Source organism: Aulonocara stuartgranti, assembly GCF_965226115.1.
Source record: "Aulonocara stuartgranti genome assembly, chromosome: 14".
In the NCBI taxonomy this organism is placed as follows: domain Eukaryota; kingdom Metazoa; phylum Chordata; class Actinopteri; order Cichliformes; family Cichlidae; genus Aulonocara; species Aulonocara stuartgranti.
Window position 1 is genome coordinate 30,072,575 of NC_138950.1, and position 144,179 is coordinate 30,216,753.

The window sequence follows — 144,179 nt, forward strand, 5'->3', positions numbered from 1 at the left end:
GAAACTCTGAAGTAAATAGACTAGAGGATATAAGTAAGACCAGGGAAATGTAAATGCTTGGATTTGCATTTTATGGGATGAATGTGCTGCAGTGCTTCCAGCAGTCTTTGCATTCAGCTCAGCTACATTTAAGCCAAAGTAACTGACACAGAGGTACAAATAAGAAGTGTAGAGGCATTGTAGGAAACAAAAACAGATATATATGTGTATGTGTATATATATATATATATATATATATATATATATGTATATGTGTGTGTGTGTATATATATATATATACATATATATATATATATATATATATATATATATATATATATATATATATAAAAAACACCCAGCACGCCCCCGCGGGTGGTTTATCCTTCAAGCTCGGGTCCTCTACCAGAGGCCTGGGAGCTTGAGGGTCCTGCGCAGTATCTTAGCTGTTCCCAGGACTGCGCTCTTCTGGACAGAGATCTCCGATGTTATTCCCGGGATCTGCTGGAGCCACTCGCCTAGCTTGGGAGTCACCGCAGCTAGTGCTCCGATTACCACGGGGACCACCGTTACCTTCACCCTCCACATCCTCTCGAGCTCTTCTCTGAGCCCTTGGTATTTCTCCAGCTTCTCGTGTTCCTTCTTCCTGATGTTGCTGTCATTCGGAACCGCTACATCGATCACTACGGCCGTCTTCTTCTGTTTGTCTACCACCACTATGTCCGGTTGGTTAGCCACCACCATTTTGTCCGTCTGTATCTGGAAGTCCCACAGGATCTTAGCTCGGTCATTCTCCACCACCCTTGGGGGCATCTCCCATTTTGACCTCGGGACTTCTAGGTTATACTCGGCACAGATGTTCCTGTACACTATGCCGGCCACTTGGTTATGGCGTTCCATGTATGCCTTGCCTGCTAGCATCTTGCACCCTGCTGTTATGTGCTGGATTGTCTCTGGGACATCTTTACACAGCCTGCACCTGGGGTCTTGCCTGGTGTGATAGACCCCAGCCTCTATGGATCTTGTGCTCAGAGCTTGTTCTTGTGCTGCCATGATTAGTGCCTCTGTGCTGTCTTTCAGTCCAGCTTTGTCCAGCCACTGGTAGGATTTCTGGATATCAGCCACCTCCTCTATCTGCCGGTGGTACATACCGTGCAGGGGCCTGTCCTTCCATGATGGTTCCTCGTCTCCCTCCTCTTTCTTGGGTTTCTGCTGCCTGAGGTATTCACTGAGCACTCGGTCAGTTGGGGCCATCTTCCCAATGTATTCTTGGATGTTCGTTGTCTCATCCTGGACTGTGGTGCTGACACTCACCAGTCCCCGGCCCCCTTCCTTCCGCTTAGCGTACAGCCTCAGGGTGCTGGACTTGGGGTGAAACCCTCCATGCATGGTAAGGAGCTTTCTTGTCTTTATGTCAGTGGCTTCTATTTCCTCCTTTGGCCAGCCTATTACCCCAGCAGGGTACCTGATCACGGGCAGGGCGTACGTGTTGATGGCCCGGATCTTGTTCTTACCATTCAGCTGACTCCTCAGGACTTGCCTGACCCTCTGCAGGTACTTGGTGGTTGCAGCTTTTCTAGCGGCCTCTTCATGGTTCCCATTCGCCTGCGGGATCCCCAAGTACTTGTAACTGTCCTCTATGTCTGCAATGTTGCCTTCTGGTAGTTCAATCCCCTCAGTTCTGACTACCTTCCCTCTCTTTGTTACCATCCGACTACACTTCTCCAGTCCGAACGACATTCCAATGTCATTGCTGTATAGCCTGGTAGTGTGGATTAGTGAATCGATGTCTCGTTCACTCTTGGCATACAGCTTGATGTCATCCATGTACAGGAGGTGGCTGACAACTGCTCCGTTCCGTAGTCGGTATCCGTAGCCAGCCTTGTTAATGATCTCACTGAGGGGGTTCAGGCCTATGCAGAACAGCAGTGGGGACAGAGCATCTCCTTGGTAGATCCCGCACTTGATGGCCTCTAGTGTTGTACGCCACATCCCCATTGAGTTCCTGATGAAGGCTCTTAGGGTCCCATTGATCTTGTACAATTCTAGGCATTCCAGTATCCAGCTGTGGGGCATTGAGTCATAGGCCTTCTTGTAATCAATCCAGGCCGTGCACAGGTTGGTCAGTCTGGTCTTGCAGTCTCGGCTGACTGTTCTGTCTACCAGTAGCTGGTGTTTTGCGCCTCTGGTATTCTTGCCAATTCCTTTCTGTGTAGCACATGTATTGACCCATGTGCCTGTTCATCTTAGCCGATATGATGCCTGACAGGAGCTTCCATGTAGTACTGAGGCAGGTTATTGGTCGGTAGTTGGAGGGGACCGGTCCCTTCTTGGGGTCCTTGGGGATCAGGACCGTCCGACCTTCGGTTAGCCATTCCGGGTGTCTCTCGTTAACTAGCAGCTGGTTCATTTGTGCTGCCAGGCGCTCGTGGAGTGCAGTCAGCTTCTTTAGCCAGTAGGCGTGAACCATGTCGGGCCCTGGTGCTGTCCAACTCTTCATACTGGAGACCCTTTCTTGGATATCTGCCACTGTGATGGTTACTGGACCCTGTTCAGGGAGTTCGCTGTGGTCTGCCCTCAGATCCACTAGCCACTGAGCATTGCCGTTATGGGTTGCGTCCTTCTCCCATATGCCCTTCCAGTATTGCTCCGTCTCCAGCCTTGGTGGTGCTGTTCTCTTATTGTTCTCTTGCCACTGAGAGTACACCTTTGCTGGTTCTGTGGAGAACAGCTGGTTTATTCTCCTGCCTTCTATCTCTCTGGTGTACCTCCTCAAGCGGCTGGCCAAGGCTGTGAGTCTTTGCTTGGCAGTTTCCAAGGCCTCAGGTATGGACAGCTTGCTGTATTTCTTAGGCACCTTCTTTGTCGCACCTTTCTGCAACTCCGTTAGTTGGCTAACCTCCCTCCGTGCTACTTTGATCTTGTCCTCTAGCCTCCTTCTCCATGGAGGGTACTGCCCCTTGTGGCTGTTCAACTTGTAGCCAAGCATCTCACTGATCACTGCTGCTGTATTGTAGATCAGCTTGTTAGTGTCGGTAATCGTGGGTGTAGGTATTGTCCGTAGTGCTGCATTAACATCATCTAGCAGACCTTCTGAGGGTACTTCACGTAATCTTGGTAACCGGCTACGGGGGATCCAGGTTTCAAGCTTGGCCATGATCCTATTTTTCAGGTCAGTTCCTCTCGCACTCAACGGTCCTTCTCCTATCGCACTTGGGGCTATGTACCCAATCTCGGGTGGGGGTGATGATATCTCACCCCTGACCTGGCGTCCTGACTCCTCCTTGCCGTAGCATTTGTGTTGTACCTCGTCAATCTCTAGCTGTGAGAGCAGTCCCTTCTTTCGAATGTTGGAACACTGCGCTACTAGTTGTTTCGCCGTCATTGTGGATGTTGGGTATCGAAGAATCCATAGGTCCGTCATCCTATTCATGTAGCCCCTGCCGCCGGGGTTACTTATATATATATATATATATATATATATATATATATATATATATGTAACCATCTTCAGGATTTTGTACTATTGAGTTTTTTGGCGATCCCTGCTTGTCCCTCAAGTCATGTCACCGTGTCTTCTGGCCTAGTCTCGCCTCTGTGTGTTCCCTGTGGAAATCAGTCTTGTCTCCATGTTTTTTGACTTTTCTGTCTGTGTCTCTGTCTCCACATATCAGTCTCGTTCTTCTGTGCCCCATCTCAGCTGGTCTCCCTCTTTAGTTGTGTCAAGTCCCTCCTCAGTGTTTGTTTATTCTATACCTGTGTCAAGTGGTATGTCTTGAGTCAGGTCTTTGTGTTTATGCTTCCTGTTATATTTTGATAGTCCCTTGTCCTGTGTGTTATGCTCTGCTTTGTCTTTCTGTGTCTTATTAGTCAGATTTAGCTACCCGTGTTCCCGAGTGTGTTCCATCTCCCCTGATTATCTCCTGTGTGCATTTACTTCCTTGTCACGTGGTGGTCATCCCTCTTTGTGTTATTCCTAAGTATCTGCTTACCTTTAGTTAACTGTATTTCCTAACCTCCTAAATCCAGCAATAAGGCTGATTTTCAGTTTAGTTCTGCATCTGAGTTCTGCACATTGAGTCCACAATTCTTCCTGCCACACAGCATCACATAACAGCATTTGCTTGTTAAAATGGAAGCTCTTTGAAGATGAGCTCAGTTAATAAAATCTGCACATGTATATATGTATCTTCATGCAGCAATCAGCAACAGTGGTTTACTCTGAAATTTATAGCGTGTGCTTGCTTTATAAACCAGCTTTGGTTATCCAAATTGTCCCTACCACTTAGGTGTAACACATCAACATACAGTTATCTGCTACAGAAGCAGAAAATGCATTGTTTGTGGGAGGTATATATCACAGATCACAAGAACAAAGATAATCATAAAGAGCTTTTTTTTTTCTTTTTTTTTCTTCAGTGTTCTCTGTATATACAACAGAATGTGGAGGTGGATAATGACTGTTATCCTAACCCTGTAATGCTCACACTCAGTCTGTTTATGTTTTTAGCTCAAACAAAAAGAAGGCAAAGTGCATTTTGATGTTCACAGTGGCAGCAGAGTGATTTCTGTTGCTTTCCTGTTGTGCAATTTATTCTATTGTTGTTCTTCACTCTTTTCCTCCCTATACACTTGCTATAGGCAGCTGAGCTTCGTCACCTTTTGATGGTTGACGTAGAGGTTGATAATCAATCATTTATATTTTAAACAGAGTTTTGAAGAAAACAACAATGTGTTTTCTTTTGCAGATATTTTAAAGCTCACTGTGCGTGTTTGAGGGGGACAAAAAAGCCATTGTAACTGCACATGACTTGACACTGATTTGCGCACTAAATGCAACATTGTTTACATGGGATGTGTATTAGAACATGTTAGTGTACTTCTTTCCAAGTGAACAGTATAATTGGTCCCAGAGAAATCAAATTTCTTTGCACTATTAATAAATCATAAGCTGTCCAGTGTTACTGGACACAGTCATGCGAGATTTTGCAACACTGATTAACAATGAGAAAACCTGACGCCAGTTAAATACATGATAGGACACCGAAAATTGCTGTTAAGTCGAGTTTTGGGAAAACAAAACCAAGGACTAAAAAAATACTTATTTCGTTGTGTGAATATCAGACAACAGATAAAATGACTTCATTGTTTTGCAACACTGGGCTTTGTTGAGATTTCTTTGGGCAAGGCTTCCATTTACATATGATATGTTGCTATTAACTGCAGTGCACATCATGCAATACTGAAATTTGTAAAATAAAATTTGCAGTCTAGTGGAGCCAACATACTATTAAAACATGTAACTGACATTTCGTTAAAATTTTTTTATCTTTCGATAGACTTTTTTTGCCCTTGTTATACTTTTCATATCTGTTTAGAAAACTGATGTTAAGGTTAGTTTGCCTGGTAATGTTTATCAAAGTGAAACTTACTTAAAATGATTTCTCTCTTGCAGTGGGTGAAGAAAGAAAGATCTTGCAAATTGATGCTTTCATGTTTTCACATGTCAGACGTGTCTTTTGAGTAACCTTTTTTCCATTCCGCTTGTTTAGTAGTTGTCAGTCTTTTAATAACAATATTTACTGAATTTAATAAGGCTGCTCCACAACCCAAAGGAGCATGCATCTGCATCTGCAGTTGCAGGATATAAAACAGGAGCACTGTCTCACTAAAAAGCTATACAACTGATAAAAGAGTGGCTTTAAAAGCATAGAAATGAAGCCATTGGGGAAATCTGGGAGTTTAGCTTCTCCGCCAGACCAATTGAATTACATTATCCTGAAATTCTATGATTGAAAACAGCTCTGAATGATGAAAAGTTTCATTGTAGTTAGTCCCTCTTTCCCTATAATGAACAACGACCAGTGAAATAAATATTTTTCTCAAAACCTAGTCTGAAGCTTGCACACAAGAATTTCACTCACATGTGCTGTATCAGTGTACCAATAAAGTGATTTGATAAAAGTGATTGTCCCACAAGTTTCTATATAAGCAAAGACAGCCCTTCCAAAAAAAAAAATATAATTCAAAAAACACTTACATCAGTAATTGTAAGTCATTCACTTTTAAATCATTAAATCAGTAAGTAAATCTTTACTGTTTGATTGAATTATAACATTTGACTTATTGTAAAGATGAATACATGGACACATGTTTCATGTGAATACCTAAAATGACTAAGCAGTCACATAATATCTCCAATTTCTGCAGTGTTTCTTGAATAAATGGACTTTTAGGTTTACTTGCTGAATTATCATTTTCTTCTGCTTTTCGTGCTGCCGTTTGTGTGGTCACTTCAGCTGTTTCATTTGTGAGTGTGTGAATGTGTTTTTGCTGTGATGTTTATTTATTTTCTTAAATTAATTCCCTCACTTCAGGCACTTGAACATTTTAATAAAGTTATTATTATCCCCAGCTGGATGCACATTGAAGCGACTAGGATGAGTGCCTAGCTTGAAGGCACAACAGAGGGAAAAAAATCATTATTAAAACCTGTTAATCGACTTTCATCTCCTCTAGCCAGCTTTTGCCCTTGTTCTCTCTTTCTTCTTTAAATGTAGTCTCCACCTTGAAGGAAGTCTCCGGGATAATGTGACATGGTGGTTGTGCTAGTGAATGTGTATCTCTACCAAATTCTGTTTGTGTTTTTGCATGCAGTGTTATTTTTAGGTCATTCGAGGTAGCTGATTCTTATTCCTTTTTTGAGTCAAAAATTTACTTAATGGAAAGCTAGATTTCATTCTTCATTGGAGGCTCTTTCTCCTCCTTCACTCCTTTTTCGTCAGGGGATCAGATTTTATCCCTTCACATTTTGGCACAATCAGTGTTCATAGATAGCATTAGCTGCTTCTGCACCTGTTTCTTTTCCCCCCCATCTCTTCTGGTTCCACTGGGAAAACACAGGCCTTAAACTACACACTGTTAATCACTTTCTTCTCTTCAGGTCCATTAGCAGACCACTCGAGCTCCTGCTGAGAGGAAATACATGTAGGGTACAAGCAGAAAGCAGAGAGTGGCCTGTAAAATGAGTAAGGGCTGGTAAATGAGTGATTGGACATTTTAATTAGGTTAAAAGGTTCCACTGTACACTTAGCAGCACTAAACTAGTCTGCCAGAATGCCTCAGTTTATCATCAAGCTCTGTCTTTGGTTTGGCTTTCTACAGACTCTAATTCATATCTGCAGGGATCATTCTGTGAATAACTGAAGAGCTGAAATATGAAGCTAAAAACTCAACTACTGTTTTAACTTGCGCATTACTTTTCTCAGTTTATATATACTAACGTATCGGAAGTTACATGACTACTTTTTAATGCACAGGTACAATACACAATCTGTACTTTTCTAATTATTCTAAATATTCTTAACTATTTAAACATCTTTCAGTATCCTGCTCTGTTTGCACACTACAACCTGGGATTGACACTTATCTGTACTTTCATTTTAATAACTGTACAGTACTGTTTTGGTAACTATTGTCCATGATGTAAATATGTAAAAAATTTGTGTTTCTATTCTATTCCTGTGTCTTGTTCTGTTTGTATATGTGTTTTTTGTTTTTTGCTGCTGCTGCTACAACCAATTGTGGGACAATTAAAGGATTATTCTATTCTTCTATTCAATGACCATTCCTTCTAAATATCAGAACACGTTTTATTTTTTGTTGTTCTTTTTGTTTAGTAATGATTCCTCCTGCATGACTTTTCCGTGCTTCTGTCTGTGCACTCATTCTAGCATCCTCTTCCTCATCTCTCCAGGTCATTTATGTTATAATCATTTATGTTATTATGTTAAAAAAAAGCAAAACAAAGGCATTACAAGAGGGACCTAATCAAGAAATACACAGTACCAGGCAGGATGTGACAAAGATTAGAGGGACACTCAGACAATAGATACACAGCAGGTAAAGAGGGTGTGAGCACAGTGTAGACTAATCACACAAGACAAGGGAAGTAGAACTGAATACAAAATGCAGGGAACAAGAGACCGTCAAAATAAAACAGGAAATAAATAATAATGAGACACAAACTCAAACACCCGGATTTGAGAGAGAGAAAAAAAGAGCATGGAAACAAGACTGACTACATAGAGGAGACACAAATAATGTAACTGGGACCAACAGAGGGAAATCCATAAGCTCAAGAAAACAAACAGATTATTAACAGAAACAGAGTAAAATGCACATGGTTTGTTTGAATGAGAGAGAATGAATAAGTTCTTTAAATAAATAGTTCAGGTCCAGGTGTGCCTTAAGAATTTGTGGCAGCTATACATTATTATTAAAATGTACAACTGCACAAAAGATTGTTAATACTGAATTGTTATTTTTATAGTCATCTGGTGATGTTGTAGCTAAATGGAGGGAATTTTTGAAAGTATCAGACTTCAAAGGTCCTGACTGAGTCTAAAGAGATTAATATTTTTTTGCCGCAACCTTTCCAAAAATCTCTTCTGCTGGGGGAGTTTAGCTAAACCAAACAACTCTTCTGAGATAAATATGCTTTTTTTGTTAAGAGCTGTTTGGGTCTGAATGACGTGAATCTGAATCTGAACAAGTTTAACTATCGAAATCAGAAATCTCTCATAAAAAAAGAAAAAAATCAAAGAAATGTTGTTTAACTTTTGAGATATAGGCCCCATTGCTGAGATTTGCATATTAAAAAAACAGCTGCACACCATTTGCTACCAACTCAGTGTGATACTCAATGACACTTTTGTGTTAATATTTTTCCTAGTGCAAAATCATTATCCACTGCAAATATAAATATGGCTGCAGTATCACTTATGTCAAAACCTCCGATTTTTGGCCACATGAAAATGCTTTATTGCTCAATATTTTAAGGCTGCAGAGGCATGAGGTCTTTGTTTTTAACACTTGGTAAAAGCGCCTGTGATTCACTGTGGTAGAAGTTGCTGATGTTTCTGAATTATACTATGTGTTGGATTGTGCTGGTGGGATCAGAAAGATTTTCTTGTCTGAAATTCTTTTCCACTGATTTATTTCTCGATGATGTTGTAGTTTATGCTAATAACATTTGTGTCAGCAGCTCTGACAGTGTGGCCTTGGTTTGCTGAGTCACAACGTCACCTATGCAGAAGAATTATTCTGATGGAGGCTGAATGCTATATCTTTGTCACTTTTACATTGCGAAGGCTGCCTTGAGAGCTATTAAAGCTGTAAAAGATCATGTACAGCTACCTTCCGCGCTGTCAGCACATTGAGCTGCTGGAGGCATGACACACTATTATTAAAAAATATATCCTCATTTGATGTTTCAGTGATGATGGTGGAGAGTCTGGTTTATTAACATGTCTGTTCAACATCTCCCTACAAAACGAATCCACTGATATAGAAGTTTGTAGGAAAGGTGAAATTCTGATGGTTTTATGAGTGAGAACTATGTGTTTGTGTATAAGATGTGCATCTCCAGTGTGGCTAGAGCTGATCAAAGTTTTGTTGTCCAAAAACCCATCATTTTTAATCACATCAACACGTGCAGTGTTTGCTTTAAGAGTGTTTTTGAAGAACTATGCAGATGGTCAGGAGGAGTTTCACTGTGCCTTGTAGATTAATAGAAAGCATACAATAGGATGTCAAGAGTGGAACTGGGGTATTGCATTATGAAGTTGGGGCATGTATGAAGAAATCGAGATAGTGGTGAGTGTGCAAGTAGGAGTAACAGAGTTCAAAGTAGGGATTACATCAGCAACCTGCGGTGAGCTCCTTCTTATTTGTAGTGGTGATGGGTAGGCTGACAGATGAGGTCAGGCAGGAGTCTCTGTGGACTCTGATGTATGCACATGACATTGTGATCTGTGAGAGTAGGGAGCAGGTGGAGGTATATACTGGAAAGAAGATGAATGAAAGTCAGTAAAAGCGAAACATAATACGTGTGTGTGTGAGAATGAGAAGGAGACAGTTAGAAAGGTGAAGGTGCAAGGAGTAGAAGTAGTGGAGGTAGATTTTAAATCGAGTTTAAATACCTGATCTAAAACCTCCAAAGCAATGGACGGTTTAGAAGTTCAGGAGAGAGTCCAGACAGGGTGGCAGAGTTGGATGGACATGAGTGACAGTGTAATTTATAACAGAAAAATAGAAGCAAGAGTGAAAAGAAAGGTTTACAGGGGAAGTGAGACCTGCTGTTATGTATGGATTGAAGATGGTGGCACTACCAAAAAGACCAGTAATGTACGATATGCTAAGATTGCCATTGGGAGTGAGCAGAATCCTAAATGAGAGCATCAGAGGGACAGCTCAGGTTTAGCATTTTAGCAATGAAATTAGAGAGGCGAGACTGAGATGGTTCAGACATGTCCAGAGCAGATATAGTAGTCATATTTTATAAAGGGTGTTGAATATGGAGCTCGAAGGTAGGAGGAAAAGAGACCTATGAAAAGATTAAAGATTATGTTTAGTGAAGCAGGGTTGGTATAACAGAGGAGGATGCTAGGGACAGGGCGATGATCCGTTGTGGTGACCCTGAAAAGGAACAGCAAAATGAAGGTGAAGGAGGAGAAAATGATGGGAGACACTAGACTATTATAACTATACCTCAAGCCAAGCATAGCTGCCCATTTACCGTAATCTGATACATGTTTAATTCATGAAGCTCAAACATTCTGCATACTCTTCTTAAAGCCCACAAAACCAGCCACAAACACAAACACACAAAACGGTCTGTTTTTGGATTCAAATTTAACACAATCATGATGTATGAAATGGTAATTACATACTTTGATTAGTTAACAAAGTCCTGGACAGTAACCCATTCTTGTTAAGCTATAAAAACACACAACAATGTAATAAACCTTAACTCTCTGAATAATGTTGTTTTTTCCCTCCTGAAAATATAATGGACAGTGACAAATAAAGTGAGGCCTACACTGAAAGGCAAACCAATATTTTGCATATTAGACACTCTGTCAAAGACAGAAAAGAAGCCATGGGGAGATATGAGAGATGAATCCTAACTGAAAATTCATAAACTTGAATTTTATTTTTGATAGGTTTGTAACATAAACCTATTCGCTGGAACGTTAAGGACAATCTGCTACACAGCAAAAAGCAAGACTCAAGGCACCAAAGTTCTCTGGTTACTCATGCATGAGGGAGACCTGGCTGGAGCCAAGCGTCGTTCCACCACTTGACCACTGTCAGACTCTCAGCCAGGTTTCCCCACAGCACTCCTTTTATTGTGGTTACATGAATATGCATAGGGTCATTAACATATAACATCTTACATAGGTATACATGTGAACAAAGAATACTGTGTGTGTGTGTGTGTGTGTGTGTGTGTGTGTGTGTGGACTGCTGATCAAAGGGTCAAACATCCTTGGTCAGGAAGAGGGTAGCCTCCCCCTCACCCTAGATGGTTCATCCTAGATAACACGGTGAGGAAGTCCTGCAGTTCATCTAAACAAAGAGCACTTAGACTAGAACAGACGCAACTACGTTAATCCTACCATAAAATAATAAGACACGGTATGACCTCTCATGCTCCCAAAGTGCTGTCTAATACACACAAAGTTTGCAGACTATCAAGGATCAAAACCTCTACCAATCTACAACTAATTACAAAACTCTAAGCATATATAAGTAAATATTTCTAAGCATAAATGACAATCAACAATACAAACTCTAACATTCCCCCGTTTTTGACCTTTATGCTAGAAAAATTCCCAGGTATGAATACCTCATGTCTAACAGTTTCAATGCAAACATTTTTATACTCAGCATATGTCAAATCACCCTAAATTACTGAAAAGGTACACAGTTTAACAAATGTATTAGCAGTTATCCCATTCATTGAGCTCATCTCATGGCAAACTGCATCTTACGAGCAAACAAAGAAATTGTTAATTTAATAGTGAAAATAAAAAAGTAACATTTTCAAAAACATCTCAGCTTGGTAATGCTTCCTCCAGGTGTGCACATCACATGTCTCTCTGCAGAGTGGTTTGAGTTCTGCAGGGCGTCATGAATGTCTCTTCCAGTTGTTTCCATCGTTGTCCATAGGACCAGAGTCCAAATGTATGTAGAATAAACATTCAAACATACCAGTTGGTTTTGTTGTTTGTCAACATGGTTCTCAGCTATTTCCAAAGCTGCAGACCTCTCAGCACTCTAGTTTTATGGCCTCCCATTACCTCACTTCAGGCCTTCGTCCTGTGAGGGGGATATTTATGACTCCTTCATTGTCCTTCATTGTCCATACTCTGCAGAAAACACCTCTGTGGAAAGGGTGCAGGGTTGTCTTACTGCTATTATGATCCCAGCAGCCTTCAGAGTGTCATCGTATGCACAGTACAGTGGCACAGCGTTAGGTGATGTTCATAGGAAACTGCTGTTATCACCACCATAGCTTCTGGTTCCTGTGCTTTTCACAGAATCATGATGTCATCCTCGAACTCCTTCTACGCTGTCGATGGAGCTTGGCACGCTCCTCATCCCCTGAGTGTTTATGTTCCAACGCTGCTGAAGGTTTAAGGCAGAGCACGTCGTACACCTTAGTCGTCTTCCTCAGCGTCAATATTGAATCTTTCATTTTATTTAAAATCTCCTGGAAGCTCAGTAGCACAGCTCTCTGTGTGATGTCTGCTGTGCTGAAGATGATCTCTGATCCTCCTGAAGCCTCTCTCCTGGCCTCAGCTCCCATCTTGTGGACGATCCTCTCCTCTATTTTGCAGGCAGTTTCATGGTCCTTGCTGTGGCTCCAAGGTCTGATCTCATGATGGGCCCCAACCAGCTTGATCTTTGACCTCAACCACTGCCTGGCTGTCAGCTATGCCTGGAATGGTTCACGCTTCTCACTGGGTCTCTGAAGATTTCTCAGGAGATTACTGCTGCACCTGTATTTCCTTGCTAGGAAGACAAACTATTTGGAGAGTATGTCAACAATCATCAAACCACATTCTTTAGTTCAGTGAACTTCACTTATAGGCCATCAAAGCCTCATCTGAACATGGGTGCACCACTTGCATAGGTTTAATACTTGTAAATAAACGGCTAATCACACAAATCACTGCAACAATAATAAAAAACATTGTTTAATGTTAATCCTTGGACCCCTCCTCTTGACGCATGGACACACCCATGCGTCAACTCACCAAACCTGGATTCCAGTCTTAAAGAAAAAGATTAGCTAGATCATATCCCAGGCAACATCAGGGCATCTCCTCCCCTGGAGCAGCACCACCCTGGACCTATAATCCTGCAATGAAAATGTCAGTGTGCTTTGCATGTTAAGTTTGCTTAACACCTGGCTCTCCCAGGAGCCTGCATACACACCATCATGGCCTGGAAAACAAAATCTGGAAGTAAAATCAAACTCCATACCTGTAAACAATTGTATCATAAGGACAAGAAGCATTCAACATCAGCAAGACAAGTGTCATGTGCAGGTTTTCTCAAATCAGTAAACTACAATTATTTTCATAAGTCGCCTCAGACATGGATCACCCCATGTACTCAGGCAACATTAATGTAATCGGTGACTGCTCTTAAGCAAAGTCACTCCACTCATATATTATTTATTATTATTATGGGCTCAAAGTGGCCAGCAAAGAGCCCACAACAAACTATTCCATAAACACGTAAACTCTTATTTGTTTCACTCATGTCACTTGTCCGTTTCAGCTGAATCTTCCACAGCATTCTCAAAGAAACTAACATTAGCAATACACATTGACTGTAGTCAGACAGAGGTCAGACACAGGTCAACAGGTTCCAGAGGTGCCATAAAAACACCATAAAGTTAGCCATCTATAGCCGTGGAAAGAAGTAAAACCAGTTCTCAACACAGGAAATTTCACACATGTTATTCACATTACCAAAGTACCCTTCACATTTTCCCATCAACACAATGCAACAGCATCACCACTCATAACCTGTAAACACAGTTTTCCTCACACATAAACCCAGAAATCCTGTAGTAGGAAAAATATCAACCAGTTGTCCTGGTATAAATCGCATCATCAATTCACATGAAGAACTGGCATGCTGTAAGAAAAGAAAATGCAAATATTAGCGCTTGCGCAGGCGTATGCATACTTTGTCACAGTTATCTCTGTGAGCAACTCAAGCCTATGAATAACACACCTGATAAATGCACAGACACAGAAAATGGCATTTAAAAGGTTAAATCATCATGCAACCTCGAGTGTTGCTGTCATCTTTCTGCTCCTGTAAAAGGAAACACATGGGTTCATCTGCACCTTTGTCAGGTGGGGGTTAGCTTCACACAATCATGTTCAGTCAGTCAGTCAGATATTTTAAAATTCTTACTCATTCACTCAGTGGTTCCTTCTTTTGCTAATTGTGGAAATTATCATCGCATTCGTTTCCACGCTCAGCAAAACGACGTTATTTCAAAAAGAAAAATAATTTAGACTGGATTTCCTCGTTGAATCCTTTTTGGGGGGGGACTCTCATTTCCTAATTGTCCCAAATAAGTGGCTTTCTCCTGAGCCCATTTTAAATGTGGAGAAACTCACTTGCAACAATTTTCTTGACGACGTGTAACGCTTTTAATTCCCGACTTGCAGATCTGCTCAAAGAAAAGAAATTCACAAGCAAAAATCAGTGCTTGTTCAAAAATGAAAAATAAAAAATAACAGAGATTATCAAACCAAACTCTCAGTGCACTGTGAAAGTATCAAAATAAAAAGGCCTTGTTAAGTCATGACACAAACTCCTCATCATCTTCACAACAGGAGAAGAATCATCAGCTAGATTCACTCCAAACCAACCATCAACTGCACAACACACAACATAACCCTAATGTCATATTAGCTATGAGTTTAATCACCCGGTCTGTGCTCTTCACTCATTTAAGCCACAGATCTATTTTATTCAATTTTTCCTTTTTCCCTTCATCATAAAACATGTGACATGCTGTCATGCACTTCACAAAAGACGTTTGTTCTGATGTATTCAGAGTTGTGTATCTAAATACAGGATTCACTCGCACATCAAAGCAGGAAACTCAGTGTTTTAGAGTCTCCACTCAACACACAACAACTCCAACACATCTCATTCACTCATACTAGAATTCAGTCACCTTTCATTAATCTAAAACCGATCAACTAATTTGCATATCAGCTATTAACCCACTAAGTTGACAGGACAACAGAAAAGCATGTTCAAAATAGTATCACAAAAGACAATTTCCCTCATACAGTAAATTACATGTGCTGCATTAATCAAGCAGGAAGCTTCTCCCAATTTACCATTTTAACAACTAAATTTATTGTCTGATCACTGGTTGGTCAAACCAGGATCTTTTTTCCCACAAAAGTTAAACTGTTGTCCTGCAACCTGGAGAGTCAATTTTTTGCATTGGATACATTCAGTATTTAATAACAAGTGTCTGCTAAATTGACACTAATTTAACACTGATGAAAGATAACAAGCTAATTTTCATTGCATGGGTGTTTGTGTTATTAGGCAGGTCAAATGCATGTCTGTGGAGCTGCATCTCCAGCAGAGCATGTTCTTAAAGCTGCCTTTCCTACACATTTCTCTGCTATTATTTAATCATTTCTTAACTAATGTGCTATGAGTCTTCATGAGTCATTTTGTGTTTGGAATTGTTAGTAGGGTTAATGCATGTTCTGCTTGTGTGTGTGTGATTTTGTATATGTTTCTATTTTCGCAATGTTTCAGACTCCGTCTCAATTTTCCAACTTAAGCAGTCAGTTTTCTTTTCCCCAGGTTTGCTAACCCAAATTTTGATTTCCCACATTAAATAATTCCTATGTGTTCTCACCTAGTCTTCTCACTCTGTTGTCCTCTCACTCTTTTGTCCTCTCCCACTTCAACAGTCCCGGCAGTTCTCCTTCAGCTTTGTCCTGTCTAGTAGCTGAAGTGCTGCTGCTGCCTTCTTGGGCGACTTCTTAGCAGCTGCTGCCGGTTTCTTGGCTTTGGCCGCGGCGGGCTTCTTGGCTTTGCTCTCAGTAGCCTTGTTCATCTTGAAGGATCCGGAGGTCCTGGTGCCCTTGGTCTGCACCAGAGTGCCCTTCGCCACCAGGCTCTTGATGGCGGTCTTGACACGGGCCTTGTTCTTGTCCACATCATAGCCTCCGGCAGCCAGAGCCTTCTTGAGAGCGGCCACGGACAGGCCGTTGCGCTCCTTGGAAGCGGCCACGGCTTTCACAATCAGCTCGCCCACGCTGAGGCCGACCTTCTTGGGCTTGGAAGTCATCGTCTTCTTCTTCTTGGCCTGAACCTCGGCGCAGGGCGCAGGGCGTGTTTATGATGGAGCCTTTCCCACCACAGCGCTGGCACGTTGAACGCATCATGAAGGGTCCATTTCTTTCATGTCGCTAGCCGCATGTGGCTTGCCCGAGTCACTCAGTCCTTTTTGAGCATTTCAACATGCTGCCGCCGCAGACCCTGGCCTCAGATCCAGCAAGTTTAGCGCGCTGATCTCCAAAAAAGTCCCGAAGGCCAGAAAGACGTCAAATAAGTGTCTCGTGCTGAGAACTCAAACAAAAACTCCTCTTCACGCTGCCATCTTGCTCGCCCCTCCGTGAAATTCAACCAATCAGACAGGAAGATGGGTTTGCTTTCTTCTTCTGCTGCTGTTTATCCACATTGCTGCTGCTTTGCTGGGACTTTTTGTGCTCAGGACTTGCTGCTGTCTCTTTATCATGTTATTGCTTTGGAGCTGCATTCCTTATCTTCAGGGAGGAGTGAGCTCGCTTGTGAGGTTGAGAAACACATGGCACTGTAAATAAGTCAGCCAGAAACTTGGCCTGCATGTTTCCAATGATGTTAAACTATAACTTTCTTCCGACTGCTGCATGTGGAAAATTGATTCAGGTCTGCTTTTCACCTGAAAGTGACAAACTAAGACATGTTCATTATTATCATCACTGCTTAATCAACACACATCTCTCTCTCTCTCTCTCTCTCTCTGTCTGTGTTTGTGTGAACAATCCTTTCTTAAAAGCAGAAAATGACATTGTAGTTGTTTTTCGGCTGATCAACACAAAACCTTTTTCCTATGATTATTTCTCTTCGTCTACAATGTAGTAATTTGTCTCTTTTTCACTCTTTTTTTTTTCTTCACAATAGCTGGTGGTCTGCAAAATCACCGCTCTCACTCACAATCAGAGGCAATCACTTTTGCACAGTGCACAAAAACACTGTGATGTCAGACACATTCACACTCACTTTTTCATCTGCATAAATAAACCATATGGCTGGAGATATGTGCCATGGTGATCCATAAGCATGATCACCAGTTTATTTAATTATTTTTAATCCAACAAAACAAATAAACAAAAACATGATGCTGATGCTACACACACACACGAGTCAAGGTGCAGAAAAACTGCTCATGGAAACGCTGCACACTCTCTGTTTCCCTCTCTTTGAGTAGTTCTCAGACAGCTCTTGATCTGATAATGTGTAGCTTGCTCATCAGCTCAAAAAACAAAAACAAAACTGCAACGCGACATCACACAGTAGTTGCATGCTCTGCCCACAGTGGCAAAGTCTTACACTTACATATTCAACACAGCTCCTCCATCATGTATTTTTAGATGTTTCATACAGGGTTGAGCATATTAGTTGTTTTCACAGGTGTGCTCTATATCTCAACAATGGCTCATAATAAGACGACAGTCTTTCACACAGGTCAAGTGCCTCTATGCACTTCATTAGTTTAAATATTTACCTATATCACTTCACCTCACATGTCATTGTACTGAATTTAAGCAACCACAAGCTTAATGTAGATTACTTTTAACAACTATCCACCTCAATTAAATCTATGGTCTGGCACACAGGCTGTTGTCGATCAGGGCAAGCTAAAGAATAAACATTGTGTCAGCAAGGGGTGGGGGGAAAGCCATTCACCAGAGCACATCTCAAGTGCTGCTGATGTGGGCTGGCCTTCTCCACAGCTCTCCAAGGCTGGTGTGTTTTCTGAAAACTTCTAACATTTGAATCTCCTCCATTTTTAAGCCTGCGATTAACCGCACGGCTCAGGTCCGCGTGAAACCCGCGTGACCGCGCTCGCGTGAACCCGCGCAGCTGTGGAGCCGTCGCTCCCTCTCTTTTTTACATAAATACTTTGTGCTGCCAGGAGCAAAGTCCAGCACAAACGTCTGTCTCCCTCCGACTCACTCTTGGTTGCTTAGAAACCCGTGATAACAACAACAGTCGGTGTCACAGACCACATGTTCTGCTCCGCACACACAACAACAACAACAACAACAACAACAACGACGACGACAATGACAACAACACAAAATAGGCCTACTGTCCAGCACAATCTGGACCCCGCGGAACTTCTCAACACCCCACTGAGCGGTGGAGAACTCACTACAGTACCCCACACAGCGGTCTGTATTTCGCCCCACTAAGACGGCGAACCAAAAAAAGTTCGAACTGCGCAACTCTGCGACTTAATGCTTCTGTACAAAAAAACCCCACTGAGCGGCCTTGTACATCGCCCCACTTAGACGGCGAATTTTAGCCCCACTGAGCGGCCACGGGCAACACCCCACTGAGCGGTGAAGACGTAATTATAGCTATAAACTCTTTTTTTTTTTTTTCTTACTTGGAGTTGCTTATTGCGTGTAGCGTCAGTCCCGAATCCCATCAATCGCCATCCATCGAGGAGAAAAAAAACAGACGGCTAATCCACCGGCCCGATGACGAATTCTCACGCCTCAGGACTTTGTTGCAGGACCTCTATAAGTCATGGCTGACGTCAGTCTTTCGGTGTGTCTCTTTTCCCCTCGGTGAACGTCGACCCCAGGGATCCGGCTCTCGAAGGACCAATTAATGATAGGTTTGTAACATAAACCTATTCGCTGGAACGTTAAGGACAATCTGCTACACAGCAAAAAGCAAGACTCAAGGCACCAAAGTTCTCTGGTTACTCATGCATGAGGGAGACCTGGCTGGAGCCAAGCGTCGTTCCACCACTTGACCACTGTCAGACTCTCAGCCAGGTTTCCCCACAGCACTCCTTTTATTGTGGTTACATGAATATGCATAGGGTCATTAACATATAACATCTTACATAGGTATACATGTGAACAAAGAATACTGTGTGTGTGTGTGTGTGTGTGTGTGTGTGTGTGTGTGGACTGCTGATCAAAGGGTCAAACATCCTTGGTCAGGAAGAGGGTAGCCTCCCCCTCACCCTAGATGGTTCATCCTAGATAACACGGTGAGGAAGTCCTGCAGTTCATCTAAACAAAGAGCACTTAGACTAGAACAGACGCAACTACGTTAATCCTACCATAAAATAATAAGACACGGTATGACCTCTCATGCTCCCAAAGTGCTGTCTAATACACACAAAGTTTGCAGACTATCAAGGATCAAAACCTCTACCAATCTACAACTAATTACAAAACTCTAAGCATATATAAGTAAATATTTCTAAGCATAAATGACAATCAACAATACAAACTCTAACAATTTTCTCTTTTTGAAATAACTCCCTGCTCCTGAAAATTTCATGTGGTTATCTCCTATACTTAGGATTTATGGAGTTTCAAAAATTATGAAAAAATGGACAGCTTAAAAAGCATCACAATTCAAACCAACCCTATACAGTTCAAGAGCCTTTAACTCAAACACGTTTCCTACTGTATGAAGGCAGATTTTTGCCTTCATTACATATAAAATCTGCTCATTCTCAGGGGTTCAGTTGAGAAACTATTTCAGATTTGACTGAATTTGTATGGCATACCCCATCTTATATCTCTCTTACTGTAAGTAACATTTTGGAGCAAATTCAAATCATCTCTCTTTCCACTCAGCATGTATTTATATTCAGCCTCTGATGTGAATAAAGAAGATTGTTTCTTCTTGCTAATATGTTTTTGTGCGGAAGATTTTCTATTTTCGCCTTTGTGTTCTATGTTGCAGTAAGTACAAATGCAATTTTCATTCTTCGTAGGTTGCGAGCCACTATGGTTTGTTTGTTTGGATGTTATGTGTCATGCTGGGAGTGTCGGGATAGGCTCCATGAGTGGATCCCACCCACAAAGAGGTTAACAGACCAACTACAGGTGGGAGTTCATGTGAGAGAAACAAAACACAACCCACTGCCAGCACATCTACACAGCCACAAACACACTGTGGTTCAGTTTCTGAAGTTAGTAAACTGGTAGACAAGATTATTACTATTGAACCTGTTTCCTGGCCTCTAGCCATTATAAAGAACAAGGGGAAGCATGCCATAGCACGAGAGGCCAGAGTGAGACCAGGAGGCAAGTAATGAGCCAAAATAGGCCCTACAGCTAATATAAGAGAAGCACAAAGACAGTAACATAGATTTAAGATTTATGGGCGATCGTGGCTCAGGGGGTTGGGAATTACACATGTAACCGGAAGGTCGCCGGTTCGATCCCAGGGCTCTCTGTCCTGGTCGTTGTGTCCCTGGGCAAGACACTTTACCCTACTTGCCTACTGGTCTTGGCCAGAGGGGCCGATGGCGCGATATGGCAGCCTCGCTTCTGTCAGTCTGCCCCAGGGCAGCTGTGGCTACAACTGTAGCTGCCTCCACCAGTGTATGAATGTGAGAGTGAATGAATAGTGGCATTGTAAAGCGCTTTGGGTGCCTTGAAAAGCGCTATATAAATCCAATCCATTATTATTATTATTAAGAACCTTATACTGTGAATAGATGGAAAAGATAAGTGGGAATCACTCAGAATAACAGATATAAAGATCTAAATAGATGGTAGGGCACAAGTGGTAGTACAGGTAGTATTAATGATAATCCTTGTGCTCCCTGCTATTTATTCTGACATTCACTATGCTTCCTCCCTGATGGCTGAGCATACATGAATCTAATCATTTCTGTTCAAATATCTAGAGATTTTTCAGCTTAGTGTTTCTAAACCCCGACAGCACTGTAATTTATCGTATGTGCGCACATGCTTTTTTTTTGTATTTCTTTTGTTTGTTTGTGTGTTTTCTCTAATAACTTACTACAAGCTGAACTGGCAGGCAGACAGACTGAGAATTAACCTAGGTCATCAGGGTACAGAAATGTCATAACAGCCAGCCTGAGCTGTTGCTTTTCAAGCCTGTCATGAAGTATTTTGTGAAAAAGGTCAAATTCTGACATAAGTTATTTATATATGTTAGATTCAGCTCTTATGGCAAACAGCTGCCTTTTCTTTCTTGCCAATGCTATTTACTGTGAAACATTTCCTTTTGAGATTTCGAAGACAAGGATGACAATGGTTGATCTGTTTTGGTCGAGAACAAGTAGATGTTGAATTATGCCAACAATATAATAAATTTAGTGAAGATAAATATGGTCTTTGCCTTCTTCTTGCTTTGAGAAATTAAAAGAGGCACTGTATTTATAGTACAAGTGACAGCTATCTGTGTAAATTTCTTGCAATTCAACCTGTAATGTGACATTATATATATATATATATGAGAGAGATAGAGTGAGATTTTAGTCTCATAAAGTGTCCTTAGTGAACTATTCATGGAAAAGCGTGTCTTTCAGAGTCACAGATGTATTTTGGAGATTTGAAAAGCTCAGTATAGAAGGAAAGAAAACAAAATGAGGCAGTGCAGGTGACAGATGCTGAAAGACAGATGAGAGAGGTGTGCAGTCTGTGGTCCCTGCCAAACATTATGTGTCTGTCCTTTATTTTTGTAGGTGTAAGGTCTCGGGTCTTCGGGTTAGAGGAAAAAGAAATGCAATCTTTGCTATGTTGACACTTTCATGATATACTTCTTCTGTGACTTGCCATTTATCTTCCTCAAGTACATCTATCACCATATTGTCATGTACGACTACGTGGCAGGTAGGATAAGGACCCAGATGCAGGACTTGAGACGAAAGATTGAACAAAAAAAGGGCAGCTTTAATTGTGCTGTTAAAACTCGAATACTAGATACAGGAAACAAAACATAATAACTAGAAGCTAGGAAACCAGAAAACTAGAAACAACGAAGCTAGAAACTAGGAGCTGATGTGAAACAAAAATGGAAACCAGGAGCACAGAAGATATACACAGCACTGAGAGGGTACAACATGACATTGGACAGAGGAAAACATAAGGCTTGAATACAGAAGGGAGTAACAAGGTAATGAGACACAGGAGGAGAGCACAGCTGGGAGTAATTGCACATAACGAGACGTGGAGGAAGCAAAACTGAAAACACTGAGCACGGGACACGAGACTGTCAAAGTAAATAACAAATAATAATAATAAAGGAGAGATCATTAGAATCATTAGAAAGAACTGAAATTTTTCTTATTGATGTAAAGAATTCAATTTGAGGTATTTGGTGATTAGAGATGAAGATGGAGGCTTGAATGGAGTGATGATAGGTTATGATAGGATATGTTGGGGAAGTGGTGGGTTGCATGAGAGCACGGAGTGAAGGTTGATTGGCCAGAAGAAGGCCAGCAGAAAGCTGATTGAACTAGACCTGTGATGTCACAATCAGCTTGACAGCGTGGGAGAGTGAAAATTAAATGAATCAAACTAAATGTGGCTATTTCCTCTACTTAAGAAGTTATGAGGGATCTAAAATGCTGGACAAAATGTTCAAACCACCCTACCTACTTTAAAAACCTACAATGTAAACAATTTCTAATAAATTAAGATCCAACTTGTCATGGCTATATTGGATATGGTAAAGTTATTGTACGGAAATATTTAAAAAAAAAACAAACCAGATTTTCATATTTTTTCATAGACTTTGGAGACTGAACGTGAAGGTACACACTTTTTGCTCCTCCCCTTTTGTGAGTGTGGACGCTTCATCTCTTTGCTCTTTAAATGCTTTGCTTCTTTTATTGATTTTTATTGATTTTTATGCTGATTTTTTCCCTTTTTTCCGTATGAGCTTACCTGCGATAGCTTCTGGATACTTATAGATCATTAGGACTAAAGTGTTCTTAACAGAAACAGCAACATTTTTATAGTTACCTTATCCTCAGCATTCCGTGTGTCTGTGGCCTAGACACAGCTGAAGCCTGATTACAGCGTCTGGGCACCGAACAGCCTCAATAGCCTGGAAAGGTGCTAACCGCTAGGCTAACTAGCAACAAGATGCCTTCCCTCTCCACAGATGACTACCACAGCCTCCTGCAGAAGATTGCAGTACTGGAGACAAAAATTCATCGCTTAGAAGTAAACGTGGAGGTAAATGGACTGTGTGGAAATGAAACAACCTTGCCTTTGATTCAAAACAATGGCGATGAGCAAGCTAGTACACAGCTAAGGAGCACAGATAACATGACCAAGAAAGTAGACTCTGTACATTGTTATAAATCCTCAAGTGATAATCCCCCATTGGACTGTCTTGGTGCAAAACCAAGACATAAATCATGTCTCCTGGAAGGGGGAGGACGTATCACGGGCAGAGCACAGCGAGCTGAAATCTCTGAAACCAACTGGCCTTCACTTCCTACGAGACAGAGAAGCTCTTCTACCCCTGTATACGAGAGGAAACAGGACTGGACAACCGTGAATAGGAAGGTTAACAACAAACCTCCAAAACAACTGAATGTGAAACTGCAGAACAGATTTGCTCCACTATCAAAGGACCCTGGATCTATATCGGACAACCATCCATCTAAAAGCAGCGAAGTAAGGTCTGAAAATCTGTTGAAAAGTAAACGACCACAGGGAAAGCTAAAGGCTAGGCCTGAAACTCTGATTGTGGGTGACTCTGCCGTAAAGGATGTACAAAGGATGTGCGGTAAGAACACTAAAGTCCTCTGCTTTCCTAAGCATATGGTCAACAACCTGAAGGAGAGAATTCTTCAAATTGCAGATGAATATCCAACTGTGACAAACATTGTTCTGCATACAGGGTCAAACGATGTGTCCAAACAACAGTCGGAGGTTCTGAAACGGGACTTTACTGGATTACTAAATACTGTAAACTCTCTGAATGCAGCAGTATTCCTCAGTGGACCTGTACCACCGGTCAGAGGAGGAGACGAGAGATTCAGCAGGTTGTTTACACTGAATAAATGGCTTATATCAGCATGTACTGACCACTCAGTGCATTTTATCAACAACTTTAATATTTTTTGGGAACGCAGGCATCTGTTTAAAGCAAATGGATTTAATTTTAACAAGTCAGGGGTGAAACTGTTCACCTCCAACTTGTTTTATTCCATACGTCATTCATCTGTGCTTGGTGCCAAGGCTGAGATAAACGAGGAGTTATCTCATAAAGAGGAACAAACAGTACTCCAAGAACAGACAAAGCCCAGCAGAAACCTTGAGGAGGAGCTCCATTTGCCCCCACCCGGGAAGAGCCTCAGAAAGGAGAGACATCTGAGGCAAGAAGAGGTGTCCCTATTTGCCTCCAACTCTCTCAACAACACCAACGACCAGGACCAGGGACAAGTAATACCTCTAAAACACTTAAGTTGGCTTTATTAAATGTTAGATCTTTAGCTGGGAAAACATTTTTAATTAATGATTTAATCACTGACACGGCCTTGATTTTATGTTTTTAACTGAAACTTGGTTGGACCAAAGTAACAGTGGAGCTGTTCTCATCGAGACGACCCCTCCTAACTACAGTTTTATCAGTGAGGCCAGGGTGAGCAGGAGAGGAGGGGGGGTCGCTGTCTTATTTAATGAATCATTTCAATGTAAGCAGCTATCTCCTGGAAGTTTTCAGTCTTTTGAATATGTGGCTTTACAGCTGAAGGCCCCATCCAAAGTTGTGTTTCTTAATGTTTACAGGCCTCCCAAATACTGCACAGACTTTTTTAATGACCTCAGTGAACTGCTGTCTGTGATCTGTGTTGATTTCGACTGTGTAATTATTGTTGGGGATTTTAACATCCATGTTGACAACCCTCAGGACAAAGGGACTAAAGACCTGAGTAACACTCTGGGCAACTTTGGGCTGACTCAGCATGTAACAGAGGCCACACATAATAGAGGACACACTCTTGACCTACTGATCTCCAAAGGCCTGAGCATTTCAAAGGTTACTGTGTCTGATGTGGGCCTGTCTGATCATTACTGTGTTTTCTTTGAAAGTAAAATCTCAGCCCACACAAATATATCAACAACAGTGATCACAAAACGGTGTATAACTGAACACAGTAGTGCAATTTTTAACCAGGTCTTCCCATTAACACCTGATCTGTCCAGAGGGTCAGTCAATGAGCTCATCAATAGCTTCAATGCTAACATGTTAAATGTAATGGACACTATTGCTCCCATTAAGGTGAAGGTTATCTCTGGAAGGAAAAAGTCTCCATGGAGAAACTCCACACTGGTGAAAAATGAAAAAAGAGAGTGTAGGAAAGCTGAGCGCAGATGGAGAAAAACAAACCTCCAGGTTCATTATGACATCTATAAAGAGAAACTTCACAATTATAATTTACAACTGAGGAGTGCAGGGAGGTCCTACTTCTCTGACATCATCACTAAAAACAGCCATAATGCTCGGGTCTTATTTTCTACAGTTGACAGGCTAACAAACCCTCCTGTGTCAGTGGCAGCTGAACTTCATTCGACCATGGCCTGCAATGACTTTGCCAAATTCTTCACTGAAAAAATCCATAAAATTAGACAAGCAATTGGTACATCAACAGCAGATCCAGGATATGTACTGTGTCCACCGAAAAACTGTTTAAACACCATGAAACAGTTTCAACCTATTAACAGCAAAGACCTGGAGGACATCTTAGGTCAACTGAACTCCTCCTCCTGCTGTTTAGATGTCCTGCCAACAAGTTTTTTCAAAAAGGTCTCAAAGACTTTAGAGTCAGAGCTGTTACAGATCGTCAACTTTTCTTTATTATCAGGTGTGTTTCCAGAATCACTAAAAACTGCTGTAATAAAACCTATACTGAAAAAGGACAATCTTGACAAGACACAAATGAACAACTATAGGCCAATCTCAAATCTCCCACTTTTAAGTAAGATCATTGAAAAAGCAGTTTCTCAACAGCTCAGTTACTTCTTAAAACAGAATAACTGCTACGATGCCTTCCAGTCAGGTTTTAGACAGAACCACAGCACTGAAACCACTCTGACCAAAGTGTTTAATGACATATGTCTGAATACAGACAGTGGAAAAATGTCAGTCTTAGTTTTACTGGATCTCAGTGCAGCATTTGATACAGTTGACCACAACATATTACTCAAACGACTGGAGAACTGGACAGGTCTTTCAGGAACTGTACTAAACTGGTTCAAAACATACTTAGAAAACAGGAAATACTTTGTATCAATAGGTAACTTCACATCTGAGCAGACAAGTATCACATGTGGAGTTCCCCAAGGTTCCATCTTGGGACCCCTTCTGTTTAACATTTACATGCTCCCACTGGCACAGATTATAAAGAACAACAAAATAAACTACCACAGCTATGCAGATGACACACAAATATATATCACAATGTCACCAGGAGACCGAGGCCCTGTACAGGCTCTTGGTAAATGCATTGAGGAAATTAATGACTGGTTGTGCCACAATTTTCTCCAGCTAAACAAAAACAAAACTGAGGTAATAGTCTTTGGCGCCAAAGAAAAACGATTAGGCTACAGGTCACCAGAGAACTTCAATCTATACATCTAAAAACCACAAACCAGGCGAGAAATTTGGGTGTAGTGATGGATGCAGACCTAAACTTAGAAAAACACATTAAGACAATAACAAAGTCAGCTTACTATCACCTCAAGAATATTTCAAGGATAAAAGATCTGATGTCTCAACAGGACCTGGAAAAACTAGTCCATGCATTCATCTTTAGTAGGCTTGATTACTGTAACAGCATCTTTACAGGTCTACCTAAAAAATCAGTCAGACAACCATAGCTGGACTGGCCACCGGGCATACCGGGCATTTGCCCGGTGGGCCGCTGGTGATTTTTTGTTTTTATGGGCCGATGGATTTTTTTTTTTTTTAGGAAGGGTATATATAATGAAAGGTGTTGGATTGGCCAGTTGGTCATGATCGACTCTGGGCTGGACCAATTACAGCCGAGGAGGCCGGATGCACCCGCCCCCTTGTTTAGCAATCACGTGATTTTCACGTGCATGCCGGGAACTAGTGGCAAAACAATCAAAGTACCGCATCAAATGCAAGCATTTGCAGCACCGCAAAACGTTCATTCTCCGGTTCCAATACCTTCTTGTTTTTTCTTTGCCGCACAAAAAAGGAATGTACAAAACAAAAGGAGAACAATGCCGGTCCGTACAAAGACAGACTCGATGAAAAGACAAAGAAAAGATACGAGGAAAAAATCAAAGGAGTGAAAGGGTCAGACCCTTACGAGCACACAGAGTGGACAAAAGACGTTAGCGTGCTGCCCAACTTTCACCACGCTCAGATTTATAATCATACGGTTCTTGGAGTGAGTGCATACACTCATGAAGTTTAGTAACTTCAGGTCACTGCAACAAGCCCAGGTACAGTTTACCGACGGATGGGTACAGGACCTTGAAACGCACCGTGTAGAACGAAAGACCATCGTACGAACAGAGGTAAGTTTACCAGTCTCACAAATCGTCGTGATAAATACACATTCGTTAACCGTTTATTAATATAACCTTTGAGCTCAACGGTAATTAATTAGTAGTGGAAATAATTTCTGGTAGCATTACAGAAATGTAGCAGTGACAATAATATTGTATGCTGTAATCGCAATGGACAATTAGTGATACAAAACAACTGTTTTACCCTGCGAATAAAAGTATATGTTTTTGTCAATGTACCATGGTAATAACAGAAGCGAAACGCAATACTGTGTCAGGACAATTCACTATTTATGCACAATAAATAAAGGAGCATAGCGCGACAATTTCTGTTCAGCGCCAGACTTGCTTGTAACCTATATCACCAATTATGTTAAGAAAAATGACGTATTAACTACTACAAAACTCTGACCTTTGTGGGAATGCTTGGAGCAGACTAACATGTGAGCTGGAGTGTTCTGAGACGTTATATTTGGTATATCCAGACCATCCGTCGGCTCTTACTTCGGAAACATGGCTTAAAAAATTTCTCTTCAACGACGTAATCCGATAAAAAAAAAAAAAACGATCTCTTTACCCGTCGGCTTCCCGTGGCTGTCATGCGACCGGCTATTGCAGTTAATAATACAACAGCTTCTTGACATTTTTTGGGTTTCTTTTTATCGCTGTGTAACTGAGTTCAATTGAAAGCCTGCATGCGCTAGTACCTCTTGCCACAAGTTCCCAGAATCCTTTGCGGTTTTACCCCTGAATGACGTCACATTTTCAATCTTTATCCTGGTGGGCCGGTCTCTAGTCAAAATGCCCGGGCCGATTTTTTGTCCCAGTCCAGCCTTGCAGACAACTACAGCTCATTCAGAAATCTGCTGCTCGAGTCCTCACTAAGACCAAAAAAGTGGACCACATCAGTCCAGCTCTGAGGTCTTTACACTGGCTGCCTGTCCGTCAGAGGATAGACTTTAAAGTTCTGATGCTGGTCTATAAAGCTCTGAATGGTTTAGGACCAAAATACATCAATGACCTCCTGACCCAGTATGAACCTTCCAGATCCCTCAGGTCATCTGGATCCGGTTTTTTATCAGTTCCCAGAGTCAGAACCAGACACGGAGAAGCTGCATTCAGCTTTTATGCTCCTTATATATTTTATTTGTTTTTGTTTCTAATGTCTCTGTAAAGCACTTTGAATCACCTTGTTGTTGAATTGTGCTATACAAATAAACTTGCCTTGCCTTGCCTTGCCTTACTGTGGCGTATGACCTTGTGGTTCATTCTTTTTGCAGTAGGTATAGCTTTCTCCATTTCTACTCTGTACTTCTGATAGAACTACTAGCCTTGCTGCCATAACAACAGGGCATTTTTGCTATCATGCGAAACATTGTGCCACTAGGCTACATTAAACTCTGGATGGTTATACTTTGCAGAAGAATGATCAGGTTTAAATAGCAAAGCAGGTTAGACTCAGCAGAGAGAATGTTGATGTTTTGTTAGCTCAGTCATTGCCAATTTTTATGCAGTATAAAGGACTATGCTTGTGTGGGTGTTGTGCCAGCATAATAGTAGAATAACACAATAAGCTGCGGGCTTTCTCTACCACAAAGGATCATCTCCATCTTTTGCTTTGATTTGTCACATTCAGATCTTTTCAGCAATACACTAAACCAAACCCCTGAACAGTTCTCTTAAAAGACTTCTGTCTGTCTACATCAAAAGATATTGACAGACTGTACTGCAACAGTTTTTCTTTTTTTGTTTTTTATTGTAGAATAAACCATTTCAAACTATGTTGCAATGTGGGCTTTATTAAGCTCACTAAATGCAAATGCAAACAACAGGAGCAGGTCATGTTTTTACAGAGGTCAGTAATAAAAGTAATAATACAGGATCAGAACAAAATCCATGAAAATTTACTTGCATTGTGGCCAAAACCTGGTGTTATAAACAGCCTCCAGGAGCTGTCATGCCTTAACAAACCACAGTGGTAGAGGATCATTCAAAAGAAACAGCAGGATTGAGAGAGAAACCTTTCTAAAGGAGCACCTTTTCTCTCGCCACAGTCGACAACACAGCTTCCTTGTTCCGGCTCACATCTGACTAAAGTTACCAGTTAGTCAGCAAGTCTGAGGTAAATGTGAGAACACCACAGATTTTGGATTTAAGAAATTATTTGAACAATTTTGAAAAGGTGAACATATAATCATTTAAAGAACTCCACATGTAAATACTAAATGTAAATGCGAATGTGTATATAGTTAGGTTTTAATAGAAAACACATTTTTGTAATATTTCTCAATTGTATATCAGCTTCTAAAGCTTATAGTTTTTTAATTGTACAATAATAGGAACCATTTAATCATCATTAATCTTTATCACAATGAAAAAAATCAAGGTGATTTGAACTTTGAACTACCATGCATCTCGGTTCCTGCTGACTCAACTCTGGTGCTTTTTTTTAATACTCTAAACTAAATATGTAACATTATTGGATTTTGCCTAGCCAGTAGTTCTGTTGCACCCAAATGTAATTCTAAAAACAGTTCATGTCATTTTGGAGACAGGCTTACAATTGATGAAACGAATTACAAAAGTGAACTGCTCAAATATAATTTGATGTATATTGATACCTATCTTTTAAAAATGTGTATATCTTCTATATAAGCCTTCTTTGTTGACTTGAACTTGCCTCTGTTTTGCTGTTTTCCTTTTCTATATTTAATTTCAGTGATGTTTGATTTAATACTTCCACAATAAATGCACTTGAAAATAATTATTTATGACAGCTTAACACATTTTTTTCAGCTGTATCAATAGTAGAGATGAAAGTAAGGTTGTTTTAAAGTTGCGTTGTTGTTTCTCTATTATGGAACTGTTGGAAGACCTATCCTGGATTAACCAAATGGTGAGATTTAGAAATGGTCCTAAAGCTCTTCTTTTGTCTCTTGTGAACATATTGTTTTGTTGCACTCTGCACTGAAATTGACTCAGTTAATTCTATGATGGCTTCGGTAGTTTGAAGTTTCATGATTTGAGTAATATTCTGTGAGAATACCTTTAAATTTCTGATTTGTTTGCCCACCCACACGCGTCTCCTCACAGTATCTCAAACTATGATGTTTTGGCTTTTAACCATTTCTTCTAAAACATTGTGACTCAATAAGTCGCTTTCAATACACATGAACCTGGACATCCTCTTAAAAAAATACATACATACGTACACATACTTCTGCACACTATATTATGAAAGTTATTATGAAATTAATGTCAGGTTCAGTTCCGAGTTCAGGAAGCAATTTATAACAGAACTGTTATCAGAACTTCACACATCACTAATTTAATCATTAGATTTAATCACAGTTCAGATTGAAATGACAAATATGCATTATACTTTTAATATATTAAATATAATAATTTATATTATTATAAAATACTGACCTTTGATGACATTTGGTATGTTTGATATAATTGGATCATTTTACATTCATGACAGTGAGTGAGAAAGACCATCTAAAGCAACACTCTGGTTCCATTTTAGATTCAAGACGTGTCTGACAAATGATGATGGGCAGTACCACCAACACAGAATGTTAAAACCCAGTTGGACTCACACATTTGTGTCTGAAATCCATGTAAAAAAGGATATCACAAACCTTTAGAGTCCACAGCTTTATTAGCTGTAAAGCTCCATTGTGTTGGAATTTGCTGCTTATCATAACTGAATTTGTTGTTACAAAAACATTTTATCCTGTTTATAGTTCATTAATGTTTTTATGAACAAGACACATTTAACAATGTTGGTTATTTGGTTTTTACAATAAGAATCACAAAAATCAAAGAAAGTGTTACATTTTTACTGTTATAAAGAAACCAAATCATACCCAGGTAAAAAAAATGTCCTTTAATGGTTTAAAGGTAATTACTATATTTTAAAGGATCTGTGCGCTCATATCAGGATTGACATTGTCACCACTCTTAATGCAGTTTTTAAAACAGTTAAGGCATTTTTTATAACAAAGACCTACCTGTGCAAACGAGTTTTGACAAAACATGTCAGTCACTTCAACTTTGTGATCATTGAACAAAACCTGTTATATTATGTTTTAAGACACTTATCAGAACTTCACAGACTTTGGAAAGAAAAAAGTGTTCAGAGACAAAAAAAAGAAAAAAGAAAAAAAGAAACACAACAAATTAATTTGTAACCTTATAAAATTGTTGAAATTGGGGAAAATGAAACGACACTTGTGAGTCTGTATGTGTCAGAAAGAGACAAAGAAAATATGCACAATCTTAGAGCATTGCGCCAGCTACTGTAAAGTACATAGATTGAGCAAGCACTTTTTTATATGGTGTATTAGGTATGCCTATTATTTAAAGCAAACATCTGACTGGCCAATTACATGTCAGCAACTCAAAGGATTAAGGCATGTAGAGATAGTCAGATAGCCTGCTGAAGTTCATAAGTAGCATCAGAAAGAATAATGATGAAAGAGTGGCATGGTTGTTGGTGTCAGACAGGCTTAACTGATTTCAGAAACTGCTGATCTACTTGGATTTCCCCACGAAACCATCTTTAAAGTTTTTAGAGAATTGTCTAAAGTGAGGAAATATCCACTTTTCTCCGGGTGACAAAAACTTGTAGATGTCAAAGGTCAGAGACAAATGCCCAGACTACTTCAAGCTGATAGAAAGTTAACAGTAACTCAATCAACCACTCATTATAAAAAGGCATGAATCTTTGATCTCAAAACCCCTCAGACCTTGATGCAGATGGACTGCAGCAGCAGAACCCACACCTGTTGCCACTCCTCTCAGCTAACAACAGGAAGCTACACTCACATAGACTCACCAAAATTGGTCAATAGAAGATTGAAAAATTGCTATTCTCCAGTGACCCTCACAGTCACCAGATCTCAGTCCAGCAGAGGAATTTGGTATGTAGACAATGAGCAGCTGACAAATTTGTAGCAACTGTTCTATGCTCACGTCATAATGGCGCAATGCTGGACAGTAATCAGGCAAGTGAGCAATCTAGATTTGTGACTGACGACGCTAAAAACTGATTTGAAAAGCTGTAAGAGTCAAGTGAGAAGTGAATCAACATAAAATAACAAATAGAAGTGTGTGTGTGTGTGTGTGTGTGTGTGTGTGTGTGTGTGTGTAAAAAAATGACAGAGAAAAGCTAATTCTTGCTTTGAGAACTGCATCAAGAGTAGTGATAATGACGTTTCTGATGTGACAATTGCACTCAAGTGATTGAGAAAAAACACTCTGTCTCATATAAGCAGCTACCTGCTGTGACTGGTCTTTTGGAGAAAAAACCCCAATTAAGACAGTTCAAAATATCAACTAGACTAAGGCTGGCTCCAGCTACTTATCATGTGTCAGATGATCAGTGAGGTCACTGATCATCTGACACGTCATAGTTGGTTATGAGTGTAATGGTTCTTGAGAAAGCTTGTATTTTATTAATGAAGAAGGGACATAGAGAAGGGACATTGACTTCTCACAGTAATAGCTTTTGCACTTCCTGGAAATATTCATTGTGAACACACAGTATATTCTTATCCCAGTTGGACTGAATAGCATTATGTGTAATTCACAACCATGAAATCAACTGAGATGAAGCAGGATGGATGGATGGATGGATGGATAGATGGATAGACTGGCTGTTGATTTTGCATTCTACTTTCCTTTTGCTGTCATGTATGAATAAACCACAATACTACCACAGGCGCTGGTTCTCCAGCATAGAAACAGGATTCTACATGAATAGAAAATATATACACACTATCATTTCAGTCTAGTTTTGATAGTCACCCAAAAGACCTGGTGTGTATCACAGTTTGAAGCCTGATGGACACTCACTTTATTATTCCCAAAAGGCAGAGTGAAAATTGTTACATGTTTTCAGTTATGTGTCTTGAATTGCTTAGATTTTTCACTGCTGCAGATTTCACATCATCATGTATAATTTAGAGGAAATACGTGAGACAGGTATTTAATAACAATGCTTTGGATATGAAATAAACAAAATAGTTAGAACTTGTATTTAAATATTTTTGTTTTTTGTAAGTTTGCCTCTATATACCACCAGAGTGGTATTAAGCAATCAATATGCGGTTGAATTACAGGCTTTCAGCTTTATTTCAAGGGGTTTTACAAAGATTTACATTTAACTATTTATGAATTGCAGCCATTTTTATTCATAGTTCCCCATTTCAAAGTCTCAACACTAATAGCAAAAGCATAATTTTAAAATAAGGAGGGGCATCAGCAAATGTATTTCCTCCCGTTCTGTATCCTGCACTGTGCTACTTGTGGTCTTTCTGCCTCCAGTTTTGTCTACATTAACCAGGCATGCTCTGTTAGTCACTGAAAAATATGCCATTTCTGTATCTTGTGTTACTTTTGCAGTATGGTTTGGTTCATTGTCCATTTGCACTGTGAAGCATTAGTTACCCAGTTCTTTTGGCAGCCACGTTCTAGGTTTTGACAATGAGTTGACTGCCTTTGCAAGTATTATCGTTTACTTTTAACCAAGTTGGTTGTTCTTGGTTTTGATTTGAATAAATGCTGCAAAAGGCTTTTTTAAAAATCTAATCTATTACTACTAACGTTTTTGTTAGTTTATTTGTTATGTTCTTTGATTTTTACCTTGTACTTTTTCATGGAATAATGAAGGAAAGAGTTTCAACTCGCCAAATCAGACTGAAAATGGAGGATTATATATAAAATTAGCCATAATTAATAAATAGTTAATGCAAAATGTCTCTCTCACATTCCTTAAATTTGTGCTGAAAGTCACTCCCCTTCAATCACTCTTAAAGAATTAATTTAAAATCCTAACTAAGAAAAAATAACAACAAAAAAATGTTTCATTGTCCAAAAATGAACTAGAAGGGCCTAGCTGCTACTACATTTATATCACAGAAATTTTGAGTAAGATCACTGAGCTGTTATCTTTTTTCCTCCTTTTTTTGTTCTGATATTTGTATCTGCTCGTGTCTTTTGTTGGAGATAATGGTCCAAATTGTAAACCCCCCCCCCCCCCCCAAAAAAAAAAAAAAAACGAGCAGAACAGCAGAACTGAATGTCAACCCTGCAAAGTTATCAGACAAAAAATTTCTGATAGAATAATTTCTGCTTGTTGTACATGTCATTATATAAGCTGTCAGTCTACAAACTGGCACAAGTTTGCCTGCCAAAAGTTTTTACAGTCATGCATACACATAAACTGCATTATTATGAAATGCAGGATATAAGCACAACACTAACCAAATGGTACTTTTGCTTCAATATTATGTATACTTTTAAGGGGAAAGAAAGATGAATTGCTTCCAAAATCAAAAGTTTAAACAGCACCTACTGTGAGTTTTTTGTTGTTTAAAAGACCAACATCCAGAAGTGGGCTAAAATCACACAGTGTCTATTCGCAGCTTTATTAGCATAGCTGAATAATCTTGAAACTAATTTAAACTCACACTGCTGGTGCGGGTTATACTAAGGACGACCACGGCCATCTTACCAGACTTTGCATTAATGATCCAAAACAGACTGGTGCAAACTAGTTTTCCTGTGCTCATTAACATGTAATAAGCTCACTGTGAGCTTATTACTTTGCTTTTAAGTTATCTAATATTCAGAGAGATAGAGATATGAGTGATGACCCACTTTCAACAGCCACATCAACTTTGTTATAATGCCAATGCTTTGAAATGGGAAAAGTGTGAATTTCAAATAGGACTTTCATCATCCTATAATCTTTTGTTATGCATTCCTTATCATAATTTTAAGAGTCGAAGATAAAACATTACTCGTGATGCCCTATTTCAAGTTATTATTCAAGCACAGCTGTGAACCAGGCTAGATAAATTCCATTAATCTTTCCACCTGGACTTGAACTCAAATCTATTAAATGTACACACAGACACACAATTGTCATTTATCTTTTCTACTGTCCTGTATGGAAGACTTAGTGTTTTGATAGTTTTACGACTGCACCTTGCCTTGTGAAAAGTGGATTTTGAGTGTTATTCCTGCCAAATGTACATGAAAGGTTTTTATTTTAAGATAGCATTCTTAACTCAAGTAAATAGATTTGTAGATAGAGTCGAGAAGTATAACCTAAAAGTTTGTGAAGTTGAAAAGCTGATTGAGCTTCTTACCTTGAACTGATGCAACAATTCATCGCTTGTTTCGCAAAATATACAAAAAAAGTTATTTTATTGTAATAAAAAATAAGAATTAAAAAAAAAAGTACTTAATGGCAAAAGGGAAGTGAGAGTAACTCAAATGCATATGAAAAATAATACTACATGTGATATTCAGTAAGTGACAAAGATGGTGGTTTCGTCTGTTTCCTGCAGGTAGCAGCCATTATCTAAAGCTGCATGAATGAGAACTTCCAGATGGGTGCTTCTTCATTTAGCTCCTTTTGTGGAGTCAGAGTGATGAGCATGTGCCAAAAACTGACTGGGATGAGCGGGGGTAGCAGCCAGTGTCATTAAAGCCATCTGGCATCCACCATTGTTCAACCACCCTTTCCTTTCTAAAAGACTTTATGTCTGTAAATACAGAATGTTATTCCTGCCCCTCGCCCACTAATATGCCACCTTTAGACTTGATGGCGACCCCACTAAAGAAAATATATATATAGATCACTCTTTGGAGATGCAGGAAATGCAATTAATTTTATAAATTGCACATTGCATTCAGTCATATCGAAATTTATTGTAACAGCAAGACAATAAATTTGAAAGGATCCTGTTATACATCAAGTTAATGAGACAACCTGAATCTAAATCAGTCCTGTGTGTCTTCTCAGCTGGTTTACAACACAAAAAGGTTGCATTATTAGAAAGACTGTTGCTCTGATTGCCAGTGAAATCTGAATTCACTAGTTTCATATTTCAGTCTATTTCTCAGCCGTTGTTGTCGTGTTTGCTGTTGAAATATTTCTTCTGATAAAAATAATGTCAGGGAACAATCCACTTCGATGATAACATTCTTTTTCAAAACAGTTAAGGTGATAATCCCATTGACGGTAGAAGAGTAAAGCCTATTCCTTTCAGCAGGACATCTCCCCAGTTCACTGCAGGCTCATCTCTGTTTTAGAAGATGACTGCTGAGCTGCAGCCTCATGGGTCTTGACTTTACATCTTAAGCATATTTTGATAAATTTATAGAAAAGAGTTAATTTTGTTAGCGATTCCACTTACTTACTGTCACTAAGACAGCACATACAATCACCTGTGAGTGATTTAAATGCCCCACTTTTATGACAAAAGCCATAGACATACATCAATCCTGGAACAAGTCAAGGGTTTCTCATCATTTCTGAAGCCTTGGGTCTTTAGACACAGCATGGCCAGCTATGAAGCAGAGATGGCTGTCTGGCCAAACTGAGCAACTCAAAAGCGATGTTATTTGTCCGTGAGATGGGCTGAAACTTACTCTATAATAGAGCTTCAGAAGTGCTCTGCAGAGACAGATTTCTCAGCAGCACCTACTATCACAGCACATCAGTGGTTGTGTTAGAGCAGCTGAAAAGCCACTCTGAGTAAAAAGCATAGCACCACCTGAGTGGAGGTTGTCTGATGGCATGTTACAGAATCTAATACACGAGGAAAACCATTTCCTGATCTGCTGGAACTTGATCACTTTAGACACAACTGCAGACATTGCTCATCATGCCAGAACCTTCTTGCTGTGATGCAACAGTAAATGGTAAAGGGACTGGTATATATTAGAGATGGCACGATACCACTTTTTTATGTCCGATACCGATATCATAAATTTGGATATCGTCCGATATCGATATGAATCCGATATAGTGTTTTTTAATCAATAAAACTGTTTTTTTGTATATCTTGCTGCATTTTGTATAAGTTCAAACTCAAGTTTTAAAAAAATAAAACACTAAAGCTAAAAAAAAAATTAAAAAAAATACACTGCACCCAAAATATTTCATAGTTCAGCAATACTGGTCAATCTAATAAACTTAAACCTACTCCATCCTCAAGCAACCTAACTAATAGGGCTGCAAACTCCCAGCAAAAAAAAAGGGAACCACCCACCACCTCATGATGCTTAATCAACATAATCAACTTTAATTTAATGCAGTGTGAAAAAAAAATGCGCAGAAATCAATTATTTTTCAAGAATAATTAAATAGATTCAACATCTTTCTTCAGCAGAATTGCAGACTGCACAGATGGTACCTTCCCAAAGGAAAAAGTACTAGCTTATGTCGCGGTTCGAATTTTGAGGAAGAGACATACGACTGGAAGTCCATAGTGGGTCAACACATTATTTTATTAAAACACACAATACAGTGTGGGAAGAAACTTGCAACAACAATCTTCCTCGAGCAGACCGCTCCCCATCCTTATATTACCCTGATGACGTCACACAGTTAGATCTTACTGGAAATGATAACAGTTCCCCACACTCAAAAAGTTCTCCTTATATAGACATCAGATGCTACTTTAGAGACAAACAAGTGTGTGATATGTTGTGCAGTTTTGTGAGACTGTGTGTCCAACAGAGAGGCTGTCCTAAAACGACCTCCCTGTTCTTAATAAATGTGTGTGTGAACGTGCGTGTTTTCCATGACTCTCTATGTGCATGTTGGCGTAGACCTGAATATGTGTGCAAGTGAATGTAGAAGGCCCTACTGGACCCACAGCTTCGAGAGGTGTGAATACAATGATGTGTATACCATTTGCAACAGCTTAAGCAGATAGAAAGAATGATACAGAACAACAATAGACTGATTAAAGCGATGATAAACTGATACAGACTAATGAAGTAATGATGAAATAATGACAGTGCATGTAAATGATAACAAAGTGACCGTAAAATAACATGTTTTTCTTGACACTTACTAGAGTATATTAGACTTAATAGTTACTATATACAGTAATGGACTATACATTTTACATCAAATTAGAACTTTGGGTGTAAGATTCAGATAATTATTTATTAAAAGCAAGACATTTTAAATGAGAATAAGAAAGAAAAGTATGTCTTTGTGCCCCCTTTTCCCTGTTCATGCCCTATCAGCCCCCCTGGCTAAACTTTGCTAGATCCGCCCCTGCACAGTTACCAGCCGTCAGCTACGTAGAAAAAGATCCTGGTGTAGAAAGTAATATTAAATAAATTCTAACAACAGCTTATCAAGCTTAAACGTGCTGCTGTTGTTCAGCCGCTGGTTTCCTCTTTCTGGCGCGAAGTGGGCCAAAAACAAACAAGAGAGACGGACTCGTGACAGAAAAGCCGATCAGCTGATCATTGATCAGTTTCACGTTTGAAGTAGCAGCAGGAGAGGGAGGGAGAGAGAGAGGCAGTCACTCCATATATTGGTTGTTAAGCTTAACGCGGGAATGCTTTACAAACATTCAGAGATGAACTTACACGCTTGCTTTACTTCTCTGGGATAACTTTCTCGGAGTTGAAATGCCGGTTTGGTAGAGAGGCTCCAAATACTCAACCAGACCGCACAGGTCTCGCACGCCACACCCGCTCTGTCACATGATGCATACTGCTCCAACGTGCTATGGTTATGAGCAGAGTTACGCCATGTCGCAAGTTTTGTGAGGTACTTTTTTGATATTTAATGGATCGGATTACATTTCTTATTTCTCTCCGATATCCGATCCAGTAATTTATGTCAGTATTGGACCGATACGTAATATCGGATCGGTCCATCTCTAGTATATATGGAACCTCTCTATTCAGTTGAGCACTCAAAGTGCAGTACTAATAACTGCTCTACTACACTGTACCACCCCTGGTACCAAAGTGGTTTCTACAAAGTGGTTTCTACAAAGTGGTGAATTAAGCTTTTTTTGTGGATTTCATTCTTATTTCCGCTTTAAAAACACGCCAGAAAATAGCGTATTTTTAGTGGTGGTGATCAGACAAAGGAGTTATTGATTCCAGACTTTTGGTAAAAAGGGCAATCTCTTTTTTAAGGATATATTAAATGAGCAGAATACTATCCTATTCCACTGTTCAGTTGTATTTTTTATATAAAGGTGCTGTTTTTATTCATAAACTCCCAAATGACTCAAACCTTACTTTTTCATATTCAACAAGCTGTAAGCAACTGGCTGAGGATCTAAAAATGAATTTACCTTACAGGCTTTGAAAAGCTATCAAAGCATTTTCAATGTGTGAAGTGTTAGAAAAAAGGAGAGAATGAAAAGAAAATTCTGTTGGGCATAAAGTCGAAGCTACGTGGAAAGGATCTACTGGGAGGCAAAGCTGGAGTTGTAATACAGCACTTTACTGTGTATCATTGACACATAAACAGGATCTACATGTAAGAGCACCTGGATAAGTGGTGCAGCTGTAACTGATGGAAAAAAAGGAAAAAAAACCCTCTTCCCTACTGTGAAGCATCTATGTAGAAATATTCTGCTTTGTGTAGCTGCTAGTGGTGCAAAAAAAAAAAAAAAATACAGGTACGCTTTTCATAAAAATCACAATTTTATGGATGAAAATGTTGTGCAGTCATTTCAGGAACCTAAATTCAGTAGAATGTGACTCAAAAACCCAAACCTGAAAGAGTACTATGTGGCTGTAGTATGTAAAGCTGAAACTTTGGAGGCTGAAGCACTTGAACTGGTTTCACAATTGACCACAGGTGAAACTGTGAGACAGCTGGAAAGTATCTCATTGTTTTATGTCACCTGAAAGGAAGATTAAACATTAAAAATGTCATCACAAATATAAGAAAGTTAGCGGCAAGAAAAAAAAAAGTTCTCATATTCAAACTTTTGGTACATTATTACATTTTAAATATAATTATAATATGTCATTATTGCAATGACTCGGTTTAAAAACAGCTCAAAAGAAGAGGGTTGTACGTTATAGCCTAAAAATTCCGGATGCTCCTGTCCACCACACACTGTAAATTTGTTGAAAGGTTTCCTGTGTATTACTTCTAATGTCTTTTTCTTTTTGTTGCTAATATATATTTTTTATTTTATAACACTTTGGTATTATTAATATTAGTTAATATTAATTATTTCTAGCTAGCAAGGTAGCTTCGCTAACTAGCATACTTCTTTTCTAAAGTTTAAGTGAAGCCAGTACAAGCTTGTATTCTGAATATTTTCAAGTTCATTTGATATGACTATCTATGTGTATCTATGTATCTATGATATGTTTCGACTTTTTCGCCATTAATAAACTAGTGAAAAATGTCCATGCCTTCTTTCTGAAAATGCTATAAAACAATCAACTTGACCTGTCACTTTGATTATCACTTTGTTCCTAATAGAAGTTCTCCATACGTCAGGAAATTCCACATTATGAGTCTTGACCCTTTTGGCATTCATTGAAATAATATTAAATCAATATCAAAATTATTTTCATTGACTTAACGTTGAAATCTGACATTGATTTTAAATCACTTTTGCACCGTCGGTTAATATCGTAATAATGTTAGTGCTTGATATTGATTCTATGTTGTGTGCATTTTCAGATGAGCTTCTTATCGCCAGTCATGGAACTGCTACCATCACTTTGCAGAGTGAAAAATAGTTTATATTAAGTGAAATGATTACAACTGGACACTGTGATATCTGATATGATATCCCGATAAGGCTTTTAGAGAGCCAGCTGTCTGTTTGGAAGATATGATGGATAATGCAGGCTTTAGTGAAGTAATTGTCATCGGAAATGGCAGAGGGATAAATCAAACACATTCTCTGTAGTGACAGCCTATGACGCTGTCAGCAGAGCCACAGAATTCTGACAGTTACCTTCAACTGTGGAATGCGATTAAAGTTATTTTAACCAAAAAGTTTATGTAACTTAAAAAAATACTGTCAAAGAGTAATTAGGCATTTTTCTGTTGATTTTCATAAAAAAAGGTTTAATCTTTTTTCACCTTTCAGTGCTACAAATCTCTTATAAAAAATTAAAGGCTGATTTGATGAAAGATGAAAACATTTTTCCAGATAAATGACTTCAGATTGAGGACTCACTTTTCATTAGGATTTAAAGGCCTAAATGTCAGTTTTCAGGGAGAATAAATAAACAAATAATGAATAAAAATAGTTTCACATATTAACAACATATGGAAAAAACTGTGGAAAACCACTTTAACATCACTGTGTCAGGTAAACAGAGATTTTAGACAAAAGACCAGGTGAGACAGAGACAATATACACACAGGGGGTGATTAGGAGAGTGGAGGCAACAGAAACAAATTTGACATAAGGAGACAGTGGAAACAAAACTGAATATACTGAAAAGTACATAAGGACTATCAAAATAAGACAGGAACCACAGAGACAGAGACCCAACTTAAGACACATAAACTTGACCAAACATATGATAGACAGACATGATAGAGCCGAGAGAAATAGGGGGTGAGGGATAAAGGAAGTAAGAGAGACACACAGAGAAAAGACATGACAGGCTGGGGAGACCAAAGATAACAAACATAGAGACATGACAAACTTAACAGGGAAAGGACAAAAATATAGAGGTGAGTGTAAGACGGCAGAAAGGAAACTTTAAGGGGAACTAATAAACCTTAGACTTTTAATCTCTGTCTTTGTCCTGTCTTCCTCCCCTCACCCTAACCGCTCGTAGCAGATGGTGGCCCTCCCTCGGCAAATATTTCCTTGACCTTGTTTGTGTTGGGTCCCCACCCCGAAAAAAAGTTTGAATTAATAATGGGGTGAGGAGGCAGGAGATCAATGAATGTATGTATGGATGGATGAAAAATTATTAATAATGGGCTCCTACTGTTTATTGTATAAGTCAGCATCATCAGCTAATACTTTCATTTTGATGTATCTTTGGGTTTGACCTCAAACTTAGATATATTTCTGAAGCCAGAAAGGGGGAAAAAGATACAAAGCCTAAGGTGGCTGCATGGTGTGTGATGATATCTCCGCTTATTTATGAAGCAGTGTTACTATCAGCTCTTTAAGTCGAGTTACACTGCTTGGTGTTTGATTTTGGTTCCTTGTCTTTCTTCTTACGGCTTGTCTACATATCAAAGCTCTCACAAGAGCTTCCCCCATAGCTCTTATCTACATATTAGATGTGAACTTGTTTACTTAAAACTCATTTTTTGGTTTATTTCTTAAATGAAAACGTCTGATGAAAGGCAACCTAGATCAATTGTAATGAAACTTATAAAGAAAAGAAAGTCTGTTAGTCTTAGAAATTAGATTACCATCCAGCTGACCCCTTCTTTCTGTCCCACCCTACTGTACTATTTGTATTTTGCTATTTTTTCTCTACTGTTGATTAATGAAAAAGCGGTGAAACCAAGCTGATTAAAACTGTTTTTAAAAAGTATCAGTTAAACTTTACAAGCAACAAAATGTTGGAGATACCATATTAACATAACTGTGTTGTCCTTTATATTACTCTGAGAGTTAGTCCTCTCATGTCACTCTTCCATTGAAAGAGTCTGAGAGATGTTTTTTTTTCTGATACAGTGACAGGAGAGCAGATTAAACGATTCACTTTCTTTGCAAAAAAAGAAAAAAGTTTTATCACGTAAAGACAGCTGTGACCATTTTGGACAGGGCACTATCAAGCTGGTTGAAGTGTGAGCATTTTTTTTCTTCCTGATGATGATGGAGATTTAGTTTGCTTAAAGTCAGATTTAGATTTCAGTAATCTGCCTGATCATTAGATCTTCTTCATGTACTGACAGACCCTTGGGCACAGCAAAGGCAAAAGGTTGACTGCATGTTTGAGGTTTGTATGAAAGGGTTCTGCAGCTCTTGAAGTCTATATATATATATATATATATATATATATATATATATATGAAATACTCCTCTACTACAAGTTTGCAGTTTAGTTTTGAATTCAATTTTCTGATAGTTACATTACTTACTTTCAATTATTTTTTTGACTTTATAATTTTTAATATGAGAAAGATTTTCTACTAACTGACTCTGTGTGTGTGTGTGTGTGTGTGTGTGTGTGTGTGTGTGTGTGTGTGTGTGTGTGTGTGTGTGTGTGTGTGTGTGTGTGTGTGTGTGTGTGTGTATTAACTATTAAGACTATTCGGTTATAATATACACAAAGTTATGAGAGGTCTCTAGTGATCTGGTAAGTTTTACTGGAACGATCAGGTAGCAACATTGCAGCCATGTGTGATGTGTGGTATTGACTACTCCCATTATCTTGCTAATATTCTGCAGTTTATGATAAATTGTCTCGTGCTGTCCTCTCTGCACGGTTTGATTCTAGGTTAGAATAAATTGTCTGACTGATAGTCAAAGACTCTAGTGTAGTCGTCATCATGTAGTTAATGTTGCTACCCTCAGTAAATGCCATTTTGCCTTTGTGTGATACCAACTTTGAATACATTTTTTTGAGGGTAAAGGTTATAGCACTTCTGGTAACAATTACCGCACTAGTATTTTTTAACCTTTAAGCTATGCTCCACTTACATCACCATACCTGAACTATTAAACTGTGAAATGGTAGTTTGGTTTTACCTGGCCTTTGCTTGTAATCTGACAAATGACACAAATGAAACATACTGTATATGACACATATGTCTTTCTGATCCTCTGTGTACATTTGACCATAAAACGAAGTGATTAAGGACAGGAGAGAGAACAAATAGTCCTCTCAGTCACAAGTTCCAGATAGGCTATTATTATTCATGTCGAACACTAGTGGGTTTTTACAGCTATGCTTTTGTCTCCCTCTCTTTATCTGTTAAGTCTTTGTGGATCTAATGTCATTCTGACAAGTTTGACATTTCTTTCAATGAGCACTGTTACAGTTGGATTTTCACTCTTTCATACCAATTTTTAAAATAAAAAGTGTCTCTTGAGCGGTTAAAAAACATGCTCAGCTTCACAATTTGCTAAAAGATCTTATGTGCGGAAGAAAATAATAGAAGCTGTTTCAGTGTTCTACTTTATTAACTCTGCCTCACAGTGCCAACAAAATCTTGTCCTAATCTTCTGAGGAATTGTGGCAGCTAATGTCCTGTCAGTGCTCTAGGGTTTGTCATTGCTTCTGAAATTGTTCTCAGAACGTGGAAAATTATCTGGGGTTTTTGGTCCTCACTGAATGATTAACCTGCTTCACAGATTCACTAACTCTAACAAAGATTTAACTTTAACACTTGAAGAATATCCTGCTACTGTTGCAGCATTATTAACCTTTACATACCGTTGATACACTGTATTGCCAAAAATATTTGCTAATCTGTCTTCATGCACATATGAACTCGAGGACATCCCATTCTTAATCTATCCAATTTTTAATATGATGTCGGCTCAACCTTTGCAACTATAACAGCTGCAACTGTCCAAGGTTTCATAAGTGTGTTGTGTCTGGTTGAGGTCAGGGTTTTGCGCAGACTAGTCAAGTTCGTATTGTCTTTTGTACTGGTGTGCAGTCATATTGGAAGAGCGAGGAGCCATCTCAAAACTGTTCCCAGAAAGTTAGGAGAATGAAATTGTCCAAAGTGAGTTGGTATGGTGAAGCATTAAGATTTCCTTGGGCCGAGCCCAACTCCTGAAGAGCAACCCCACATCACGATCCCCCCTCTACCAAAGTTTACACTTGGCAGAATTCATACAGACAAGTACTGTTCTTTTGGCCATCGCCAAACCCAGACTAGTCCATTGACACGCTAGGCGCTGGTCTTGAGCTAATCTGAAGGCCATGTGACACTGGATAGAAAGAAAACCGAGTAGGATTAGGGAACTGTTAATTTATTAAACAACCATGGATTGTGCTTATTATTTTTAATCAAACTAGCAAAATAAAATATTCTCTAACCTTAACCCCAATTTAACATTAGTTAGCATGTAGAACTCAAAACACAAAAATTGTGTATTGCAGTGGTAGGAAACCTTACATGTGGAGGATTTACACTAAAATGGCAGTTTCCAGTGCTGGAAATACAGACAGTTCCTTTGACAGTGTCTATGTCTCACTTTAACTCTTTCACCATGATCCTATAGAAAATGCACACACATGGCTTGTACAAAATTTTCAAAAACCTCAATTTTCCTTGATTTGAGGTACACTGTAGGAACCAAACTCTATCTAAATAGATATGGAAAAAATCTGACCCAGAACAGCCTCATAACATGAAAATCTGCAGCACCAGTGCAATGATATATATATATATAATATGGGTCTCTTACTGGTGTCCACTGAGAAATAAACATTGATCTATTCAGACTCCATTTGTTAATATGACTAACCCTTCCTCTTCTCATCTCAAACCTGACCTTTGGGCAGCCACACTAATGCTGGGCTGGCAGGCAGTCATAGATCGGATCAGATCCATCATCCTCTGCACCTACAAGAGAAAGAAGATAATTAGTAAATAACCAAGGACACGGTGCAAAATGAGATTGAGCAGTTTTGCTTGATATGAGTTTAAATAACAGAACCTAGTTGTCAATGGTTGTTTTTCATTTTATACATTTCTTTTGATTAATTTTTCTTGCTTCCACTTGTTTGACAGAAGCACCTATGCCACTTAATTCTACTGAGTCATTTGGATTAGATGGTTGAATTCTTTGCAGTATTCTGCAGATACAGCCACTCTAAATTGGTCAGCCGGCTGGGAGTCCCCCCCTTCCTTCCTTTGGAGGGTATCTACTTTCCAGTATAAACACGCCCCTTTAACTCAATTGCAGTATCACCAAAAGTTGGCGCTTTCTTCAAAATAACGTTGACTTGGACAGTTAACTATAGATGATTTTCACAGAATTACTGTGGGGTCTTTATCTTATAATATTATATTATATTATATGATGCATAATATGTCGTCTTTGGAAATGTGGGGCAGGACTAAGCAAACAAACACAACCTCATGGTGCCTTCTGAAAATGGGACATTAGAAGATTACCAAAAACACAGTCTATACTAGTATGTGAATTACATATATTTAAGGTTTTCCTACTTGATATTCAGTTTTTGTTGCTTCTGTTCAATCATTCAATTTGTATCAAGGAGGAGAGAACCTGCTGTGACTGTTATCCGAAGATAAAAAAAAAAAAAAGTGAGTTTAGTGAACGCAGCTCTGAGCTGAAAACTGTTTCTGTGACTGTGTGGACCTAAATAAACTAAACAAGCATGTTCCGACTTATCAGGTCATTCAATTAAGTAGAAATGTCTTCTGCATATTTTTGAGTTAGACGCTGTTATAAATTCAGCATGATGTCAGTTTTTGATGTCAAGTTTGCAGATATATTAAAAACAGTTTTAGTAACATACTCTGGACTGCATACTTGTCAGAGTCTGGCAGAGGCAGACTGTACAGGGAGTGCAGAATTATTAGGCAAGTTGTATTTTTGAGGAATAATTTTATTATTGAACAACAACCATGTTCTCAATGAACCCAAAAAACTCATTAATATCAAAGCTGAATGTTTTTGGAAGTAGTTTTTAGTTTGTTTTTAGTTTTAGCTATTTTAGGGGGATATTTGTGTGTGCAGGTGACTATTACTGTGCATAATTATTAGGCAACTTAACAAAAAACAAATATATACCCATTTCAATTATTTATTTTTACCAGTGAAACCAATCTAACATCTCCACATTCACAAATATACATTTCTGACATTCAAAAACAAAACAAAAACAAATCAGCGACCAATATAGCCACCTTTCTTTGCAAGGACACTCAAAAGCCTGCCATCCATGGATTCTGTCAGTGTTTTGATCTGTTCACCATCAACATTGCGTGCAGCAGCAACCACAGCCTCCCAGACACTGTTCAGAGAGGTGTACTGTTTTCCCTCCTTGTAAATCTCACATTTGATGATGGACCACAGGTTCTCAATGGGGTTCAGATCAGGTGAACAAGGAGGCCATGTCATTAGTTTTTCTTCTTTTATACTCTTTCTTGCCAGCCACGCTGTGGAGTACTTGGACGCGTGTGATGGAGCATTGTCCTGCATGGAAATCATGTTTTTCTTGAAGGATGCAGACTTCTTCCTGTACCACTGCTTGAAGAAGGTGTCTTCCAGAAACTGGCAGTAGGACTGGGAGTTGAGCTTGACTCCATCCTCAACCCGAAAAGGCCCCACAAGCTCATCTTTGATGATACCAGCCCAAACCAGTACCTCCACCTTGCTGGCGTCTGAGTCGGACTGGAGCTCTCTGCCCTTTACCAATCCAGCCACGGGCCCATCCATCTGGCCCATCAAGACTCACTCTCATTTCATCAGTCCATAAAACCTTAGAAAAATAAGTCTTGAGATATTTCTTGGCCCAGTCTTGACGTTTCAGCTTGTGTGTCTTGTTCAGTGGTGGTCGTCTTTCAGCCTTTCTTACCTTGGCCATGTGTCTGAGTATTGCACACCTTGTGCTTTTGGGCACTCCAGTGATGTTGCAGCTCTGAAATATGGCCAAACTGGTGGCAAGTGGCATCTTGGCAGCTGCACGCTTGACTTTTCTCAGTTCATGGGCAGTTATTTTGCGCCTTGGTTTTTCCACACGCTTCTTGCGACCCTGTTGACTATTTTGAATGAAACGCTTGATTGTTCGATGATCACGCTTCAGAAGCTTTGCAATTTTGAGACTGCTGCATCCCTCTGCAAGATATCTCACTATTTTTGACTTTTCTGAGCCTGTCAAGTCCTTCTTTTGACCCATTTTGCCAAAGGAAAGGACGTTGCCTAATAATTATGCACACCTGATATAGGGTGTTGATGTCATTAGACCACACCCCTTCTCATTACAGAGATGCACATCACCTAATATGCTTAATTGGTAGTAGGCTTTCGAGCCTATACAGCTTGGAGTAAGACAACATGCATGAAGAGGATGATGTGGACAAAATACTCATTTGCCTAATAATTCTGCACTCCCTGTATGTATTGTGAAGAGTGGACCCAAAATGCAGACTCCAAGGAACAGGGAACAAAACTTGAATGTTAACAAAAAACGAGCCGTTTAATATGACTGGTAAAAAAAAGGTACAAACAAAGGGCAAGGCAAACGGAAGTAAAACTAACATTAACCTAAACTGGGAGAACTAAACAAACAACAAGAAAAACCTAGACATGAAACGTGGAAGCATGGCATGGGGAAACATGGCGTGGACAACAGACGACCTGACAATGACACACTGAAAACAGAGGACTTAAATACACAGAAGGTGATTAGGGGAAGTGGGAACACATGGAGGAACAGCTGAATGAGCCTAATGACAGGACAAGGGAAATGTCAAACTACATACAGAAAAATCCAAAGAAAATTATTGTTTTTATAACAGTGTTCTGTAAATACTTTCTGTCTGTGATTCGCAAAATATCATTTACACTTGTTAAAATCACAGCGATAGGATAGAGAGCATATTTGGACCAGGGTTTGGAAGTCATCGGCCTCCTATGGCAGGCTGATGAGCTGTTCTCACCTTATGTGTAACAAAAGAATCCGCTGTGATTACCTGTCTTGGCCTTTAAATTACTGCCGCGATTTATCAGAGATGTCCAGAGAGCAGAAGGGGAGTTAAAATAATGCATAATAAGTAATTTATGAAAGTCTATATATCTTTAAGGAAATTTTTGTTAAGACATCTACGCAATATATTTAATAAAATTGTCTTATTAAAGTGTTTGTTTATGTATTCATCATCAGGATTCAGATGATTTTTGCAGTTTCCCATAAATTTTGCAAAAAACAATATAGTAAATATATAAGATTTGATTTGTAAAGTCAATCACTGGGACCAGGTTGAACGCTAATTACTGTTAATTCTCAACTAAATGTAAGCAAATGGAGTTTTTGCACTTAAAACTATCGACTAACTAACTAAAGACTGCGGGTCGGACACTTATTTGTGGGACATACCTGTTGTTGAATTTGTAGCGTCTCTTTCACAGCGCAAAATATTTGAACAAGAGTATTAAAATGAATCACAAAAGTGATATACTAAGCAGCAGACTGAGTCCATTTGGGTCTTACCTCTGCCAGCCACACAGCCACTGTGACAGCTTTGAAAAATATGGAGTCAAATTTTGTACTGGTGGAGATTAAGATAACAGTTTTGATAGAATATTTTTTTGTTCCATCTAGATTTCACGTAAGTGTCAGATTCACTGTCACATCATTCTAGATGGGCGCTGCTCAATAAGTTTAATGATGCATGTCTTCATTTCACTGGTTATGGCCCTAACTCATGCTGGGAAACACAGAAGAGTGCTCTCAACCACATGCATGCCCATTTGTGGGGATATATTGAAAGGAGATATTTGATTTCCTAATAATTTAAGTTGGCATCAAAAATAACTCTGTATGTGCTTCTTTCGCCAGAGTCACAAATCTAGTTAACTGTTTAAGAACCAAGTCCGCCAGAACTTATATTATATTTTTACATGTTGTGGAGCCATTTTTGGGAGCATTTCAAGTTGATATACATCAATACAACCATTATAGCCCAAATTTTAATAATATGTATGCATTAAGTGCATAGTAATTACATAAATGGCAAAAAAGTGCAATAAACTACAAAATTTTTTTAAATTGTTTTTGTTTTTTTAACATATATTTCTAGTTAGAGAAATTTAAGAGGCTTATCCCTCAAAACTGTAAATACAAAAAAGTTGCACAAAATAGTTTCCCACCACAGGAAATTTATTTTAAGTGTCTTCATAGTTTTATATTTGAAATATACCAATTTTTATATACTGCAGGAAAAACGAAAATAAATATTATAATGCAAATTTGCAAAAAAACAGCATATGCATCAAAATAAACTATTTCCAGCAGTGCAATATGAGTCCTAAGCATCCCAGAAACGACACAGAAAGTCATAAAGTCAAACATAACTTAAAAAAAAAAAAACACTATAGGCTCATAAGGCCCTGATAGTAAAAAATGACATTTCCTCAAAATGACGTCACTTCCGGTTTCCGGCAGGTCATGGCGGACATGTGATAGTTGCTGATGAACATAGGAAGTGTTACAAACAGCTGATCGGATCGGCAAAGCGTGTTTCTGGAATATTATGTTTTTGTTGCTGCAAGTGCTTTTTATGCAGTTTTTGCAAAGCTATATGTGGAAGGAAACTGTGATCTAGGACAAGTTGATGGCATAAGATGTAAGTACAACTCCTCCTGTTTCATATGCGAAAATTATTGCGCTAGCTTACATGGTTGCAGTGCTACCGGGATTTAAAAATAGTTACGCAAAACGGAGCGTGCCCGCTCTGACCGGCTTTAAAGGGTTAAACTATCTTTGTGTCTGTATTAATACAGAGCCCATACATGTAAGAGCAATGTATATGAAAGTTTCTTAAAGACTGTATCCACCTGTCACAGAAACACTAAAGGAAAGTAAGATATATTTACCACTTGCCCCAACAAATGGAATTACAGCAATACTATAGATTGCTGCTAGCATTAGTCACTGGATACTTTCTTTGTATTGAGAATTATATTAAATAGACTCTGGGGGGAAGAGATCTCAGAGTCTCTAACTTCCTGTACAGACAGATATAACATATAGATTTTTAAAAATCACATAAAATGAGGTTTTAATAGGTTTACTGACAATAATATGTTCATAAGTTAAACAAAAGTGTTAGTAGTATCTAAGAATGTACATTAAATGTTATTTTTCAAATCCCGAGAATTAAAGTCTTCTCAGTCTTCTTATTGATTTCTGCAGCTGTGCCTCCATTTAATTCTTTTTTCCATTGCCAGCCTAGCTGGATGTCTGAAAAGAAAAAAGGAAATTAATATTTAAACGTATTTAAAAAAAGGGAAGAAACCAGTGTGGAAGCTGAATAAGCACTGCTTGATAGAAAATGACCATTAAATTAACATCATAGCATATGGGAAATTACTTAAAAAGAAATTACTGAAGATTGAAGTTTTTTTTCCCTCTGCAAAATGTGAGTCAAATGAGATGAGTGTCAATACTGACTCGACTGACAACCATTGGCCAGTAAAGTCCAGAACATCAGAATGATATTGGATAAAAATGTCCCAAAAGATTGTTTTTACGTACACGATTTGTTTGTCGCGCATCATTATGAAGCTACCAGTTGGTCATTTGCAGGCATTACACCTGTATATTACACACGTATATTACACCTGTGGTGTTCAGGTCAGGTGATAAGTCTGGTTTTGCATGTGTTCATGAGTGTTCTGATTTTCCCCTCCTGCTATTCCCACTCAAGTGTCCAACCATGATACCTTTCAAGCACGTACACCTGTCTGCTTCCACATTCCCACACATTTCACTGTCAGCCTTGAAGGAGCCATTCTATGTTTTGTCTCACACCATTTCAGCTCTAAATTGACGGTTGGACACAACAGATAAGTAGCTTAACCTGTGTGATTCCTTGTCAATCAAGAAAAGATTATCTTAGTGACTTTACTAGACAGAAAAGATTTGAGCTGATGAAAAGGAAGAAAACATGAAGCCTTTTGCCTTTATTAGAAAGGATGAGTCGGACAATGGACTGGAACGAGGTGAGAGGAGAGAGAGGAAATGCCACACAAGATGGACAGGAAGACACAGTATACGTGCATCAAGGGCAAGATGTACATAACTAACACAGCAAAACTGCCCCTCTGTTGTATAGTCAGGGACCAATAGGCTGTTTGCTGTTTGCTTTTTCATGTATATTTTGGTTGTAATTTATTATTATTTTGTTTACATTTTATAACAAAATAAATATGTGGCATGAGGTCTATTTTGCTAGTAATCGGCAGCCAATCCAAAAGCCTGGAGCCTATCCCAGCTATCTTAGGGTGAGAGGCAGGGTACACCCTGGAAAGGTCACCAGTCTGTCACCGGGCTAACATATAGTGACAGACAACCATTCACACCGGCATTCACGCCTACGGGCAATTTAGAGTTACCAGTTAACCTATTGACCTTGAATAACAGGGCCTTGTTACAGGACCTAGCCACCCCAGTGCCTCATTTCTACAAACATTATTTTGGTTTGTACTGAAAAAACATGATTTTCAGTTGCGTAGCTCTGGTATCATATATAAAGTTACCAGTTTTCCTCAGCTTTCCTCTGATGACTGCTTTATTCCCACCACAGATGCTCTTACCTGAGGCTGCCCACCACTGGCCTAATTTAAATAAAGTTATTAATCTCCTCAGCTGCATGTTTACTGAAAGCCTTTTTGGTTTTGATGGCATTCCCCAAGGGCACAACAGCAGGCATCTCAATTGTAAATCATTGATTAAATAGAGAGTAGCCTGGTTAGCCAACCTCAGCTCTCCTTATAGTCTTCTTTAAAAAACAGCTAACTTTTGTTGGATTTCCTGAGAGAACTCCTATTGCTCTACACTAGAAAACTGGGTTATTTAAAAAAATCTATTCTCATATGAAAGGAATTGGTGTTGTATGGGTGCTACACTTGAATAGCGGGTGATATGTTTTAAAAATAAATAGGCTACAGGCGTCATGAGTATGTATGCTCTCCTGTTATGTATTTGTTGTTTCTCGCCAATTACTCGCCCTCATTGTGTTCTATAAACTCGAACTTTTAATGTCTTAAAAGCTCGAGTTTTTGTTTTTTATTTTTTAATTATAACTTCATCTGTTACATAGTCTACAGAGCGATGTATCATTTAAGATTCAAGATTCAAGATTCAAAGTGTTTATTATCATGTGTCACAAGAGAAAAGGCATTTCTTTGTGCAATGAAATTCTTTCTTTGCTGTCCACCCACAGATGCCGATTAATATATACAATAGAAATAGAACATATAAATACAAATAGTACAAATAAAGAGCTGAAGACAGAAAAGGAGACAAAATATGGAGATTTGAAACAGATGTGTGCAAAAGAGCTATAGCTTAATATGCTGGCTTAATACAGTGGGGCAAAAAAGTATTTAGTCAGCCACCGATTGTGCAAGTTCCCCCACCTAAAATGAAGACAAAGGTCAGTAATTTGCACCAGAGGTACACTTCAACTGTGAGAGACAGAATGTGAAAAAAAAATCCATGAATCCACATGGTAGGATTTGTAAAGAATTTATTCGTAAATCAGGGTGGAAAATAAGTATTTGGTCAATAACAAAAATACAACTCAATACTTTGTAACATAACCTTTGTTGGCAATAACAGAGGTCAAACGTTTACTATAGGTCTTTACCAGGTTTGCACACACAGTAGCTGGTATTTTGGCCCATTCCTCCATGCAGATCTTCTCGAGAGCAGTGATGTTTTGGGGCTGTCGCCGAGCAACACGGACTTTCAACTCCCGCCACAGATTTTCTATGGGGTTGAGGTCTGGAGACTGGCTAGGCCACTCCAGGACTTTCAAATGCTTCTTACGGAGCCACTCCTTTGTTGCCCGGGCGGTGTGTTTTGGATCATTGTCATGTTGGAAGACCCAGCCTCGTTTCATCTTCAAAGTTCTCACTGATGGAAGGAGGTTTTGGCTCAAAATCTCACGATACATGGCCCCATTCATTCTGTCCTTAACACGGATCAGTCGTCCTGTCCCCTTGGCAGAAAAACAGCCCCATAGCATGATGTTTCCACCCCCATGCTTCACAGTAGGTATGGTGTTCTTGGGATGCAACTCAGTATTCTTCTTCCTCCAAACACGACGAGTTGAGTTTATACCAAAAAGTTCTACTTTGGTTTCATCTGACCACATGACATTCTCCCAATCCTCTGCTGTATCATCCATGTGCTCTCTGGCAAACTTCAGACGGGCCTGGACATGCACTGGCTTCAGCAGCGGAACACGTCTGGCACTGCGGGATTTGATTCCCTGCCGTTGTAGTGTGTTACTGATGGTGGCCATTGTTACTTTGGTCCCAGCTCTCTGCAGGTCATTCACCAGGTCCCCCCGTGTGGTTCTGGGATCTTTGCTCACCGTTCTCATGATCATTTTGACCCCACGGGATGAGATCTTGCGTGGAGCCCCAGATCGAGGGAGATTATCAGTGGTCTTGTATGTCTTCCATTTTCTGATGATTGCTCCCACAGTTGATTTTTTCACACCAAGCTGCTTGCCTATTGTAGATTCACTCTTCCCAGTCTGGTGCAGGTCTACAATACTTTTCCTGGTGTCCTTCGAAAGCTCTTTGGTCTTGGCCATGGCGGAGTTTGGAGTCTGACTGTTTGAGGCTGTGGACAGGTGTCTTTTATACAGATGATGAGTTCAAACAGGTGCCATTCATACAGGTAACGAGTGGGGGACAGAAAAGCTTCTTACAGAAGATGTTACAGGTCTGTGAGAGCCAGAGATTTTCCTTGTTTGAGGTGACCAAATACTTATTTTCCACCCTAATTTACGAATAAATTCTTTACAAATCCTACCATGTGAATTCATGGATTTTTTTTTCACATTCTGTCTCTCACAGTTAAAGTGTACCTCTGGTGCAAATTACTGACCTCTGTCATCATTTTAGGTGGGGGAACTTGCACAATCGGTGGCTGACTAAATACTTTTTTGCCCCACTGTATGTAAGATGACCAGATGTGCAAAAAAAATTATTGTTACTGTTCAAAATGGCTCAGCTGTTCAAGAGTCTGATGGCAGTGGGGAAGAAGGAGTTAGTGAGTCTGGATGTTCCGGATTTCACACTTCCAAACCTTCGTCTCGAGGGAAAAAGTGTGAACAGTCCGTGTTGGGGATGTGTGGGGTCTTTGAGGATGGAGGCAGCTCTCCTCTGGACTCTACGATGGTAGATGCTCTGCAGATGCTCTGTAGAGAGGGTAGCGGAGTTCTGATGATCTTCTCCGCGGTTGTTATCAATCTCTGCAGGCGTTTGCGGTCCATAGCAAACGCCTGACTGCAGCTAGTCAGGGTGCTCTCCACAATGCAGCTGTAGAACCTGCTGAGGATCTTGGCCAACATACCAAATTTCCTCAGCCTCCTCAGGAAATACAGCCGCTGCTGAGCCATCTTGACCAGCTGTGTGGTGTTCAGTGTCCAGGTGAGGTCCTCAGAGATGTAGACGCCCAGGTACCTAAAGCTGCTCACTCACTCCAATTCAAGGCCCCGGATAGACAGCGGTGGGTGAGGCTTCCTCTTCTTCCTCATGTCCACTATCATCTCTTTTGTCTTATCAATGTTGAGGGTGAGGTTGTTGTCCTCACACCATGACACCAGACCGACCACCTCTCTCCTGTAAGTCACCTCGTCTCCTCCAGTGATGCGATCGATCACTGCAGTGTCGTCCGCAAACTTCAAAATGATGTTATCTTTGTTGGAGGCGACACAGTCGTAAGTGTACATGGTGTAGAGGATGGGACTGAGGACGCAACCTTGTGGGACGCTAGTGTTTGTAATAAAGCTGGCTGAAGTCCTGTTGCCGATCCTGACGGACTGGGTCCTGCCAGTTCTTCATTCTAACTACCAGTTCTTCATTCCAACAGTTCTTCATTCTAACTGTCAATTTAGGAAACAAGTTAAGTTCAATTTGTAATAAGCTTTTATTAATTTTGGTTTAATTTATATTTTGCATAACCTGAACCTTAGATCTATTATTATAGACAAATTAATGTCAGATACCATTTCAGGAGGTATTTTGTGAGCCTTCTTCCTGAAAGAATGAAATCCTTTACTATCTGCCACCCTGTTGCTGTATTATAACTGTATAGACTGGAGCGATGTAGTGTGGTTTTCCCAGTGGCCTCTACATCTGTATCATGCTACTGAAGTTTCAAGCATAAAATGTGCAGGAATTGAAAATGTCAATTTCTGAAAGTCTACCTATTCTTATTAACGTCTGGCACTGGTACAGTTCTTCATTCCAACTGTCAAATGTTCACACTGTCAAGTGTGCCTGTCAGCCTTTTTCATCTGGTGGTAAATTAGCTCATTTCTGTCCACTTTCAGCTGTCTGTTACTTTGTCATTAAAATAAGATCTAAATGTGCTCACAGCTCCATGTGAGAATCACAGACTTATCATATGAGGGAAACAACAGGAAACCCAACCACTGCTATCCAGTCAGTCTCTCATATTCATCCTTCTTCCTTATTGATTACATGTGGCTACGGTTCAATTTTTGCAAATATTTCTTGTCACTCATTTATACCAAAACATGCTTTTCTTTTTCAATCCTCATCTCTTTTCTTTTTTCTTACTGTGTATAGCTAGTTTGAATTCAATCTTCTGCTTCAGTCTCAGATTTCAACATATGCACACAGCACCTGGTTGAACTTAATACCAGCCACATGAACTTTATGCATATCTTTTTTGTAGACATTGTTTGTTGATTTTTTTTGTTTGTTTTTTGTTGTTGCTTATTTCAGCTGAACAGAGGTCACATGGATCATATAAAAAAAAATAGATAGTGATTATGTAGCTCAGATGTGAACCTGAATGCTAAATAATTCCAAATATCATGTGAGGTTGTACTACGTGCATAAATGTGTGGGTGTGTTTGCCCCTGCACCACAGTACAAGTGCTCGCAGGTAATGGACAGTCACTCCAAACATGGCGGAAGAGACATGGAGCCTGTCAGCTATATGTGGGTGTTTAAGAGTCTGCATTACAGTGACAGCAGCAGTGACAGATGATCGAGAGCTGAAAACACAGTGTAATGATGCATATTTTTAACAGTGAAAAAGTGTCGAAATACATGTTGTGCTGGGGTTTTTTTTTCTTGCAGAGCATCACACTATATGTGTAATGTAGCAGTGCCAGGTGTACCAATTTTTACATATAATTTGTTGCACGATTTGTGGCCTTTGTAGAGAAGGCGCTGTCTCCACTTTTAGTATTAGGCATAAAACCTTCCTGTTTGATCAAACATATAGTTGGTGCTGGGTGGAATAACTAGGGCGGTGGGGGCTTCCCATGATGTTTCTTCTTCACTTACTTTTTTCACTCTATGTGTTCATTTAATCTTTGTTATTATCAATCTGTGGTTCTCTTCCACAGTGTATCTTTTGTCCTGACTTCCTTCATTCATGGTTGCCCCTCCCTGTGCTTGGTTCTCCTAGGAATTTCTTCCTGTTAAAAGGGAGTTTTTCCTTCCTACTGTCACCAAGTGCTTGCTCATAAGAGTCATATGTGGGTTGGGATCTTCTCTGTATTACTGTAGCATCTTTACCTTACAATATAAAGCACCTTGAGGCAACTGTTGAGATTTGGTGCCATATAAGTAACATTGAATCAAATTGACTTAAACTTGGATGAATATAGACATTAGATTAAAGACATATTTGACTTAGAAGTATTTCTGGATGTTCAGTGGAGTGGGACTGAACTGTTTTGTTCCTGAAAAATTTCTTATGCATCTTAAAAAAGCAATTTTTGTCACACAGAGGTTCACACGGATGCCTAATAAATCTAAATGGAAAATGTCAGTAAAGAGGTGATGTAACAACACTGAGCAATCTCATAAGCAGTAGTCAGCAGCAGCAGTATCAGCATGAGTGGACAACCTGACATTATATGCTACGCTATGTTAAACTGATAACAATCGAGCAAGTTATGTTTTGATCTCATCCCAAGTTAACAAAAATCCAAGTACTGAACAATCTGATCAGATTAAATAATTTAAAAAATGAATTAATTAACTCATCATCCCTACAGTATCCTGACAGGAATACAAAAGGTAAAAATGAATATAGAAGATATTGGTTAAAGCCACATTCACAACACATACAATTCATTATGAAAGAAAATACACCTGTCCATGTTTGATTCTTTCTCTGTATCTCTGTATAATCAGTTGCCATCCGGGCATACAATTACATTAAGCACAAAGGTGAGACCAGAAAATGCCAACTGGCATTCCTCAAAACACACTTAAATATTTATGATGGCCTTTGAATATTGTGATTTTGTAACAACAGATTATCACATGTAGAAGGGGACAGCAGAGGGCAGGGAGGTAAGGAGTGTCAACAAGCAGAAGATGAAGACTCAAATGAAATTATAGAAACGTTTTATGGAGGTGATGATCAAACATGAATGATGTAAAATTGTAGATTTATTTAGATTGATGATTTTGGTCTCCATAGTGACAGAAGAAAATTCTTAGGCTGATCTGCTCTTGAATAAGAGGAGAGAGAAAAGCAAACAAACTGCTTATATTATACAGGCTTATACCTTATACCAACAATTTTGCTGGAGTTTGGTCAGTCCTACTCTATAAGTACTGTTTCAGATTATGCTGTGTCACCATTTATTATGCTGTCACCTCAGGGTTTTGTATAATTGCATGTGTTCACTGCTATTAAATAAGCATTTATAGAACATTTCAAAACACTGGACTGCATCATATATAGGCTTCCAGGTGGGTTGGGAGCTGCTGAAATAAGATAAGATAAGATAAGATAGAACTTTATTAATCCCTCGGGTGGGTTCCTCTGGGAAATTCGATATGACTGACATGCTTAAACCACTCAGTGACACCTGTATACTGTGCATGGGTGCTTTGTCATACTAGCAGGAACCATTCCCATCAGGACAGACCTCAGAATAACTCTGTATTGATTTTGGGGAACCTCAATGAGAGGATCAAGGGTTTTGGTTCTCCCTTTAATCTTTTGCCATTTGCTATGGAGGATGTTGTAGGCTGCATACTCTTTGATGTATAGTAACATTCATTTATGTTGCTGTATTTTACAGATATCTGTTTCACATCTTAATCTTAGGAAACAATAGGTGAAATACAAACTTCAAAGGATGTAGGTGATAACAAGTGTAACTGAATACATCTTTACTTTGTGGCACAAATGTTTGATAAACTTTCTTCCTTTTTCATAAATTATGTGAATTAGGTTTGGTTTTCCTATCTTTTGTGTCATTTCTAAGCACCTGCGCTGAGAGGACTGAGCTGGTCTGTTGGGTGAAAAAAGATCTGAGCATGAAAGCACAGCTGTCATTTTGCTGGACAGTCAGGTTTCCTAACCTAATCAATGGCCACATGCTGTAGGCCAAAAGAATGTGTTTGAGGATATACAGCAATTGTGAAAAATTAGCTTTGTCTGATAGATGTCTTTGCTAACCCTTAGATCTCACTTATTTGGGAGGGCCTTAGAAAAGCAACTAAAGCATCCAAACAATGTCTTGCACACTTTGTACTGAGAGGAGACCCCAAGGCAGACCCAGAACACACTGGAGATATTATGCCCAACACCTTAGGATCTTACCGGAAGAGACGGAAAGCAGATTCTGGCATCTCCACTTACACTGTTGTCCCCATGACCCAGACCGAGATTAGAAAAAGAGGGTGGGTTGATACGCGGATCGATAAATAAGTCATTTTAAATCCTCTTTTAATGATGTGTTATTGCTGTCCTCTGTTACTGTTTTCAGCCACTAAATTCTGATCAGAATCTCTTTATGTGATGGCCATGGATCAGTGACAAGATAATTGCTTGCCTGATGAAACCAGGGGATTGTGGGAAATCAGATAACTCCTCTAATAAAGAGGCTTAAAAGCCTGATCACCCAATTGCACGCTGGGTTATGACTATTATTGTCAATTAACTTATTTTAGACTCCATCCTGAATAAAGAGGTGGTGGTGCACAGTCAGAATGGATATGTGATACAGAGGCATTTGTTTCACTAGAACAGTGTCTGTTCAAAAGAGTGCAGTTTGGTATAGTGCAAAATGAATTATCTTTGTGAAATGATACAGACGAGGTTTGTGTATGTGATCAGTTTATTAAGTTGTTTTAGTAAATATCCAAATAATGACTTGTTTTTTCTTCTTCTTCATCTTCTTTTGACTAGTCCCTTTTGGGGTCACCACAACATATCATCATCCTCCATCTCACTCTATCCCTAGTGCCCTGTACTGTCATACTAACCTTCTGCATGTCCTCCTTTACCACATACATCAATCTTTGTATCTTCTTATCTTTTCGGTCTTCCTATGTGAGTTCCTCCATATGCGTTTCAGCTCCATATTCAACATCTTTTGCCCACCATATATTCACAACCCCTCCTCCTCCACAAAAAGTCTGGAGAATAGGTGTAGAAATCAGGTCAACAAATGACTTTTAGGTGCTTGCGTTTCTCTCTGGTGCTTGACTATTCCACTTTGAATTGCTAAATTCTGAGACCTTTAAGTGGAGATAATTTATCTAAGTTTCAGGAGCAGGACCACACCTCCTACCCTCCCCCTTTTTGAAGATAAAAACCCCAGTACATGCTAGTACTCCCCTAGTTTTAACTGTTTGTCTCAGGTTTTCTGGTTGTGTGGGCTTCGTGAACAGTTTGAAACAGACCAGACTGCTGACATGCTATCATTTCATCAAATAAACAGACAAATTTCATTGCCTGTTGTCATGTTTTCCTTTCATCCAGTGTTAACAGCTAATTCTCAATGCAGTCCAGTAAGTGTATAAATAGTATATCCTATGGTAAATATGGAACCACAGCAAGATTTCAGATTGATATATATTTGATGTTAATCCTTTATAGCATGAACTTTATTTATTTATTAATTTGAGGGGAAATAAATAAGTGTATCAAAATGTTACTGTTTTCTGTATAATAAATATCTAGTAGATTAGTGAGAAAACAAGGAATTTATTCATAATATTATTTTTCATTTTAACAATTAATTTAATTTTCATTTACCCATTTAAATGAACAACAATTGGAGTACCGTTCCATCCTGGTACTGCACTTTTTATCTCCATCCATAAAGTCCTCTCCGAGTTCCTGACACACCCTCACACATCTACACGCATCATCATTTATATACACACAGTGATGCTTACCCACATATATCACATATGAATGACCCTTAACTAGGGATGGGTATTGATAAGATTTTCACGATTCCGATTCCATTTTTGATTCTGTTTAACGATTCGATTCTTTATCGATTCTTTTTAAAAAGGAGAACACTAAGGTCGATTAGCTTAGAACTTTGTTTTATATCTTCTCTTTGAACAAGATAGAAATTTAACATCGCCTTACAAACCCAACAGTGAGATCTTAAGAGATCCAGCCTACGGCTCTTTAATGGGGTGTCACAGGGTCTCCAGGAAAAAAAATTGTAAATGTAAAATAATAAAATAAATATTCTTCTGTAGCAATAACAAAGTATAACATAAATTATTCTGTAGCAATTACACAAGAATATCCAGTAATGTCCCTGCCTACAATTAAACACATTCACTTACCGAAAATCGGGGGCATCTGCTGTGGCAAATGGGTGCAAGCCTTTTACCACAAACTTAGTCACTGCTCGGTGACATTCGTCTATCCTGGCCTGAAAGGAGGCGCTACCGGTAGACTGCAGCGAGAACTGCCAGCATCTGAGCCAGCCAGACTTTGTCTGTCTCTCTCATCATGGTCACCTGTTACGCCCCACTTAATGAACGGAGTGTCGACTGGAGTGAGGGGTAACACAAAGTGAAAGGGAACACATGAACTACTGGAGAAAGAGATGTCAGTATACAAGATTTATTGCCTAAAACTACTACAGTACAAAAACACAGGGAAGCTCTTTTCTTCAGGGTCTCCAAGGCCAAAACAATAAACAAAACACCCCCTTTTAGCTAGAAATCAAAACCAAGTACTCACTAACCAAAAACAAAATACAATGGCTGAGCTCCCTGTCTAACCAAACCAGGAGAAAACAGGTGAAACAAAAATGGCAGAGAACCCCTACCTGCTTCCACAATGACAAACTAATTATCACAATAAGGGCACACCTTCGCTCACAATAAAAGAAAGAAAAACCAAAGTTCACAGAGGGTAAGTTCTCACACACATACACACAAAGGCCCGCTGCCCAAAACTCTACAGCTCACAGCTCTGGCAAACATGGGGAAAATGGCAGGGGGTGTGGCAGTTTAGGATGGCAGCCTATATGCCGTGGCTGACGAGCTGGAACACACCTCAGCTGCGGCTCATGAGGCAGACCTGCAACACAAGAAAAGGAGAAAAACAACTCATCTACAGAGGGAGAGCCACTAGAGGTCAGCGACCGTAACACCCCCCCACATAAAATATCACATACAGTAAACAGACACCTTTAACAACTGCCACCAGGTCCGTTACTGGGGTTAAGGGGTTAATACTGGGTCCTGGACAGTGCGTCAGCCACCACGTTGTCCACACCTCTCTGATGTCGGATGTCTATGTTATACTCCTGAGCAAGCAACGCCCATCTCATCAATCTTTGGTTATGATTGTACATGTGCTTTAGGAATACCAGAGGGTTATGGTCAGTATAAACCATGACAGGGGTGGTGGTTGACCCCACGTACACGTCGAAATGCTGCAGAGCAAGCAACATGGCCAGGGTTTCCTTCTCAATGGTGGAATAGTTGAGTTGATGAGGCTTGAACTTAGCTGAGAAGTAGGAAACCGGGTGACTGATGCCATCAACTCCATCCTGCAACAGTACTGCTCCAGCGCCCGTAGCGCTTGCATCCACTTCTAGCTTGAAGGCCTTGCTGAAGTCGGGAGCAGCCAGTACAGGGGCACTGCAAAGGAGAGACTTGGCACAGTCAAATGCATGTTGGCACTCAGCAGTCCATACGAAGGGTTCCTTTGGACTGCACAGACGAGTCAGGGGAGCCACCACTGTTGAAAAGTTCCGGCAGAAACATCTGTAGTAGCCCACCAGACCCAAGAAGCGTCTGAGCTCCCGTCTGGTGGTGGGCACCGGGTAGCTCAGTACGGCCTCCACCTTTGCATTCACGGGGCGCACCTGGCCATGTCCCACTTGTTTTCCGAGGTATGTCACTACCGCCTTGGCAAATTCACACTTTGCCAGGTTCAGAGTTAGGGAAGCCTGGGTTAAACGAGCAAAAACATCCCTCAGAGTACCCATGTGATCAGTCCAGCAAGAAGAATATACCACAATGTCATCCAAATACACATTACAACTGTGAATGTCTGCTAACACAAGGTTCATAAGTCGTTGGAAAGTGGCTGGTGCATTCCGCATGCCAAACGCCATCACTGTGTACTGCAAGAAATAGTCTGGAGTAACAAATGCTGAAATATCAGAGGCTCTGCTAGTTAGAGGAACCTGCCAGTACCCTTTTAACAGATCTAGCTTTGTTATGTAGGTGGCGGCTCCAATACTGTCTATGCAGTCTTCCATGCGAGGCAATGGGTATGAGTCAGGGACTGTGACTGCATTTACTCTCCTAAAATCAGTACAAAAACGAGGAGAACCATCTGACTTTGGTGTCAGCAGACATGGAGAGCTCCAAGAGCTATGGCTAGGTATCGCCAAACCATTTCCAAGCAGGTACTGTACCTCGTTTTTCATTAATTCCCTCTTGAGTGGGGGGCACCGGTATGCGTGTTGCTTAATAGGGCACGCATCACCCACGTCAATGTCGTGCTTTAACACTGGGGTTTTAGACGGTACATCCCCAAACAGACTAGGGTGCGCTTGGATCAGATCTTTCACATAGTCTCTCTCGTCATGAGGAAGATAGGAGAGGTACGTGTCTAAGGCACCAAGAACCTCTGAGTTTGCAAGCCTACCGCTCTGCTGACCTTCACTACCCTTCACCAAACCATCATCATGGTTTATGGGCACAGAAATGAGTGAGATGGAGCCCTCGCGATCGTCTTCCCTAGAGTGAAACAGTTTCAGCATGTTTATATGGCAGAGCCGTGTTTTACGCCTCCTATCCGGAGTGCGAACGATGTAGTCTGTGTCATTGACTTTGCTCTCTACCACATATGGTCCCGCAAATTGGGCTGACAGAGACGGACCAGATGTGGGCACCAACACGAGTACCTGATCACCAGGTTTAAAAGAACGCTGGACTGCCTTCCGGTCATACTGCCGCTTCATTTTCCCTTGGGCTGCTGACAGAGACTTCTTAGCTATTGCACAAGCATGGTACAAACGTTCCCGACACTGCGTGACAAACTCAAGCACATTTGATTGCGGCTGCACATCAGACAAAAACTGTTCTTTCAGGGCTTTTAGAGGCCCCCTCACACTGTGCCCAAAAACTAATTCAGCAGGGCTGAAACCAAGGGACTCCTGTTTTGCTTCACGAGCTGCAAACAGCAGGAATGGCAGTCCCTCATCCCAGTTCTTGTCAGTCACCAGACAATATTTTCGCATCATCAACTTGATGGTCTGGTGCCATCTTTCTAGTGCACCTTGTGACTGGGGATGGTAAGGGCTGGAAGGGATGTGTCTGATACCAAGTGATTGTAATGTCTGCTTGAACAGTTTTGACTGGAAATTGCTGCCTTGGTCGGTCTGAACAATTCTAGGCAGACCGAATGTTGAAAAGAATTTAAGTAGAGCCTTAATCACAGTGGGAGCGGTGATTTTTCGAAGTGGTATGGCTTCAGGAAAAGGGGTTGTGGCACACATGATTGTCAAGAGGAACTGATTACCCGTTTTTGTTCTGGGTAGAGGACCCACACAGTCCACTAAAACACGCTCAAAAGGCTCCCCAACTACCGGGATGGGTTTAAGAGGAGCAGGTGGCACTGTCTGATTAGGTTTACCCACAATTTGGCAAACCTGGCATGTTTTGCAGAACTTGGCAACGTCTTTCTTCAGACCTGGCCAGAAAAAGTGCTGAAGAACGCGGTCATAGGTTTTAGTAATACCTAAATGACCTGACCATGGGTGTTCATGCGCAAGCTGCAATATGCCACCCCGGTAATCCCTAGGAATGACTATTTGGCGTACCACCCCCCAACCCTCATCACCTCCTTCCTGCTGTAATGCAGGTCTTGAGACCCATTTTCTTACCAGTAACCCATCCTCAAGATAAAACCTGTGTGCCTTTTTATTGTTTGCTAACTCGCTTACCTCTTTAAAACAGTTAGCGAGTGACTCATCCTTTTCCTGAGCCTGGCTCAAACACTCACGTGAGACCGGCAAAGGAAGAACCTCAGACAGAGTAGCCAGACCCTGTTCATCGAGCGCTGGTTTAGAAGGGCTAGCAGCTGGCTCTCTGTCCCCAGTTAGAACAGATCCAAGAACAGTCTCACTTAGGTTCACTTCCTCCAGCTTCCGAGCTTGCGACCTGGTAAGAACACTGACAGAAAACACATCAGGGTGGGATTTCAACAGCTCGTCCTCTTCCGGGATACAGCTGGGTTTATCCACCACCTCAGGAACAGGGAGTACTTTGTCCCCAGCAATATCATTTCCCATTATAAACTCAACACCCTGAATAGGAAATGAGTTTCTTACTGCAACCTTGAACAAACCAGAGGCTAACCTCGACTGCACATGAACACAATGTAATGGTGCAGGTATGTAGGCCATCCCAATACCTTGCACTATTGTACTAGCGTTACAAGATGACTCATCACTGACTGGCAAAACGTCGGCCAATAGAAATGACTGCGAGCCCCCCGTGTCCCTCAGCATTCTCACGGGCTTTTGATCCCCAGGAAACCCTGTTAAGGAGACAAAACCATCGAAAATGAAGGGTTTAAAACACTTATCAGGTTCACTCATGGTCACATGGGGGGGGGAGCTCAGCGACTTGACTAGGCCAACCCCTTTGGCTTGTTTTAATTGCTGGGGCACTTGTTTACGTTTAAGAGCCAAACACTCAGAAACTATATGCCCCACTTTGTGACAGTAGAAACATTGTCTATCAGACTTTGAACCCAAGGAACCCCTATGTTGTTGAGGCTTTGTGTCCTTTTCCAGTCGTTCACGATAGTGTGATTCGGATTTACCCACAAACACGCTTTTGTGCGTTAAAGCAAATTCTTCTGCCAGGACAGCTGCCTCCTGCAAAGTGGCCACTTTTTGTTCATTCAGGTACAGCACTGTACGATCAGGAACACAGTTTTTGAATTCCTCCAACAACACCAGTTCACGCAATGCGTTGAACTCTGACACTTTGCTTGCTTGACACCACCTATCAAATAGTGTCCCTTTTTCCCTTGCGAACTCAAGGAATGTTTGAGCAGCGGATTTCCTCAGGGTCCTGAAACGCTGCCTGTAGGCTTCAGGCACCAACTCATAGGCTCTGAGTATAGCGCTTTTGACATTGTCATACACAAGACTGTCCTCGATAGTGAGAGCTGCGCATACTTCCTGTGCCTTACCAATTAATTTGCACTGAAGCAAAAGGGACCAAACCTCCTTGGGCCAATGTAACGCCATAGCAATGCGCTCAAACGCATTAAAATAGGCCTCCACCTCAGTCTCCCTGAATGGTGGAACTAGGGCAATGTTTTTGCCCACATCAAATGCCGGAGGTGCAGGAGCAGGGAGAGAATTATCTGAAGGATTGCTATTGTTGTCTTCATCCTTCACTGTAGGTGGAGCAGAAGGCTCAGGAGACAATTTGTTAGCTTGCAACTCCAGTTGACGCAACCTAATAGATGTCTCAGCTTCTAGCTCCCGACACTTCAACTTGAACTCAAGCTCATCCTTACGTTCCCTTTCTTTGGCCTCAAGTTCAAGACGAACTAAACGTACCTTTACGCGTGCACTAACACTGGGATTACTAGATTCGACAGAGAAGGGCTCAAACCGTGGAAGAGAGGTTGGTGGCTTTCCCTCACCTGGTCTGACCACCGTAGGTGTCCCCGCCCCCTCCTCAGCACAAACCTGAGGATGACCAGAGGTTTCGAGGAGTGACGCGGCATCCCCCGAGTCCACCTCTAAGGGGAACACACCTTGCCCAACCAACCCACTGACAACAAGAGTCTTTAACTCGCTCTTCTTCATGGACTTGGCCACAAGGATGTCATAATGCGCGGCAACAGCACACAAATCCTCCTTCCGACATGCATCAAGCTGGTCCAATGCAGGCCTAGCTATAAAATCACCCAGGCTAAACTGTGCCATAACCCAAATAATCCTGGACGAGCCCCCACTTATGTTACGCCCCACTTAATGAACGGAGTGTCGACTGGAGTGAGGGGTAACACAAAGTGAAAGGGAACACATGAACTACTGGAGAAAGAGATGTCAGTATACAAGATTTATTGCCTAAAACTACTACAGTACAAAAACACAGGGAAGCTCTTTTCTTCAGGGTCTCCAAGGCCAAAACAATAAACAAAACACCCCCTTTTAGCTAGAAATCAAAACCAAGTACTCACTAACCAAAAACAAAATACAATGGCTGAGCTCCCTGTCTAACCAAACCAGGAGAAAACAGGTGAAACAAAAATGGCAGAGAACCCCTACCTGCTTCCACAATGACAAACTAATTATCACAATAAGGGCACACCTTCGCTCACAATAAAAGAAAGAAAAACCAAAGTTCACAGAGGGTAAGTTCTCACACACATACACACAAAGGCCCGCTGCCCAAAACTCTACAGCTCACAGCTCTGGCAAACATGGGGAAAATGGCAGGGGGTGTGGCAGTTTAGGATGGCAGCCTATATGCCGTGGCTGACGAGCTGGAACACACCTCAGCTGCGGCTCATGAGGCAGACCTGCAACACAAGAAAAGGAGAAAAACAACTCATCTACAGAGGGAGAGCCACTAGAGGTCAGCGACCGTAACATCACCTAAATGCACAGTAATGGCAGGTTTTGTAATAAGGCAGATCGCGCTAACATAATATGCACTGTTAGTTGATTATTTACCTGCCGCATTAACGGGAGAGGACGTGCAAACGTTACCGCTGCTGCTGGATTGAGATTCACGAGTCCGGAGCGGAATTAAAAACACGACATTCATTTAAGGTCATCGTGTGTTTTGTGAGCAAATGTTTTTGCATATTCGTAGTGTTTCCTCCCTTAAATGAAATATCTACTTTGCAAGTATTGCAAGTTGCCCTGTTGTCATCCGTTCTCGTAAAGTATAATCAAACTTTTGAGCGTTTGAGCCGCCATGTTTCCTGCCAGGTAAATGACGCTCCGCAACGTGGTGACGTCATTCCGGGCGACTGGAATCGATAAGGGAATCGTTTGCAAAAATGGCAAACAATTCCAAGGAATTGAAACAGTGTGAACCGGTTCTCAACAAGAACCGATTTTCGATACCCAAGTTCTAAGTTAGTGCAAGGTAGCTACAAATACCATTCAGTGCTCTCAAAACATAAATACAGAGGTTCTCCCAAATCCTGCTCCAGCACACCTGACTTTAGTGAATGCTGCAGCTGCCTGATAATAACATAATCAAGTGTTTTGGAGCAGGGAAGCATCTAAAAACCTAAAACAAGCAGTCCCAAGAACGCCTCTGCAATGTTGCGTGGAGATCAGGGGCAGTACCTGTGGACTGGCAGACCGGGGTGGTGGTCCCCATCTTTAAGAAAGGGGACTGGAGGGTGTGTTCCAACTACAGGGGGATCACACTCCTCAGCCTCCCTGGGAAAGTCTATGCCAGGGTGCTGGAAAGGAGAGTTCGTCCGTTAGTCGAACCTCGGATACAGGAGGAACAATGCGGTTTTCGTCCTGGTCGCGGAACACTGGACCAGCTCTTTATCCTCTCCAGGATACTTGAGGGTGCATGGGAGTTTGCCCAACCAGTCTACATGTGTTTTGTGGACTTGGAGAAGGCATTCGACCGTGTCCCTCGGGGTGTCCTGTGGGAGGTGTTGCGGGAATATGGGGTGTCTGGCCCATTGCTACGGGCCATTCGATCCCTATACAACCGTTGCAAGAGCTTGGTTCGCATTGCCGGCAATAAGTCGGACTCGTTCCCGGTGGGTGATGGGCTCCGCCAGGGCTGCCCTTTGTCTCCGGTTCTGTTCATAATTTTTATGGACAGGATTTCTAGGCGCAGCCAAGTGGCGGAGGGCTTTCGCTTTGGTGGCCTCAGAATCTCATCTCTGATTTTTGCAGATGATGTGGTTCTGTTGGCTTCATCGGGTGAGGGCCTCCAGCTCGCACTGGAACGGTTCGCAGCCGAGTGTGAAGCAGCGGGAATGAGGATCAGCACCTCCAAATCTGAGGCCATGGTTCTCAGCCGGAAAAGGGTGGAGTGCCCACTCCGGGTCGGGGATGAGTTCCTGCCCCAAGTGGAGGAGTTCAAGTATCTCGGGGTCTTGTTCGCGAGTGATGGGAGAAGGGAGTCGGAGATCGACAGACGGATTGGGGCTGCAGCTGCAGTAATGCGGACGCTGCACCGGTCCGTCGTGGTGAAGAGGGAGCTGAGTGTAAAAGCGAAGCTCTCAATTAACCGGTCGATCTACATCCCTACCCTCACCTATGGCCACGAGCTGTGGGTAGTGACCGAAAGAACGAGATCGCGGATACAAGCGGCAGAAATGAGCTTCCTCCGAAGGGTGGCTGGCCTCTCCCTTAGAGATAGGGTGAGAAGTTCGGCCATCCGGGAGGGGCTCAGAGTAGAGCAGCTGCTGCTCCACATCGAAAGGAGCCAGCTGAGGTGGTTCGGGCATCTGACAAGGATGCCCCCTGGGCGCCTCCTGGGTGAGGTGTTCCAGGCATGTCCCGAGGAGGCCCCGGGGCAGACCCAGGACACGCTGGAGAGATTATATCTCTCGGCTGGCCTGGGAACGCCTTGGTATTCCCCCGGATAAGCTGGAGGAGGTGGCTGGGGAGAGGGAGGTCTGGGCCTCTTTGCTTAGGCTGCTGCCCCCACGACCCGGCCCTGGACAAAGCGGATGAAGATGGATGGATGGATGGAAAATGAACTTTCAGAAAACAAAGATGTATTTTATCCTGCTGGTTTGGTTTAACAGTTTAAAACACGTTAACAGTTCACCAGACATATATATCTAACCAAAGCAAAATATTAAGCTTGCAACTCCTCAATATGCATATCTTTATATTACAAGCAGTGACACTATTCTCTGCTATTTGGACTGACTCCCTCCAGGGAGTCTTTAACTAAAGTCTTTAACAGATGTTGTTGCACCTCAGGTCATTTTTACCTGGCCTGTTTCTGCAAATCACATATCCTAATGAAAATAAAATGAATATTTCAGGTAGCTTTTGTTGTGGCTTTCATTTTACATTTTATTGCAGGAGAGGCTAGCTATTTAATTAACAAAAAAGATGTGCAATGATGTGCAGTTTTAGTGTTTGTTATGTTTTAGTCAATAAATCCATAAATCACCTGTAAGTGTTTGAGGATGTGTGTCAGGATTTCAGTTTACTCCACAGCAAGCATCCTCTCCTGTTATTGTCTTTAGTATTATTCTTTCTCTCCAGAGTTGTCCTATTGGCTTTCTGATCGGTCATAATACCTATAGTGACAATAAATAGTTCATATATATATATTCATATAAATAGTGTTTACTTGTTTAATATCAGATACGTATGGATCTGATGCTCCGTACAAAAATAATACAAAGCAGAACAAACCAAAAGAAAACATATTTAATATGTCCTACATGAATGAATGTTTTCACATGAGCTTTAGCAGCTGTCCTCATGTCAGTATTCACTGAAAGCATTCAGTAACAGTGAGGAAAATCCACCTTCTTTCCTGTAATTTATGACCCATTGTGAAGTTAATACTCTATTGGGAAATCTATGAATTATAGCGCTGCTAAGATTGGACACTAATTAGTAAATTCTTTGTAAAAAGGTTCCACTAGAGTACCATTTAGCCCACTGTGAGAATCAATGTTCTGACATTTATAGAGGATACTGGCTGGTGTTTCAGGCACCTACTGTTTTGATTTTTCTCTTGGATGAATACATTTATAATAAGACAGACTTGATAGTTCTTTTATGTCAGCATCACTTTTTCTTGTCACGTCATATATGGTTATTCGGAATAACTAGTCCGACCCTGCATCTTTTCAAAAGATATATACTTTCTCCATTATCACTGTTTAAAACGTGTGCCCAGTTGTCAGAGTCTGCCATTATATTCCGTCTCTCTCCAGCTCCAGAGAACATTATAATTCTCAGTACTGTATTTCTTGGGTTTCTGCTGAAGTATGTCAGCAGATTTGAGAAATCTAATGTGAGTCCTGCTGCAGGGGGTAAGGCAAATGAGAACCAATAACAAGCTTTGCAGTTTATCGTTAGCTGTGAAACTAAAGAGAAAAGAATATGACTAGCAGAGAATCAGAACCCCCACATAGTCCAGTATCTCCTCGGCCTGTGTGGGAGTTAAAATATCTAACTCATTACTGATCAGAAAAAGTTAAAGGAGTCATATAATATTTTTTTAAATCTCATTTTATAGATCGTGATGTGATTGCCTGTGGGCATATGCTGAATTAAGCAACTTTGGATATATAAAATCCTGTTTTTCAGCTTTGCTGCATTTTAAAGTATACACTCATTGGCCAGTTTTTTCGGTGAACCTGTTCAACTCCTCGTTAACACAAATATCTAATGAGTCAATCACATGGCAGGAACTCGCTACATGTAAGTTGTGGTTAGGACAACCAGCTGAAGTTCAAACTGAGCATCAGAAGGGGAAAGAAAGTTGATTTAAGTGATAGTATGATTGCATTTCATCCACTGCTGATCAACTAAGATTTTTACGCATGACCAACTCTAAGGTTAACAGAGAATGGTCCAAAAAAGACAACAATTTCCTGTGAGCTGCAGTTCTTTGGTCAAATATGTCCTGGCGATGTGACAGGTCAAATGAGAATAGGCTGACTGCTTCAGGCCGATAGGAGGACAACCGTAATACCAACTACTTGTTACAACAAATATATGCAGAAGAGTATCTCTGAATACACAACACAACAAACTTTGAAGCAGATGGGCTATAGTAGGAGCCACAGCACGTTCCAGTCCTTTCAACTCCAAACACAGCTGACGCTACAATTCACAGAGTCTCACCAACATTGGACCATAGAAGATTAATCTTGCCTTGTTTCATCAGCACAGGCTGCTGGTAATGGGGCTGTCATGGTGAAGGGGATATTTTCTTGGAACACTTTTGGGCTATTAGTACTTCTGATTAGTCTTCTGATTCTGATCGATTCGGATGATTGAAACTTAACAACCTACCTGAGTATAGCTGTTGACTATGTCCATCAAAAACAAAAATCCCAGTAACACTCTTAACGTTTGACAAACTGCACCGATGGGGAAAACAAAACCGATTTCATTTAGACAGACTAAACACAGCAAGTGTGAAAACACCCTAAGAGACAGACAGTGAAAGTGGACAGGATATACTTGTTTTTTTCTAAAGGTAAAACTCATTGGTGTAGCCATGGCAACACGGAAGTGACCACCTTAGACCACCTTGCTTTTTAGTTTTAGTTTCCTTGTTTTCCAATGACTTATTGGTTTCGTCGCTATAGTTAGCTAACATAAACTATTTTAAGTCTATTAGCAGCAAACAACCAACCAACTCAGTGACCTCATGTCCTGTACAGCCATAAGATGGTACTAAACATGTTCTTCAATCCAGCTTCACACACATTGTTAAATCTAAACCAGTTTTTAGAATGAGGCTGTTTCATGTCCACTTCAAGGCTTTTGGGCATTTATTTATGCAGAGCACTTAAAGTCCCACAACAGCATTTCAGTCAACATGTTTTGGTTTAAAGATTGTAGTATGGCATTAATTTGTATTTGAACCTGTAAAGAATAAACAATCCCCCCCCCCCCCCCCCCCCCGCCAAAAAAAAAATATTTTTAGCCAAATGCCGAATTTTGCTATACTGACTCCTTAGTGTGAAGAGATCTGAAATTACAGGGGCCAGAGCTGTGTGGAACCTTTAAGGGTGTCAAAAATAATATATATATATTTTTTATGTGTTTACATATGTTTTTCTAAGCCATTCTTGACGGCCATCTTTGCGGACACTAACCAAACTGTGAAAGCAGGCGCTGCACTAGTTTCCACAGGTTTCACCCAGACCTCCCAGTGAATAGGCTTGGCCCTGATTGACAGCTGGATGAATAATAGCCCTGTCTTCAAGAGCAACACAGCTCTAAGTCTGCTAAAGATACTGGGAGGAAAAGAGGAAATGACTGACAACTCTGAGTGAGTTAACGTCACCTCCAGCTGCAAGACAAGCAGGAGCTCAGCACTGGCTACTGTGGCAGCTGAGCATGCAGATCAAACTCAAATCAAAGTACAGACACAGACAGAAACAATAAGTCTTCCAACTAAATGATCATATCAGTTGGTCAGACCTACTTCTTAAATGCACTGAAACAACCATATGTGTTCTTCAAATAAACTCCCAAAACTGACCACTTAATTTCTCCTGATTTACCCAGAAACTGGCACGGTAGCTCACTGACACTGCCATGCGTAAGTGGGAAAGCTAAAAATAAGCAGTTTGGATATTATAATAACAATAACAGTGCTTTATACTGCAAATTCACTACTTTTTCTATACAATAATTAAACAAACAAACAAAAAATTAAATATATACGTGCACACATAAACGCTTAACGTTTTTAATAATGTTCCTGCTGTATCAGACTGTATGCTGGTTCCATGCCTATCACTATGAACCTAACGTTGTGCATCTTTTACCCTATATTTTTTGGCAGTTTTAAATCTTTTTGTTTTATATTTTTCCTGAGAAGAGAACAATATTCAAATTAAAAAATTTGTTTTACAAAGCCAAAGCAGCCAACTAAGGAAATACAGCAAGGCACTCTAGCGTAGTGTGAAGTCTTAATGTGATTTGTAATCTCCGCCCCAGCAGAGTTCTGTATGTATATGAACAGAAATGAAATGATATGGAAGGTTTGAAAGGAGCCAGTACATGTTTACAGTCAGTGGATAAAAAATGTGTTCTTATATGATTTCTTCTTGTAGTGGCTGAACTAGGCTGCATCTTTAAGTTACTGGAAATTGAAGAGGCCGTCTCATGAGTGTGGCTGCTGGTCATTGATGATTGGGAAGCATCTTTACAATCTCTGTAGTTCATAATAGACCCTCTCACATTTATGAAGACATCCAAAGGGGAAAATCATTACCTCTGGGTTTGCATATACAAATAATAGCAAATGGCTTAAGCACCCTGCATTAGTGGCTGCTTATATCTTCATCATCCATCCATCCTCTCCCACTTATTCTTATCGGGGTCACATGGGGGCTGGAGCCTATCCAATCTTACCATAGGGTGAAAGGCAGGGGACAGGTCACCAATTTGACTCAGGGCTAACACAGAGAGACAGACAACCTTTTGCACTGCATGCATCATGATGTAATATATTCAGGTTTGTGGATTCATGAAATGATGATGTGGGTGCCAGTGGATGGGATCAGAACCAAAGCACAGGGACATGTTGCTTTAGTCAAATAATAATACATAAAATGATACCTCTTAAGATTATTTTAATGAATGAACCCTGCATGTTTAATTTCTAAAGATCTCCCAACATGTAAAATGAGTGAGAGTGGTCCCACTCGTTTCAGTAACAGAAACATTAGTGTCACACTCTAAACCTTTAATTTGGTCCTAGAGAAATTAGATTAACATATTTGCTTTGGAATTGAGCTGTTGGTAATTCCTCCTCTTTTGTATTTTATGTTTTATTTTTAATTCTACGATCAATATGCCCAAGCTGCTACTTAAACAGCTGTGATTATTATTTGTGCTCTTGAGTCCCCTCAGTAATCCTTTCAGCCATTCATTTCATTTTAGATCATTTTACATGAGTAAAAAAATAAATAATACATGTTTTTATTTCTTTATTTTCTTTGCCTGGAAGCATTTTATCTCAGTCCCTCTCCACTGAGTAATTATAAGGTTCAAGTCTCATGCGGCATAATAGATGTGACAAATGAGATGGAACTGCAGTGAGTCTAAGAGTAATCCCGATGCAGCTGTCACTGAAGAGATAGCGGACAGATACAGAGAGGGACAGATGACTCAAGAAAGACACATGAAGCAGGTCTGTAGAAAAAGCCCTCATTCTTTTGTACGTGGTCCAGCACTGAAAGGAATCTTTTCACATGAAGAGTTAAGACCTAGCCCTTTGTATTCAATTTTGATTGTTTTACTTTACTGCGTGTCCATTTGTGTGAATCTTACAGTGTCCTCATTAGTTTTCCTTTCATACAGTGTGGATTTAATACTAGAACATGCACCAGCGTACATCATTGAACTTTTACAGCCCTATGCCCCTAGTAGGTCCCTGAGGTGGCCGCCAGACTGTGGAATTTTCTTCCTCAGAACTTAAGATCTGCAGACTCAGTGATTACTTTTAAAAAACAGCTAAAAACACATCTTTTTAAAATTGCATTTTGTTAACTTTTGACTGTTTTTGTTTTATACCTTGTGAAGCACTTTGTGATCTTTTATCTAGAAATGTGCTATATAAATAAATTTTTACTTTACTTTACTTACTTTACCTAAGGCTATGTGCAGATACACAAAAAAAGAAGTCTTGCGAGCTATTTCACTTCCTAAAAAAAAGTCAGGTAAGTAAAGTTGATACATTGTAACTGTAACAGGAAACTCATGGTTACATTATTCCAGTTACAGTCTGAGTTTAAGCGTCAGAGCCCATAGTAGACTTGTAGTCCAGACTGCCTAAACCAAGACCAAGACAATAACAAGACCAGAGGGTATCGAGACTAAGACAAGACCAAGACAGACCGAGTCAAGACCAAGACAAAGTCGAGATGAGACCCAGACCGAGACCCAGACAAAAAAGTCTTTAAACTGCAGCCTGATGCTGCTTTGTTTACGGGTGTCAGGCATATTTATTTGTTTTTGCGATGCACTCGCACAGCCCTCCTCACCGCTGTCTACTGTCTCACTCACTTACTAAGAGGACAGACACACGCTCCACTTGACTGTCACGTCTCTCACCCTCTCTGTTTTTCACATATTGATATTATCCTATATCCTCGCGTGTGATTGGCCACAATATGCAGGGATTGGAGCATAGCTGAGCCACTGTGTGAGAGCTGAGCAGCGAAAGGAAATTAAGTGAGGAGCCAGCTCTTGCTCAATGGGAGTCGACTCTTCTGATTCACTACAAAGCACTCTCTAAGCACGGCTCTTAGAGCTGATGCTTTTGCGCATGACACATTATCGAACATGTCATGGATACTGTTGACTCCAAATCTCCCGAACCACTATGTCGATCTGAGACAGCAAGACCGAGACAGTGAGACCAAGACAAGACTGAGGGATCCGAGAACAAGACAAGACCAAGACCGGTCTCGAGACATCCAACTCTGGCCCATAGCAGTTTAATGCTTGCTCCTGAAAACTTATCCAGTGATTTTAGTGTCTATGGCATTTTTTCCTTCAACAATCTGTGATCTGTAATTCCCTCCACAAATAACATTGAATTTATTGTGCCCACCATTTTTAATGAGATCACTGAACAGCCACACTTTAATCTGACATTAATTAGCTCTTAATTGCCCCACTGATTATAATGAATATGGGGAAAGCTTTAAGTCTCTAGTGCCCTCAAATGATTTTCCCATTTTGAGCACACAGTCACACAAAGGCACGATACTACGAACCAACACTCATGTTCTGTTCCAGAAAATCAGGTTCTCCGCCTATAATGCTCAAATGTCCAATTCCTTTTGCTGTGGCCTGTGTGACTGCTGAAGCAGTAAGTCCATGAAACGGTGCAACATGACATCCTCTGCAGTTACATGGACTTTCAGGCGCATTGCTTTGATCAAAACATCAAGTTCAAACTGTGTATTAGCTTGAGTACACATTATATATTTCCAACACACAATGAATTTAACATGTTGTTCTTTTCCTTCACAGTTCCTTCAAAAATGAGGCTTTAAACTCATAAATGCAGAGTCACGCTGATGCACATGCTTTCTTTCATCCCTGCTTGGTGCATATAAGGCAACATGTGTACTGTTGTTATCAGGCACAGCTGGAGCATCTGGTACTGTCATAGTTATCGGGAAACAGCCTGGCAGCACAGTGGAGAGATGAGCCTAAAATTGCTGGAGACTGACAAAAGCTTGAGAGTTGAACACACATCTAGACCAGTTCGAGCTATTGGCAGGGTGGGCTCAGTCACTCAGCTTAAGCACAGAAAACACGAGTACAGTTTCTACCATCTGACTGAGTGGGCAGCTTACAGTCTGCCTCCCAATTTTTCCACTGTGTACCTGCTTAATATCAGAGGTACAAACTCTGAGTAAATGGTTTTGGCAAGGCAACGTGTGAAGCAAAGACACATTTTCCAGCTGAGAAAGAAAAAAGGAACAAAGGGAAGAAAGATACGTGTATTAAGGTATTTTTTTCTGTAAAATTTTCATTTTACCGGTTGTGACTGTTTTTGTGCTGGTAAGATGTGTCACTGTGCCTTTTCTCTCTCACACTTGGTTATCACATTTTTTTTATGAAACAGAAGAACATTTATGACATGCTTGTGGTGGTAAAAACAGCCATTACTCAGTTGAATCTATCAAAGAGTGCTTTTATTCCCCTCCCACACCATCATATTAAAGCATGTGAGATGCAAAAAAAGTCTGTCAGTATAATAATTTGTGGTTATAATTATGTCAGCAGATATGACAGTATGGCCATGCTTTGGTGTATTTCAAACATTACTGATGTAGTAGTCCAAACATATTCCGTCCTGGATCTCCCACTCATAGACAGTTTTTCACTTTGACTGTGTAAAGGCTCATTTCAGCAGCAAATGAATGCAAAGAACGTGCTATGACATAAAGAAACTTGTAAATGCCTTCACCTTCACCTAATTTGCTCATAATAAGACAAAGACATGTTAATTAAGCCTCTGAGTTGGAAAAATACTATAATAAACTCACTGTTGTGGCTTCAAATGAGAGGCCACAATAGCGCTTTATGTTCGAACAGTTCAGTGCTCATTATTTCTCACTGGTAAATGTGCTATCCTGTGGAGCTGAGGCATAAAATTGAACGCTGAAAGCTTCTGTGGCTGGTAGTTTAATTAAAGATTTTTTTTCATAATGACCAAAATAAATATTTAAAAGATTAACAATTTAGATGAACAATTTTTCTTTCGATCTACTCTCAGATTTAGACTTAATTATTCTTCAGATCTCAGAACCTTTTTATCCTGCCTTCAGCTGATATTAAGGCATCATATTTTAATCTTCAAGTCTCTCTTTTAACTTTCCTGTGAGTCAAAGTAACAATGGGCCTCATTCAGTAATGTGTGTGGAGGGATCCTTACCATGCACAAAAATTAAGTGCGCGGATAAAACGTGCACACCTGCCAATTTTGCTGTAATCATCAACAGGCTTTTACAGCCTGCTTACTAACAGGATACTGCCACACCCTCATTTTGCAATATAGGGAAATATTTTTATCTCAAGGTATATTTTAATAAGTATATAATAATAATATTGATATGTGCATACCTCTGTTTCAACGTGTTTTGAACAGATTTACCCTCTATAGCTCTTAAAATTTGTCTCAGGTTTCCAACAAGCAACTTTTCAAAGTAGTCAGTCACTGTGTGATTGAACACAGGTATACAGGCACATATGTATGTATGTAATGTCTGCACCTAGTCTTAAACAAATAATTACACTTTGTAAAAGCAAATCATAATTCTTATTCTTCTGACTGCCATTTAAGTGAGGCAACAGTTGATACAAGCAACAACAACAGAAATAAAAATGTTACATGGGCTGGCTTTTACAGTTGTGGTCAGAAGTTTATATACTCTCATAATAACATAAATGTCAAGGCAATTTCAAGCTTTTAATGGATTCTTTAACTGTTTATTTTCTGTGAAATGACTGTACAGCACACATCTTTAGTGACTTTAAAAAAAGAATAATTGATTGCACAAATTTGAATTCTGCTAACTTCTCACTACTGATCTTCCTTCGTCTTGATGCATTCTCAGTCATCCAGGTAAGTAAATCTCCAAAAGTTTTTGGAGATACTGATCTTCCTCTTCTCCAAGGAAAGAGAAAGAAAGTCCAATGAACTCAACAAAGATATAAGGAGGAGAACTGCAGATTTGCACAATTTGGGAAGGCCTCTTGGAGCCATTTTAAACAAATGCAGAATCCAAGGTTATTAGTTCAAAATGTTATACGTAAGAAAAGGTTACTGGGATCTGTCAGCACTTTGCCAAAGTATGAAAGAAGACAGAAATAGAAATTGGTTAGGATTAGATTTGGGTATTGAGAAGCACTTCTTGTAGACAACTGGTTCCCAGTAGTTCAGTTTTTGTAACAGATAGTCTGGTCGGCCATCAATCCCACTTTTCGTTTCCGCTTGCACTACAATCAGCTGATTTCAGTTTGTCAGAGGAGGAAAATAATGGATTGGTCTTCCTTTTTAGAGTTTTTAAAGTTATGCACATCTTCGCACATTTCTCATGCTGCTAAATTGCAACACATCTAGTGAGAAAGTTAAAGCTCTAACTTAGCAGATAGCAATTTGATGATTGTTCATAAGTGTTATGGCCCTGTCCATAATCTGTTTTGGTGGCTGTTGTTGTCTGTTCCTTTAAGTCTTTGCAGGCCCCGGAGTGGATGAGCTGACGGCTGCTGATTGGTCCCCTGGCCATGTGATCTTCTTCAAATCCCTCACCAGCAGTTGTCCCGGGGCAGCCACTGACAGCAGCAGCAGACCTGACCCTGGCCTCCAAAACCTGAGACTTTTGTGCCTGTGACTTTGTGCGACTTTTTTGGAGTTTTGTATATAGTGTGTACATTAGTTTTCATTGTAAATAGCCTTGTAAATAGCACTGCAACAGAAGGGGTGAGCTGCCTTATTGTTTTTCCTTGCACTGTTTTCTCCTGTTTATTTCAGTTAGGGAGTTAGGTGTAGCGCTTGTCTTTTGTTTGATATTTGATTTCACATAGGGTTGTAGATAACACCTCCTCCTGACTTAGCTTGTTTTGTTTGTTATTTTGGCCTTTGTTCACCCCGGAGCTTCATTTTTGCAGTGCAGAAAAATAAATCACGATTCACTAAGAAATTGGTTTCCCTTTGTGTATGGTTTTGGGGACCAGGGCGGGGCAATTCTTTCAAACTTGTGTTGCGTTCCTGTACCCCTAGACTGGGGCGTAACAATAAGTGAGAAAATTACGACACCTAATAGAAATTGAAATTGGCTGTCAGGGAGTTTTTAGTCTTCCCCCTGATGTGTCATATTTGCTCCATGAACTCTGGTTCACTTGATCATAACTCCCCTCATTTGCCTGAGAAAATTATTCTGAATGTATCTATCTACCCTACCTATAGTGTCCATACTCACAGTTTCTGCAGATTTGTCTGCATGATGTGAATCTCTTGTTCCATAGGTGAACTCGTTGTCATATCTGAGATGATCTGATCTTTGCAGCGTGTTGCGTCAGTGTGATCGTGAAATGATGGATATGATCAGCGAGTTAACTGTGCTTCTTAGTTCACTTCTACCCTAGCTACCATTACTTTACACTTGCTAAACAATATGTGCATCAACCCCACTGAAAAGTTGTGGGCAGTAAATGTTGAAATTTTAACTTTTGTATCTTTCCAATTGTATTTCTTTTGATCTGTTTACAGCTTTTTTTTCACTCTATCATGGCCTTTAGCAAAACAGTTTTTGATAGTATTGCTAAAACCAAACATTCATTATGCACCTGGAATATTAACCAGAATTAAGAACAAACTGACAAAAAAACCCATAAATGAAATCATCTTTTCTCACTCTGTCGTCTCTCAGGATTATTTTGGAAAAATAAACAAATCCATATTAATCACTCTAAGAGTTTATCAGTGATCTCCTATTTGTCTTCTGTTTATTATTACCATGAGCTATTTAGAACATTGAGAAACAATCTAATCCTCCCTCTAGCAAACACTGCAAATAAAGTGGTAAACAGAACAACGTTTGCAATTAAACCTGGAGTGTAATTGCGTCTTTGACTATGACTGTTTGTCTCTGAGGCACCTAACATGGCTTCTTTGTGGTACATTTACATTTAAACTTCAACTATTTTTTGCTTTGTTTTTTACATTTCTATCTTGGGCTATTACTGATCCAACACCTTCTCTGTGTTTCTAAGTTTCAGCAATATTTGCTGCTTTAAGCACAAAGGGAAATGTGTGCAGGACAGAGGGGGAGATAGGTCAGTCAGCCCTTTATTTCAGTTCTCGTTCTGGAAGGTTCGACACTGAGTTTCCTCTTCTGCAAACATTTTTGAGTCGTTTCAAATTGGAGTGTTCTGAGAGTTCCGAAAGTGGTTCTAGTGATTTATTTTTTTCCTTTAAACATCTGATGCAATTCACTGTTATATTTATTCCCTGCCTGCTGTTTACTTATTAACTTATTTCTTCCTTACTTCTTCTGGCAGAACATTTTGTTTAGAGGGGTAAACTTTTGATGTCTTGCCAGTTTTTAACCTCTTCTGACTAGTGCTGATTAGTTCAACTTGTGCTTTCGTTCTTTCCATTTATGTTACATCTCCTTTCTTCTGTAATGACAATTTAATAAAAAAAACTAACAACAAACATCTAAAAAGAAATAATATCACAGTTCAAAAAGCTATGAAGATTGAACTCTAAATTTTTGCTGCACACTACGCACACATACTTATCTGATAAGAACAGAAATACATCATGTTTTCATCACATTTTAAGACTGAAATGCAAAAACGTATTTTGGAAATAGAAACTTAAATGGACACTTAGATCACTGAATAGCACTGCTGGTTATTCCAAGATGTCAGTCAGTAAACAGAGGTCAGCAGGCCTTTGTTCTCACAACTCGCAAACAATGGCATTGGAATAGAACATTCTCTAATTTCATTTTTTTTAATGATGAATGCCTGATAGGTCATAGGTCATTTTTTTGTTTTGCTTTATTTAATGCTTTTCACTATTTCTTAGACTTGTTTTTCTTCTGTGAACCATAAAGCACTTTTCCACAAAGTTAAAAGTAGAGAATTATTATTATTATCATAATCTGTGATGAATAAGGTGAAATTTGGTGTCGTTCTTCATACATTGTTGTGAACACAGTAACTCCTGTTGTGAGTCTAACATGCAAATTAAAATGAGGAAAGATCTTTCCTCATTTTAATTAAAAAAAATGAAATTAGAGAATTTAATAAAGCCTCTAAGCAGCCATTGTTTGCGAGTTGTGAGAACAAAGGCCTGCTGACCTCTGTTTACTGACTGACATCTTGGAATAACCAGCAGTGCTATTCAGTGATCTAAGTGTCCATTTAAGTTTCTATTTCCAAAATACGTTTTTGCATTTCAGTCTTAAAATGTGATGAAAACATGATATATTTCTGTTCTTGTCAGATAAGTATGTGTGCGTAGTGTGCAGCAAAAATTTAGAGTTCAATCTTCATAGCTTTTTGAACTGTGATATTATTTCTTTTTAGATGTTTGTTGTTAGTTTTTTTTATTAAATTGTCATTACAGAAGAAAGGAGATGTAACATAAATGGAAAGAACGAAAGCACAAGTTGAACTAATCAGCACTAGTCAGAAGAGGTTAAAAACTGGCAAGACATCAAAAGTTTACCCCTCTAAACAAAATGTTCTGCCAGAAGAAGTAAGGAAGAAATAAGTTAGTAAGTAAACAGCAGGCAGGGAATAAATATAACAGTGAATTGCATCAGATGTTTAAAGGAAAAAAAAATGTGTTACCAGTCTACATTTACCAAAAAATGTCATGTGATGAAGGGCTGTAGGGAAAAAATGTATTATGTAGTGTTATGGCTTACAAGTAAATTCATTTATGCTTCATCACATACATATTTGAGTTCCTCTGCTAATAATGCTTCAGCTGACAACCACAATGGAGTGGAGTTAAGTAAGACCAGATTAATCGGCTTGATGACACTACAACAAAATTGAACTGACATGCACTACATCTTGTTTACTGAGCATTATCAACACTTACGTCAGACTTAATGTATATCAACAATCCAGTATCACCAAAGTCTCACGGCAAAATGCGACGCATCTATGTGGATCTCACTTCAGAACACAATGAGTTTGCATGCCTCACATTCCTCATTAAGACTTTTGCTTTTCTAATGAAATGTCAGATGTATATTATGATGCTCTCCGGACTGTAAGTGCTCTAAAAGGAAATGTGAATGTTATTAATGCTAATGGATTTTTTTAAATTATATATTATTTTTGTTTTTAATTGCTATTATTTTAGTGAAGTTTTTGTCCATGTAGGATGTTGCCCATGCTCAAATAAAGGTGCTCTTGAAGGTAATTTAGTGTTGCTAGTACCAGGCTGGACCCCATTTTGCTTTCACAATTGCCTTAATTCTTCATGGCATAGAACAAGCTGCTAGAAACCTTTCTCTGGGAATTTGGTCCATATTGACATTTAAACATCACACAGTCACTGCAGATGTCTGCTACACATTCTTGATACAACTCTCTTGTTCCACCACAATGCAAAGGTGCTCTATTTGATTCAGCTCTTGTGACTGTGGAGGCCGTTTGAGTACAGTACAGTGGAGCCTTTGTCCTGTTCAAGAAACCAGTTTGAGATTATTTGAGCTTTGTAGCATGGTGCATGATCTTGCTGGAAGCAGCCATCAGAAGATGGGTACACTGTAGTTAAAAGACAGTGCCTACTTAGACAGGCTGTGGAGTTTAAATGATGCACAGTTGGTAACAAAGGCCCCAAAATGTACCAATAAAATATCCCTTATCCCACTGAACCATCACCTGCCCGACGGCAGGATGGATCCATGGGTTCTTATGTTTATGTAACATTTTGACCCTTCCATTGAAATATTGCCAAGCATGGCAACTACACTTTTTTTTCCTGTCTACTTTTGGTGAGCCAGTGGAAACTGTAGCCACAATTTTCTGTTCTTAATTGACAGGAGTGGGACCTGCAGCTGCAACCAATCTCATTCAAAGTACAAAGGATTGTGTTTTCAGAGATGCACTTCTTCATACCTTGGTTGTAACGAGTGGGTATTTGAATTACTGTTGCCTTCATGTCATTTCATATCATCCCAAAACAGTCTAGCCGTTCTCGTCTGACCTCTGGCATTAATAAGACTTTTTTTTTTTTTTGCCAAGAGAGCTGCTGCTCACTAGGCATTTTCTCTTTTTCAGACCAGCCTTTGTACACTGTAGAGATGGTTCTGCAAGAAAATTCCAGCACATCAGCAGTTTCTGAAATCTTCACCACCTTGTCACACCAACAACCATGTCACATTCACTCACTTGAATCTGCTTCCTTCCCCATTCTGATGCTCAGTTTAAGCTTCAGCAGTTTGCCTCGACCATGTCTACATCACTAAATACACGAGTTGCTAGCATGTGATTTACTAATTAGATAGTTGTATTAAAAAGCAGATAAAAAAAGACTTGGAATTACCAATCATATGGGTTTGTCTGTGAGCAAATAGCATCATTCCTTGAGTGATAAGTTGAGATAAGATTTATTTATTTTGCTTCTTGAGCTTATAGTGTGAGGCACTGAGTCTGTAACTTTCTGTTCATAAAGGTTGCACTTCTCCACTCTTTAATGAATCATCTTTTTTAAAAAACACAAGCGGATGAGTAGATTTACCTCAAGGTAAATGCTGGTATTTTTTTTTTCTAAATTCAAGCTCGTTGATTTCCTTAAAACAGAAATATATACATAGCCCTAAATAGGGATATGTATATATAAATATCCAGGACTATATAAGATATAGTTGGAATGCATGAATTATAAAAATAGAAGGGAAACAAGCATTTTGTCACGGTCCTGGGTCTCCTGACCCAGCGTTTTTAGTTCTTTGTGATTTTTGTATTATTGTACTTGTGTGTGATTTATTCTATGGCTTCTAGTTTTGATCCCTTGCCCTTCATGTCTCTCTGTGTCCCCTCTGTTCTGTGTAATTGTGTGTCTTTGCATGTTTGAGTTTCTTGTTTTCTGTCACTCTGCATTGTGCATTATGTTCTCATGGTTGGTTTTTTGTTACTCTCTCTAGTCTAGTCTCTTGTGTTCCCAGCTGAGTATTTCCCTGTGTATTTTGGTTCTTAGACCTCTGCCTTATGGTTTATGTCTCTGTATTTCTTAGTTGCTGTCTCCACTGTGTCAAGTTCGCGTCTCTGTGTGATACTTCCTGTTTTACTTTGATGGTCCGTGTCTCATGTGAATGCGTCCTGCTTTGCTTGTCTCGTCAGTCCTGATTTCTCCCAGCTGTGCCCTCCTTCTGTGTCTCATTCCCCTCGTTACTTCCCAGTGTATTTAAACCCTGTGTTTCTCTGAGTCAGTGTCGCGTCGTCCCTCATGCTGTGTGTGGATCTCCCTGTGTCTCCCTGTGAGTTCTTAGTTTATGGTTTCCCAGTTTAGTCTAGTTTTGTATGTTTGTTCTACCAGCAAATAAAGCTGTGTTTTGAGTTCACCTCCCCGAGTCTGTGAGTCCTGCATTTTGGGTCCAACTCCTGCCTGCCGCACAGCGATTCATGACACATTTCCATGAATGGCAACCTGTTTTCTGTTGTAATGTGGATACTAACATGCCGATTTACACTGTCTGAGTCATTGGTGTAGTTGCTGAATGCCAGATGGTGGTGGAGACTGTGGCGGCTGATATCTCTGTGAACAACAGCTGGTCTCATGTTAAATGTATTCCAGCCAATACAGTCTGGTTCCCTCAAATCTGATAGGAGAGGCGTACAGGCCATACTCTGATCTGAAAGGGTTTTTAAGTGCCTTCCGGTAGTTGTTTGAAGATACTTACTGCTCGTGTGCAGCCTTAATAACTGCCTGATTATTCTAACTGGTCAGCTACAACAATAAATGTAGTCTTTAAAATGCAGATGTTTTGGCAGATCTTATGTCTTGGCATTCACATGGTCTTTACTTTGAGACCTACCACCAAAACATTTCTGAATACCAAGGATGCCTTCCTATGGACTTTCTGCCAAAATATACAATCAAGTATGCAACATTTCCTATATAAACCCCATCTTTATTATGTGACTCTTGTCTGTTTTTTGTTTTTATGTGTTCTTGTCTTGACAATAGACCTATGAAGCTGTTCATACAGATCTGTTTTTTTTGTTGTGTTCGAGTTGTTACAGCTTTTAAAGAAAAAACTAAAAACAAAACTAAAAATAGCTTCAATGAACTACTTAAAGACCAAATAATTTTAAAGTCCATTGCCAAAAGGCATTCCAGTAACACTGACCCAGCACTTGACACTATCACCATTTCGAAGGCTAGCTGAATACTGTCAGTGCGCCTTATAATCCGCTGTGCCTTATGTATGAATTCTGCTTGTACTTACTGACCTCGAACGAATTTTATGTGCTACACGGCGCTCAAAAATTTGTCAAAAAATGTTTTAGTACAACTTTAGTAAGCTACGAAGTCGCACCGCTTGATGGACTGTCGGAGCATTACGGCTACCGTAGTTAGGAGCCTTGTGGAGTAATCTGGGTCCAAAACTCAAGGTCCCAAAGTCAAACGAACACTGTGACATCACTGAGAGTTAAAAGCTGTCTAAATTCTTTAGTCTTTAACAAAATGATCAGCGTTGCTGCTTTACCAGGTGTAACAATTAAGTTTAACATCCAGGCATCCATGAAAACAGAATTTATTAAACTTAACGGAGTTAGAAGTTAGCAGGAAGTTAGCTCGCTAGTTTCTTTCTAAACATGATATACCATGTTCTGACTGAGAGATTTCTGAAAAGTTGTAAACATACACCTCTGCTGTCACTTCCAACATAAAGGAAGACAGAAAACTAAAGTGCAGTGACTTTTGTAGGGTTATTGAAGTTGGACTAGCTGGTATATAGTGATGTTCTATGTGATCGCAAGCAACACAGCTATCGTAGCATAACTGTGCGTCTTATGTATGAAAACAGACCTGTTCATCAACAGTGAGCCTTATAATCCGGTGCATCTTATGGTCCAAAAAAATGTGGTATTCGTTTATACAGATAATTCATCATGCTATTTGACACAGCACAGAGGTAAAGGGACCCACTGTTGCAACTAGATTCAAGATTCAGATTCAACTAGTCTGCGTATGTACTAAATAATGTTTAGAGGCTTTATTAAAGTGAAATAGAGAATTAGGCAGTACGTATTCCATGCATAAGTATTTTTGCCTTGAGCTTCTCGAGTGCTCAAGATTGGTATACACTGGTAGTGTCATGTGTGGCTGTGTGGCAGGGAGGATGAATGACCCAAATGCAGCACTTATACACAGAATGCAAACTTAAAGCGGCAGCTTTATTGCTGGGAAAACCCTTCATAAAATTAATAAAACAAAAAACCCTCAACATGAAACTAAAAACCAAACACAGAGACATTTACAGCACATGGGGTGGCACGATGCAACAAAGGGCAAAGGAAAACACAGGGGAGCACGCTAATGCGTTAATGAGCTAACCGCGCTAATGCGTTGACGCCATGCAGCGCTAACTCGCAAACGGAGATTTGCCACGTTAATGCGGTTATGGCGTTAACATCATTTCAACGAAATTAACGCTGACAGCACTAGTTTTGTGCTATTTTTTTTAATCACATAATGTAGCATATCTTGTAAAAAAGGTCTTGAGTCAAGTCATGTGACTTAGGACCTCAAAATGCAGTTAAAAGCTTCCATAATGTGAGTTTATTCCGCAGATTTTCAGCATCACAGCTTCTTTCTATATTTATGCCTCCCTTGTTATAGAGCCAGACAGCCATCTGTTCAATTGCCCACACAAATTCAAACCTTTGACCCCGTTATATGTTTCTGGCTGTTGCATATTTCATAGGCCAAATTCTGGCTGATGGGAAGTCAGCACAAACAGCTTGGGACTGGAGGAAAATACAGTAGCATCACTGTCTGACACACTATTATGCATTTTTACTGCTGAGGTGAGAAACAAAGTGATATTTAGTCATATGTTTTAGTTTGTACATCCCCACAGGATAAAGGTGTCCTTGTCCTCTTCTTACTGGCTGCAGATATAAACAGGTGAAGTTTTGTAAAAGCTTTGCTTCACTGAATGTGACATCTTTTAGCTGTCAAGGAATCAGCTTTGCAGAACGAGGTGAAGTAAAGAGGGATTACATTGTCTTTTATTTCCACAATAAGAAAAAAATGATGAAAAAAATATTTTAGTCCTTGTTCTCTTGGATCGTTCAGAGTGAGTATTTGAACATTTTTACTGGCAGATTTCCCAGAGTTATTGAACCTTAAGTCATTTTGGAAAGCTTTTCCAGCTGTTAATCACAGCACAAATAAATGTGACATTTTCTGAATCATGGCATTTGTTTTCAGTCTTTGGTCAATATGTTGTTGTCTGTGAAAAGGTCAATGTGGTGCATTTAAGACTTCATGTTATTTTACTTAAAAGGGTGTTAATTCAAACAGGTGTAGAGAGACAGTTTGTTAATATTTGATTTGGAGTTGCCTTCCTTGCTTCTATCTTCTATCACTAAACACAGCGTTGCTGCAAATACAAAACCTGACAGCCAGCCCATGTTGTTGGGGATTCAAATGTGACCACACATCTGCTTTACTCCCAGGCAGAACAGCAGGCTAATTATTCCCTCAAGTTTCCATATATACCCAGCTCGCCTCTGCGGGCGGTCTATCCTTCAAGCTCGGATCCTCTACCAGAGGTAGAGCTTGTGGGTCGTGCGCAGTATCTTAGCTGTTCCCAGGACTGCGCTCTTCTGGACAGAAATCTCCGATGTTATTCCCGGGATCTGCTGGAGCCACTCGCCTAGCTTGGGAGTCACCGCACCTAGTGCTCCGATTATCACGGGGACCACCGTTACCTTCACCCTCCACATCCTCTTGAGCTCTTCTCTGAGCCCTTGGTATTTCTCCAGCTTCTCGTGTTCCTTCTTTCTGATGTTGCTGTCATTCGGAACCACTACATCAATCACTACGGCCGTCGTCTTCAGCTTGTCTACCACCGGTTGGTTAGCCACCACCATTTTGTCATAGGCCAAATGCAGGATGATAATGTGCCAAGTATATGCAAGCTGTTGTCAAATCATATCTACCTTGAAGAAACCAAAACTAACAGGATTTTGTTTTGCTTATACTTGTTTTACTTACTTCATATATCTAAATGGGTTTTCCTTGTGTTGAATCCTAGGTTTGAAATACAAAGTAAATAATAAATGTATCAAAAACTGGTACTGTAGGTGAAATTTTACAGCAGAAACATGTGTTCAGTAAATACTCAGTTCAATTCAATTTTATTTTATTCATTCAGCACCAAATTACAACAACAGTCGCCTCAAGGTGCTTTGTATTGTAAGGTAGATGCTACAATAATACATACAGAGAAAAACACAACATTCATATGAACCCCTATAAACGAGCACTTTTGGCGACAGTGGAAAGGAAAAGCTCACTTTTAACAGGAAGAAACACCCGGCAACACCAGGCTCAGGGAGGGGCGGCCATCTGCCTCAACCAGTTGGGGAGAGAGAAAGAAGACAGGATAAAAGACATGGCTGAGATTAATAACAACTTTGATTCAGTGCAGAGAGGTCTATTAACACACAATATTAATAATACAACTAAATATGTAGGCGAATGTAGCTTTTACTTATCATCCCCCAGGGGAAGTGTGACAACCAACATAGATAGATTGTTTTAGAGTTTTTATAAAACAGGATTTGAAGAGCATCATAGTAACATGTTGCTATATAAATACTTCAGAAATAGTAACTGAGTTTACTATTACTGACTTTAATTAGTGTGTAGCATGATAAATGTTATACTTATTAAAACTTTATTGGTTAAAAACGTTAACCAATAAAGTTTAATTAATGTACAATTAATGTGGATTTTATAAAAATCAGAAGAGGGTATGGGAGCTAAAAAGCTCCATTGTTGTCATTAAAAAAAAAAGGTGTGTATCAGAGCTTCTGCAAGCACTGGGAAATTCACTTCTCTGGACTATTGAGTGACTTTTATTTCTCAGTGTGTTGCTCTTTGGTGACTTTCCCCTCATGGCATCTCCATTTTTGTAAAGTTGCAGCATTGAGTTAAAATTGTTAGTGGGTGCTTTGAGGATCAGTGAAAAAGAAAGTGACATTTTCTGTGGACTTGCTAATGTACTGCAAAATTGGTTTTCTCTCTATTTCATTATGGAGAAGAGAAAAAATACAACATATCGCCAACATATCTGTTCCAACGCATTTTCATAAGAAATTCAGACCATTTAAAATGTGGTCTGAATTTCAGCCACTTCTGTAACAAATCCTAAACTCAGCTGGAGAGAATTTACATTTAAAAAGGTATGTAGGGGTATGAAGATAAAATGTAAGGTAGGGGGTATTTTATTGTTGAAAGTTATATGTGTTATATTAGTAAATTATTAAATACAACTTCCTGAAGGAAAACGATGGTTTGTTGATACCAGGTTATCAGGATAGCAGCCTTTGCCATCCTTACTCATGGAATTAAAGTATGCCAATGTTCTCATAAATATTACAGTGACCACTGGATGGTCCAAAGGATGTGATGAAAACTTCCCATGTCAATGTATAAGCTGAAAGAACTGGGGCCCGTTCTTCGTACCTCGCTAAGTAGGTTAGCTGGATTAGATTGTTGACGATTTCGCGTGATCTTGGATCGTTCGGTTCCCCGAAGCTCATCCGGGACTTGCTGTCATAGCAACAGAGCCATAAGCGTAAACCTGCTCGGGAGCAGGTTTACTTTATGTAAACAGGATTAGATCGCGGCCACGCAGGTATGTCCGCTTCATTTATACGAAAGCAACAGCGATATTCCACCACTGTTTCACCATAAATAAATAACATCAATGTAACTAAAGATAATGCAGCACTTGATCCTTTTATTGATGTCACACAGATACATACAGGTTATTCCCCAAAAAAGGGAAATGTACTATTAACATTCTATTACATGTATGTGATTATTACAGATGTTATCCATATTTCAGAGTAGTAATTGTAAATTACTTCATGTAATCAAGATGAGAGACCACGGCTATAAAAGCGAAGGTGGATTTGGGAAGCCTGTTGCAGCCATGTCCTGTCCGTATACGCGAGCCACCCATTGCGGAAGGTGCAAGATTGATAAGGAGAGTCTTCAAAATCCAGCGTATATTGCGGGATAGACAGGATCCTTTAGCTCAGCGCGACAGTGTGCTCATTGAGAGATATCGATATTCCCGTGAGGGTATTATTTACTTAACCAACTTGTTGACGAGGGGGTGCAGGACCACCACCTGTCTTTTTTTTGCTCTGCCCTTTTCTTGGTTGCTGTTATGAACAAACAAACAGATTATTTCAGGGTCTCTTTCCAAGAGACTAAAAGCAATATAAGTGATAAATATTACCATTCTGTAGAATATTCTCATATTTCACGTTTACTTGTTCCCATGTTCTAGTGGGTCCTGTTGTGGCTCTAATGTGAAAGAGGATATAATGTAACATAATATAATATAATGTAATATAATATTGGATAATATAGTGTAATATAATACATCTACCCTACCGCCTACTGGTGTTGGCCAGAGGGGCCGATGGCACGATATGGCAGCCTGGCTTCTGTCAGTCTGCCCCAGGGCAGCTGTGGCTACAACCGTAGCTGCCTCCACCAGTGTGTGAATGTGAGAGTGAATGAATAGTGGCATTGTAAAGCGCTTTGGGTGCCTTGAAAAGCGCTATATCAATCCACTCCATTATTATTGTTATTATTAGATTACTTACGAGTTTAATTTGTCAGCAACTTTCTGCCAGCCCTCTCTCCTTGCTTTTGCAGCCTTTGCAGTGTTCCCTTGCGTTCTGATTAAACTCTGAAACTCCTGAAATCCCTCACTCAAGAGTTCTTGCTCTGCTGCCGAAAAATACCGAGCGCGCTCCTTCGACATTTTCGCCGACCAATCAGAGGGTTGCCGATCACTGTTTCTGCTATCGATGCGTATCCCCTTTTACGACACCCAGTGATCGCACATTACTTCAGCCAGCTGTACTAATCGTCAACAGCAGGTGTGTTCGGGGAACCGGATTAGCGAGCTCACGGTTAGCGCGATGGTTTGGTCTTGGATGTGTCATTTGATCTTGGATGTAGTGAGCGACGTACGAAGAACGGGCCCCTGGGTCCAGATACTGAGGCAATACTGGCAACATGGAGGATTATTTCTAACACTGCTGTGTGCTTATCCTCATATGCTAATCCAGTTTCCTCCAAGTTTTTTTTCCCTTGATTTTGTGTTTTACTTGTAATAAAGAATTCCACAGCGATACCAAATTCTTGCATTAAACAGACATGCTATTGTTTTCCTTACAAACTTTAAGTGACAGCCAGACAGACCTATTTTTCCCAACTGAAAACAGCAGAAATAATACCTCATATCTGGAAGGTGTTGAAGTCTCAAACACTGAATGGGAGTGGAATATATATCTGTATGTAACTAAATGGAAGAGCACATTTAAGTAAAATAATTTTGAAGGTTTTGAAGGTACATTTTAAATGGCAAATTTGTTTCAAATCATTGTAATCAGCGCATCTTAGGCTCCGTTGTGTTTGCTTTGCAGCTGTTACATCTTTTTTTTGTTGCCATAAATCATAAATTAGATGTGATGAAGAAATAAAATTGGGGTCTTCTACTATGGTGATCACTGTGAAAGGCTGTAGTTGTTTCCAAAAATTGAAATGTTTTGAAAGAAAAATGAAAGACTATGTTTTGCAGTGGTGTTGTTATAAGAAATTAAGACTCCTTGTTTTTTCTCTTTTTTCTATCCTTTTACAGGTAAGATGGCCATATTTGAGCCACCTACTTTGACTGTGGCTTCTGGAATGGGACATACAGTAAGACTTTCAATGTCTTAACTGTGTTCATCTTAGTTAAATCAATAATTCATACATCTTTGAGATTTTTCCATAGTAGAGCAAGGCTAAGTATTCTGATGCTGTATGTTTCCTGCTGCACTGCCTTTGCCTCTGTGTGCTGCTTGTAAATATTGTTTGGGGTTAAGCACTCGGTCATACTACAGTGCTCTTCACTCTGAACTGTTAAACTTTGCTTACACTTATACTGAGAATATGAAAAACATACCCTTACTTTCTTCTACATTGTATAATACAATGGGTGCTGTGCTACAGATGGAGACAGGGTGTGTTGCTGTGATGATAAAGGTTATGCAGGCTGTGTTGTGGGTTCGTCCACAGTGTCAGGAGATGCTTCAGGAGTAGATGTGATTAACAAAGAGGTTAAAAGACCATCAGCGGGAAGCCAGAAGAGAGAAACACAACATCATTATCTGCTAATGGACTCACTTTAATATCACTGCAAATGCTGTGCAGTGCAAGCTGCACGCAGAGAGAAACCATTTACAACTGCTGTTGTCCATGATTATATATCCTATAGGTATGCCATCAGTGAGGCTCAATGATGCAGGTCTCACCTATTTACAAACAGTCTGTCTGTTTCCTCCTTCCTTTTTTTTCACGAGAGATATCGTTAACTCATTAAACATGAGAGCTCAATGGCTGAGGTAGTGAAAAGACATGAAAAGTATGTCTCTTCAATATTCTGCTTTAAACTTCATATAAAATGAGAAAAAATGATATTGGTGATGAAAAAACCCCAACAGCGATTCATCTGTTTTGTTGTTCATCTTGTACAAACTTCTGACAAGTGTATAATTACACGTAATGATTAGAAAATTTTGCATTTACTAGGTTGGACATGGCAAAATGTCACCAGATCAGTCAGCTGCAAGTTTGTACATTTTACCTTTCTGTGTAGTCTAAGGAGCTTGAAAAACACTCCTTAGATTACCATGATCTGGATGACTGAGAACCTTCACAGACTCATTCTCTGTATATACTCAGACACAAAAAGGTACAAATACATAAAAAATGAATAACCTGAGAGAACATAGTTATATTTGAATTGGTACATCGGGCTTTTATGTCTCTCTGTAAGTATTGCTTTCCCCTCTGGAGTCTTTTAGGTGGTCATTTTGGAAAATATAATAATTCACCAATTCCACTTGCAATAATTTCATGCTGCACTTATGTTTGAAATCCAATATCAAGGGGATGGATAAAAAAAAAAAACCCTACCTGCAACAAAAAACAAAACAAAACAAAAAAAGGTCATATCATCAACTCCACCCATGGAGGACGTGTGAGTTGGAAATGTGCCTGAAGAGATTAATACTAATTTGATTCAGCTGAGTGATTTTCCCCCCTGATCTGAGTACTGCTATTTTTATAATTTAAGCCACCTGTATTAATGCTTTATAATAAAAGTGAGACTCAAGAGCAGTAAAACAAAAGACATCAGAAAACTGAAGGCACTGACTCTGCGGTGTCACACAGGTCATACAGGGAACAGACATCATTTTAATTGTGTGGTGACAGTTCATGCTGCATGAAAACCAATTTTTCACAGAGAGGTTTTTTTTTTGTGAGCTGTCAGAGGTGCAGACATTGTGTTCAAAGAATGGGACACATGCTACACTTTCACATTTGCAGCACTTATAAAATAATAATTAGCAAAATGTGTAATTTTCACTGACTTTGACAAGTCACTTAGTTGACCTGGATGACTGAGAATCTTCCCAGACTGCACTGTACATAGTAATGTATACATAATTCTGTTTTGTCTGGATTATCTTATGCTCAATAAGATCATGCAGACAAATGAACATAAATTACATAAATTTGTAACACAACTATGCCATTTTAATCAGAATCAGAATCAGAATACTTTATTGATCCCTGGGGGAAATTATTTTTTTGTTACAGTGCTCCATTATAAACCAACATTAACAAGACAGATAATACGTTAACTAAGAATAGTACTATATATATATATTAGGGGTGCAACGATATTCGTATCGATATTGAACCGTTCGATACAGTGCTTTCGGTTCGGTACGCATATGTATCAAACAATACAACATTTGTAATTTATTTTATCAATTTTCCTTCTGACGATGCTGTCTGTGTTGAGCGCTCAGTGAATCTGTGTTCGACTACTCCGCCTAGGCTGCACTGTCGAGCGCAGATCCACTGAGCGCTCAACACAGACAGCATAGTCAGAAGGAAGAGCGCAGGGCAAGCTAGCAAGACAGAAGTTAAGCTCTCCTTGCAACAGGCAAATTGAATGTCATTCAGATCTGGCGTTTGGAATTATTTTGGTTTTCATGTGACATATGACCCTGAAGGTAAGCGAGTCATGGACTAAAGTAAAACAGTATGTTGAATGTGCCATGCAATGCTCAATTACATTGGTGTGAACTAGTGTGTTAGCGCAGTTAGCTCGTTAACGTGTTGGCCGTCTAGCCCCATGCACGGAGTGATCGGCGGTAGCTCGTTAACGGAGATTTGCCGTGTTGTGGCGTTAGGGTTGCCAACCGTCCCTTAAAAAACGGAATCGTCCCGTATTTAGAAACAAAAGTACACGTCCCGTATTGAGCTAATAAGGGACGCACTTTGTCCCGTAATACAGTGTGAATCAAAAGTAGTCTATAAATGTTAATGGAATTAACGCTTTGTTTGAAAACATAATTCCCAGCCCCTCTCCTGCTTTGTGACCAATGAGCTGACAGCACACTTATGACAATTCGAGTATGACAATTCAGATTATCTCATTGGTCGAGGAAAGGTCGCTTGCGGAGAAAATACCGGAAGACAACAGATGACCACAACAACAAGCATGGCCAACAGGGAAACAAACGCCGACACTGCGGTGCACGTCTCGGACGACAGTACACCTAAAGCTGGGCAGACACTGCGATTTTTTTCAGTCACGTTATTCAGCTCTTGCTCAAACTGCACGATTGACTCGCAGGGGTTAGAAGTTTGCAGGTCACGATGCAGGGTCTCACACTATACGGCCCGATGCTCTGATGCGACCTGAGTGCTCACACTGTGCCAACATAACATGAAGGTTATAACAGAAAATCTGTCGCTCGCTCTCTCTGTCTTTCACTCACACAGACACACCACCATCAACTTTGCTAAATTGCTAATGAAAAACATGATCAGGCAGCTGTGATTGAGCAGCAATGTAAATCCAACTATTTTCACGGTTGTTGTGGTCGTGATAATTTTGTGATGCCACATGGAAAAGGCTCGGATGAGCTTTCCAAAGTTCTACAAGTTGTGCCTCCATCACTTGTGTCCAGATCACACGCTGCACAGCCGTGCTGCGCCGTCTTTTTCACCGATGTTTACGTGTTTGCGCATGAGCAGTGTGAGCGGCTGTGGTGACACCCTCACGAGCGATTGATGATCGGGAGCTGGTCGTGAGGTGTTAATCGCTTCTCGTTACCCCACGTATACTACACGATGCACGATGAAGGCCAAAATCGGGCCGATCACCAAATCGGTCGCACGACTCAAAAATCGGCTCAAAATGGGCCAAAAATTGCACAGTGTAAGCCCAGCGTTAGAGCAGCAATGTTTGTTCCCCTCAGAGAAAGAAAAGAAAAAAGGCTGCAAAAGTACAGGGAGGACTGGGAAAAGGAAAACACCTGGCTGGGAAAGTGCACGATAACACCTATAAAGCGCACTGCACTGTGTGCCGGCGCACTTTTTCCATAGGCATGCTTCTAGTGGTGGGCACAAGAAGAACATGAGGGGCGTGAAAGCTCGGGGAACCCTTAACCAATTTTTTGTCCACCAGGCCACGGCAGAAGCAGATATGGTATGTAAACACTGGTTTGTTGTTTAAACCCTCTGGTTAAGGTTAATATGGGCATGTGCGGTGAATATCAGCGCTATGTGGCCAGAAGTGTGATAATATCATTTATTTTGTGTAATAAACAACTGCAAGGATGGATGATTACAACAAATAGATGAATAATACATAAAAGTAATACATAGATGAATAATGATGATGAGTTAAGGTGCGTAATCATGGGAACAAGCGGGTTTACAAACAGGAGCAGCTGATTAGCATTAGAAAAGCTGAAATAATACCTCAACTGAAGCCAATTGTACTAAATGCACTATATGTGCACTGTTACAAGAATATTTTTCGTTCTATTGCTTTCTATTAATTTATATAATTTTAAGTTAAGCAGGACAGAGTTCTTTTAAAGAAAGATTTACTTATATTCTCAAAAGTTAAGCATGACAGGCTTCTGTTTAAGAAAGAGACCTGTTTTACTGTGTTAATGTTGTCATTTTGAGCTAAAAATAAATGGCTAAATGATCATTTGTTTCCCATATGGTCATATCACAAAGAATATGCATCTGCTTAAATCAAATTCAAGTCAAATGGTTAAAAAATAATTTCACACACACAAAAAAAGAGCTACCACACTGGGAAGGGTGAAGACAACTGGGTTGCCCGGCCCTGGCCACGAGGTGTCCCTTATTTATTTTTCAGGGAGTTGGCAACCCTATGTGGCGTTAAGGTCATTTCAACGAGATTAACCTGAAAGCACTAGCGGGAACACAACGAATATGACTGCACATTTACGCCGACATCATCGTAGTGCAAAGACAAGTGGAAGCAGACAAAAAAAGCAAGCATGCTACTAACTTTAGCCGAGTCATTTAGACAGCTGTTAGCACATGATTCTCCTTATGCTGCTGAGAATATAGCCCAGAAGAAGCGGATAGTATAGCTTTTATTTTGGAAAGAGACATTTCTCTGTAATAAACTCTCTTTTCCAAAGATGAGTGATTCCTCAATCAGATACAGGGCTTGCAATATCGCTAGCCCAACGTCCGGGAGCTAGCGATTTTTTCAGTCGGGCTACCAAAATCTATCTCTTCCCTGCCTGTCGGGCTATTGTAGGAAAAATATATGTCAATGCTTTTGCATTCTTTCGGAAATGTAGCTGGGTAATTATGTCATTGGCATCAGTGAGCCACTGTCAATATGTGACATATTGAAGTCGCGTTTGAATTTGCGCTTGTTTTTTTGCTTTCACTTTGCAATCGTGCGAACTGTGTATAGAGAGCGACAGCACTGATCTGTGAGTGATGATAATTTGTGCACCAATTCCTCTGACATCGTCTTATTAATCGTTAGCTTACTATGCAAACATGACAAGTGAAATCTCCCGCAGCAAGCTTAAACATGTGAGAGGTTGATCGCGCAGAGAATCGCTGAGCTTATGTGAGTGAGTGTGTAAAAGCATTTCAGTTCTGCTGAGCCAAATAAGACAGGTCAGGGTGAAGAAGTGACAGCCAAAGAAAAGCTTACCACAAAACGGAGAAGTTATGACAAATCAGACTATAAGGCAAAAAGAAAGTGCAGCTTTATGGTTTCATGGACAAAAGAATTTCTGTGGCTGCGATATGATGAGCTAAATAACCAGGGCTGCACATAAGTGGTCCGCAGGTGCGCATTCGCTGTCAAAATAAAAAACACGCACAAGGGTTAGGGTTAAATTTAAAAACTGTACTTTTGAGTTAAAATATATATTTATAATTTTAATAAATGACAAATTAAAAATGCATGAACATTTTTTTGTATCGAAAAAATATCGAACCGTGACACCAAAGTATCGAACCGAACCGAACCGTGAATTTTGTGTATCGTTGCACCCCTAATATATATATATATATATATATATATATATATATAAGTCACTCATTAATAAGTAGCTGAAAAAGAAACGTGTAGTTGTAGCAGTAACCAGTGTGTTAAGTGGGTGTGTTGTACAGGGAGATGGCCACAGGCAGGAAAGATTTCCTGTGTCGTTCAGTGGTGCTTTTCGGTACTCTCAGTCTCTCACTGAATGTGCTCCTGTGACTGACCAGCAAGTCATGGAGTGGGTGGGAGGTGTTATCCAACATTGTCTTTATTTCTGCATTCACTTGTCTCACGCAGACTTTTCTTTTATAATTTCCTTCAACTCTTTGATCCTGACACTGTTGTATTTGTATTTGAAGCTACCCAGCAAGCATTACACTTAAGCTCCATCCAAGAGAACCTCATTACCATCTTTATTCATATAGTATCAGCGGTTTGCACAGTAATTACAGAAGTTAAAGAGAGAGCAAATGGCTATACACTACCCCCCCCCCCCCCAATCATGAGCACTTAATCAAAAGCCATTATAATCATTTTTACTACTACTTTTTGCATTGCAACAATTTATATAATAAAATATCAATATTATAAATACTGTAAAGATTTGGTAAAACATCTGCAGAAATCATAACAGTTTCTCTCTCTCTCTCTCTTCCTCTCTCTCTCTCAGTCAAAGGATTTCTTTTTAGCAACTGATTACTAAACCTTTAACCATTAGGTCAGATCTTCTGAAACAAACTAGAGCGTGAATAGGATTCAATAACAAATGGACTGGTGTTCATAGCATCTTTATATACGGATTAATCCCTTTTAAATGTGCAGCTATCTAAATCTTCTGCATGGCAAATGCTCTACAAATTGAATTTCTTCAGTGTTTCTTCACAATGTGTCAGACTGAGAGTCATCAGATCACTCGAGTCTTCAATAAGACTTTAATGTTGACTCAAGCATCTCTCAGACCTGCTCAGTTCTTTTGAGACAAACATGCCACGCAAAGCTATCTTACCCAGATAACCACATGTGCCAGTGTTTGCCCTATTTAATGGACTGATTAATATGTTCCTCTTATGTTTTTACCAGCATCTATTATTCTTAAGTAAGGAATATTTTGATATGTTCCTTGAGAACAATATTAGAATAATTTGAGAATGTTAGTGGGTATTGTTGATGAAAATGAAAATTTATGCTGGATATAATCTTTTTTGTTGGCTGACAGTTTTGATTCAAATAACAGTCAGTTTGCCTGCTTATGATATGTGAATGAACTTTATGTGGGTCTACCGTTCCTCTGCCTGTGTTTTTCACACTCTTAACTGTCTCCCCCCCTCTCAGTTATGTAATGATATTCTTGTTCAGGCCTTCATGTTTTGCTCCATAATCACTGCACAGCACAGAAGCGTGGGCAAGGACTGGACTTATTCATGCACTGAGACAGTGTTTCCACCTCCCTGTTGTGTGGTGCTGGACACCTGCTGCGGTTCACTGAATGCCAGCTTGCTCCCTGTGGTGGGATTTATTGCCAGTCCTTTATGCTTTCCAGCTAGCAGTGTGTTTCAAATTAATGTTGATAAAATTCCCAGCATTTACCACAGTCTTTACACCTAAGTACATTTATTAACAAGACTTTTTTAATCCCATTGGCATAAATATTAATTTTGTCAAAATCAGTCTTTTCTAACACCACTTTCTTCTAAATATTGACCACTCTCTACGTGTAATCCTGCTGATTTTGTGACGTTAAACACAAAATTCATCAGGCATTTTATGAGAAGGCTTTGCAAAGGTTTTTAAAACAGAAAATAATTTATTTCATTTTATTAATCTTCAGCTTTTGACCTGACATGTAACTCCCAAGTAATTTAACTACACATCGAATCAGCGCAGGGGTTATGAATTGAATGGTGTGGAATATTGTAGTGTAGGGTTAAAAGTTGATTCCACTTACATCGTAAGTCAGGATGTAGATTTCCCACAGAAGTCTAATGTATGTCCCCTTGAAGTATTCACTCAGGGTTAACGTCACTCTGAGCTCTTGCCTAGCTTAGCTTTAGCATGCTGTTAGTGAATGCGCTTGCAAAGAGCCAAAATCGTGTTAGTAGCATAATGCGGTTGTTTCTGCCCTTCAATATTGTGCTCTCATCCTTTTGTGCAATAAAATTAAAAGTAATATCCATGCTGTAGACTGTAGACTGCACTACTAATTTAATGCTCTAAAGGGAAATCAGCTGATTGTACACTGTTCCAAAAAATAGTAATGTCAAATTATTTTACTGTGTATTTTACAGTTGTGTACTGTTTTTCTAGAATATCATTACATTTACATAAGTAGACTGTGATCTGACACGTCAAATGTAAAATAACAAAACATCACTGTAAATGTAATAAAACACAATTTACTTGTTTTTTAAATATATTTTTTGTACATATGCATATTTAGATTGTAAAATACATCCAGAAATGTATCATAATTTCACAAATATTTTTCTATTATGTGAGAGAATGAGTCAAATGTAATACTATGGAAAAATATATAAAATGATTGAAAATTAATGAGAATAATCAATAATTAAAGGAGTATTTGAATTATAATTTTGCTGAAAATTTCATGTCACCTAGGTCTGATTCAATAATTCAGAGGTAAAATATGTGAAAATCTAATAAATAGGAATAAAAACTAAAAAAAACATATTGTGGCGTGTTGGGGGAACAGCTAGTTCTCTCCCATCATGCCATGGGACATGTGCTGCTGTTTAGATGTTCTTGTTTTATTGTTTATGGTTACGTTACTTTTAACTGTTATCTTGAATGTTGTGTTTACGCCGTGGTGCAGAGTCACTGACAGTTGTTGTTTTGTAGAGGGAGTGCTGTACCATGAGTGACTTCTGTTGTGCTGTTGTTGAAGCTTGAGGCACATTGTAGCACCAGCAAGTGTTTTAATAAAGAGCTCCACCTGCCAGCTTGGGGTTAAATAACAAGCTTAATCTCTCTCTGTGAGCTTCTTTGTTAAGATTACTCTGCATGCCACAATGTAAAGCATTGCTTAGCCGTGGTGTGCTAATTATATATTTTGAAAAAGAAATGTAGAGGTAGGAATTGCAATTAATATAAATAACATGACGCTAAGCATCGGCCAATGAATGTGAACTAACAACAACCAGGTCGCGGGTATGGCTGCGACCGTAGGAAAAACCCTAATATGAAGGTATTTTATTGTGCATTTTACAGTAATGTTCTGTTCTTCTAGAATATCATTAAAGTTACGTAAATAGACTTTGACTTCACATTTCAAATGTAAATTAACATTAAATCACTGTAATGTAATACAACATAATTGTCATGATTATTAAATGGATCTGTCTGTACATATGCATATTTAGATTGTTAAAACACATTCACAAATGTATCATGATTTCACAAATATCTGTCCGTTATTTGAAAGATTGAACTGTTGAATTTAAATGTAATGCTATGGAAAAGTATATAACATGATCCCTATAAGCTTGTGTTACATCACATAAGTATTTTTATCATTGCTAGTTAGGGCGATCGTGGCTCAAGAGTTGGCAGTTCGCCTTGTGATCAGAAGGTTGCCGGTTCGCGCAACAAACTCTATTTTCATTACTGAAAATGACCGTATTTTTATGGGACAGTTATTTTCTGTTATTTTATGTTTGTATTTTGGCGTCCCAGTTTACCGTTTTTTTAAGATTTTTTTTTCCTATTTATAGATGATTTCATTGTTTAATCACATTAACATGTTCCTAATTTAATGTTTAGCGGCACTTGCAAAGGGCGAGATCCCATGTCAAATTAGCGCAACTAATTGTATTTTCATTACTGGAAATAACCGTATTTTTATGCGGGAGTTATTTTCTGTAATTATACGACCGTATTTTGGCGCCCCAGCTGGCGGAATATTACCATTTTTTCAAGATGCTTTTTCTAACAGTGTAGGGCAAGCTGAAGTGGATTAATAGGCAAGAAGACTAACAACTGCAAGGAGTTGAACTACTCATCATGGCAGGAAGTAAAGAAGAACTAAACAGTGAGTCACTTCTGTCATGTTTAAGACAGTAGACTCCACGCACAATATCAATAGACTGGAACTAAAGTGGAATAAAATCTTTTTTCAGTGTTATCAATTATACATGGGCTATTCCTGTAGTGACAAGCTAAAATGCATGCTGTGAAAAAAGGTCTTTGGGAGGTTACTAGGCATTTCCACAACATTGTGGCACAGCATGCACCGGGACAGAGCAGCAGGGATCTTTCATGGTGCATGAGTGCAGTGAAAAGGGATACAGAGAACAAGAATCAGTGAGTCAAAACTAAATGGAAATAGTTTAGTGGGTAATTCATACTGTACTTTCAACGGCTACTGCCACTGAAAGCCTGTTAAGTGCTCTCTAATTTTGTTGTACATTTTTCTTTTTACATTTTCTGGTGTGATACACAACATTAGCATTTCCTGAGTATCACATAATGTGTTGATGATGTGTGCGAATGTTTCTGATAGTGCTGCCTTCATGGGAAATGAGTTGAGTCATTGGACCATCATGTTGGACCAGTTAAAAAATACTATGCAGTGACTCCTCTAAAATATTGCAACTAAGCAGTAATTGCAGCAACAATAAGAAATGATGCAGATTAAAGAACTTTAGCCTTCAACAAGTTTACAATTTAAACAGATGATGCCACCATCTAGCGGTGTTCCGTCTCAGCCACATATCACTCTATAAGCCTCGTGGGAAAAGAGATATAATTTTTTTCCTTTTCTTTTTTGTGTCTTTTTTCTCTTTTTACAGAGTTCATTGCTTTAGTCTTAGATCTATTCCAAAATGCTTTTAAATTGCATAATTGTGAGTAATGACTGTTAATCTCTTTTCACTATTTCACACATTTCTGAATACCTTTTCAGATTAATTCAATAAATCTGCCTTTATCTGTTAAATTTAATAATTTCACACCAACTATAATGCTCCAAAGGTCTTTTAACCTACTGAAGATGTGTGTATTATGGCATCAAATTCTCACTCGGTGAGACTTTATTGGCTTAGCTGCTCATCCTGTCATCTCAGGTCACAGCAATCTGCATGCTAATGCTTACCCATGACAAGCTGATTCAACCTCAGAGGGATTTCACCTGTACAGAGTCAAGAGAGACACCTCAATCATTTTTCTGCTGTGTGCGAGATGGAAATATGAATGAGTGCCTTTGTCACAATCTACTCCAGGGTTACACATTGCTAAGTGGAATGCACTGTAGGTGGAAACACAGTAATGTTTTCTTCTGGTACAATGCTGAGACTATACACCTGCCTTTCCTATTCAGCTGGTACAATTAGGATTTCGTATCATTGTTGTGGACCACGTAAACAAGTAATGGGCCAAAGGTTTTGTTTCAAAGTGTATTTTTGACGAGATGTGTATGTAAATCTTGCCTTTTCATTCACGTAGCAGTGAGACAAGACCGGAAACAGATCTCATGAAACAGATTGTTCATTAAAGCATAAATCGGTTTATAGTCTGTAAGGAAGAACAGTCTTGGCCGTGCATATCATTTGTGGTTGTGTACATACACAAAAGCACGCAGCAATTTCAATCCAATCTTTGTTACTCTAACATCTGTGACTCTACCAGCAGCAGAATCTTCCACATTTAAATACTTGATGTTCCACAGAGAGAGATAGAGTTTGATTTGTCACAGTGGTGTTTAGAGGAGCTCATTTGATGGTTTAGATAGCTGTGTGTACGTCTCTGTGCTTTAGTTGTTTTTCTGTGTGTGTGTGTGTGTGTGTGTGTGTGTGTGTGTGTGCGTGTGCGTGCATTTGAACGGGGGTGGGAATTGGGGGGTATGAGTATATGGGGGGGATAATTATTGATTCCCTGCTAAATGTGTATTTGCTCAATTATACAGAAACGAACAGTCTCTAATTTTATGGTGGTTCAATTTTAATGGACAGAATAGCAACCAAAAAAAAACACATTACATAAAAGTTACAAATTAATATGCAGGTCACTGAATAAAATAAGTATTCGATCTCCAAGCAAAATATGACTTAGTACTTGTCTGTCTATTTTATCTTCATTGTTACTGTGTACTTGCAAAGCAACTCAAATTATACACTGTTAGAAACAACAACAACAACAATAATAATAATAATATCAATTGATTTTGGCTTAAAAACAGATTGGTTTTCTGGGAAGCAGATATTGTTATTCAGTGTTTTTGCATCTCCACTACGCAATAATATTGATTCCCTTTCAGTAAAGTCTAACTTTTTGAAGGAGGGAGGCTCAAGTGGAAAAGAGCTTCATTACTCAGCCTGTTGGCGTGTTTAATCCTGAGAGATTTGAAGAATCACACATATCCAGATTGTTGACAGTCTTCATCATCTGGTATCATTTTTCACTGTGTTTGTCATAATATGGACTGTTAAGAGCCCTGGCTTCAGGAAATAGCTCTCCAACACTCTCTTATGACGAGTCAGTGACAGGCAGCTGAGTGGAACCAAGCAAAGAGGAGAAATCAGTCAATGTGACGGTTGCTTCCACAGTTTGCACACTCATTATACAACACCACACCATGTGGAAAATGTATAAAGTATGTATATATATGTGTGTGTGTTTGTGTGTGTTCAAAGTTGCAGACAAATAAATTCACTTGAATCTATTATGATTGTTGTATTTGTATTGTATATTGTCTACCAGGTAGGCAATAAGTGGTTTCACAGGGACTACATGATGTTGTCCATATTATAGTGAACTTGTGCACAATAGTGCTTTATATGTTTGCTTTTGACTTTAGTAACATGGAGAAAACTTTTTTGTCTGTGCATCTGCATCATTTATCAACCCCATACTGCCAGGAAAACATGGAGGCTATGGAAAACACCTGAATAGAATGTAGTAAAGCATATTAGCACAGAAGAATGCATGGATAGATGAATAAAGGAAAAGGTAGATAAGCACAAAGGTGGACCTTCAGCTGCTGAACATGTCCACGAGCATCTCGGTTTGTGTTCATGCAGCAGGTATCTGTATCCTGTTTCTGGTTCAGCTACTCTCAGTGAAGCAGAACGGTTTTTATTCAGCATGTCTCCCCACCTGTCTGATCCTATTAGACCACAACACGTCTGCTTAGCTGATCAGGGCTGGAACCCAGCAGAGTGTGAGCTGATGACTGTTGATAATGAAGAAAATGAGGATTAAATCACTTGGTAATAGAAATTAGATGAGTGCATGTGACCGCTCTAATGTAATGGTGGTTCAGACCAGTTTTTTTTTTAAACAGGGCAAAGTACAGTAGCTCATATACACATCATCCCATTATGCAAACATCGGGACTCCCTCTGTCTCCTTGACAATTTCAGAATCAGAATACTTTATCAATCACTAAGGAAATTATGTAGTTACAGGTGCTTGAAGACAATAAGGACAGTAACAACCTGAACTAAATTTAAAAAAATTACAATATATTGCAAAGTTACAAATTATAATAAATAGCTCTAATATATACAAATAGCTTAAATATAAATATCAAGAAGAATACAGATAATAAATATATATGATTGACATTGTACTCTGAACTGTAAAACTTTTACACATCCTTTACAGTGAAAATCACTGTAAAGGATGTAAAAACATGTAACTAGTGCACTGTGTACTGTACTGTGCATTAGATGGAGGAGTTTTAGCACAGGCAGGTTTGATTTCCTGTGTTGTTCAGTGGTGCCTTTGGGTAACCTGAGTTCCTCACTGAACCTGCTCCTGTGGCTGGAGAGCACGTCATGGAGTGGGTGGGAGGTATTGTGCAGCACGGTCCTTATCTTGGACAACATCTCTGACACAACCTCAAGGGAGTCCACCTCCAGCAAACAAGCACAGACAGACTTCCATGTTCTGTCCTTCAGTTTCCTTCAGTCATGTCACTGCCTGTCTGTCTGCTTCATATCAGAGAGCTTTGAATAAAATAAATAAAACAACAGTGCCTAATGAAAATATTTAGAGATATTTTTGACCATGTGTGAATTTGTGTGTGAATGGGTGGATGACTGAATGTAGTTCAAAGCGCTTTGGGGTCGTTAGGGACTAAGTAAAGTGCTATACAAATACAGGCCATTTACCTTTACATCTACAACTAATGTGACAGAAAAAAAAGATTTATCTTGAATTGAATAATGCATTATTTGTTTTGAACTCTTTTAAGTTGTGTTTTTATGAAAGGGCTGAGGAAAGGATATGGAAATAGGCTGATGGCTGCATTTGTGTTTAAGGAGTCAAAATTTCCCAGCATTCCCAGGCTTCCATTGAAGTTGCAGCTTGAGTAATTGTTCATCTTTATCTCCCTCTGCTCAGTTTTCTTCTGCTTCTTTCTTCTACCACCTGCTCCTTTTGACAGTCTTCCTAACTGAGCAGCTACAGACAGTATGGTAACAAGTGTTAACCACTGTGCTGCTAGTTGTGAAAAGAAATAACATCAACTCATTTGTGCAGCAGGTTCAGCTCAACAGAGCCTGAACACAGACCGAAAGGTAAACGAGTAAATACGGGTGATAAGCAGTTTACTAAGTTGATTTCCTATAAATATAATATTTTGAGGTTATTATATTATCCCTTTATTTTATTATTATTAACAGAAATTCTGTCTTTTATTAGGTGGCAGTTTATGTTCTACTTTATCTTCCCTTTAGTCGTCACAATCACACATTCATTCAGTGATTTCTTTGTTTGTTTGTTCTTTGTTTCATCCTGAAGCCCATGAAAAACACAATTACCATAACATTCCAACTTCCTTTTTCTCTTTGAAGATGTAAAGTAATCCATAATAATAATAATAATAATAATAATAATAATAATAAGGGGGCGGTTTTGTATGAATGATAGTGATTTACCACGCTGCCTCATCTGAACTTGTAGACACATCTTTCATTGCTGGGACATTGTTGTTGTTCATGTTGCTTTTCTGTCTAAACCACTGGAGTCTCAGAGTTACAAAAAGGTGTCCTCTGACCTTAGTGTTGGAACACACCAGGGTCAATAATCACAGTGAGACAGAGAGACAGTGCTGACTCTTAATTCCACAAACCACATATTCCTTTCTGTCAGGGTCCTGGGTCTCCTGACCCAGCATGTTTAGTTCTTTGTGATTTTTGTATTATTGTACTTGTGTGAGTTATTTTATGGTTTCTAGTTTCGATCCCTTGCCCTTCATGTTTCTTCGTGTCCCCTCTGTTCTGTGTAAGTCTGTGTCTGCATGTTTGAGTTTCCCTCTGTGTTTTTCGGTCCTTAGAGTCCTCTGCCTTATGGTTTATGTCTCTGTGTTTCTTAGTTGCTGCCTCCACTGTGTCAAGTTCACGTCTCTGTGTCATACTTCCTGTTTTACTTTGAAGGTCCGTGTCTTATTTGAATGCTTCCTGCTTTGCTTGTCTCGTCAGTCCTGATTTCTCCCAGCTGTGCTCTCCTTCTGTGTCTCATTCCCCTCGTTACTTCCCAGTGTATTTAAACCCTGTGTTTCTCTGAGTCAGTGTCGTGTTGTCCCTCAAGCTGTGTGTTTCCTCGCGTCTCTCTGTCAAGTGTAAGTTTATATTTCCCTGTTTAGTTTTGTATCCTTTCCTCTGTCAGCAAATAAAGCTGAGTTTTTTGAGTTTATCCTTCGAGTCTGAGTGCCTGCATCTTGGGTCCTACTCCTGCCTGCTACACAGCGTTTCATGACACTTTCCATCCCATTTTAATGCTTAGAAGTAGCATCATTATAAAGATCATTTTTGTCAATGTGTAGGATTAATGGTTTGAAGAGCAGCATTTTACATAAAATCCCAATTTTCTACCTACACACATTCCTGGCTGAACAGATAAGACATTAATATTTATCCTTCATCAGGTACTCATTCCTCTCTCTTCCCTCCTTTTTGCTGTTGTTATTCTTTATTATCATATTATATCAGTTATATTCTGCATTTGTCTAGATTTCTCATGCCATTCTTTCTCTTTGCTTTTTGCATTTTGGACCGCTGCTGTAACCTGACCTGCTCCATCCTGAATGTTCACGTGGATCTTTGAATGCATGTAAGCATGACCAGCTCTCATGTGAATGATACACGTGGGAATAGAACTGTACTTCCAACACTGGTATCAGATGGTCTGTATGCTGCTTTCGTCATCACCATTTACTAACACATCAGCAGCAATCATTACATACCGATTTACTTCTCACTGAGTATTTGGATGTACAGGCTACAACCTGAGTATCATTCAAATTCACAGCTTTTTTTTTTTTTACAGAGGCTGGTGTCTCTAGCTGGTGTTCTATGCTCAGAGAGGAGAAAAAAATCCTCTGTCATGGTGCATTACGCAACAAGTGTTTCAAGGATCTATAAAAGAGTGACAGGATGGCTCAGGGGATATCTGGCTGATCCTACAAGTAGCAGTTGTTTCAAAGATAAGCCATGCAGGTATGCAATCATACATGGACAATACCATCAAATTGCAAACAGCCTATTGACGTATAGTTCAAGGCTACTCACCAATATAACAAAATCTGGTTAGCAGTGATAACCTGAAAGGGAGACTTGCTCTGATGTTAGATGTGGAGATGAATTAAAGTCTATAGGGTCTTAGCAGGTGAATCTGCAGGAGAGTGACTCAAGTTTCTACTTTTCTGTTCAGCGAGTTTAGGAAATACATAATCTACTTTAAATTCAAAGGATTCATCACTGATTACCTGTGTGCTGTAATTAGAAATGGACCCAACATAAATGCAAAACTGTTAACTCACTGGTGAGATCGCAGCTGGTGACTATGTGCACATAATGAAACAGCAGCAACAGAGACTAAGTAAAGTGGAACCATAATCTTCTTAATCACTCCTATGTGAACTCTGGATTCTTTTGATTGATTTTGTTTTTTGTAGCTCTAACTGCCTGTCTGTTCTTTCTCTCCTGCTCCTTCCTTTGTAGTATGTCTGGTAGCAATCTCTCCTTTGGGAATAAAGTCCCAGTCCAACACACTGTATCTGAACCACAATGTGATGCTTTGCTCTGCAGTTATTTCTCTGTTGGGCCTTGAAGTCCTTAGGGAAGATCTCAGATTGTTTCATGGCAGCTGAGAGCTGCAGTGTTGCAGCTGAGAGCTCGAGTCTAATAAGAGCAACCACCCATAAATCAGCTGCTGGAATCTGGTGTGGTGGAAAACACTGGGGTGGAGTCACTAGAAAGAGAGAGAGAGACGCACAGGAGCTCTCTATTCAGGACAGAGAGCAACAGCAAAACTGGACTCCAAAAGTCAGCATCAGAGTATAAATACCACAGAGCATCTATAGGTTTACCTACCAATGATTCACTTCTGGACGTCGCACCACAGAATGCTTTGTATTAGCAGCAGCTCTGTGTCTTGTGGCCGAAAATTTTTTTATTTTTGACAAATGATGTGAACTTTTTTTCATAGATTTGCTTGAGGTTTCAAGCTTTTACATAATGTAATCATAGAAATGGTTATCAATGGTCCCATCATTCCAAAATAGGCACCATCAGAAATGCCTTGGGTGCAGCTTGACTTTGGCATTTTCATACTCAGTCACCCAGTTCTTGTATATATAAAACTAAATAGACAGACTGTTCAGTAAAATTCCAACATCAGCCTCAAAACGAAGACCTAAAACGGCAGTATTGACAGGTTTCTAGAAATTACTTTTCAGCAATGAAACAACAGTCGAATATCCATCCATGCATCTTCTTCCACTTAAGCTTTTTTGTCAATGGAGTATCCATCAAGTCACTGCTGGGAGGGATCTGTCTCTACATCTGTCTTTTCAGTAGGAGGAGATGTGTGATGCAAACTAGAACAGATCCCTTAGTATTTCTTTGGTTAATGTATCTGCCTTTAATTTCCTTTCTTTCAAATTTTTTTAATTTGATTTACTTTTTTGATCTTGCTTTCACTGTCTTCATGTCCTGTTTCATTTCCTTTATCTACACTCTGAGGTGTGCAGAAAAAGGAAATGAAACAGAAATGATAATTAACAGAAATGATAACCCTGAGAAGTCATCTGTAACTGTATCTTGGACATACCTTTAGTGACACATGGTCCCATATTTCCTCCTCAGAGGGACCCAACAGCTTCTAATCACAGTCACTATAGCCCTAAATTCGTTAGAATTACCTTGAGGATTTTTCACTTTGACATCTAAGGGTTTGCCTGAGGACAAAAACACAGTGGGCTGTGTTTTCCATTGCCATACATTGTGCCAAAGAATTTATCCAAGCACCAATAGCAGGAGGATCTGATTTTTTTCCAGTTTAATGCAATTATACGTTTTGCCTGTAATGTACAATAATCCATAAACTTATTTGATGGGCTTAGTTTAAGATTTTTAGGACAAATGTATGGTAGCAAGATTTCTGAATCTAAAGCAATCTTTGTAGTTAAAATTTGGTTTATTTTGTTCATCACCTCCTGCTAAAATGCGCGGACAATTCTGCATTCCCATATACAGTGGAAAAATGTCCCACGGGCTTCTCCACATTTAAAACATGTGTCTGGAATTCTGTTGTTATATTTGTTCAATTTCACCGGTGTTACGTATGTTTGCATGATCCAGTTGTATTGTAATAGCTTTAGGTTACTATTAATCGATTGTTTTTGTGATTTTAAACAAATTGACTTCCATGTCTCCTTAGAAATATTCATATTTAGGTCATTTCTCCAAGATTCTAACTTAGAAGCTGATGTTTCTGGAGAGGCAGAGACAATCTAGTTATAGAATGTTGAAATGAAGCCTTTATTACAACATTTTTACACCATTAACTAATATATGATATATGAATAAATGAAGCTTCTAATCTGTAAATACTTAAAGAAATGTTTTTTGGGGGATTTGAAATTTTGAGACTAAATCCTCAAATGAAACCATTATTCCATCACAAAAAAGATCACCCACTTTCCTAACACCTTTTTCTGCCCAACCCTGGAACCATGCATCCAAATTTCCTGGTGCAAATAAAGCATTTCGCCAAATAGGACTAAACTGAGAGAGATTATTCTTAATATTCATCATTTCTTTTATTGTAAACCAAACTTCAATCATATTTCGGACTATAGGATTATTTGTTTCTTTCTTTAATTGTTTTGGCTGTGCAGAGTATAAGTACAAGTTTAATGGCATTTTAAGAGAATTTGCTTCCATCCCCACCCAAGAAGGGGTATTTTGGGATGAAAAATAAAACATTATTGTCCTTAGTTGAATAGCCAGATAGTACCAGTAAAAATTGGGGCATTTCAATCCCCCTGTATCGAAGGGAAGAAACAAACAAAGACAAGCGAATGCGGGGACGCTTCTTGTTCCAAATAAACTCTCTGATTAATGATGCTAGTTTGGTAAACAATCCAGATCAAATCAAAGTTAATATCTTCTTCCAGTCCTCAATATGACTGACTAATTTAAAATTTGCACCATCTGCTTCTGCTGGAAACATTAATCTATGGAAACCCTTTAAAATTCTTGTAAGACATAGGCAGCTATTTGCACTCACATTCACACCCATGGTCAATTTAGAGGTCCCAGTTTACCTATCCCCACTAACTGCATGTCTTTGGAAAGTACCCAAAGAGAAGCCACGCAAACCCCACACAGAAGGACCCCGGTCTGATAGTAGACTTGACCGCAGGACGTTTTTGCTGTGAGGCAACACTGCTAACCACCGTTCCACCCCCAGTTTTCAAATCTTATGTGATTGTGTATACCAATAACAACCTGAAATAATTTAACTTTGACAGTTGGGACAAGGTAAAGGTCAAGGTCACACCAGATGTGAAATTCATTAAAAACTGTATATTGCCAGTAATTTTCTATGGATTGTGTTGAAACTTAAGAACACACTAGGTCTTAGGGTACTCCCCTAGGCCTTGACCTTATTAGTTAATTAGCAACAGGGTCAACCTTGACCTTGAAAAAAAAATACCAAGAAATGATATCGAGTAAGATATCATTTAAAAGGGCATTGAGAAAGCTGTGCAACACACTTTGAAAATTTTTTGATACGCCACCATACAACACCACAATGACGCCAAAACAGACTGACATTAGCATGTTGTAATAAAAAATCATAAAACATGAAGGTTTGATTATGGCCATTGCTCTTTGGGGGAAGTTGCACTCTCTGCGCTCTTGTTTGCCTAATGGAGGTATAGTTAAAAAAATCAATTTCAGTTGATGGCAGTCTGTGATCACAGTGTGTTAACAGGTGTGACTTAGACTGAAGATTATCATTTTGAGTCTGATTCACCACCGAAGGCGTGAAGATGTGTGAACCCTGAGGTTGATATCCGCATGCACAGAGCTCTGATATTATGTGGAAGTGACATGAATAATGCATAAAAGGCTAGCATAGTACACTTTTCATCAACTTGGCCAATTATTTTTTTTTTTTTATTCCTTTCAGTTTGACCCCAACACAAATCTCTATCAATCTCTAACAATCAACACTCACTTCTCAGACAGCAACCCATATTTTTCATTGTGTTGTTTAAGTCGGACTTTTTTTTTCTCGTATATTTGTTGTTTTTTTTCCCTCTTGCTGCTGGCATGTTATAATGAAAACTGCAAAATACAAACAAGCTGGATGGTGGAAACAGGTGGGGAATGTAAAATAAACCCTCCAAACACAGTCTCCCAGCAGTGTAGGGTCTTACGGCTGAAAGCTAACCAGATGGAAAATTAAAAAAGAAACAAAAGAATCCAAATACACAGAAGTACAAATAAAACAATTAGAGCCACACAGATGTGATTCTTCTGTTTGATGGCAGAAATCCAAAAACTCTGCCATACTGATATTTTGTGCCTGGTAGATGAACATGTGCTCTTTTTGTAAGTCCTATTGTTTGTCCCACATCATGAATATTACAGCAAACAACTGTAGACATTTATTTACCAGAGCAGTCTATTGAAACAGCTGGCTTTATGTCAATACAATCACATACAGTGGTATGTGTAGTATTTCTCTGTCTGGGTTCATTGGCAGCACTTTCTCCTCTCTTCTCTTTTCTTCTGGAGCCTCATCTAAAGCAGCATGGCGCCTTTGGACCTGGACACTTCTGGATACATAGCGTGTGGATCACTGGTGTTGCTTTCCCCTGAAGCACTGAAGTTAAGAGGAAAATGACAGCTATAGTGGATATGTAGTTTCCATCTGTCCGTACGATGCTGACTCGAGTTATGAAGATATGTGAAGAGAATTCCCTTCCTGACAGAGCAGAAAGGTGTGCAGTTCTCACGATGAAGCTTCTCACTTTACTGGTACAATAGAGCTCTGTTTGATCAAAATAAAGTTGGTGATGGGTTTCACAGAGCTGAGCTGGCAGCAGTCTGCATACAGTACGCATCCTGTGATACAGAAAACAGCAGCATTGGAGGTTGATAGAACCAAGAGCTTCATTTGAGTCTCCTCAGCACAGCTGTGGAGCATAGCACGGATAAGCAGAAGCGGTTTTCTGTACTTTGTGTCAAACATGTGGACCAAAGAAAGAAAGAGATGGATAGAAAGAACCCAGATATTTATCTACCATTTAATTATCAGCACTCATGATGCTCATGTTTTGCCTTCTCTTTTTAAGAAGTTTCTTTGGCAAACATTTTGATGAGTGTCCAGCTCATACAGAATGTTTTAACCATTATTAGTAGTAGTGCCTTTTAGCCCTGCTAGCACTAATCACTCACTCTGCTTGTGCATAAAAGTATGTTTCTTATCAGTTACAGTAAAGTACAGTGAATATTTTGACCCTTACATACTGTTGATGTTTCATGCCTTTACACAATTCTTAATTAATTTCTATACCACATTTTAAACTACTATTCTGTTCAAAATTTACAAATAACCTGCATCTTACATTAACAACTGGATGATTATTTCTTAAATGAATGTTTTGGAGAGCAGGGAGAGTGTATTTAGAGAGTAACGACAAATATCCTATTAAATCCCTAGACATGAAAATATAACAGCTATAATGATTTAAATATATTTTCTTGAAAGTGAAAATGGCGAAGCAATCTGTAATTGTTAGGATTTATTATATAACCATATGCACCATCTTCACTGTTATGTCATAAATTAATCCACAATCTGTAATTGTCAGTATTAATTTAACATATGATTAATGCTTAGATCAAAAAACATAAAAAATGGTTATTGAAAAGTAGCCTGTGCATTCAAAGCAGTGGCAGGAACGCTTACATGTGTGGGACTCAACTGAAATGGGAGCTCAGATCTCTTTCTAATATAATATTATGACAGTTTCAAGATTTCCCTAAAATCACCATTTTCCTTGGTGTAAGCCACACTGGTGGATCTAAAACCCATCTCATCAGATATGAGTCATGTATGACCTGAACCAGCATTAATGTATAGTATATATAGTTTACTATACAGCCCAAAACATATGTAAGAGTTAATGGAACTGTTTTGGATAGTAGTTGTGCATATACACGGATCAGCTACAATGCCTTTTGGGAAATAGACACGGGACCATTGTATGTGTGTTTCTGGGACTGGATTATTGCCGGCGGAGTGTATGAATATTGATGTTTCCATGACACATTATTGTTCTGGGCCGTTTTGGGATAAAATGATTGCTTCCAATTTTGAGCCTACCTAAAATGCTTGGGGCATTGTGAGGTTGAGCCTTATGAATCTTGCACTCTTTATTGTGTTTTTCCTGAGCAGTGGTGAAAAGTGCTGTAACTTATGGATCTGCTACAGTGTATGCCACGTGTATGATACAGATTCAAGTAAGATCCTCAGACAGGTAACTTCAGGTTTAATCCTGGGTGTTTAGTAATGTAAAGGTACTTATTACTTAGGTACTTATCATCATGGTAACTTGTATTGCAGATGTAACTTGCTCTGGAACAGAGTTAAGTTGAAATAAAAGAGCAAGAGGAATGAAATAATTAACTGCTGAAGAATAAGTTCTCTGGAAAAATTTCATCACCATTCCTGGAAGATTCTTTGGATGTGGTTAGAAAGAGGGTCTAAAGTCTTTGTCTTTCCCTAATTACCATTAAAAAGACAGATGAATCCTTAGAAGCAACATTATCCTCTGATTATATTTTTTGTTGACTACAAGAAATTTTGAAACACCTTTGTTTTATACACCTTGCAATATGATGCTAAAACAGGACACTTTGTTGTTCTCAGGGACTGTATATCAAATTAGCATGTGTACTAAGGCCTGAGTTAGATTTGTGCAATGAATCTTTGTGTAGACCTAATGATGGTACCCCATGTAAGTAGCCGGCATTTATGCATGTGTGTTGTGCATTATGTGTTAATTAGCGTGTGGTTGTGGATAGAAGCAAATAAAATGTTGGAACTTTTTCCCTCCTGGGTCTCCATTTCTGGTTGTGGTCATTTTTTTTAAAAGTCAAACATATTTGTCTCAAGATTGGGTTTCTTGAATCTATTCCACTTCATTTTCATCAATAGTTTGAAACCACTCATGCATGTACATGTGTATGTTGGAATAAATGTCTGTTGATATGGCTGATTATGGGCCTTTATATTTTAACATATACGCTTACCTTTATTTGAACTGTGAAGCACTTTGTAACTCTGTGCTTTGAAAAGTCCTATATCAATTTATTGTTATTATTAATAATAATAATATTATTATTCAGCTGCCATTGATTTTGTTTTTTTGATGACCAACCACTGCGTCGGGCATGTATCTTTGTATTCATTCTAATACAAAGATCTTATTAAACATTGTAAGACAGTAAAATCAAGCTGTGCTATCTGGAAATATGAAACTGTTACCATATAGCATAAAAAAATTTATTTTTTTCATGTGTCTCCCAGTCGTGAATCTGTCATAATTTCCTCAATTTTGTAAATTGATTACAGTATTGGGGAAGTAAATCGAAATACAAAAAAATACAGTAAATACAGCAAAATATAAGATTACATTTACTGACAGTGTGATATTACTAAAGCACCTTTTTCAGCATATACCAAAATGCTGACAATGCTGCCTTCTGCTATAGTAAACCAATGCGTTCTCTTATGAGACAACAAAAATCATAGGTGGCACCGTGTCACAGGATTACAGGATTAAAGCTTTTTGCTTGAATTAAGTGTTTACCCACGGCATCCAGATATCTCTCTTCTATTAATCCTTTATGCAGCTAGGCAGTCTTTCTGAAGAAAACATGTCTCGTGCTGCGTAAAGCTGGTGGTTTCTGATATATAATCATCGCTTTTCACTTCTTGTTTTGTTTATTTTTCTTGTTTTTTTGGGGGGTTTTTTGCTGATGAGGAAGATGTTTCTCAAACAACAGGGCGGGTGGTCTATGAAGCAAGATTAATGGGTTAGCATTATTTGTGACTTTTCATCCAAGAAGTCACTTGGATGAGGATAAAACAATTATATTAATTATTTAAAACATGAACTATTTTTTGCCACCATTTTTGTTGAGATCATATTTATAGCTCTTCGTGAACTTTTGCCGAGGCAGGCAACACTTTTTAAGTCCATTTAAAACAGAATATTTCATATTTCTGACAAAGAAACCTAGGTCAGCAAAGAAATGTGATACCCATGATTGTAGCTCCCGTCAGCCACTGCGCGGACAAGTTCTTGTTTATAGATGATTTATTCAATGTTCGGCGACAACATCACTCAGCGTCGTCGTCATCATCATCATCATCATCATCATCATCGTGAGAACTACCCAAACAAAACCATTACAATAAGCAACATGTTTAAAATAACTCTTATCACAGTAAATCCAAACAAACAAAGGTATAAACACATAAATGCCTTTTTATGGCACTTTCATTGAAACTCAAATTAACAGAGGCACTTCTGCTACTGCCAATTACAAAACAAAGTTCCACGATTAAAGGAAACTTACAAATATAAACACAAGGAAAAACATTGGAATACTTCACTGTTAGTTACACATGATACCCATTTTCTGTGATTTGGGTTTAGGTTTTGGCAGGACAGCTAATGTAAAGATTGACTGTTCGCTGGAAGTCACTTTGTACGACATCTCTCCGGGCATAGAGGCCAGCAGTTTCCAGACAAAGCAGATATACTTGGCAACAATAACAGATTCTTGTGAACTGCTGTTGAATATGTAGAACTGCAATATCAGAAGCCTCAATGATGCTTAAGAGCAGATGAATCTCAGGAGTCAGAGCTGGACATAAACTCGATGTGGGGACACTCTTCTGGAGTTCTGGACACTCTGTTGTTGCCAAATGGAGATTTATTTGGAATCCTGGCATTTTGTCTGTCTAAGCATTCCTAATTGGACAATGTCTGGAGCGCAGTGCCACTTATATTGGGCAGCTGATAAAGATTTTACAGAGGGTCAGTCTGGATCACAGTGAGCCCAGTGTTTGTGGACCTTTACTACAGCGCACACACACACACACACACACACACACAGGTTAATGAGAACTTACCGGATGTGAAAGATTCATTTTTTTCATTGTTGCAGTGTTGAATATCAATGTCCATCTATCCATCCATTCATTTCCACTTATCCTCTTCAGGGTTGTTAGTTTGTATTGAACTCTGAGAGGTTCACAGTCACATGCAGAAAATATTAAATTTGTTATGTTCATCTAATAATCACAAATTAATATTTCAGTCACGGGGGGCTTGAACCTATCCCAGCTACCATAAGGTGAGAGGAAGAGTAAACCCTAGACACACTGCGAATCTGATGCAGGGCTGAGAGAGACAGACAACCATTCATGCTTACATTCACACCTATGGGCAATTTAGGATCACCAGTTAACCTAACCCCACCAATTAACCTAACCCCACTAACTGCAATAACAACGACGACCCACTCAAAGACTGGGAGAACATGCAAACTCCACTGAAAATTAACTTGACAAATACTAATTTTAAATATATAAGAATTGTTTGCAGCACTTGGATAAAAATCCTTTTAGTCAATGACTGCCTGAAGCCTGGAATCCGTGGACATTTCCTCTTTGAGATGCTCTATGAGGCCTTTACTTCAGTTGCTGTAATTTCTGCTTATTAGTGCATCTTTCTGCATTTAGCTTTGTGTTTAAGTCTGAAGAGCATGCAATTGAAAATCATCCTATGTTAGGTTGAGATCAGGTGACTCACTTGTCCAATAAAGAATACCCCATTTCGTTGTGTTTCAAAACTCTTGGGGTTTGCTTTGGGTCATTATCCATTTGCAGTCAGTCACATCATCAGTAAACTCTAGTCCAGTGTTGTTGTCCGTGTACGGAGTCCAAATGTGATAGTTGTGGACATCTTTTCAAAATCAAACTTTGACTCATTTTAGACATTGTTTTTCTGATGCTTCTAAGTGTATAGACTCTGTAGTCTCATGTTTCCAGAGGGTGGGCGGCGTGTTTTCTATACAGAAACAGTTATGTGTGAAGGATTGCAGAATGATCAGCAGACATCTCCAAGATGTCACTCCAAGAAGAAAGAAGCTGCTGGATTTGGAGCAGAAATGTCCCCAGCTTCTCACAGGCAGTTTGCAAAATGTGCACATCGATAAAGACTGTCGAGCAGATAGTCCAGTTCATACATACACACTTCCACAAACGTCTCGTACTTTCCGTCGCAACTTCTCTCAGAGCAGGCTACCAATCACAAACACACTCACTTCCTCTTAGAAACCTTTCCACTATAAAACAGGATACTTGTAAAAATGATCTATATATAATGCAAAGGCTCTTTTAAACTTATGAAACACACTGTTTAGACATCCAAATTGTGGAACTAGTTTGGATGTCACATAGATATCCAGAATTGGTCATGAACTGACGGACTCAAAAACGACGTAATGTGGATGTCTATTGAATGTTTAATGTTTAGTGGGTGAATAAACCAGTAGCGTGCATCTACTTAAACCCTCTGTATTTCCAAATGGTCTTTATTGTAGATCAAGACCTTCTGTGGTTGGGACTTGATTAGATATTGTGGAGTTGTTTTATTCATAAGCATGGAAATATTTCTGTCATCATTTGCTTTAGCTGTTTTCTGTGGTCTTTCAGGTCTTTAGGTGCTGCTGAGCTGGCCTGTGCATCATTCTTTTAAAGAATGTAGCAGAATACTGATTTGGCTATTCCTAAAGTTTCGCTCTGATAGGTTAATTAATTAATTAAGTCTTCTTCACTTGCAGTGACATTGCTTCCTCATTGGGTATCATATTGAAAGTTACAGGAAAAGCCCTTCTAATCAATACCAGCTCTACTTCATTTGTCAAGAAATAACTAAAGAAAGGCCTCACCTGAACACAAAACCATACATTCACATTCACTATTAACATTCACCATATCACAAAAATTCTATGTCTACCAGTAACATGAAGTACACATGATGGATGGACACAAACAACAGATTGGCAGTCTGTCTTCAATTTGTCTTCTATTCCAAAAATCTAGCCCTTGAAGTGTTGCAGCAACATGTAGAGGTATGACCAAGCCTGTGTCGTCACACAGCCTTGGGGAGGATTTTATGAAAGCCAAATTTGTCATTGCTTTGTTCTATATTTTGTCCGTATCTCTTCATTTTATGATGTATGTTGTTTCCCCATTCTGATCTTCTGATATGCTTCATTGGCATGTTTTGCTAATTTACACAACCATAAAGGACTTGTTACTACACAACATGAAGGACTTCTTTGTAATCTAAATGTAAATGTAAAATGCAAGTTGCCTGAAGCAGGAGCCTGCTTCTGCGGGGGGTTTCTTCCCGTTGAAAGAAAAGTTTCGACCCCCTGTTGCCAAGTGATTTCTTAATTGGATTCATGTTATTTTCCTGTGTACTTTAAGATCTTTGGCTTATTTTCTAAATCTCAATTCATTTATTTTAATCTTTCATCTTGTGTTAACCCTTTAGAGCCAGTCGGAGCGGGCACGCTCTGTTTTGCGTAACTATTTTTAAATCCCGGTAGCTCTGCAACCACGTAAGCTAGCGCAATAATTTTTTTTGCATATGAAACCGGAGGAGTTGTACTTACAGTGGGGCAAAAAAGTATTTAGTCAGCCACCGATTGTGCAAGTTCCCCCACTTAAAATGATGACAGAAGTCAGTAATTTGCACCAGAGGTACACTTCAACTGTGAGAGACAGAATGTGAAAAAAAAAATCCATGAATTCACATGGTAGGATTTGTAAAGAATTTATTCGTAAATCAGGGTGGAAAATAAGTATTTGGTCAATAACAAAAATACAACTCAATACTTTGCAACATAACCTTTGTTGGCAATAACAGAGGTCAAACGTTTACTATAGGTCTTTACCAGGTTTGCACACACAGTAGCTGGTATTTTGGCCCATTCCTCCATGCAGATCTTCTCGAGAGCAGTGATGTTTTGGGGCTGTCGCCGAGCAACACGGACTTTCAACTCCCGCCACAGATTTTCTATGGGGTTGAGGTCTGGAGACTGGCTAGGCCACTCCAGGACTTTCAAATGCTTCTTACGGAGCCACTCCTTTGTTGTCCGGGTGGTGTGTTTTGGATCATTGTCATGTTGGAAGACCCAGCCTCGTTTCATCTTCAAAGTTCTCACTGATGGAAGGAGGTTTTGGCTCAAAATCTCACGATACATGGCCCCATTCATTCTGTCCTTAACACGGATCAGTCGTCCTGTCCCCTTGGCAGAAAAACAGCCCCATAGCATGATGTTTCCACCCCCATGCTTCACAGTAGGTATGGTGTTCTTGGGATGCAACTCAGTATTCTTCTTCCTCCAAACACGACGAGTTGAGTTTATACCAAAAAGTTCTACTTTGGTTTCATCTGACCACATGACATTCTCCCAATCCTCTGCTGTATCATCCATGTGCTCTGTGGCAAACTTCAGACGGGCCTGGACATGCACTGGCTTCAGCAGCGGAACACGTCTGGCACTGCGGGATTAGATTCCCTGCCGTTGTAGTGTGTTACTGATGGTGACCTTTGTTACTTTGGTCCCAGCTCTCTGCAGGTCATTCACCAGGTCCCCCCGTGTGGTTCTGGGATCTTTGCTCACCGTTCTCATGATCATTTTGACCCCACGGGATGAGATCTTGCATGGAGCCCCAGATCGAGGGAGATTATCAGTGGTTTTGTATGTCTTCCATTTTCTGATGATTGCTCCCACAGTTGATTTTTTTCACACCAAGCTGCTTGTCTATTGTAGATTCACTCTTCCCAGTCTGGTGCAGGTCTACAATACTTTTCCTGGTGTCCTTCGAAAGCTCTTTGGTCTTGGCCATGGCGGAGTTTGGAGTCTGACTGTTTGAGGCTGTGGACAGGTGTCTTTTATACAGATGATGAGTTCAAACAGGTGCCATTCATACAGGTAACAAGTGGGGGACAGAAAAGCTTCTTACAGAAGACGTTACAGGTCTGTGAGAGCCAGAGATTTTCCATGTTTGAGGTGACCAAATACTTATTTTCCACCCTAATTTACGAATAAATTCTTTACAAATCCTACCATGTGAATTCATGGATTTTTTTTTCACATTCTGTCTCTCACAGTTGAAGTGTACCTCTGGTGCAAATTACTGACCTCTGTCATCATTTTAAGTGGGGGAACTTGCACAATCGGTGGCTGACTAAATACTTTTTTGCCCCACTGTACATCTTATGCCATCAGCTTGTCCTCAGTCACGGTTTCCTTCCACATAAAGCTTTGCAAAAACTGCATAAAAAGCACTTGCAGCAACAAAAACATAATATTCCAGAAACACGCTTTGCCGATCCGATCAGCTGTTCATAACACTTCCTACGTTGGAATAGACGTCAGCGCGAACTTTTGCATGTCCGCCATTACCTGCCCGAAACCGGAAGTGACGTCATTTTCGCGGAAATGTAGTTCTTTTTACCATCAGGGCCTCAGGGCCTATACTGGTCTTTTTAAAAGTTATCTTTGACTTTATGACTTTCTGTGTCTTTTCTGGGATGCTTAGGACTCATATTGCACTGCTGGAAATAGTTTATTTTGATGCATATGCTGCTTTTTTTGCAAATTTGCAGTACAATATTTATTTTCGTTTTTCCTGCAGTATATAAAAATTGGTATATTTCAAAAATAAAACTATGAAGACACTCAAAATAAATTTCCTGTGGTAGGAAACTGTTTTGTGCAACTATTTTGTATTTACAGTTTTGAGGGATAAGCCTCTTAAATTTCTCTAACTAGAAATATATGTTAAAAAAGCAAAAACGATTTTCAATTCTTTTGCAGTTTATTGCACTTTTTTGCAATTTATGTAATTACTATGCACTTAACCCTTGTATGGTGTTCGGGTCTGTGAGACCCGTTTTCAGTTTTTCTCAAAAGAAAAATTAAACAATTAATTATTTTTTCAAACTGAAATTCATTGGCTTTGGCTTATTTTCTGTGAAGAACATAAATCCGAACTAATTTTCAATGACCTCATACTGTACCTCCCCCCACGCATTTACATTACATACAAGGTGTTCGGGTCCACTGGACCCAGGCCTAATAAAAGTGTTGAAAGTGCAGGTCCTGTGTTCCCATACTCTGTTTTTCTCCTTTCTGGTGCTGCTGATAGTGTTTTCTTCTCCTCCTGCACAAAGTTGCAACATTGTTGAAAATTCAACTATCAACACCGTCTGCTCTTACATTCCCACACATTTTACCCTCTTTCTTGAGGGATCCAAATTTTATTTTCTCATACCCTGTCCCACCTGCAAATTAGGGGCATAATACTATAAATAAGACTTTGCCAGTGTGGTTCTTTATCACAACTGATCAAGATGGCAAAAGATTATCTGCTGCGAGGGCCATCCAATTGATTTTGGAAGAGAGAAGGGCTTCGGATGATGATGTTGACAAAGAGGTTTCAGAATATTTCACATTTCTGAAAATTCAGAGTCTGACAGTGACTTTGAAGAAGAGGATGAGGTTGAGCACCATTTAGTAACAAAACGAAGATGAGTACCCCATCTGCAGCCAGCTCCAGGACCAGAACAAGCCCACCAGACAGCAAGTGAAGGAATATGGATGTCAATAACTGGTGAAATTGAATGGTCTTCTTGCCCAAGAAATGAGCCACCCTGCAGAGCTGTTACTGTGATAAGGCAGGGCCAACACGGCTGACAGTTACTCATGTGCAGGACATCAAGTCTTCATTTGAGCTTTTCATCCCAGATTCCATCCAGAAAATTATTCTGGATTGCAGTAATCTAGAAGGAAGGTGTGTTTTTGGAAAGAAGGAAGGAGATGGACCAAATTCATCTAAGAACCCCAAAGGCCTACTTTGGGGTTTTTATCCTTGCAGGAGTTTTCAGGTCCAAAGGGGAATCCACAGAATCCCTGTGGGATGCAGAAACCGGCAAGAACCTTTCCATGCATCAATGTCTCTGGAAAACTTCCACAAAATTTCCAGGATTATCCGTTTTGATAACCGAGACAACAGACCAGCTCGACGGCAGAGAGACAAGCTAGCTGCCATCAGGACAGTGTGGGATAAGTGTGTGCACCACCTCCCCCTGTCTTACAACCCTGGGCCTAATGTCACCATTGATGAGCAGCTGATCCCATTTAGTTGTGAAACATGTTGCTTCACGTGTAAATGTGTTGTGTCTTTCCATTCACTCCACTTAATTATAACTGATTTATTTTTTTTATAACATTTTATAAAAAAAAACAAAAAAAAACGAGAAGCACATTAATTCATAAATGTGATCTAACAAAGGTAAAGGGAAAAAATTAACCATGTTTGCTGTTCATATGGTTTGTAATTGGGATGAACTAAACATCTGTTGAGTAATTTAACATAAAATTGTTTGATAGTGTTAATTTGGAAAGCCAAAACTCTAGCGGGTCCACCAGACCCATGAACACTGGCTAAGTAACAAAAATATGAACACCACACAAGGGTTAATGAATACATATGATTAAAATCTGGGCTATAATTGTTGTATTGATGTATTGCAACTTGAAATGCTCCCAAAAAAGGGTTAGGGTTAGGCCATGTAAATGGCCTGGCCTGTATTTATATAGCGCTTTTCTAGTCCCTAAGGACCCCAAAGCGCTTTACATATCCAGTCATCCACCCATTCACGCACACATTCACACACTGGTGATGGCAGCTACATTGTAGCCACAGCCACCCTGGGGCGCACTGACAGAGGCGAGGCTGCCGGACACTGGCGCCACCGGGCCCTCTGACCACCACCAGTAGGCAACGGGTGAAGTGTCTTGCCCAAGGACACAACGACCAAGACTGTCCAAGCCGGGGCTCGAACCGGCAACCTTCCGATTACAAGGCGAACGCCCAACTCTTGAGCCACGATCGCCCCTGTATGTAATAATTTATATGTAAAAATATAATATAAGCTCTGGCGGACTTGGTTCTATGGTAGGTCTTAAAGGGTTAATTATTTTTCTACATATTATTATTGAGGAGTGTTTAAAAAACAGGTTTAATGGCTGTGGTTACTGCCAGGGGCTGATATATTAATGTAATGATTAATGTGTGGTTGTTATGGTTTTACTATCACAATAGAATTTAATTGGCACCCCATACCTGCCAAGATTTAGGTTTAAAAATCCCACTGGGCAGGTAAGTAAGTAAGCGGTGGAGTAGTAAGAAGGGGGTTCGGCTGTGCTGTTATAAAAGGTTGATGGGATATTGTTGTTTGTGAATGTGATAACTCAAGAATGGGGTGATACAGGATTTTCAAATTGATATCATTGGTCCAGCTACTAAAGATCTCAGAGGAGTTTGAATGCTGGTCAACTTTTCTGAAAAATGACCGACAATTTTCAAATTTGTACCATAGGGGGATATACTAGGAGGCTGAGGCATAGAGATCTTTGGTGGCCGCCTGTATTTTTGAATATTTTCCCACCTAAAAACAGCCCTAAAATAAAGTTATGTAGAAACAGTGCCTTGAGGCATCTGCTGCCGTGATTTTGAACTATATAAATAAAACTGAATTGAATTAACAGGAGAACAGTGAAGGATATTTAGTGGCAAAACCCTGTAATCTATAATTAATGAGACGTATGCCAACCTCACAGTTAGATTTTTAATGGTGACCCTCTTCACCTGGTGAAGGTTATGTTTAGAGTTTTAGTTTAAAATCGCCAGTAAACATCACAGTATCAATGACTGTTAACAGCAGTATTCTGAAGTGTGGCATAGATTCCATAATAGAGGAATATGTTTGTTTTTTTACATGCAACATGCTGTGCTGTGCAGTACTTACACCAATGAAGAAGCACTGCATGACGTTACAGCTGTTTACACTGTTTAAATCACTGTTTATGTTCAGGATGGAATTTGTAAATGTGTAAATATGTTTTCATATAACTCTATCCTGCATCTGTTTTACACTGCTGGAAATGTTGCAAATACAACAAAGAAAAGCCATTTGATTAGTCTACAGGGAGTGCAGAATTATTAGGCAAATGAGTATTTTGTCCACATCATCCTCTTCATGCATGTTGTCTTACTCCAAGCTGTATAGGCTCGAAAGCCTACTACCAATTAAGCATATTAGGTGATGTGCATCTCTGTAATGAGAAGGGGTGTGGTCTAATGACATCAACACCCTATATCAGGTGTGCATAATTATTAGGCAACTTCCTTTCCTTTGGCAAAATGGGTCAAAAGAAGGACTTGACAGGCTCAGAAAAGTAAAAAATAGTGAGATATCTTGCAGAGGGATGCAGCAGTCTCAAAATTGCAAAGCTTCTGAAGCGTGATCATCGAACAATCAAGCGTTTCATTCAAAATAGTCAACAGGGTCACAAGAAGCGTGTGGAAAAACCAAGGCGCCAAATAACTGTCCATGAACTGAGAAAAGTCAAGCGTGCAGCTGCCAAGATGCCACTTGCCACCAGTTTGGCCATATTTCAGAGCTGCAACATCACTGGAGTGCCCAAAAGCACAAGGTGTGCAATACTCAGAGACATGGCCAAGGTAAGAAAGGCTGAAAGACGACCACCACTGAACAAGACACACAAGCTGAAACATCAAGACTGGGCCAAGAAATATCTCAAGACTGATTTTTCTAAGGTTTTATGGACTGATGAAATGAGAGTGAGTCTTGATGGGCCAGATGGATGGGCCCGTGGCTGGATTGGTAAAGGGCAGAGAGCTCCAGTCCGACTCAGACGCCAGCAAGGTGGAGGTGGAGTACTGGTTTGGGCTGGTATCATTAAAGATGAGCTTGTGGGACCTTTTCGGGTTGAGGATGGAGTCAAGCTCAACTCCCAGTCCTACTGCCAGTTTCTGGAAGACACCTTCTTCAAGCAGTGGTACAGGAAGAAGTCTGCATCCTTCAAGAAAACATGATTTTCATGCAGGACAATGCTCCATCACACGCGTCCAAGTACTCCACAGCGTGGCTGGCAAGAAAGGGTATAAAAGAAGAAAAACTAATGACATGGCCTCCTTGTTCACCTGATCTGAACCCCATTGAGAACCTGTGGTCCATCATCAAATGTGAGATTTACAAGGAGGGAAAACAGTACACCTCTCTGAACAGTGTCTGGGAGGCTGTGGTTGCTGCTGCACGCAATGTTGATGGTGAACAGATCAAAACACTGACAGAATCCATGGATGGCAGGCTCTTGAGTGTCCTTGCAAAGAAAGGTGGCTATATTGGTCGCTGATTTGTTTTTGTTTTGTTTTTGAATGTCAGAAATGTATATTTGTGAATGTGGAGATGTTATATTGGTTTCACTGGTAAAAATAAATAATTGAAATGGGTATATATTTGTTTTTTGTTAAGTTGCCTAATAATTATGCACAGTAATAGTCACCTGCACACACAGATATCCCCCTAAAATAGCTAAAACTAAAAACAAACTAAAAACTACTTCCAAAAACATTCAGCTTTGATATTAATGAGTTTTTTGGGTTCATTGAGAACATGGTTGTTGTTCAATAATAAAATTATTCCTCAAAAATACAACTTGCCTAATAATTCTGCACTCCCTGTATTTGTAGGGTATTTATCACTAGGAATATTCAATCAGTCTTTAATTACACTTTGAAAGTTTTTTCACATCTCACATGCCATTAGGCTTTAGGACTGAGACATCCCTGAATGTAATGGATATGTTATAAATTTTAAATTGATGAAGTTAAAGGTTTCTGGGGACCAATGTTGAGCTGCTATTTTATAAAAAAAAAAAAAAAAGGAGATCGTGATCGTTATTCAAAATCTCAGGAGAAAAAAGCAATACAAAAGGATGCCAGATGGCCTTGAAATATTGGCAGAAACCTGAGAAAAACAGGAGTGTTGGCACATCTGACACACAGGCGTGACAACCGTATAATTGCTGATATATGCAGTCAGTCATTTGGTGTGCTAATGAAGTAGTTGCTGTTTTCTGGATTGAGCTAGATTTTAGCCTTTGTGACTTTCAATAAACACTAAATGGCAGTTGTTACCAAGGTTTTATTTCGCCTTGTACTACATTGAGGGGGATGAGAAAGTGTAAATGTCCAGATATCATGAGACGTGTGGATTAAAGAGGGACAGATCTTTTGAAATAGTTTGCCACATTTGTATTTTTCACGTTTATTTCATGTATTTTCAAATCCTACTGTATATGGTATTAGGAAATTATAAATTAAATTACAATTTATTTAATAATAATGTATACTTTATTGATCCCCGTGTGGAAATTACTCTCTGCATTTAACCCGTTCACTCAGTGAAGCAGTGAGCAGCCACTAATCAGGCGCCCAGGAGCAGTGTGTAGGAACGGTACGTTGCTCAGGGATACCTCAGACTAGCTGTTCAATGGATTCAAACCCCTGACCTTCCGATCATGGGGGAACCACACTACTGAGCTATTCCTGCCCCAACTAAGGTAACTTGTATTATATCCCTGTATTTAGCTGGGTGAAGTAACACATGAGACTTCCAGCCAGACTCCTCTGACAGCTCAAACACCTCACTGTATTTTTAGCTGATGCTGTCTCATTTATTCATTTATATAAACAGTGAATTCAAACACGGCTATAAATGGACAACGGCTCACAAATGTGTATTTTATGTACAAGTGCAAATTTCTAGAGCACTTTAAAAGTGTTAAGAAAATGGAGTTCATTTTTCAAACGTGACTGATACATTTAGTAGATTCCCAGAGAGTAGAGCTTCATCAGTCAAACACAGCTTGTGTAGCATTAGTAAATGATCCATCCTGATTATGATTTATTTATTTTCTTCCCACATGGTGCACATTAATTTATGTCAGATAATTTAACACCTTAGTGAAGAACAAATCAGTCAGACTTGAATGATGGTAAATGGCCTGTATTTATACAGCGCTTTACTAGTCCCTAAGGACCCCAAAGCGCTTTACATATCCAGTCATCCACCCATTCACACACAGGTGATGGCAGCTACATTGTAGCCACAGCCACCCTGGGGCGCACTGACAGAGGCGAGGCTGCCGGACGCTGGCGCCACCGGGCCCTCTGACCACCACCAGTAGGCAACAGGTGAAGTGTCTTGCCCAAGGACACAACGATCAACAGAGAGACATTAATTAGACTTTATTTAAATGGAAGCTAGCATTAAGGTAGACTTGACTGAGTGTCTATTTCCATTTCTCAGTTTTACTCCTACCTAAATAATGTTTTTGTGGTGGCTTGTTTCTCAGACTAAAACACTACAGCACAGCCTTTGTTAAGAATGTCACAGTCATCAGAGTTTATCTAATGTGCTCAGAAAATTGTCATCGCAACATTAGACCAATGTCAACAGCGGTCAAAGCATCTATTTGCTATGATGCATTATTGCCAACTCCAGTAATGGACTTACTGAACAACATATGGATATATCACCTGAATGACAGACATCCTTCTATTGGTTCAAACTATCATGGTTATTAATTAATTATAGTTATTTCACTTTTTATATAAATATATATTTTGGGTTTTTCTTCGCTAAAGTCACTTGGTCTTGCCTGCTGTGATGGCTGGTTGTCATTGTATTCTCACTTTTACAGGGTTTGGTACCTGATTGCATTATTTATTTATTTATGTATTTAATTATTTGTTTTTGGGTTTTTTTGTTTGTTTTACCTTTTTTTGAGATATTAACAGATAAACAATCTTAAAGTTAATAGGTTAAGCAAGGGTCATGATCTTGGCTCGGGTGTTAACGTTAGGCACATAGTATACTCAAGATCCACCCCCAATACATCTTGATTACTCTTAGGTTGCAAACTATTCATGCAATGATTCCTGTATTCATTCATTTGATTAATATCAAGTAATTCAATCAGTCCTTTTATTCCATCTAAACAAGTTTAGCTATGGTGAAATGGAGTCCATAGCAAGAACTAGCTTTTTGCATCAAAATCTTTTTTTCACTACAGTCGACAACTGAGAGAAGCTCTTTAATGGGAATACTTGTCTGCTAACAAAATGAGGAGTGAATGATGTGACTTATGTAACGCAGTCTGACATTTCTATTGCATCCATAACTCAGGCCCTCCAAGCTATCAAAGATTAATGAGTACATTAACTCCATTTGTTTTGACACTATTCCTAATTTCACTGAAGCTAGATAGTCTTATTTTCCCCACACAAAATGCTCCCCCAGTAAAAAAAAAGACAAAAAGTGAATCAAATTAATACATAATAGCACATGGGAATGGCAATCTAAGAACAACTTGCCATTTGAATGGCCTGGGGACAAATTAATTATGCTTCAGTTGAAAGTGACCTAAGTAACATCTTCAGAAACTGTGTGAGTTTTTTTTTTTTACAAAAGTGAAAACAGATATAAGATCCCTTGAAAAATTATATAAACGAAACTTGTATGTTTTGGATACTTCCTAAAACAATATATGAAAGCAATGAGAAAGTGGCTACTTTCATGAGTAAATCATATAAGCCTTATATGATTCACTATATGAAGCAAGCCAAATCTGATGCAAGTCTTTTATAAGTTTTTCCTATTTCTTTTCCATATGGGTCCTCTTGTTTCTATGAGACAAACTCTGAATGTTTTTATACCACACTGCAAAATCTCCAGTGTTAAATTGTCTATATGTGTCCACTCTTTTGAGGGTTAAATTAATACTTTTGACAGTGTTATATTTCTAACAGTAACCTAGTCAGTGTTAAAGATTAACGATGACTAACACTGAGCAATGCTGATTTTCTATCACTGGAAAATAACTAAAAATGCTAGTAATATTTCAGTGTTAGAAAAACAACACTGCTAATGTTAGTCATTGTTAATCTTTAACACTGACTAGGTTACTGTTAGAAATATAACACTGTCAAAAGTATTAATTTAACCCTCAAAAGAGTGGACACATATAGACACTTTCTAGTGTCAATTTAATACTGGAGATTTTTATGTATAGTACTCTGCCCCACACTCCCTGATCTTGTTTTCCGATTTAATGTGTTGTTGAGAGAACTGGTTAAGTGAGCAGCTCTGTCACTTGGTTAATGGAAATGCAAAAAGGGATTAGCTTTCTCCAGGCAGCTGGAGCTAAGAGACAACTGCAGGGAGAGTCTAAATTATACTTCTCACTTTGGTCATTCATATAAAAGTCAGTCATCATTCCAATTTCCTTTTATGTTCTCATGTCTATGGGTATAATATCAGTACACATGTAAATCATTCAAATAACCCTGAACCCTGACAGATATATATACACATATACGTATACATACATGCATGTTGCAACATGGCAACTACCTCAACGCTACCCGAAACTGAACCTCCCCCACCCTCATTCAGATCTGGCATTTGGAACTATCTTGGTTTTCATGTGAAGCATGACCCTGATGGTAAGTGCATCATGGACAAAAGTAAAATGGTATGTCAGATGTGCCACGCAATGCTCAATTTGTGGGAACTAGTGCGTTAGCGCAGTTGGCTTGTTAACGTGTTGACGCCGTCCAGCCCCATGCACGGGGCGATCCGCGGTAACTTGTTAACGGAGATTTGCCGTTATGGCGTTAATGTCATTTTAATGAGATTAACGCTAACAGCACTAGTGGGAACACAACGAATATGACTGCACATTTATGCCGACAGCATCCTAGTGCAAAGACAAGTGGAAGCAGACAGAAACAACAAGCACGCATGCTACAAACTTTACCCGAGTCATTTAGACAGCGTTAGCACATGATTCTCCTTATGGGGACCTGATATGTATAATATGCTGCTGAGAATATAGCCCAGAAGAAGCGTATAGTATAGCTTTTATTTTGGAAAGTGACATTTCTCTGTGATAAACTCTCTTTTCCAAAGATGAGTGATTTCTCCATCAGATAGATTTATCTTTTTTATTATTTTGTTGTTTCAGCAACATTAAATTTAAAAACTGTACTTTTGAGTTAGAATATATATTTATAATTTTAATAAATGATAAATTAAAAAGGCATGAACATTTTTTTGTATGTGTGTGTGTATATATATATATATGTGTGTGTGTGTGTATATGTATATAAATCTATAAATAAATCTATCCAGAAATCCTATCAGTGGCTGGACAAAGCTGGACTGAAAGACAGCACAGAGGCACTAATCATGGCAGCACAAGAACAAGCTCTGAGCACAAGATCCATAGAGGCACCTGGGGTCTATCACACCAGGCAAGACCCCAGGTGCAGGCTGTGTAAAGATGCCCCAGAGACAATCCAGCACATAACAGCAGGGTGCAAGATGCTAGCAGGCAAGGCATACATAGAACGCCATAACCAAGTGGCCGGCATAGTGTACAGGAACATCTGTGCCGAGTATAACCTGGAAGTCCCGAGGTCAAAATGGGAGATGCCCCCAAGGGTGGTGGAGAATGACCGAGCTAAGATCCTGTGGGACTTCCAGATACAGACGGACAAAATGGTGGCGGCTAACCAACCGGACATAGTGGTGGTAGACAAACAGAAGAAGACGGCCGTAGTGATCGATGTAGTGGTTCCGAATGACAACAATATCAGGAAGAAGGAACACGAGAAGCTGGTGAAGTACCAAGGGCTCAGAGAAGAGCTCGAGAGGATGTGGAGGGTGAAGGTAACGGTGGTCCCCGTGGTAATCGGAGCACTAGGTGCGGTGACTCCCAAGCTAGGCGAGTGGCTCCAGCAGATCCCGGGAATAACATCGGAGATCTCTGTCCAGAAGAGCGCAGTCCTGGGAACAGCTAAGATACTGCGCAGGACCTTCAAGCTCCCAGGCCTCTGGTAGAGGACCCGAGCTTGAAGGATAAACCGCCCGCAGGGGCGTGCTGGGTGTTTTTTTTTGTTTTTTTAATATATATGTGTGTATATATATATGTATATGTGTGTGTGTATATGTGTGTATATATATATATATATATATATATATATATATATATATATATGTATATATGTATATATATATGTATATATATGTGTGTGTGTGTGTATATATATATATATATATATATATATATATATATATATATATATGTATATGTGTATATATATGTATGTATATAAATACATATATATATATTGTTGTGTCAGTGTTGTGATAACACTGACACAACAATATATATATATGTATTTATATACATACATATATATACACATATACATATATATATATGTATATGTGTATATATATGTATGTATATAAATACATATATATATATTGTTGTGTCAGTGTTGTGATAACACTGAGACACTGCAGCAGTCTTCGTCTCTGTAATTATGCAGCCTATTCTAGCTGTGGAAAAAACACATTGGAGAATTTGTGGTGAAAATGTGATTCGTGACAAGTGGCTGGAAATAAACCTTCAGAGAAGACCTGAGAGCCATTATGGGAGCAAATCTTTATTTATTCACAGGAAAGTGTGTCCTAATGCTTATTTGGATTAATGTCCCTGAACCCTAATGTCACTCCCATTACCCTGCTGTATATAATTATTTTCAAATTAAGACACAGAGCAGCATAAAAATGCACAATAGTTTAGAGGCAGTTTTTTCCCCTTTTATCTGCTTCTGTGATGCCAAAACGACCTGCTGCAATTTTATTCTGAACATTAAAAATTCTGTCGAATCATTAAGCGAAGAACTGAAGAAGGTACCTCCACCCTTACTTATCTTTGGCTGTCTGATACTGACCTAGGACACAGTACCCTGGCCCTGGCCCACTAAAGCCATTAGCTTCTAGCCAGCTGATTCAATGTGGCCATTGTTTCCCAGAGGAGATGAGTCAAGTACAGCATCACCTGATCGGAGCTGGCAGCTCCCTAATGGAGAGAGCTCAAGAGAGAGAGACCATAGGAGATTGCAGTTCACATTTACACTAAAGTGTCTGAGAGGAGGAGATGAAACAGCTTAATGTGAAATATATACACATGGAGAGACATACCAGTTCTTTCTGACTCATGGACTGCTTCCAGCAGCCTGAGGGCTTCACATATTGTTGTTTTAGCAATAAGGAGTGAAAATGTTTAAACACAAAGACTTCTTTATAAAAGCAGAATTCATATCTGCTTTAAGTATAAAACCCATGCATGTCATACAATAAAAAATGTGTTTGTTTTTGTGTGTTGCTGGATCGTATTTGTCTAATGTCTGACTGCAATGCGTTTCTCACACCAAAACAGTTGTAAAGACACACTAGGCACACATGTTCAACTGTCCACAGATTTTATCATCAGATTTTTTTGTTTTCATTCTATGCATCATGCTGGCAGTGTCAGGAAAGACTCTGCGAGTGGATATGACCTACAAAGGGGTTAAGAGAGACACAACAGGCAGGACGCCAGAGGAGAGCAACATAACACAATCCACAGCCAAGGTTAAGCACCTATACAAACACGCATACACAGGCAGGCACACACTCTGCCAAAGGTTACTCATCTGGCTGACACAAAGACTTTCACCACTGAACCAGTTGAGTAGCATCACCACCCTCTGGGCCTGAGCTAAGTGGAGTGGATCCACAGGAGAGAAAACCGTGGGGGAGCAAAAACACGTAATCTGTCCCACAGGTATGAGACAAGACTGGCAAAGGTAGTTTGTTTTGGGGTTTGGTTTTTTTTTGCCAATACTGGGACGGCATTCTACTGTGATATTGCAAAGTAAAATAAAAAAAGGATACTGATCCACTCTTTGTTGTCACGCACATTAGACATGTTTTCTCCAAGTCCCTGGCTGACAGCAGCATCTACACACAGTTCAGATTCGGTGCAGATGAGACACTTTTTTTGTTTGTTTTTCTTTTGTTTCACTGTTCTCTCTTGTTGATGTAAATGGAGGCTAACACTAAAACGCATACAACTTCAAAGAAAAGGTTTGGAGAATGCGGTTCTGAGGGAGCCTGTTTTACATCATTAATGATGCTGGACTCTTTTTTTCTCTTTTTTTTCTGCTGAACTTATTTAGTTTGAAGGATTCATTTAACATACACAAGCTTGGAATGTATCATCTGACTAGTTTAGAAACAAGTACCTTTTTTCTGGTCAAACACCAGCCAAATATATGACGACAGATAGATGTTACTAGCACAGTTCTTCAGAAATGACAGTAACCTAGTCAACTCACTGTTGTGTTTTTGCCTGCGGTTCATAGCCATCTTCTGAGTTTTTTCCCCTCTCTTTCAACATCTCAATCGAGGTGTTACCAGTTTTTTTTTTATTTACTGTAAATATGGCTGTTGTTTTGCTCCATCAGGGAGCTATTTCTGTGTAATCAATACCAATGACTGATACTCTGTCTCTACCGCAGATTGAAGTAGAGAATGAAAACCCACGAGGGTGGGCTGTAAAAAAGGAAACTGAACTATGGCTGTAAGGCAGTGGACCATGTAATAAAGAAAAGTCAGCTAGATGCACTTAAAGTTATTTATTTCTTTAATCATTATTTTAATATTGTTAACATTTGATAATTCTATACGTCGTCCGAACTTGGTCTACAATTTGGACGTCCAACCATGACCCGATTTGGACATCCATATGATGTTCAGTATTTTAATTATTTACATAATTAATAAATGTAATATTTTCTATTGACAAATATCAACATTGTTGCTACCAACATGATAGATATGACTATGGGTTATTTATAAACAACACGATGAGCCTATTGATTTATTCAATACATGTGGGGTTTGGGTTTTTCTGTTGTTATTTTACATTTTCCTGTTTTTCTTTAACTGGTTTATTTATTTTAGATAATCAACTTATTTGTTTGTAAAAAAAAAAAAAAGGTAAAGCTGTCATTGATTAAAATAATAATAAAAACATTGAAATCCATGTTAAAATGTACATGTTGAAAAAAGACGTTGCCTGGCGTTTCAGCGATATATAGATATTCCTCCGCAGACCATAACTGACCCACCAGCAAATCAGTAATGCTGAAAAATTTTACAGTTCTCTACGGCTTCTCCAGACCCTTTTATGCCTGTCACATGTGCTCAGGGTGAACCAGCTCTCTTCTTTGAAAAGCACAGGGCATCAGTGGTTAACTTGCCAACTCTCGTATTCATTAGAAAAAATATAATGTTAATGTTTCATGTGATAATCCTGGATGACTGAACTGGTATTGATAATGACTAATAATATTCTGCTGTCATAATAATAATAATTATTTTGTGCTTAACATAATAACATTTGTATGAATGTCATAGTGACTGAGGCCTGTTATTTGAAAAGCTGTTGACGTTACAGCAATACCACACTGTCTGACATTTGTGGTGCTTACGTGAATTACATGCTGCTTACAAGGTTGTAAGTGTCTGGTGAGGGTGCTTCTTTTTCTTTTTAATAATAAGCAACAGAAGCAAATTTTAATGGTCACATCTTTCAAAAAACACTCAAGCTGAATCACTTTAGGGAGACTTGCATACAGTTAATGAGAGCTACTGACTCTACAATACTGTTCTCTTGCTTTGTTACATAACGGTGTGTCTGTAAAAGTAGCTTGGTGGTGGGATAAAGTAAGAGAATCTGACCCCGGTCTTCTCTCAGGCCCAGTGGATCCCTTTCATCTTGTCTTTTTAATACTGTTGTCTGTTTTCTTTCATCTACTACATGAAAGCTTTCAGCTAACAGAGTGACTTACTCCTTTTTTATTTGGACTGTGGAAGCTGGCATACCTGAAGAAAACCCACGCAAAAATGGGGAGAACATGCAACCTCCACACAGATAAGCCCATGGCCAGATGGTGGAGTTGAATTTTCAGGACCTTCTTGCTGTGAGGCAACACCACCATGCTGCTCTTCAGATCAGAAATAATACTCGGTTGTTTTTGTTACTCTTTGGTCATCCCTTTCCTCTCAGGAATGGATGGTATTGCATGATAAATTTCCTCTGCTCTGCCATCTTTTAGTGACTATTTCATGTTTGGTTGTCTGAGACATGACTGGGTAAATGGATCTATACTGTCTGCTTATTTCTGATGGAGACTTTTGTGACTCTTCTTGTGATGTTGGTCTTTCTTCCTGTCACCCCTTTTATACTCCTTCTTGAGAACCATGAGAATGGATGCACATGACTTTATAAACAGATGCAAGCCGAAAATGCAGTTAGACAGCGTCAAGTCCAAGAGATATAGAAAGAAGCTGAGCTCAGACAGTGTTACGTTATAGTCTGAATCAGCTGAACTCATGTGATTGCTGCTGGATGTATAGTGTTGTAAAATGACAGCAGTATTATTACTCTGAAAGTAAATAATACAATGTTTATCATCTCAACTCACTATTCTATTTGTTCCATCCTCTCCTGACGGAAAGCCTTTTCAGTTTTGCTCGATTGAATGTGAAATCACATCAAAATTTGTAAGAAAATAAAACTATACAAGTGCCATCTACAAAACAAATGTGGTTACAAAACTAGAAATGCCCAAATGCATTTACACATTGAAAAAAAGGTGCATTAATACCAGTGGTGATTGACTTATTGAACATGCACACTGTGAGTAATCGGTTTAGAGAGGAAACAGCTCTGATGGTCTGTTAACAGATTGAATTTGCTTATGTTAGATTGTAAGTAATGAGAGACTGCCTAACACAGAGATGCAGAATGCCAGGAAGGGTTGGAGCAACAGATATTGCTTACTATGTGTCCCATATGGTACATTATTTGAGTGATGTGTACTTTGACCTAAAATGTTCATTGAGCCAACAGATACTACTTTTGAAATCTTAATTGACAATGAGATTATGAATACACAGAGGCCTGGTTTTTTGGCCTTTTTCTGCCTTTATGGAAGACTGACAGGAAAGCAGAGGGAGAGAGAGGGGAAGATGCAACAAAGGGCAGCGGATGGGACTTGAATTCGGGCATATGGCCGCCTGCTTATCCCACTGAGCTTAACTGGTGCCCTACTGAGGCCTGTTTGAGGTTCTTCATTCTCTTTCTGATGTGAGCACTACCCCACTATTTTATTCACCAGTTAATTTTTTATGTTTTATTTATGCACACGCCCTAATTTGATAACAAGCTATAAAACTGCCAAATGACATTAAATGAAATGTGGGATTAGTAGAATAAGGAGCAAGAATGGTTGTCTGTCACTCTCTGCTGTCTCTCTCCAGATTGTATCCTGCTTTTTGCCCTTTGGCAGCTGGCATAGGCTGCAGCTCTACCACCCTAAACTAGATAAGCAGTTAAGGAAATTATGGATGAAGCTTTTCTGAAATGACAGAGTGTTACATAATGACATCAAAACAAATGTTAAATTGTAGTTTTACAAATAGACTGTAAAAAAAAATGACAGGAAAAGTGACTTTACTTCAGCCCAGATTCAATGTAGTCGGTCAGTGAGCCAGTGATCAGCACTCCGGCTAGACAGCACAAAAGTTCTGGGTTCTGTGTGCTGGAGCCCACATGTGACCCTGAATTGGTTAAGCAGTGATAAAAATGGATGGACTGAGGCTTCAATAGACCTTGATACGTTTTAATGTCATGAGACACTGTAACAGATTGTGGCTTTTCTACCTTTTTTCCCATGTGAGCTATTCTTCCCGCTCAAAAGTCATAATTATGATCTAGGACAACGATGGATGCTGCAATGAATAGCACTTTAGGTGATAAAAGATAGTATGTCACACGTTCAATACAAGTAGCTATCTAAGACAATAGACATAGAGCACTTCAGTCATTTTGCTCTCTGGAAACTGACCACAATTTACTTAAAACTTTCCCCATTAGTGAAATATTTTCGAGTTTGCAGCCATTCCCATCATTTTTGATGATATTGACTAATCTTTCAATACTCCTTAGATATTTTGTTTTGAATATGAAAAAAGTGTCCAGATCAAAAGAAAGAGAACTTCTACATTTTTTTCTATTCTGATTCTTTTTCTTTTTGTAGCACTAGAATGTTGCCAATTTCCACTGAAAATAACAGAATTCTGGACAAAAAAATGTGAGAAAAATGTGTTTTTGGCAAGGACAGATGATTTGAGCTTGGAAACTATTTCATATTCACATTTTTTCTACTTACAAAGTTTATATATTGCTGTATACTTATATACTCTGTTCTGCTTGTTGGGAGTCTCACAGTGAATAAGTTGCCCTAACTTCGTCGTCTTTCGTGAGCTTTACTACACTGTTAAAAAAAAACATCCTAAAACAACGGTAATATTCCGGCAGCTGGGGCGCCAAAATACGACCGTGAAATAACAGAAAATAACTCCCCATAAAAATACGGTTATTTCCAGTAATGAAAATACAATTAGTTGCGCTAAATTGACATGGGATCTCGCCTTTTTCAAGTGCCGCTAAACATTAAATTAGGAACATGTTAACACTGGAAGTCCCAGGCTTCTACCTTTCTACCTTTAATGTGATTAAACAATGAAATCATCTATAAATAGGAAAAAAAAAACATCTTAAAAAAAACGGTAATATTCCGGCAGCTGGGGCGCCAAAATGCGACCGTAAAATAACAGAAAATAACTGTCCCATAAAAATACGGTCATTTTCAGTAATGAAAATAGAGTGTGTTGCGCTAATTTTACATGGGATTCTGCCTTTGCCAAGTGCTTTTAGACATTAAATTAGGAACATTTTAACATGATCAAACAATGAAATTACCTATAAACAAGGTCAATGAATGTGGCAATATGAATCATAATACGTAAATGTACAGAAATATACAGTTAACAGTTGGTTTAAATAATAATGGATTGCATGCCCTGGGACAGAGGCGAGGCTGCCATATCGCACCATCGGCCATCGCCAGTAGGCGAAGAGTCTTGAGCACGGACACAACGACGGAGAGTGTCCGAGCCAGGGCGCGAACCGGCAACCTTCTGATCACAAGACGAACTGCCAACTCTTGAGCCACGATCGCCCTAACTAGCAATGATAATAATACTTGTGTGATGTAACACAAGCTTATAGGGATCATGTTATATACTTTTCCATAGCATTACATTTGAATTCAACAGTTCGATCTTTCAAATAACGGACAGATATTTGTGAAATCATGATACATTTGTGAATGTGTTTTAACAATCTAAATATGCATATGTACAGACAGATCCATTTAATAATCATGACAATTATGTTTCATTACATTACAGTGATTTAACGTTAATTTACATTTGAAATGTGAAGTCAAAGTCTATTTACGTAACTTTAATGATATTCTAGAAGAACAGAACATTACTGTAAAATGCACAATAAAATACCTTCATATTAGGGTTTTTTCCTACGGTCGCAGCCATACCCACGACCTGGTTGTTGTTAGTTCACATTCATTGGCCGATGCTTAGCGTCATGTTATTATGTGTCCCAACATCCAATTGGCATGTCACATTGCTTTCATGGCCACACCGTCACCCCAGGGGCAGAGGCCTATTTCTGTTCTGAGATTTATATTAATTGCAATTCCTACCTCTACATTTCTTTGTCAGAATTTATAATTAGCACAGCGTGGCCGTGCAATGTCCTACATTGTGGTATGCAGAGGAATCTTAACAAAGAAGCTCACAGAGAGAGATTAAGCTTGTTATTTAACCCCAAGCTGGTAGGTGGAGCTATTTATTAAAACACTTGCTGGTGCTACGATGTGCCTCAAGCTTCAACAACACCACAACAGAAGTCACTCATGGTACAGCACTCCCTCTACAAAACAACAACTGTCAGTGACTCTGCACCATGGCGTAAACACAACATTCAAGATAACAGTTAAAAGTAACGTAATCATAAACAATAAAACAAGAACATCTAAACAGCAGCACATGTCCCAAGGCATGATGGGAGAGAACTAGCTGTTCCCCCAACACGCCACAATATGTTGTTTTTTAGTTTTTATTCCAATAATTATATTTTCACATTGTTACCTCTTAATTATTGAATCAGACCTAGGTGACATGAAATTTTCAGCAAAATTATAATTCAAATACTCCTTTAATTATTGATTATTCTCATTAATTTTCGATCATTTTATATATTTTTCCATAGTATTACATTTGAATTTAACAGATCATTCTCTCACATAACAGACAAATATTCGTGAAATTATGATAAATTTCTGGATTTTTACAATCTAAATATGCATATGTAAAAAATATATATATATTTAAAATCAAATTCAAATTCAAATTTTATTTGTCACACACACACAACCATACACAGTATGACATGGGGGTGAAATGCTTGTAGCTGTACAATGCCCGACCATTAAATGACAGAAGAAAAGTTCTACAATATTTACAATTTACTACAAAAATTTACAAATTAACTTAGGAATTTACAGTAAAGAATGTGCAAATAGCAGAAGAGATTATAAAGATAAGGATTATAAATTATAGGAATTATAGGATTATAGGAAATGTGTGGTGGTGCGTGTGGTGACGTGTGTGAGAGTCCAGTCTTATAGTGACGTGTTTGGGAGAGTCCAGTCCTACACCTGGTTCAGGCCCCGAATAGCCTGGGGGAAGAAGCTCCTCCTCATTCTCTCTGTTTTGGCCTTAAGGGAGCGGAAGCGCTTCCCAGACCTCAACAGTGAGAAGAGTCCATTGTTGGGATGGGAGAGGTCCATCATAATCTTCCTAGCTTTGGACTTGCACCGCTTGGTGTAGATGGACAGCAGGTCAGGGAGCTCTGATTGAATGATGCGTTCTGCCGAGCGCACCACCCTTTGCAGATCTCGTCTATCCTGCTTGGTGCTGTTCCCAAACCAGGTGCAGATGTTTGACGTCAGGACGCTCTCGATGGTGCAGGAGTAGAAGTTCTTGAGCACCTTCAGTGGCAGATGGAAGTCTCTAAGTCTTCTGAGGAAGAAGAGACGCTGACGGGCTTTCTTAACCAGGGTGTTGATGTGACAGGACCATGACAGGTCCTGAGTGATGTGGACACCCAGGTATCGGAAACTGTCCACTCTCTCCACTGGCGTGCCACTGATGATGAGGGGTTTGTAATTCCTCGCCTGCTTTGTAGTGAAGTCCACGATCAGCTCCTTAGTCTTGCTGATGTTTAGGAGGAGGTTATTCTCCTGGCACCAGGTCTCCAGGTTCCTAATCTCCTCCAGGTAGGCCGTCTCGATGTTGTCGGAGATCAGGCCCACAACAGCAGTGTCGTCAGCAAACTTGACAATGGAGGTGGTGTCGGATGTGGCTACACAGTCATAAGTGTACAGTGAGTACAGCAGGGGGCTTAAAACACAGCCCTGAGGCACTCCAGTGCTGAGTGAGATGGAGGGGGAGACTTGTTTTCCCACCCTCACTGATTGGGGTCTGTCTGTGAGGAAGTTGAGGATCCACTGACACAGTGATGAGCTGAGTCCTAGATCCGTCAACTTGGTGAAAAGCTTAGAGGGAATTATTGTGTTGAATGCTGAACTGTAGTCCACGAACAGCATCCTAACATAATTCCCTCTGCCAGTGTCCAGGTGACTCAGGGATGTGTGGAGCAGGTGAGATATGGCATCGTCTGTGGAACGATTAGTCCGGTAAGCAAACTGAAGTGAGTCGATGGTGGGAGGAAGTGAAGAAGTGATGTGATCTCTCATCAGTCTTTCAAAACACTTCATCACAATTGAAGTCAGTGCTACTGGACGGTAGTCATTGTGGCAAGCGGGCTGTTGTTTCTTTGGAACAGGGACAATAATGGACCGTTTGAAGCACGTGGGAACCACAGCTTGGGCCAGGGAGAGGTTGAAGATCTCCGTGAACACCGGTGCTAGTTGATCAGCGCAGGCTCTAAGGACCCGGCCAGGGATTGCATCTGGTCCTGCTGCCTTCCTGGTGTTCACCCTCCTGAAGGTGTTCCTCACGGCATGCTCTGTGATGACGAATGCATTTTCTTCACTGGTGCACTCTGAGCGCGCGCAGCCGTTTGTTGTTTTAATTGCTGTAAATTGTGTTTTACTATATTTACAGAGCTGTTATGTTATTTTACAATCTACTTATGTAAATTTAATGATATCCTAGAAAGATAGTACAAAACTGTAAAATATACAGTAAGATACTTTGACATTACTATTTTTTGGAACAGTGTAGTTTTTTTATGGTAAGGAGTTTGTAGATTTTTTATTTATTTTTTTAGTTCTGGGAATTGTTTCGATTTTACAGTGTAGGATTGACTTTCATACATTCAGATGTCAAATCATTCATTCATTTTTTTTTAAATTCTTTTATTTATTTATTTTTATTTTAAAGACCAGGATGTTGGCCTTTTTGAACAAAAAACATGAGAAGTTGAACTGTAGCTATCCACAGGTTGTCAACTGGATGCCCTTCCCATCTGCACGTCTTTTTCCCACTAACTGTTTGGCCCTCTGACATGTCAGTGTTTTGGATAATAACTTTGTCTCATCTCTGTCATTCCTCAAACCTTTGCTGTTTATTAGCGTTATCACTGTTGTAATATGAAGGACTGTACTTGTTAGCTTCTTCATCCAAATCTGATTCAGAAGGTCAATTTAAGCATGGATCTTTAGAGCCTGAATCACTGAATAACTCCAAGGCATGCATAACTACATAACACTTCATGGGCACTGGCATTTCCTCTGCTTTGTAGTGTTATTATAGTATCCAAATTGGCTCTGTAGGGTGTAAAAGAATACTTCTTCTCTCAGCTCGTGTGCTTGTTTTCCAACTTAGAAGGGTTGTAGTATCTCACCAGATACATAACAGCTCTTAAACATAGACTATATGTTTAATATGTGTGAGAACTATAAAGCAGACGTAGCCTATATGAGGGCATTTGAAGTTAGAATAATGTATAGTTATTCTTGCCTTTGTTTTATTCAGGGTTTTTTGTTGTTGAATGGGGATAAAATACAGGTTAGCTGGTTGATCACCAGAGGGCTAGATAAGATTATTAAATATTTCTTCATTTAGCAAAAGAAAACTGCCCTGGACTTTTGAGGAGAATAAAAAAAACTTTAGTACTGGAAAAAAATACTTGTGTCATAATCACCCTTATAGTTTCTAAAGTTTTCACTCATTAGGATCAAGCTTCAACTTTTTATCTTGATTTATTTCTAATCTGTCCTTATGGTCTAATTTTCAGTATTAAATATGTGGATATTAAGTGATCACAGGCTGACATTCATACAATGATGTGGTGTGAGGAATGAGGAATATCAGATTTTAATTGTAAAGCTATAAGGGAAAAATTCATTGAATTCAAGTGTTTTCAGTCCTCTAGGTGTATAAAC

General features: G+C 39.4%; 2 protein-coding genes and 1 long non-coding RNA gene across 4 annotated transcripts; 2 read left to right on the plus strand and 1 right to left on the minus strand.

The window, feature by feature from the left end:
• Nucleotides 1-15,306: 15,306 nt before the first annotated feature.
• Nucleotides 15,307-17,498, minus strand: LOC309687137 (histone H1-like). The gene has a single exon (XM_082501865.1). It carries the CDS (start codon nt 16,178-16,180, stop codon nt 15,794-15,796), a length of 387 nt encoding a protein of 128 aa, XP_082357991.1. The 5' UTR covers nt 16,181-17,498; the 3' UTR covers nt 15,307-15,793.
• A 5,535-nt stretch (nt 17,499-23,033) lies between these two features.
• Nucleotides 23,034-80,166, plus strand: LOC309688218 (uncharacterized protein; the record flags this gene model as incomplete). Of its 2 annotated transcripts, none has more annotated exons than XM_082503798.1 (2): nt 23,034-24,344; nt 79,618-80,166. In XM_082503798.1, 2 exons carry the CDS (start codon nt 23,034-23,036, stop codon nt 79,645-79,647), a joined length of 1,341 nt encoding a protein of 446 aa, XP_082359924.1. In that variant the 3' UTR covers nt 79,648-80,166. The 2 variants fall into 2 exon arrangements, with proteins under 2 accessions (XP_082359924.1, XP_082359925.1); XM_082503799.1 differs by lacking the exon at nt 79,618-80,166 and having other exon boundaries at nt 23,034-23,685; nt 23,800-24,407.
• Nucleotides 80,167-108,123: 27,957 nt separating this feature from the next.
• Nucleotides 108,124-114,190, plus strand: LOC309688246. The gene is made up of 3 exons (XR_014271017.1): nt 108,124-108,159; nt 108,869-109,036; nt 113,633-114,190. It is a non-coding gene; the product is annotated as an uncharacterized lncRNA (long non-coding RNA).
• The last annotated feature ends 29,989 nt before the right edge of the window (nt 114,191-144,179 follow it).

Bases quoted from the DNA above. Each gene is read 5' to 3' on its own strand.
- LOC309687137 (XM_082501865.1), bottom strand. From the start codon at position 16,180: ATGACTTCCAAGCCCAAGAAGGTCGGCCTCAGCGTGGGCGAGCTGATT.